Source organism: Cricetulus griseus, assembly GCF_003668045.3.
Source record: "Cricetulus griseus strain 17A/GY chromosome 1 unlocalized genomic scaffold, alternate assembly CriGri-PICRH-1.0 chr1_0, whole genome shotgun sequence".
NCBI lineage: Eukaryota > Metazoa > Chordata > Mammalia > Rodentia > Cricetidae > Cricetulus > Cricetulus griseus.
In genome coordinates this window covers 81,165,089-81,309,267 of record NW_023276806.1, presented here as the reverse complement: position 1 = coordinate 81,309,267, position 144,179 = coordinate 81,165,089, and positions in this window count along the sequence as shown.

Genomic DNA, 144,179 nt, shown 5'->3' with positions numbered 1-144,179 from the left:
CTCTTGGTAAAATGTGATATTACAATACATCCAATAGATCATAAGATCAGTAGCTTTTCCTGAGATTTTCTTTTACTAAGCATGGTGGTTTTACTATGTGCACTGAGTTTCGTGTGTTGTAAATTTAATTCTCAGTGGTAGAGAATAGAGAAATACAAATTTAAAAAGGGGATTAGTTTATATCAGCCAGGCTTTTAGGATTTATAACTCCAGATCAGTTATCTCCATGTTCTTACTCACTAGTGACAAACTTTGACATACTCTATTCTCTATGTGTGTGTGCTTTCTTATCCCTCCATGCTTCATTAGTGCATGATGTGACAAAGAAGTATTGGTGATCAATATGCCAACTGACTTTCAATTCCCCAGTTTCTACCATTAAAAGAAATCTGTACTCCCTTATTTACTTTGTCTCATGTATTCTATTATAGAAGCATACATAAAATAAGACATTAAATATTAAGTATTATACAACAAAATACCTTGCTGTGCTGTTTTTCAATGCCACTGAGCAAGAGACAGACAGTGGTTCAGGAGGACTGAAAAAAAAAAAAAAAACACTGCTTTCTGGCCATACCAGAAAGTTACCCCTGAAATCCTGGCAATTGAGGCTATGTGCATAAGACATAAACAAGATACACCAATCAATATACCAACTTATATAGGGGAAGGACTTGGAAGATTAAACCGTTAACTCTTAGAGGCTTTTAAGGAGAAGGAGAGTGAGTACTTTATGGGTGTGGTCCCAAACAGGTTTAACTGGATGAATGATGTTTTGGGGCAACACTGAACAAACTGAGTGAGTTATTGTACACACATGCACACAAACACACAAATACACACAGTGAACGTGAGGAAACTTTCCAAGAAGAAATAAAATACATCAAAACCAAAATATTTCATGTAAGGCTTTGTTTCATAAAAATAAAAATAAGCATAAAAATCACAGATTATGTTCATATGATTTGATTTAAATGTGAACATATTTTCATGTTAATCTCCATGTTCTCGTCAGGATTTTTCATTTTTTCTTTTTTTATTGAATATCAGATGTTACTGCAGTAGAAGAAACTCTTCTTTCATCTAGAATTCCAAAATTTGGTAAAGCTCCTTCATACTACAAAGTAGAAGGATTATGTTGGATTTAGGTTCATAAGACAATATATCACTGTTCTCACTGTTCACCTTTTGAACATATTTATTTTTCAATATATAGTAATCTTAACTATGCTGTCTAACATTCATGGATTTAAGATAAACAAGTAACCAGCCTATGAACCCCACGGAAGCAGCTGACCTGAACAAGAGGGAGCACATAGACCCCAGACTGATGGCTGATAGGCCAGCATGGGACTGATCCAGACCCCTGAACATGGATATCATTGAGGAATCGTCATCACTCTATGGGGCCTCTAATAGTAGATCATTATTTATCCCTGGGGTACGAAAGTACTTTCAGAGCCCATCCCATGTGGAGGGATGCTCTCTCAGCCTGGACACATAAGGGGGGCCTAGGCCCTGCCCAGGATGATATGACAGACATAGGGGATCCCCCATGGAGAGTCCTACCCTCCCTGGGGAGCAGAGGGAGGAAAAGGTAGTGGGATAATGGGATAATGGGGGAGGAGGGGAGAGTGAAGGAGAACGGATTGACATGTGAAGCAGGCATGTTTCTAATTTGAACTAATAAAAATTATAAAAAAGAGCCTTTCCGTGGACTCATCGCAGACCAGGTGAGCCACCCCCTGCTTTTACCCAATTCTTGTCCTAAGCACAATCCACCCAGATCCCTCCAGGCTCGTCCCTGCTTGAAACAGACACGTCCAGGCAGGGAGGAGCTCCCCGAATCTGGGTACAGGCCACTCTTCATTCCATTCCCGGCGACCGATCCACCAAGAGGCCTAACGCCATCAGAGTGAGGAGGCTACGAGGAGAGGCAAAACCATCCAGAGCTTCGGACATTGAATTCCTGGCCCACACACACTACAGAGTAACAAGAGGAGATAGAGAGATCCTACCTGCACTCACTGGAAAAAGATATGGGAAGAAGACAGAATAAGAACCCGCTCAACAACAGAAAGACCAATATGACACCACCAGAATCTAGGGACTCCACTCCAGCAAGATCTGAAAAGCCCAACACAGTGCATGAAGAAGAGATGGACCTCAAAAATTATCTGAGCAAGATGATAGAGACCTTCAAAGAGGAAACAAGAAAATCCCTTAAAGAAATAGAAGAAAAAGTAAGCAAAAAATTACACGATATGGAGGAAAAGACAAACCAAAATATTCAAGAAATAAACAAATCTCTTAAAGAAGCTAAAGAAACCCAAGATAAAACAACCAAACAAGTGAAGGAAGCTCTTGAAACAGTTCAAAACATGAAAGCTGAATTAGACACATTAAAGAAAACACAGAATGAAGCGATGCTGGAAATGGAAAGGTTGGATAAACGATCAGGATCTAAAGATGTGAGTATAACTAATAGAATTCAAGAGACAGAAGAGAGAATCTCAGCTATTGAAGACTCGCTAGAGGATATACATTCATCAACCAAAGAAAACCTCAAGACCAACAAATCCCTAACACAAAATATACAGGAAATATGGGACACCGTGAAAAGACCAAACCTAAGAATAATAGGTGTAGAAGAAGGTGAAGAAACACTGCTCAAAGGTACAGAAAACATATTCAACAAAATCATAGAAGAAAACTTCCCCAATCTACAGAAAGATATGCCTATGAAAGTACAAGAAGCTTATAGGACACCAAACAGACTGGACCACAAAAAGAAGTCCCCCTGACACATAATAATCAAAACTCCAAATCTACAGAATAAAGAAAAAATAGTAAGAGCTGCAAAGGAAAAATGCCAAGTAACATATAAAGGCAAACCAATCAGAATCACACCCGACTTCTCAATGGAAACTATGAAAGCCAGAAGGTCTTGGATAGATACACTACAAGCACTAAGGGAGCATGGATGTCAACCCAGACTACTGTACCCAGCAAAACTTTCAATCACTATAGATGGAGAAAACAAGATTTTCCATGACAAAAACAGATTTAAACAATACATATCCACAAATCCAGCACTACAGAAGGTTCTGGAAGGAAAACTCCAACCCAAGGAACATAACTACATGCACAAAAACACAGGCAATAGATAATCTAATATTGCCAAACACAAAAAGAAGCAGGAGGGCAAAATCCACACACAATGACACCACCAACAATAAATCCAAACCAAACAAGAACCAACGAACAATGGACATTAATATCCCTAAATGTCAATGGCCTTAACTTACCCGTAAAAAGATATAGGCTAACAGAATGGATACGAAGACAGAATCCATCTTTCTGCTGTTTACAAGAAACACACCTCAACTTCAAAGACAGGCGATACCTCAGAGTAAAAGGATGGGAAAAGATTTTCCAATCAAATGGCCTCAAGAAACAAGCAGGTGTAGCAATCCTAATATCTAACAAAATGGACTTTAAACTAAAATCAATCAAAAGAGATGAAGAAGGGCATTTCATACTCATCACAGGAAAAGTCCATCAAGATGAAATCTCAATCCTGAACATCTATGCTCCAAATACGAAGGCACCCACATTTGTGAAAGAAACATTACTAAAGCTCAAACCACACATAAAACCACACACACTTATAGTAGGAGACTTCAACACCCCCCTTACACCACTAGACAGGACCACCAGACAAAAACTTAACAAAGAAACAGAGGATCTGAAAGAAGTCATGGCCCAACTGGGGTTAACGGATATCTATAGAGCATTCCATCCAAACTCAAAAGAATATACCTTCTTCTCAGCACCACATGGCACCTTCTCCAAAATTGACCACATAGTAGGCAACAAAGCAAACCTCCACAATTACAAAAGAATTGAAATAACCCCCTGTATCTTATCAGACCACCATGCATTAAAGCTAGAATTCAGCAACAATACAAATGGCAGGAAACCTGCAAACTTTTGGAAAATGAATAACACCCAATTGCACCATTCCTGGGTTGAGGAAGAAATAAAAAAACAAATTAAAGACTTCCTAGATTCTAATGAAAATGCAGACACAACATACCCAAACTTATGGGACACTCTGAAAGCAGTCCTAAGAGGGAAGTTCATAGCACTAAGTGCCCACATGAAGAAACTAGAAAAAGTCACATTAGAGAACTGACAGAACAACTGAAAACACTAGAGCAAAAAGAAGCAAACTCACCAAGGAGGAGTAGACGCCAGGAAATAATCAACCTGAGAGCTGAAATCAATAAAGTAGAAACTAGGAAAACATTACAAAGAATCAATGAAACAAAGAGTTGGTTCTTTGAGAAGATCAACAAGATAGACAAACCTCTAGCCAAACTAACCAAAAGGCAGAGAGAGAGCACACTAATTAACAAAATCAGAAACGAAAAGGGGGATATAACAACGGACACTGTGGAAATCCAGAGAATCTTTAGGTCATACTTTGAAAATCTGTACTCCACAAAATTCAAAAATCTAATGGAAATGGACAGTTTCCTGGATAAATATCACTTACCAAAATTAAATCAAGATCAGATAAACAATTTAAATCGACCCATAACCCCTAATGAAATAGAAGCAGTCATCAAAAGCCTCCCAACCAAAAAAAGCCCAGGACCAGATGGCTTCACTGCAGAATTCTACCAGAAATTCAAACAAGAGCTGATACCAATACTCCTCAAACTGTTCCGCACAATAGAAGCAGATGGGATATTGCCAAACTCTTTCTATGAGGCTACAATCACTTTGATACCCAAGCCACACAAAGATAAGAATAAGAAAGAGAACTACAGACCAATATCTCTCATGAACATTGATGCTAAAATACTCAATAAAATATTGGCTAATCGAATCCAAGAACATATCAGAAAAATCATCCACCACGATCAAGTGGGCTTCATCCCAGGGATGCAAGGATGGTTCAATATACGAAAAACCATCAATGTAATCCACCATATAAACAAACTGAAAAAGAAAAACCACATGATCATCTCACTAGATGCTGAAAAGGCCTTTGACAAAATCCAACATCCCTTCATGACAAAGATCTTGGAGAGAACAGGAATAACAGGAACATATCTAAACATGATAAATGCGATATACACCAAACCAATAGCCAACATCAAACTAAATGGAGAGAAACTCAAAGCATTTCCTCTAAAATCAGGAACAAGACAAGGATGTCCACTCTCTCCATATCTCTTCAATATTGTTCTTGAAGTTCTAGCTAGAGCAATAAGACAAGATCAGGATATCAAAGGGATACAAATTGGAAAGGACGAAGTCAAACTTTCACTATTTGCAGATGACATGATAGTCTACATAAGTGACCCGAAAAACTCTACCAGGAAACTCCTACAGCTGATAAACACCTTCAGCAAGGTAGCAGGATACAAAATTAACTTAAATAAATCTGTAGCCCTACTGTATACAGATGATAAACTCAATGAGAAAGAAATCATGGAAACATCACCTTTCACAATATCCACAAGCAACATTAAATATCTGGGGGTAACACTAACCAAAAAAGTGAAAGACCTGTACAATAAGAACTTTGAGACTTTAAAGAAAGAAATTAAAGAAGATACCAGAAAGTGGAAAGATCTCCCGTGCTCTTGGATAGGCAGAATTAACATAGTAAAAATGGCAATTCTACCAAAAGCAATCTACAGATTTAATGCAATCCCCATCAAAATCCCAACACAGTTTTTCACAGACATTGAAAGAACAATACTCAACTTTATATGGAAAAATAAAAAACCTAGGATAGCCAAAACAACTCTTTACAATAAAAGATCCTCTGGAGGCATCACCATCCCTGACTTCAAGGTCTACTATAGAGCCATAGTTCTGAAAACAGCTTGGTATTGGCACAAGAATAGAAAGATAGACCAATGGAATCGAATTGAAGACCCTGATATTAACCCATGCACCTACGAACACCTTATTTTTGACAAAGGTGCTAAATCCATACAATGGAAAAAAGGTAGCATCTTCAACAAATGGTGCTGGCACAATTGGATTCGAACATGCAGAAAATTGCAGATAGATCCATACTTGTCACCATGCACGAAACTTAAGTGCAAATGGATCAAAGATCTCTCCATAAACCCAGCCACACTGAATCTTTTAGAAGAGAAAGTGGGAACAACCCTTGAACAAATTGGCACAGGAGAACGATTCCTGAACATCACGCCAGAAGCACAGACACTGAGGTCTGCAATTAATAAATGGGACCTCTTGAAACTGAGAAGCTTCTCTAAGGCAAAGGACACAGTCAGTAAGACAAAACGACCACCCACAGAATGGGAAAAAATCTTCACCAGCCCCACATCTGACAGAGGACTGATTTCCAAAATATACAAGGAGCTCAAGAAGCTAGCCACCAAAACACCATACAATGAAATTAAAAAGTGGGGTGCAGAACTAAACAGAGATTTTTCAACAGAGGAATCTGAAATGGCTGAAAGACACTTAAGAAAGTGCTCAAAATCCTTGGCCATCAGAGAAATGCAACTCAAAACAACTCTGAGATACCACCTCACACCTGTCAGAATGGCTAAAATCAAAAATACCAATGACAACCTATGCTGGAGAGGTTGTGGAGAAGAAGGAACACTCCTCCATTGCTGGTGGGAGTGTGAACTTGTAAGACCACTTTGGAAATCAGTATGGCGGTTGCTCAGAAAAATGGGAATCAATCTACCTCAAGATCCAGCCATTCCTCTCTTGGGTATATACCCAAATACTGCTTGTCCATACAACAAGGACATATGTTCAACCATGTTCATAGCAGCATTGTTTGTAATAGCCAGAACCTGGAAACAACCTAGATGCCCCTCAACTGAAGAATGGAAAGAGAAAATGTGGTACATTTATACAATGGAGTACTACTCAGCAGAAAAAAGCAATGGAATCTTGAAATTCGCAGGCAAATGGATGGAACTAGAAGAAACCATCCTGAGTGAGGTAACCCAATCACAAAAAGACAAACATGGTATGTACTCACTCATATATGATTTTTAGACATAGAGCAAAGGTTTACCAGCCTATAATCCTCTACCCCAAGGAAACTAGAAATCATGAATGACTCTAAGGGATAAATGGACCCCAGGAATGGGAAATGGCATGAACTCCCGAGCTAATTGAGAGCATGAGGGTAGGGAAGTGGGTGCTGCCACAATAAGAGCACAAGATGAAGAGTAGAGGAGAAGAAATGGAGGAGCAGATATATTGAGTTGGGGGAAGAATAGAGGAGAGAGAGCAGGATGAGAGATACCATATCAGAGGGAGTCACTATAGGTCCGAGAAGAGATCTGGAACTAGGAAGATCTCCAGAGACCTATAAGGATGACACGATCTGACAGTCTGGGCAGTGGAGGAGAAGTTGGCCTAGAAACCCTTCCCCTAGAATGAGATTGATGAATACTCTCTATGCTATTCTAGAGTCCTCATCCAGTGGCTGATGAGAGCAGAGACAGACATCCACAGAAATACACTGAGCTGAAATCTGGAACTCAGTTGAAGAGAGGGAGGAATGAAGAACGAAGGGGTCTGTACCTGGTTGGAGAAACCCACAGAAACAGTTGGCCTGAAAAAGGGAAAGCATATCGACCCCAGATGCTCTTTGGGAGGACAGTACAGGACTAATCCAGCCCCCTGATCATGGATGCCAATGGGGAGGCCCCTGCACTCCTGGGAGCCTCTGGAGGTGGACTGGCGTTTTGCCCTGGTGGGTGGGAGGGACTTCGAGAGCCCATCCCACTTGAAGGGATTCGCTCTGTCTCTGAACACATGGGGAGGGGCCTAGGCCCAGCACAGGAAGATTTGGTGGACTTGGTGGAGCCCTGGTTGGGGGCCCTACCCTGCCTGGGGAGTGGCGGGTGGATGGGGTGGGGGGTAGGTTGGAGGTGGGGGAGAAGGAATGGGGGTGGGGGAGGGAGAGGGAGAGGGAAAGTACATGTGAAAATATTAATAATTTAATAAAAAAAAGAAAAAAAAGAAATGTTTGTGAACTAAACCTGCTTCTGAACATTTATATGTGAAAAATAGGTTCATGATGAAATAATAATCAGTTTTTTTCCATTTACAGGACAATACATTTTTAAATATGAGTATACAACTAAAGAGAAGGGAATATTCTAACTTCTTAATTCAGAAGAAGATTTGATTCTTTTATGTTGACCAGAACCTGGTAACAAAGATAGTCTGTATGTGCACATAACTCCAATATCTAAAATATTAAAAACAGCATGTTTAGTACTTCTCTAGAGAGAAACATGACAGTCTTTAAGGGCATAGGATATTTACCCTGCATCATTTAGCTATTCAATACTATAGATCTTATTAAAATTTCTCTGTTCGGAAAGTACTGTTTTGACATTTTATCTTTATTTCCCTAGGGTCTGTAGGTGCAGCAAATTTCTGCTTAGCTTTATTACAAATTTCATTTTTATTTTCATTTTGTTGGTGTTGACTCATTTTCATAATTGACGATATTTGCCCAATTAATTAACTCTTATCCCTGTTTTGTTAAGGAGATATGCTATGAAAGCACATCCTGACAAAAGCCTTACTGATAATGAATACACATGATGTAATGAACAGTAATTCTAAAGTGAATATTTTGTATCAAAGAGATGTCTATAATTCGATTTTTTCATTCATTTATTTAGTTTTTAAATAAAGTCATGCACAATTATGATACAGAATACAGTATGTTCACAATGGCATGGCTAAATAATTCCACTTTCTATTTGTGAGATTAAAATAGTCTCCAAACTTGGTAAATTCAGTATAAGATCCAAATTAGATTTATTTAAAATATCCTTCCACTTAAAATTAATTAGTTTTTTTATGTTGTTGTTTTTGTTTTTTTGTTTTTCGAGAAAGGTTTTCTCTGTGGCTGTGAATGCTGTCCTGGAACTAGCTCTAGCTCTTGAGACTGGTCTCAAACTCACAGAGACCTGCCTGCCTCTTAAAAATTAATTTCAATAGAATTTTCAAGCAAATAATTTTGCACAAGTTCCACCATTTAGTTTATCATTTGAAAATACAAAAACTTCTTGAATCACATAGGTCTAGGAGTTAAAAAAATCTATTGTTTTAGGGTTGGAAATTAAAAAAATGTATACAAAGTAACATTGAGTTTCCTTGGATGCATGCTGAATATTTGCCATAAATTTCACAGAAAATATGGAGATGAACACAATTTTAAATACTGGTTAAACATTTCAGGAAATATACAGAAAAGTATTCAAAACTGTTTAATAGAATTTAATTTTAGAACAAAAAAGCAAACAAACATGCACACACAAAAAAAATGAACAGCTATTCAGCTACTCTGGATCAATAGTATTTTCGAGTGGTCACAAAAAACAAACTCCTAGGAAATGATACCTGAGGTTATGATTTGGCTTCCAGGTCTTCTCACATGCATGTGTACTTACAAGCACAGGAGAAAATACAAGCACATGCACATAAAAATGTATGCTTGAATTTATTATTATAGATTTCCAAGCAGCCCAAAGGCTGATGCTGATCCTAGCCATCATGAATTCTCTTCATATTTAAATACAATGAAGTCCACTTGTCTTAAGTTTTGACCATACTGCATTTGACAATGTATTATCTTGACAATGAATTTTATCTCTCAGATTGTTAATGACTTTAAAAATCTTCATATTTTATACTTTTCTCATAGTGTTATGTAATTTTTCATTTTCATGTTCATCATTTACCCTGGGATTCTAATATTTTTGCTCCATAAACCTTATATATTATGAATATTGATTTATATATTTTTCTTTAATTATAGAGAATGAAATGTAAGAATTGAAATACTATTTACATAATATATATTCAAGTAAATTCTTTTGTGCCCAATCCTTTAATGGGACTTGATTAATAATTCTTTCCATCATTCTAAGATTGAATCTACTCAACTGAATTTAATATCTGAGATTAGGTTTTTCTTACTTCACACAAATTATTCCTTGTGAATAAATACCATGACTGTTTTCATATCTCAAATTTTTCATAGTACTTTGATTATGAGATTTGTTACTGTTTTGTAAAGTTGCAACATATTCTTCTGCACTAGGAACAATACTTCATTATTGACTATAATACAATAGATACCCTTTTTTGTCTACTGATAAAGAATAGTGACTCTAATCTATCATGTTTGAATAATGCCGCATTTAACACACTGTTAATATTTTTTGTCTCTCACTCTCCTCCCTCTTTCTCTACACACACACATACACACACACAAACATAACACACAATGTTGATAGAATTGGGATGCTTAAATGGCTTTCTTTAATTCATTTTATGAATCACTAATTTAAAAATGAAAAATTTATGATATTGGAGTACTGAGGAAAAGTACCCAATGATAACTAATGAAGTAATAAGATATGCTCATGATATTTCTATTTGGAATATAGTTGGATGTCAATATTAGGTGAGAATTTAGGATTTTCAGGAATTGAATGGAATATTGGAATAGAAGATGAAGACATGATCTACAAAGATGACACCAACTAACCATCCAAGCAACAGAGGAGAGGCTACCTTAAATTCCATCCCATGATAATGCAATTGATGACTGTCTTATATGCCATCCTATATCCTTCATTCAGCAACTAGTGGAAGTAGAAGCAGACATCCACAACTAATCACTGAATTGAACTGGAATCCAGTTGCAGAGAAGAACGAGTGATGGGCAAAGGGGTCCAGACCAGGCTGGTGAAATCCACAGAAACAGCTGACCTGAACCATGGGGAGGTGTTGGTCCCCAGAATGATAGTTGGGATGCCAGCATGGGACTGATCCAGACCCCAGGATCGTGTGTTTCAGTGAGGAGACTACGGAACCTTCTGTAGTAGTTCAGTACTTATCCTTAGCACAGCTGTGGACTTTGGGAGACCAATCAACATACAGAGATACTCCCTGAGCCAAGACACACAGGGGGTGGGCCTAGGCCCTATCCCAAAGGATATGGCAGACACTGATGACCCCTATAGAAGGCCTCACCCTCTTTGGGGAGCAGAAAGGATATGTGACAGGTAAGTTTTAGTTGGCGGTTTTGGTGGTAGGGGATGTGGGGAGTGAGTGGGAACTGGGATTGACATGTAAAACAATCTTGTTTCTAAATTTAAAAAAATCTTAAAAAAAGAAGATTGAGACATATTGAAGAGATTGTATATAATTTTTATACTTTTATATTTGTGAAAACAAAAATCGAAGTGAGGGGTAGTGACAGTAGGATATTCTTTGATATTATTTTAGTAACCCCACTGTAGCCAACCACTCAATTAAAATCAGTAAGTAGTAATATTTTCCTTGGATATTTGACTTGGTGCTTTTATTTTAGATATCTATAATCATTCCTAAATATGAGAGATGTTGAGAGGAATTACAGAACTACAAAGGCTGGTTCAGAAGAAAGGAAATGTCCCACAGGAACCTGTAGATGAAAATAGTGGCTTGGCTTGAATTTTGTTTTAAGGATTTTCGTTTTTCTTCCTTGTCTCCTTGGTTTTGTTTTTGCTGTCCCCCTAACTTGAACTTTGATACTTTTGCTCAATGATTCTTACCTTTCTTTGTATTTAGTTCACTAATTGATACACAATATAAAAAAGAAAATCTAAATAAAATGCAATTTTGTATTGAGGCTTGAATACTATAGGAACTATTTTTTCATAAAGGAAAAAAGTCATTTTTAAATTTTCTTTCAATATTAGATATGTATTGATTTTTGTACATACAAAGTTATTGTAAGGGCATTAAGAGAAGGCCCCTTTCACTGGACGAAGCAGTTTCGTAATTTCTATATTATGCTATAAATTTCATAATGTCTTTTTGGACAATATATTTTAACTTTTGCATTAAATCTTCAAACATTTAAAAGAATGATTGAGGAGAACAAATCAAAACCAGGGTAACAAAGTTCAATCATAAAATAAATAAGTATCCATCAGACTATTTAACAGTTAAACATAGCTCTGTAACCTTAGTATTAGGCTGTCAACAATGTCATGGTTTAAATCTCTACCAAAGGTAAGCAAAGTTGTCTTCTGCATGGGCATTTGGAAGACCACAGTATGAAACAGCATCCAATGAGCCCCACAAGTGCTTGTGTTCTACTATAGATTTTAACATGGCCCAAAATTACCTTGTTTTAAATTGAGGGGCTATTTTTATCCTAGTGGAATCACTTAAACCAATGGTTTATTTTGTTATTTTTCACCTCTGGTACTCTATGAAAAGTTCAAAGCATTTATTATCAGTGCAGCCTCTCAGTAGCTTGAGAGCAAGACCATCAATCAATAGTGATGATTTCCAATACTCTTTCTATCATGTGCAAGAACCTGCATTGAAAACATCTGCTAGTGATATATTCAATTAATTGCTACTAACATCTCTTTCCTTCTCTTTTCAAATGTGAGCTTTACCATCCCTTAAGAAAATTTAGTAGAACAATGATCAGTCTACTCTGTATTAGTTGGCAAAAGGAGGTGTATTCCTAATTAGTGTAAGTTTCAAAGGTATATCTCATACAGATATTAGTGATACAGCTTAAATACTTTGTGCAGGGGTATGTTATATACAAAAACATCTGTGCTATTTAGAAAATAACAAAAATAAAGGACCAAAGCAGTTAGTTCAATTCTTTTATATAATTTGTAGTAATATATTAATAATGATATATAAATGATCATTAAGAAAAATTTGAGCCGGGCGTTGGTGGTGCACGCCTTTAATCCCAGCACTGGGGAGGCAGAGGCAGACAGTTCTCTGTGAGTTCGAGGCCAGCTTGGTCTCCAGAGCGAGTGCCAGGATAGGCTCCAAAGCTACACAGAGAAAACCTGTCTCGAAAACAACAACAACAACAACAACAAAACAAAAAAAATTTTGAGCTAAAATATGTAGCTTTTTATTTGAAATAACTTTTGATACTCAGATTTAAGCTTCCATAGGCTTTAAAACATTCAAATGCAAATTTTAGTGTCTCTCTCTATTTTCCTCAGCCTTATTTTATACTTTTGAATTATCTGACTTCCTAATACGTTTCCTGCCTTTTAAGGTACCAAGTATCCTTCATTCTCAGCATGCACATTTTTACCTGCTTCATGTACCTGTTTAACAGCAATGATTAATAATGTTACACAGACAAGTGGGCTCAAGATGCATTTCAATAAAATAGCATTTTCCTATATTAGAATGGCCAATGTATGAAGTAATAATCCACTGTCAGTTAAATTCAAATTTCAGACAAGGAACAAATGAGCATTTTTTGGTCTACAGAATAGTTATTTGAGAAATGTTTGTTCTATGCCTAAAAATTACATTTAACTCAGGCTTGTGCATTCTGTTTGATAGGCCTATTCATTTCTAAGTGTCATATGATTAGAAAGAAGGGCACATATATGCTACATGTACTGTTTTCCCTGAGCCCATCTAAATAAAAACAAAACAAACATTTATAAACAATATTTGGGAATTTGTGCCTCACTCATTCTAAACTGTTTCCTGCTGGTTGGTGCACTGTTTATACCATGGGGATCATGACAAAACACAGAAACCTGGCCAAGTCCTTGTTTATGTAGTATAAAAGACTGTATCGTCTCAGGTGTTTCAGATGTTGGCCAACTGGGCCAGTATTTCAGGGGGACATGCTTCATCACAACAAGCTTGTCTTTCTGAGTCTCCTTACTTCACTTGTTGTGATGATCTATAATCCTCTCTTTCTCCTTACAATAATGTAATTTTATCATTGTTTTATGCTTAAATAACTTCTTACAAATTCCAGACTTCCTTACACATAAATCCAATCATAGACGGAAGGGCTGGCTCCATTAAATGCGTATTCTGAATAATGTTGGAGTGAACTGAGTGTGCAGGTATCTCTGACATGATGACTTAGATATGGTTATGTAGGTTTAAAGAAATGATAAATATATACCATACTGTACTTTTAACTGACAAGGAATTTAATTTGTATAATGAAATTTCAAAAACATCCTTTCTAATCATCAAAAATTAAGATGTAGTACAGTGTAGAAATTGATAAATATATAAATGACATTTCATAAAAGCAGGAAAGAGGGTTGGAAGAATTAATGTATATGAAGATACAAAATCAGGAACTTATGAGCAATAATATTACAGTATTTAAGTATAATTTTAAGTTATTTCAATAATCAAAAGTTTTAATACTTTGATAATATCAATCATTGAGTAACATGTCAATCTGCTTTTAGAAGTTATTGCTTAAGACATAGAGTATAGGGTGCACACACAGGTTCAATCAGATGGGGTTAAAGCTCAGAGTCGAGTAAATAGGCACAGGCTCCCATCCGTAACCAGTAAAACATTATCATTTGGTACCCACTTCCAAAGAAAATAATAGTATTTTTTTCCTTTTCAATGGGGTTTCACACATAATTATAAGCCCTATACTAAGTAGTAAATGGTAAACACAGAACAAACTCAATGGTTTGTGTGTGTGTCAGCTTTGTCTCTCAAATTGCTTTGTTGGACATTTTTGCCTTTTCCATCATTTGCTTGCAAATTATGATTTTCAATTTTGTGTCTATGTGGATTATGTTTTTTTTCCATGTGTGTTTCTTTATGTGTATTATGCTTCTGGGTTTTTTCCTTCATTTTTTAATACCCTTGTTTGTTTTCTTTTTGTTAGTTAGTTCATTTGTATTTGTTTTCTAAAAGTGGGGTAAAAAGAATTGGGGAGGTTCACATACTTAAAACCAAATTGTAGTCTTTTGGAGATTTCTAGTTAACATAATTTGAGATGCATGATCCAGAGAAAAGATGGTGCCATTTTTCAGTGAGACTGATCCCACAAAACAGTAGCAGTTTTCTTATAAATACCTGCTGCCCTTAAAGAGGACAGAAGTTTTGTTCCCTTATAGAAATACTCACAATGACATAAACCTACAGTTCCATGGAGTTTGACATTTTCTTCTGCCTCCCCCAGGCACCTGAACTGCCATGATGTACATACCTACAGTCAATTTACACATATACTCATAAAAAATAAGTGCATTTGCAAAATTACAAAGCATAAATACAACCTAAACACTAGATTTTTAAATTTTATTTAATTTAGCAACAATCATATTTTACATATCAATCCCAGTTCCCTCTTCCTCCCAGCCTCCGATTCACCACACTGATCCCCTGATCCCACCCAACATCCATTCCTCAAGGAGGGTGAGGCCTTCCATGCCAGATCATCAAAGTCTGTCACATCATTTGGAGGAGGGCCTAGGTCCTCCTCCATGTATCTGGGCTAAGAGAGAATCCCACCATGGGGAATGGGCTCCCAAAGTCAATTGTGCACCACAGATTAATAGTTGTTCCACTGCTAGAGATCACAGAGACTGCCTCCTAACTATCACCCACATTCAGAGGGCTTGTTTCAGTCCATTACTGTTTCCCCAGCTTTATTATTGGGGTCCATGTGTTCTCCCTTGGTCAGGTCAGCTGTTTCTTTACATTTCTTTAGAATGATCTTGACTCCTTTGTTCAACCCTACTCAGTGTCTATAACTGGATTCCAGGAGTATGGCTCACCACTTAGCTGTGGGTCCGTGCTCCTACTTCCATCAGCTACTGGGTGAAGGCTCTTAGATGGCATTTAATTGGTCATCAATCACATTATAAAGGAAGGGCATTTAAGGTAGCCTCTCCACTATTGCTTAGATTGTTAGTTAGGATCATCCTTGTGGATCTCTGGATATTTACCTATTGCCAGAATTCTCATTACACCTGTAATGGTTCCTTCTATTAAGGTATCTCTTTTCTTGCTCTCCTCTTTTCTTATCCGGACTCCATCTTCCCGATCCTGCATGTTGTCCTCCCCACTACTCTTTTCCCATTCTTTTTTCCTACTTTCCTCCCACCTCTATGCTCCTAATTTGCTCAGGAGACCTTTTCCCTTTCCCCTTCTCTGTGGGGAACATGCATGTCTTTCTTAGGATCCTCCTTGTTTACTAGGTTCACTGGAGGTATGGATTGTAGGGTGGTAATCTTTTGTTCTATGTCTGTTTCCCATATATGAATGAGTACAGATGATGCTTGTCTTTCTGTGACTGGGTTACCTCACTAAGGAGGGGTTCTTCCAGTTTCATCCATTTGCCTGAGAATTTCAAGATTTAATTGTTTATTTTTTTTTCTGCTGAGTAAATGAGAACCTCTCCTATGCTCTTGGATACGTAGGATAAATATAGTAAAAATGGCAAACTAACAAAAGCAATATACAGATTCAATGCAATCACCATCAAAATACCAGAAAAAAATTCTTCACAGAACTTGAAAGAAAAATATTCACCATTATATGGAAAAACAATAAAGCCAGGATAGCCAAAACAACCCTGTACAATAAAGGAACTTCTGGAGGCATCACCATTAATGACTTCAAGCTCTACTATAGAGCTATTGCTCTGAAAAAAGATTGGTATTGGCACAAAAACAGACAGGTAGACCAAATCAATTGAAAACCCTGACACCTTATTAATCCACAATCCTAGGACACCTCATTTTTGACAAAGAAGCAAATTATACAATGAAAAAAAAGAAAGCATCTTCAACAAATGGTGCTAGTATAACTGGATGCTGACATGTAGTAGATTGCAGATATCTCCTTATCTTTTACCATGCACAAAACTTAAGAGCAAATTGAACAAAGATAAAACATAAATCCTGCTACACCGATCCTCTTAGAAGGGAAAGTGGGAAGTAACCTTGGATGAATTGGTAAAGGTGATAACTTCATGAACATAACACCAGTAGAACAGACACTAAGATTGACAATTAATAAATGGGACCCCTGAAACTGGGATGTTTCTGTAAGGCAAGGACACAGTCAACAAGACAAAACAGCAGCCCTTGGATTGGGAAAATATCTTCACCAACCTCACATCTGACAGGGGGCTGATTTCCAAAATGTACAAAGAACTCAAGAAAGATAGTCACCAAAATACCAAGTAATCAAATTAAAAAGTGGGGCACAAAAATAAATAAAGAATTATCAATAGAGGAATCTAAAATGGCTGGAAGACACTTAAAGTGCTCAACGTCATTGGCCATCAGGGAACTGCAAATCAAAATAACTGTGATATACCACCTTGCTCCTGTCAGAATGGCTAAAATCAAAAAGACCAATGAGATTTTATGCTGGAGAGGATGTGGAGAAAGGGGTACACTCCTTCACTGCTGGTGGGAGTGCAAGCTCTTACAGCCACTTTGGAAATCAGTATGGAGGTTCCTCAGGAAAATGGATATCAGTGTACCTCATGATCCAGCAATCACCCTCTTAGGCATATACCCAAAGGATACACATTCATGCAACAAGGGCAACTGTTCAACTATGTTCATAGCAGTGTTGTTTATAATAGCCAGAACCTGGAAACAACCTAGTTGCCCCTCAAGTGAAGAATGGATGGAGAAATTGTAGATTTTTTAAGTATCCATAGAAGTAAAATAAATATATTGTTTTATGATTTCTGTGGATTCCCACAGAGCTCAGATTTCCAAGAGACTTGGACAAAGGTCAGCATGCTCCTTTCCAGGTAAGTGGAGTGTTTCTAGCACATTCAGTGATGAATTGGTGCAGTCATGTCTCACTGAATAATTGGGGATAATGAGAACACTGCCAACAAAAGTCATGTTGATGTTTGGAATGACATGTTTATTGCAAAATGGCCATAATTCAATATCACAGGCTTGCTGAGAATTTACCACAAAACAGACAAAGTGTAAAGGCATATGAACTCACTGTTTGGGTTCTCCCTGCTTCTAAGCACTTTGAATTTTGTCTTTGAAGTTTATATATCCTTCTATACATTAAAAGGTGACTTAAACTAGAATATATATGAAAATGAACTAACTGCAGATTAAAGCCACAATATTTAATTAAAAAGGAAAGCTACATTTACTAAATGGGAATGTTATGTTTGTTCTTAGAAGGTAAATTTAATTTCCCTTGCTCCATGGCATCTAGGAAAATAATATACCTCATTTATCTTCATAATGACTAAATAGTTTCACTGAAGTGGCTATTTCTTTTTTTGTACAGCAAATTAAGCAATTATATGTTTTAGAATAGTACTCCTGTTTTCACAAAACATCTTTAAAGTGACTTTAAAATTAGGTTGATGAAATCTGTTCAAATTTTAATGCTGTCCACTTCATGTAAGCTCTAAAATAATTCTTTGGTTTGTAACTCTGTTTCTAGAAAGTCTTAAGTTATAATAAAATGTTTAAGTTATAGTAAAAATAATACAGTCATGAAAGTAATAAGACTTAAATTTACAGGAAAATTGTGTAAATTTGGGGAAGTTTCTAAATTTTTATGCTGTCAGGTTGGCTTTAAAGAGAAAAATTTTACACTAAAATATCTTTGACACCTAATATAATAAATATTTTATTTTCTAAGTAGGTAAATGTGCCTAGAACATCTATATTAACCATGCTTGATTCAGGTCTATAAATCTTTAGTTTTATAATTTTAATTTCTTATAATACTCAGATATTTTGATGGTCATATGACTTATTATAAATATGTCTTATTAATTCTTTGAGCATTTTCTGCATATATGTAAAGCATTTGGAACTTATTCATTTTGCACATCTCCCCCTACGTCCTCCTTGATCTATCCCTCTAACCTCATGAGTCTTGTTTTGTTTTGCTATACTGGTGTTTTGAGACATCTTCTGGAGCATGGTTAATTGTTAATTATACTGGTTTCATTTTAAAAACATTAATTAAAGTCAATATGAAGTATATTTGATTGTTTCTAGAGTGTACTACATACTTATTATGAATTCCTGAAATTTTGGATTACATATAAATTCCTATATTATTATTCCTTAAATAATTATTGTTGGGTTCTAGCGAAAAAAACTCAGTTCATTTTAAACTCTAACTTTAGTTTTTCAATATTTTTTATTTAACTTAGAAACAATCTCATTTTACATTTCAATCACAGTTCCCTTTCCCTACCATACTCCTATGCCCCACTGAACCCACACCCCTCCTGTCCCACCCATCATCCACTACCTAGGAAGAGTGAGGCATTCCACGGGGGATCATCAAAGACTGTCACATCATTTTGGGCAAGGCTTGGCCCACCTCCATCTGTCTAGGATGAGAGAGTATCCCTACATGGGGGAATGGGTTCCAAGAGTCCATTGGTGCACTATGGCTAAATACTGATTACACCACCCCAGGCCTCCTGTCACCCATGTTCAGATGGCCTGGTTTGGTCCTGTGCTGGTTCCCAAACTGTCTGGCTGGTGTCCATGATCTTCTACTTGCTCGGGACTGCTGTTAAAGTTCAACTTTAATGCATACACAGATTAGATGAGTCAAATATCAAATGGTCCACATAATCACATTGATAAAAAATTGTGAACAATTTCAATCATAAACTGTTTGTATGTATTTGTAAATTGGTGAAACAAAGGGTGTGGAGATAGCTCATCAGGTAAATAATTATTGAGCAAGCATAATGACCTCAGTCCCAAAACCAACATCTACATAAAACGTACAGTGATTCCTACAGATATTTCCAGATCCAAACAGTAGAGACAGGAAAATAGATGCCAAGAGTTTGCTGATCAGCAGTTTTTTTCCTGTAAAATAACTGCTGTATTCCTACATTATTTTATCTTAATTTTGAGATTATAGTTTAATTTCAACATTTTTCTCATCGTTTTCATCCTTCCAAATATTCTCTTTCTGACTTTCAAATCCGTGGCTTCTCTTTTCAATACTAGTTATTGAAAGCCTATATGTATATGAATATGTGTATAAGTTTATGAATATATATGTATATATATTTTCCTAAATATGGCCACTTCAGTTCATGTAATACCATTCAAGTTTTTTGAGAGACCTGTTTCAAAAACTAATGGGGAGAGAAGCAGAAGATACCTGTAGTGACTCCAGGATTTCCACAAATGCACATATATGGCATGCATTCACCACACATATATGCATAAACCAACAATATGTGCATACAATGTACAACACACAGAGAGATAAATTTATTTGAATACACCAAGTTTTTAAGAAAATTGGTTTCTTGGAACCAATACAACACTTTGAATTAAATTATATATGAAGATATAGACACATTACTCAATAAGATTGAAAAGGCACCTCAGAAATTGAAACATAAAGTTGTTTTTCTAAATTTAAGAACCATGAAAAAGCAATTAATTTGAAATTAATTATATTTATAACTTAATGTGCAAGGAAGTAAGAATATCAACCTAAACCTCATACCTTGTGTAAAATCAAAAAAGGTCAGAATTTAATATAAACTGTATAATAACAAATAGTTTAGAACAAATAGTAAAAACTATTATGATTGTTACTTTGTCAAAGCTCTTATTTATGCACAAAAAGTACATGGGACAAAATAAATTTGGTAAATAAGACTACATATATTTCACTGTCAAAAATACTGGGAACAGAATGAAAATGTAAGACACAGAGTAGCATAAGACACATAAAAAGCATATACCTGACAGATTTTTGGTTAGACTCCATAGGACTTTGCATTATGTATATGCTGGTTCATGTGGTTTTCGAAGTAGATCTTTGAACTAAATAGATATCCTTGGATGCTTTAGATCAGATGTTCTAAATCTTCGAGTTTCAAGGCTTTGGGATTTTAATGACCCTTCACAGGGTCATGTAAGACAATCAGAAAACACAGATGTTTACATTATGATTTCTAACAATAACAAAGTTACAGCTATGATGTAGCAATAAAAATAATTTCATGGTTAATGTCATCACAACATGAGGTACAATATTAAAAGGTCACTGCATTAGGAAAGTTAGGAAGCACTACTTTAGATCATTGCTCCCCAATTACTTTCAAAACAGACTGAAGGGTCAACAGAGGTGTTGCCAGGGCAGGGTGAAAAGTAATGCTTTAAATGTAAACTATCCCTCATATGTTCATGTGGTTGCATACTTGATCTGCAGATGTTGGTACCGTTTGGGATGATTGTGGAATTTTTAAGAGCCAGAACCTTGAGGGAGGAGGTAGCCCACTGAGGCATGCCTTGATGTTGTCTAGCTGAGTCCCACTTCCTGTTTGTTCTTGACTTGCTGATTGCTGATGCAGTGTGAACACCTGAATACCCCTTCTCCTGCAACCAAAAGGTCTTTGCAATGGTGGATTCCAACCTCTCTACTAATAGCCCAAATTAATTTTTCTTTACTTAAATTGATTCCCATCATTGTTTGCTCACAGCAATGAGATAATCCACTAAAAGAGAATGATAGAAGAACTAGAGACAGAAATTCTCTGCTTTCATTGGCTTAAGGTACAGCATCTACTCTTGTCAGATGAGATCCATCCTGATTCTCTTATATTTCCCTCTGCTGTTTTGCAGCAGTGACTGATTTTGTTTACCTTGGCCTCTGAAACCAAGCCTACCATCCTTCCTATGGTAATCTTCCACATAATGAGCATAGGCTTTAAGAATTTGAGGACAGTGAAATGAATGAGTGAAGCAGAGATCTCATCATAAAAACCCAGGTGTATCTGAAAATGTTTCTCAGGACAGTAGCATGATAACTATGTTTAACAGGGACAGAAATATCTCTGCAGTCCTCTGACTTGGAGAAGAAGACAGGAAACACCAGACTTCTCTAAACTTTGTCCATATACCTAAAACACTGTTATTCTGCCCTAATCTTTACATTTCCTACAAACTACATTAAAACTGTGCGAACTGGAGTTCTTCGCTCAGGAGAGTTAGTTTGACTTTTGAAATTCAACCCTGGTGTTACAAAACAACTTCATTATCACTGATACTCCTCTCAGGGATACATAAAATCTCTAATTTGGTTGATGAAACCATTCAATAATAATCTATATCCATAAATGACCAATAATGACTTGTGAATTTAAATTAAATTCAGATCTGATTATTTGAAAGAAAATAAGAGGCAAAGTGTACCAAGTAAATATTTTCTTCCACACAGAAGAGGACTGATGTAAATACGAACTCACAGACTGTGACAGTATTCATACAACCTACATAGATCCATATTCAATGGGATCCCTGTGGATTCCACTGAAGAAAAGCAATTTTTGCTTTGCAAAGGGATGCCAGTTTGAGATAGCTTCTTTGTTTGGAAAGCGAATTCCTGTCACTTTCCCCTACCCAGCACTGGAATCCTGTCTAACTTCAATCTATGCTGGCCTTGTTCATGGTGCTGTAGTTTCTATGAGTTAATATGTACAGCTATACGGTCTTATGTTGGAAGACACGTTTAGGAGATAAACACCATTGACATTCATTTATTTTTCTTTCTTGTGTCTCTTTGTTCCTTAAATGGTTTGTCTTCCAAATATTCCAACTGTCTGTGCTGCTTCAGCTCATCTATTTCCTCAATCTCTGTGAAAGTGTGATACAGTGATTGAATACACTTTCTAACAGAGAAGATATGAGAGCACACCCCAATTCACACTTCTATTTTGACTTATTTTGTACTTTGAACAGAATCTAGATCCAAGTGTTCATAAAACAAACAAAGAAAAACATCTGAATCTTCTACTTATCTAAACAACCAATTTCTTGCATGATGCTTGAAAGACTTCTATTACTAATGAAAGACCCTCGAGGCAAGGAGTCTCCCTGATCCAGCCGGTCCCCCAAGAAATCAATGTACAGTCCTGTTGATGCAATGAGCAAGAGGCTTTAATGAACAGACATTTGTATAAATGGGCCCTCTCAGCATGCAGGCTGGAGAGAAGCCCTGATCTGTAGGCAAGGGAGGTTTTAAAGGCAAAAACCACAAGCTGATGGAGGGGCTGTGAGTCTCTGACCCTTGAGTAAGTGACCAGAGTCATGGGTTCCTAGGAGGCCCTTTGTCTTGAGGGGAGGGCTGGGAATCAGATGGCCCACTGGTTGTAAAACCCACAGACCTCAGGATGTGTTAATCAATCTTGCCTAAGCAAATGGAAGTTGTAGCTATCTCTTTGTTTCATAGGGACCCTAATTGTTAAATGTTAGCACCTTGGCTGGTGGGGCAATCTGTTTCCTTCATGAGCCCCTTGGGGGATGGTGGCCATCTGGAAATTCTTGGTATAAAGTTATCTTATGGCATTGTAAGGGAGTAATTGCTGGCGGCTGGTAAATTCCAGGCACTAAGTCATAGTGGCCTTGGTTCATTTCTGGATCAGGCTGCCTTACATTCCATCTCGGGAGTTTCCTTATCTGGGCTTTATTTTATTTCTTTGCTAATTTTTAAGTCTTTCATTCCCTCCTTTTTCTTTTTGCAAGGTTTTAATCTTAAAACCTCAGGGGACCTCAATGTTTGGTATGGCTTGATACTGTAGAGTAAGGACAAGGGCCTGAGTGATGGATAGTCTTTCCCGTATGAACTGTAAGAGCCTGTTGAGGAGACAGGGGCGTAATGTCAAGAGCAGGAGGAGTATGAACAGGGGCCCTATTAGAGTGGAAACTAGGGTAGTCAACCATGGGGTCCTGTTGAACCATCCTTCAAACCATTCCTATTGAGCCTCAGTCTCCTTCTGTCTTTGAGCTAATCTTTCTCTGAGTTTGCCATTGAATCCTTGATTACCCCTGAGTGATTAACATTGAAACAGCATTCCTCTTCAAAGGGCAGCACAGAGTCCTCCTTCCTTTAGGAACAGCAGATCCACCCCCCTCCGGTTCTGAAGGGCCACCTCTGCCAGGGAGGCCAGTGACTCTTATAATTTAGTTATTGATTGTTCTAATATTTATAGGTCCTATGCTATCACATTCTTGAGTTCATTATATTGTTGTGGCCCTTGGACTATGGCTGCAGTCCCAGTCCCCATCCTTGCAGCAAGCCAAAATCCCATTAGGATGGCTAAAGTTAGGGATACAGGCTCTCTTCGATATCAGGTGGGGTGAGAAATATATATATATATATATATATATATATATATATTAAGTATCTTGTTGAGTGGTAAAATATGTCGGGCATTAGTTGAACTAATACACAGAAATCTTTGGATTGGTCAAGGGCTCCTATATGTATGCAAGGAGTGAGCCCAGTGCTGCAGGTCCACCATAGGACTGGACTGGGTATCAGGTATGTGGGTCTCATACCAAACTCAGGCTGTAGCAGGAGGGTGTGGTGGTCCTGGTGGGGCTGGGGGACAGAGCATAGGCAGGTGCCTCTTCCCGAGACTTGGGTAAGGGTTAGTCTATGGTGTGCCCCCCAATCACATTGGGATGGATTAGTAGTGTTAGTAAACACTCCTGACATGGCTATGCCCTCATAATAAGGGGGGTGGGGTGGAAGTAAGACATAGCCAGCAAGGGTTAGTCATGTCTGGCCTGGTTTAATTAAGGGCAAAGAAGGCTCCCTGGACCAAATCCATTGCCCAGCTGAGGGAGTGTCTTCTTCCTAGGAGCCAATTTGGGGGGTGTCCGGTGGTGACTTGGACCATGGTAGTAACCAGAGTAGGGCTCTGTATTTCCAGGCAGATTGTGAAGATAACCCCTTTATCTAATCCCTGTATATACCATCTTAATCCCCAGATTTTCCCTTTTATCCAGGACATGTAGTCCTGCTTTCCTGTATCTGAAGGGGGAGACAAAGGTCTGTACTACAGTTCCACGTTCCCCAACTTTCTGAACCATAACCACAGACTGAATTCCCCGTTGGGGGCTTAGTATAGTTTCTCCTCATGGTGATCAAGTTCCAGGATGAGTTTGGTTTCCAATAGACATCCCCTGTAGTTTCACATCCCCATTTAGCAAAAAAAGAATTCCTTATGAACCCTGCATCACATCCAGACCCCCCATGGCTGTTCTTGTTGGATGTAAAAGTCGAATTGAGCTAGCAAGCAGAGATTGGGGGAGCTGCAGCATCTGAACAGCAATCCTCCCTGGGTGAGTGAAACAGCTGTTCCTGTCATTTCTTTGGAGAGAGAATCAGCCCCATATGGGGGAATATCCCAGTTGTCTAACCCGGAGGCTAGTTGACAAAAGTCTGTGTGAGTGGGGGCCACAAGGTTCCAGGTGGATAATGGCCAGAGGGGGACCAGACAACCTCATTTGTCTGGGAGATCACTTGCCCTGTTAACCGCTGGGGGGCATGTGGGGTTCCTTTGATTAGGTCGGGGAAATGAAAAAGCATCGACCATAGCAAGATAATTAAGGATCTCGCAAAAATCTTAGCTTGAGCTCGTTTTGGGTGCGCTGTAGTCTCCATTCCGGTGACTCGTCCTCAGCCTAATCTTCGATGGCGCCAGCCTTCTTGACCTGTGATGTGTGGACCCAGGCCTTGATCCCGTCCACCTTGAGTTCCATAAGGATGATCAGGAGCACAATGTAGGTTCCCTTCCAACGGGGTTCAAGAGTCTTGAATTGGTGACGTCTGATGTACACAGTGTCCCCAATCTGGAACGGATGAGGCACTGCAGGACTTCCAGCCCTGTACGAGGCCAGTGGCTTCCAGATCTGGTTTGAATAATCTGAAGAACACATAGTCAGGCCTGGAGGGATAGGGAGTCAACGGAATGGTTAGGATGAGTGGGGAGCACGTCCCTATTGGGTGGGGGTCCTCCGAACAAGATCTCAAAGGTGTAATCCCATGCACCGAGGGGGTATTTTGAACTCGGAGCAGTACCATGGGCAGGAGCTGTACCCAGTCTCTAGTGCCAGTCTCTATGGTCAATTTAGTTAGGGTCTCTTTAATTGTCCTGTTTACTCATTCTACCTATCGTGAGATTTGGGATCTGTATGCAGAATGTAGTATCCAATTAATCCCCAATGTTTTGGCCACCAGCTGACTTATCTGGGAGACAAAGGCAGGCGCATTATCAGACACTATTACCTTAGGCAGTCCGAACCATGAGAAGATTTCTTCAAGGATCTTCTTGACCACCACCTGGGCAGTTTCATGCTTAGTAGGAAAAGCGTCAGTCCATCCTGAAAAGGTGTATAGAAAAACCAGTAGGTACCTGTTCCCGAAGCTATCAGGTTTGATTTCAGTGAAAGCAACTTCCCAGGTGGTCCCTGGTCATTCCCCTCTAATCCTGGTTCCTTCAGGCAGCTTAAGAGGTCCAACGTTCACCTTTGCAAAGGGGGGGCAAGCGCTGGTGATTTGCTGCAGGAGCACGTTGAGGTTATGAATATAGTAGGTCTGCTCCTCTCATTTTAGTAGGATTTTGAGCTTTTTGTGTCTAAGATGAGTCCATCAATGTTGCTGAGACAGAATCTCCTTAGCCACTTTCTGAGGTAGCAGGACCTTGCCTTGGTGGCGCCATGCCTTCGCCTCCTGGTCATAGTCAGCCCCCAAGGTCTGGACTGTCTCTAAGTCATGGTCTGTGTATTTGAATCCTTATGGTGAACATAGGGCTGAACCAGGCATTTTCACGGAGAGGATCTGTGGGCCCAAGGCTGCTTTCCTGGCCTCCTCTTCAGCCATCCAGTTCCCTCTGGCTACCAGGTCATTTCCTTTCTGGTGTCCGGGGAAGTGTATAATGCTCAGTTTTTTTGGCAGGAAGAGAGCCTGCAAGAGATCCAAAATCTCAGTCTTATTTTTGATGTCTTTTCCTGCTGAAGTCAGGAGGCCCCATCTCCGGTAAATTTCTCTGTGTACATGGGCTGTAACAAAGTCGTAAAGGCTGTCTATGGAGATGTTGATGCTGCGGCCCTTAGCCATCTTGAGTGTTTGGGTCAGAGCAATGATCTCCGCTCTTTGGGAGATCATTGGCCCATATTATGGATTGTCCATCTACCATGGTCGCCCCTGCCTTCCCTATGCTGTCTTGGAGGAAACTGCTCCCATCATGGAGCGGAGTGGTCTCTGCATCAGCACCCAGAAGGAGGGTGGCCTAGTTCAGGGATGTAGTCGTCCCAAATCCCAGTCTGTCTGGATTGAGGAGTAGAGCCTGGTAATGGGTCATCCATGCATTTGAGAGCCATTGATCAGGGGGCTGTCGGACCACTGCCTCAATCACATGAGGGGCCACTACTGTGAGTGGGTGACCCAGAGTCAATTAATCCACATCCTTAGCCAAAACTGCCACTGCAGCCACCATCTGGAGGCAAGGGGGGCATCCTGTGGCCACATTGTCCAATTTGTTTGAGAAGTATGCTACAGGACTCTTCCATTGTCCAACCAATTGTGTTAGGACCCCTTTTGCCATCCCTGCCTTTTCATCCATGTAAAGGGTGCAAGATTTTTTTCTATTGGGGAGGCTTAGGGTAGGTGCCAATAGTAGGGCCTTTTTGATGTCATCAAAGGCCTTCTGATGTTCCTCTGTCCATGTAAAAGGAATATAGGCCTTGGTCATGGGATATAGCAGAGCTGCCAGCTCTGCAAATCCTGGGATCCAGAGACGGCAGAACCCTGTGCTGCCGAGGAACTCACACACTTCCCTGGGGCTCTTGGGTGGTGGGATCAGGGCTACGTCCTGCTTTCATCCTTCTGTCAGGCATCTATGTCCCCCCCCCCAGGAGCCGGTATCCCAAGTAGGTGACCTGCTTTCTGCAAAGTTGGGCCTACTTTGATGATGCCCAGTACCCCAATTCCCCCCACTTTTTGCAGTAGCGCCCCGGTACCTTGGAGACAGTCTTGTTCGGTCTCTGCTCCCAAGAGAATGTCATCTAGATACTGCAGTAGGACCACTAGGGTTATGGATCAGGAAGTCTGCTAAATCCTGGTGTAGGGCTTCATAGAAGAGGGTGGGTGAATTCTTAAACCCCTGGGGAACCCTCGTCCATGTGAGTGGCCAGTTCCTTCCATTCAAACGAAAACAGAAGCTGGCTCTGCAGACTCAGTCTGAGGCAAAAGAATTCATCTTTAAGATCTAATACCATGTACCAGATGTGGCTCGGGGGGCAGCATGTTCAGCAAATTGTAAGGATTGAGTACTGTAGGATGGATATCCTCAGTCCTTCGACCTCCCAGAGGTCCTGCACTGTCCTGTATTCCCCTGTGCCTGGCTTCTTTACCAGAAGGAGAGGGGTGTTCCAAGGGATGTGACAGGGTCTGAGGATGCCCTGTCTTAGTAGCCTATTAATTTGTTGTCTGATTCCTTCCCTGGCTTCGTGGCTCATGGGATATGTTTTAATGGCCATAGGAGCAGCTGAGGGCTTGAGGTTGATTATCAGATGGGGCTGCTATTTGGCCAGCCCCATGCTTGCTGTTGCTGCCCAGGTGTTGGGGTATTTTTCTAACCAACTAGTTTCTGTGACTGGCAGGGAGTGTGATGGGTCTTCTAGGAGCCTAAGTTTATCCTCCAGTCATAGAGTTAGTATCTGGAGGTGTAGACCCATTTTCCTGTAACCGTGGCCCCATCCTGGTGGAAGAGAATATTGGCTCCTACCTTGGAAAGGAGGTCCCTCCCCAGCAGTGGTTAGGGGTATTCTGGTACAAGCAAGAAGGAGTGAGTTACGTGCCCAGTGTTCAAGTGGACTTTACATTCCATTGTCCATCATTGTAGCTTTCCTCTGGTGGTGCTTTGGATGCAGGCAGTCCGAGTGCTCAGCGGTCAATGGGTCTGGGTTAGGACTGAATGCTGAGTTCCCATATCTACTAAGAAAGTTATGAGATATCCCCCTACATTAAGAGTCACCCTGGGCTCAGGGGGAGGCTACTGGCCCCGACTGGCCTAATCTTCTTCATCCAGAGAGAGAACGGGGATGGGCTTTCCTTTAGGGTTGGGTGGTCTCTTTGGCCAATCCTCTACCCAATGTCCTTTTTCCTTGCAGTAAGGGCATTGGTCCCTTGCCACTCTTGTCCTTCTTTTGTCTCCCAGGTTCCCTTCCTGGCCTGGCCTATGTTCTGATTTCTACACTATGGTGGTCAAAATCCTTGTCAGCTCCTGGTTTCACTTTTTATCTCTCCTATTCTCTCTGTCCTCTTGTAACTTCCGCAATCTTTCTTCCTTCTCCCCTGGAGTCTCTCTTTTGTTAAAAATTTTTTTCTGCTTCCTTTACTAAGCCTCAGAGGGTTGATAGGAAATGTACTGTGTATGTTCATCTTATTGATTATTGAATAAAGTACTTGTTTGGCAAAGGAGATAGCAAGTTAGATGGGACTAGGAGTCAAAGAGGACTCTGGGAAATGTAGTAGAGTAGTGGTGATCCAGGCAGGAAGCGACATAGCAAGGGGACTCATATTTAAGCAAGGAGAAACAAGAAGTATCCCCTTTTCCCCTTTGCCTTCTCAGGGGTGAGATTGAGCAATGGAAAGAGAGGGTGCCAGCAAAAGGCATCCTCTATAAGTCTTATAAAACATATAGACTTATGATAATTAAGACTGAGCTAACAGATGAGAATCCTAGTCATTGGCCAAGCAGCATTTGAACCTAATACATGTTTCTGTGTATTAATTTAGGCCCTAAATCAGGTGGGCAGCTTGGGGCAGAAAGATTTATCATATCAAAGGGTGTACCCTTGTGGCCCCTCAAGGCATTGTAACTTTGTACGTATTTCAGGTGCAGAATGTCTGATGAATGACATGATTACATTGGCCTCTCTATCTTGGGCCTGAGGGTCTAAAGGGGTGTAAACCCTCTAGGCCTCCATCAGGTGTTATAGAAAATCTGCAGGGGTTTCTTCCAACTATCACATGTTCCTTGATTAAATTTGTGGGGTGTCTCCCTGCCCCTTAGAGACCTGTGAACAGAGTCTGGCAATAGAGATGGTGACGCTTCCTACCGGCTGCCATGTTGATGTCCCAATCTGCCAGTCTAGTCATGGAAAAGACTTCCTCTATTTTGTTGGAGAGTTGGGTGGGCCTGCCATGTGATAAATTCCAGGCACTAAGTCATAGTGGCCTTGGTCCGTTTCTGGGTCAGGCTGTTTGGGGAGTTTCCTTATCTGGAATTTATTTATTTCTTTGCTAATTTTTAAGTCTTTCACTACTAATTTTCTAAAAAGCAGATTTCCGTAAATAATGATGCCTGCCTGGAGAAATTGTTAAAGTCTTGCTTACCACTTATACTTTACAAGGTTTATCTTCAGTTAAAATAAAAGCTTCTGTCTTAGTTATTATTCTATTTCTGAGATATTTGCATTCTGACAGACTGGCAACAGGCAGAGGGTAAAACATTGGGTCTGGCATGAAATTTTGAAACTTCAAAGCCAATCCCATTGACACACATCTTCCACCAAGGCTACATGTTGAGATACTTCCCAAAGAGTTCTACTAATAGAGGGAGCAATAAAAATCTGAGCCCATGGAAGTCACTCGTATTCAAACTACCATATTCTACTCCCTTGTCCTCCTAAGCATCTAAGTAGATCATAATTCAAAAATTCATGAAGTCAAACTTCAAAAATCCCCACAGTCATTGAGTATGAAGATTATTTAACAGTGTGACATACCTACTTAGTCTCAAGGAAATCTCCAAATTTATCCTCAAGTAAAAACAAAACCAAAAGCAAATTAATACTTCCAAAATACAAGTGCACGTAATATACATTCTAAATTGAAGAAAAGTGGGTATATTTAGGACATACTGGACCAAAGCAAGATGGAAACATAGCAGGGCAAACTCCAAATCCTGAAGGACTATGTCTGATGTCCAAGGGCTTATTTAACACTACCCTTTCAGCTTTGCTGATCATAGCATAATTTTCTCCTTTGGGCTGGTTTCAGATCCTGTTATCAGCTCTCCTTAGGAAGTATCTCAAAACTCTGGAATCTTCAGCATTTGTAGTATGCAGTTTAATTCAGACTTCCCCTTTGCAGCTTCACACAATGTCATCTCCAGTCCTTCAAGCAAAAATTACCTTGCCAGGTGCCTAGCCTCAGCAGATTTCCTTTACCATGGATGAACATTCCCTCTTCATTTTCCTGTATCCATCTTGACTCTGAATCCATAACCATGTGACTCTGAATCCATAACAATGTGATTGAAGATGCCAAGTTCTTCAGTTTGCAGGGAATGGAACATGGTCCCCTCTTTAATTATTTCTCCATAAGTTTTTCATTATTGATGACTTACTTTGTTTCTTAAGCTTTCTTTTAATTCATTTTCACAAATTAGAAGCATAGCTAGATAGGATCTTGTTCTGAGAGCACCATTCCCTTTATTCCATCTAGCATAAGCCCTTTCTTTAAACTGTTCAATTCCTTGATCACAAGAATTGGCTCCACTATTACATTTCCTGATGTTCTGTTTCTCCTCAACCTGTACATTTTATATTTCTCTTTGCTTCTATTTCTTCTTTTTATTGTATTTGTGCATAAGACTTAACCTAATAATTACATGGCACAGACAACACTAGGTTATCTTGAAATGTTTTCTGCCAGGAACATTAATCAAAAATCTTCAATTTACCACTCAGTGGATTTTTAGGACACGAGTAAAAAGCAGTCATATTCTTTGCCAAAATACTAGAAAAATGTTTTGTACAATAGTGAATCCTCTTGAACAAAGACTCATAGTGGACATCACCCTCAGAACTAGTTTTTCCCACTCCTAATTATACGGCCCATTAAGCTCTACATAAATTCTTCAGCTGTCTTTTCATTCTGAAAATTCCTAAGTCATCTATAGTTCTTCAAATAGAATGGTCATGAAATCACAGCAAAACGCTAGTTCCTGGTACCAGTTTCTGTCTTAGTTACTACTCTATTCATGTCATCATATGGGAATATATGCCTTTAATCCCAGCACTCAGGAGTTAGAGACAGGTGGATCTCTGTGAGTTTGAGGCCAGCCTGGTCTTCAGAGCGAGTGCTGGGATAGGCTCCAAAGCTACACAGAGAAACCAAAAAAAGAAAAAGAAAAAAGAAAAAAAAGAGAGAAAAGGCACTATTGTGAGGAAAACTCTTATGAAAGGAAGCATATAATTATGAACTTTTTTATACTGTTAGATAGTTTATGGTTATTAAGACTGATATGGATGGCATTGTAGTAATAGATAAGAGCTGCACATACTGATCTTAAGCAAGCAGGCATAGAGGAAACATTGCACCTGGGCATGGCTTTTGAAAGCTTAAAGCCACCCCTACTGCACATATCTTCCTTAAATTATCATACTCCTAATCTTTCCAAATAGATTCTACTAACTCTAACATGGAAGCCATTTTCATTCAATCTATAATTGGGATGTGGTCATAGTTAATGCTACTCTCCAGTATTGGAAACCAAAGAGCATTCCATGGCTTAGATTTCCGGTGATGCCATACTGATATCTGTTCCATAAACACCATAACACAGAGAAAAAACAGATCCCAGGGACCAGTAGGCATCTTTTACTTTACCACATGCATCCTATAAGGCACTCAAAATATCTTTATGACAGCAAACTCTCCCTTTCCAAATGTAAGATGTGTTGATTAAAGAGATAGGATCTCTGTGAATAATGGATGCTTTAAGTAATTCCCATTTGCAATTAGTTTACTAGATATTTGTAATTAATACCCTCTCAGAAATGGAAGATTAGTATTCCTTAATTGGATGTCACTAGGTATATCAACCAACTAGTGTAATCTCATGCCCAAAGTTGCTGGTGAACACAAATAGACTCCATGGTTTGTGTGTTATACATTTGACTTTTTTTTTTCGGTGATTTCTGTTATTAGGTTATTTCTTACTTGATTTTCAATTTCAAAGAGAGGGAATAGTTTCTATTGGTGGGTAACAAGATGGTGAGAATTTAAGATGAGTTGTGATAAGGGAAAAATGATCAAAATATATAAAACAGAAAATGAAAAAAGAATAGGTAAGTGTATAATGGGCACAGGGAAAACAGAATCATGTGAAACTCAAGGTAGTACATGTAATATATCTAATCTATATAAACAAGTTTTGATTTTCTTCATGAACACTACATTTTCAATTTGATTGCAATCTTTATGGTGGCAGACACCAAGAATGATTTCATAGATAGCTGCCACTTTGCTGTGAGATCTCACATTGTGTAATGTAGTATTTTGTAGGACAACATAATGACACTTCTGTTAATGTGTGACTTCAATCGAAACCTTATCATCACTGTCACCTCACCTTGCACATTTCTGAGCCTTTAGCACTCTAGCCTTGTTATCTGTGGGCGATTTAGCTACAACTTGTAATCCCATTGATTTCTAGAGTTGTTTGTCCAGCTAGATGGATATCCTCATCTTGGAGGCAATGATACTGTGAAATGTTCTTTTCAGGTCAGGTTGTAAGATATATATTTATATTATTTTCAAGTAAGCTTTTAAATTCTACATTGTAAATTTACCTTATAGCTTTCACTATATATATATATATATATATATATATATATATATATATGATCGCATACATAAGAAATGTTACTGCTGTTTATTCCTCACAAGTATGAAATATCTGCAGCTTTAGAGTTTTAGATTGGTTCATGCATTTATTTCACTTTTTAGTAATTACATAAACAGACAATTACTTGCATATGATGCTTAAATGCACCTAAAGACTTGAACTCAATTTGTACAGATGACTACCTAAAAGAAATTGAGGTCTTGAACAAGAGCAATTCAAAGGTCAACCATTTTCCAAAATATTGTGCTAATTACTACTCATCCTTGAAGAAAAATATTTCATGGTTCATGTGCCAAACATAAAATGTATTTTCATTGTCTGTTTACTAACATATTTTTAAAACTTAATAATGGTCAATTTAGGGGAAAAATCAGCTTTCTATCATGTATGTATATATGTACATACATAATGTTAATTATATTAAATGTGTTTATGAATACATTATATATATGTACATATATATATATATATATATGTACATATATATATATATATATATACATATATATATATAATATATATTGCTGTGGAAAAATGAAATCTTCAATTACGTTAATGTTTGTAAAAGAAGTAAGTATAATTAATGGACAGAAAATCAACAACAATGACTTTCTTTGAGATTCATATAGTTTAGACCCCCTTGCAGAAATCATTCTTTCCTGCTATATTCTGTGGTTATTTTTGCTCTCCTCTCATTCTTCTTGCCCTCCTGTTTCTCCTCCTCCCTCATCTTTCTTCTCCTCCTCCTCCTCCTCCTCATCTTCTCACCATGGATTTCCTTTAGCAGCCCTTTAACCATGCTCTTCTCTTCTTCCAAGGCCAGAATAAAATGAAACCATGTGATCAATTTCAGAAGCTGAAACCTGTTACCCAAAAATAGATTTGCTTTATGCTTTCTCATGTAGTCTGTTAAAGCTCCAGAATACTGATCAACAACAGCACAATATATTTTTAAAACCACATGTTCATGTGAAACAAAAGCCATTTTATTACATACATGTACTAAATTCAGTTGTTTCCCTATTCAACCATGAATTCATTCACACTATCCACATCAAGCAAAAATTTTCTCATTCTATTTTCACTATGTATCATTGTTCATTGTCCTTTTCAAACATTTGAATACTTTTTGACACATAAATTATCATCATCTTAAGTTGTATTTATTGTACTGTATAGAGAATTTTTTAACTTTATCTGATTTCCCAAGAAATCTCTTTGTAATTTCTACTGAAATCTAACAATGAATGCCCTCCTCTCAGTACAACTGTTCTGTAAGAGTACATATGTATTGACCTGCAGATGCTGTAGAATATTGCAGAACTTCTAATACGTACAATGATAAATAGAAAGCTTGTGTAGAGGTATATTCCTTAGGTTTTGTGGATTACCAGATATATTGGTGCTTTGCCATCAAATAAAAAATAAAACAAAAAACTGTTGGACTGGTTGATTTGACTTTGTCACACATCTGTTCATATCTTGTATCATGTATTTTCAAGGCTTAGGGAAGTCACTCCCTAGTTCTATGTTCTACTTAGTACTTCCAAATTGAGAGTGTTTCTGTGGGTTACAATGGTGACTATAGTATTTTATTTTCAACTGATTTCTTTAAAGGAAGTTGGTATAAATTGAAAGACTCAATCAGAATCATATTGAAATGGCCAGTTCAGTGAATTTGTTGAGATATTGTCTCCTATTATTGTAAGAATTAACCCATAAAGTCTCACCATATGATTCTCTAGATGTGACCTGAATGATTATTACACCAATGAACATGCCAAACTGGATGGAGAAAGCCCATGGAGCCTAACCCTACGTAAAAGTCCTACAAATAAATTAGGAAAGCTGGGAATTGCAGAGGTGTGCTTCTCCAAAGAAGAGCAAACCAATCTGTTGTCTAGCATAAAATAATCATCCTCGAGCGCATACATGCAAGTAACATCCTATAGACTGATATATATATATATATATATATATATATATATATATATATATATCATATATATTAATTATATTGATGAACCATCTTGGAAGGCCTCACACTCCCTGGGGAAAGAGTGGGAAATGGGATGGGGGGGTCAATGGGGGACATGCAGGGTGGGAGGTAGAGGCAACAGGGATTTATATGTAAAATAAGATTATTTCTATTTTAAATAAAATTAACAAAAGAATAGAGTATAAGGACAACATATGCACACACACACACAAATAATAACTGTAAATAGGTCATAGATTTAAAGGAAAGTGAGCAAAAACTACATTAGGCATTTGTGATGGAGAAAAGGGAAATAGAAACAACTGTAATTAAATAATAATGTAAAAATACAATTAAAAACAAAATCATGAAGAAAATAAAACTATAATCAACAACAAAGGTGTAACAGAACAAATATTTTTATTAATTAAGGCAATTTTTATACAATTACTTTTGTTAGGAAGGTTAATCTAAAACATCTCTAAATAGGAATATCGCTTAAAGTATTATCTGTGGTCAGGTTCTGCTGCCTTGCTCAGAGACACCTGAGGCCCGGGGACTGCTCAACTTGGCAGAAGCCAACACACCCAGAGACTGCCATGGTCCAGGTACCAGTCTTGCCTCCATCCATAAGAAGAGGACAGACATCAGAGTATTGGAATTGTTTGCATCTACCAGAAGGGAACATTGAATGTCTATGCAGCAGGAGAGGAAGAGACTCCTGCTACACCCACCAGAAAAAAGGAAGGGAAGAAGAGAATATAAAAGCACATTCAACAACAGAAAAATCAATATGACACCACTGGAGACTAGAAACCCTACACCAGCAAGACATGAACATCACAATGCATATGAAGCAGAAGAGAATGATTTTAAAAACATCTTAATGAAAATGATAGAGGTCCTCAAAGAGGATATGAGAAAATCCCTTAAAGAAATGGAAGAAAAAACAAACCAAAACATATAAGGTATCAACAAATCTTTCAAGAAAACAGTTCAGGACTTAAAAACTGAAATAGAAACAATAAAAAAGTACAATCTGAGGGAATGCTGTAACTAGAAGAGCTGGGTAAATGATCAGGAACTACAGAAACAAACATAACCAACAAAATACACAAGATGGAAGACAGAATCTCAGGAGTTGAAGATAACTAAGAGAAATAGACTCATCAACCAAGGAAAATATTAAGTCCAACAAATCTCCAACAGCAAATATACAGGAAATATGGGATACAGTGAAAAGACCAAATCTAAGAATAATAGGGAAAGAAGAAGGTGAGGAAATCCAACTGAAAGGTGCAGAAAGCATATTCAAAAAATCATAAGAAAACTTTCCCAACATAAAGAAAGAAATGCCAATGAAAATAAAAGAAGCCTACAGAACACCAAATAGCTGGCCCAAAATAAGGTCTCCTTGACACATAATAATCAAAACCCCAAACATACAAAAAAGGAGAAAACATTAAGAGCAGCAAAGGAAAAAGATCAAATAACATATAAAGGCAAACCTAAAGAATTACACCTGATTTTTCCATGGAAACTTTGAAAGCAAGAAGATCCTGGATGAATATTCTACCCTCATTAATAGACCACAGATGCCAGCACAGACTACTATACCCACCAAAGCTTTCACACAATATAGATGGAGAAAACATGATATTCCATGACAAAAACAGATTCAAACAACAAATATTGACCAATCCTGTCCCACAGAAAGTTCTGGAAGGAAAACTGCAAACCAAGAAGTTAAATAAAACCAGAAAAACGTAGGTAATATATAATTCAAGGTTACCAACAGCCAAAAGAAAAAAAGGGGTGGAAACCCACACATAATATCACCACCACCACCAAATCCAAAACAAACAAGAATGAACAATCAATGGTCATTAATATCCCTCAATATTAGTGGTCTTAACATGCCTATTAAAAAACACAGCTTAGCAGAATGGATGAGAAAACAGAATCCATCCTTCTGCTGCATACAAGAAACACACCTCAATTTCAAAGACAAACTGTAACTGAGAATTAAAGGTTGGGAAAAGATTTTCCTATCAAATGGACCCAAGAAATAAGCAGGGGTAACAATGCTAACATCCAACAAATTGGACTTCAAATTAAAATCAATCAAAGAGATGAAGGAGGTAATTCCTACTCATCACAAGAGAAATCCATCAGGATGAAGTCTCAATTCTGAATATTTATGCCCACAAAACAAAGGCATCCACATTTGTAAAGGAAACATTATTAAAACACAAATCACACATAAAACTGCACACACTTATAGTGGGAGACTTCAGCACCCCACTCTCACCACTGGGCAGGGATATCAGACAGAAACTTAACAATGAAACAAAGGAACTAATAGAAGTTATGGCACAATTGGGCTTAACAGATATCTATAAAGCATTACAACCAAATACAAAACAATATACCTTCTTCTTAGCACCACATAGAACCTTCTCTAAAATTGAACACATACTTGGCAACATAGAAAACCTCAACAGGTAAAAGAAAATTAACATAACTCCCTGTATATTTTAAGAACACCAGGCTTTGAAGGTAGAATTCAACAACACGAATTTCAGAAATCCTGCAAACTCATGGAAATTAAATAACTCCCAATTGCACAATTCTTGGGTCGAGGAAGAAATAAAAAAAAAGAAATTAAAATTTCCTAGAATTCAATGAGAATGCAGAAACAACATACCCAAACTTATGGAACACTTTAAAAGCAGTGCTAAGAGGAAAGTTCATACCACTAAGTGACCACATGAAGAAACAGGAGAATAATCACACTAGAGAATAAACAGCACAACTGAAAGCTCTAGAAAACAAAGAAGCAAATAAACCCCACAAGAGCAGATGCCAGGAAATAAACAAATTGAGGGATGAACTCAATAAAATGGAAACTAGAGAAATCTTTATCCAAACTGACCAAACTGCAGAGAGTGAAAATGCAAATTAATAAAATCAGGAATGAAAAGGGGGACATAAAAATAGACACAGGAAATCCAGAAAATCATTTGGTCATACTTCGAAAACCTGTATTCCTCAAAATTCAAAAATATAAAGGAAATGGACAATTTTTCTGGATAGATTTCAATTACCAAAATTAAATCAAGAACAGATAAGCAACATAAATAGACATATAACCCCTAATAAAATAGAAGCAGTCATCAAAAGTATCCCAACCAAAAGAAGCCAAGGGCCAGATGACTTCAGTGCAGATTTCTACCAGAAATTCAGGGAACAGTAAATACCAATTTTCCTCAAAATATTCCACAAAACAGAAGCAGAAGGGTCATTGTGAAACTCTTTTTATGAGGCTTCAATAACCTTGATACCCAAGCCACACAAAAACACAAGTAAAAAAGAGAACTACAGACCAATATCCCTCATGATCATTGAAGCAAAAAGACTCAAAATACTCAATCAACTACTGGCAAATGGAATCCAAGAACACATCAGAGAAATCATCCACCATGATCAAGTAGGCTTCATCCCAGGGATTCAAGGATGGTTCAACACATGAAAATCCATTAGTGTAACCACTATATAAACAGACTGAGAAAAAAAAAGATCATCTCACTAGAAAAGGCCTTTGACAAAATTCAACACTTCATGATAAAGGTCTTGGAGAAATCAGAGATAACAAGAACACACCTTAAAATAATAAAAGTAATATACAGCAAGCTGACAGCCAACATCAAATTAAATGGAGAGAAAATCAATGCAATTCCTCTAAAATCAGTGACAAGATAATGCTGTCCACTCTCAAATAGCTCTTCAATATTGTCCTTGTAGTTCTAGCTAAGCAATAAGAGAACAAGAGGAGATCAAGCGGATACACATCTGAAAGGAAGAAGTCAAACTTTCACTCTTTGAAAATGATATGATAGTCTACATAAGTGACCCAAAATCTCTACCAGGGAACTCCTACAGTTGATAAACACCTTCGGCAAAGTGGCAGGATACAAGATTAACTCAAAAAAATCTGTAGCCCTACTATACACCAATGACACATTAGTGGAGAAAGAATCAGAGAAACATCACCCTTTACATTTGCCACAAACAACATAAAATACCTTGAAGTAACACTAACCAGAAAATGTGAAAGACCTGTAATATATGAATTTTGAGTCTCTAAAGAAAGAAATTAAAGAAGATGCCAGAAAATGGAAAGATCTCCCATGCTCTTGGATAGGTAGGTCAACATAGTAAAAATGGCAATCTTGCCAAAAGCAATCTACAGATTCAATGCAATCCCCATCAAAGTATCAACCCAATTCTTCACAGACAATTGAAAGAACAATTCTCAACTTTATATGCAAAACCAAAAGACCCCAGATAGGCCAAACAACCATGTACAATAAAGGCACTTCTGGAGGCATCACCATCCCTGACTTCAAGCTCTATTACAGAGCTATAATTCTAAAAGCTTGGTATTGGCACAAAAATTGACAGATACAACAATGGAATAGATTTGAAAACCCTGACATTAATCCACACTCCTACCCAAAACCTGATTTTTTACAAAGAAGCTAAATTCATATGATGGAATAAAGAAAGCATCTTCAATAAATGGTGCTGGCATAACTGGATGCTGGCATGTAGACAACTACAGATAGATGCATATCTATCAGCATACACAAACTTAAGTCTAACTGGACCAAAGTCCTCAACATCAACCCAGCCAGACTGCACCTATTAGAAGACAAATTGGGAAATACCCTTGAATTAATTGGTACAGGAGACCGCTTCCTGAACATTACACCATTAGCACAGATAATGAGATCAACAATTGATAAATGGAACCTCCTGAAATTGAGAAGCTTCTGTAAGGCCAAGGACACAGTCAGCAAGACAAAACAGCAGCCCACAGACTGGGAAAAGATATTCACCAACCCCACATCTGACACAGGGTTGATTTCCAAAATATACAAAGAACTCAAGAAACTAGTCTCCAAAGCACCAAACAATCCAATTATAAATTGGGGTACAGAACTAAATAGACAATTCTCAATAGAGGTATCTAAAACTGCTGAAACACACATAAGAAAGTGTTCAACATCCTTAGCCATTGGGAAATGCAAATCAAAACAACTCTGAGATAGCATCTTACTCCTGTCAGAATGGCCAAAATCAAATCAGCAATGGCAGTTTATGCTGGAGAGGATGTGAAGAAAGAGGAACACTCCTCCGCTGCTGGTGGGAGTGCCAACTTGTACAACCACTTTGGAAATCAGTATGATGTCTCCTCAAGAAAATGGGAATCAGTCTACCACAAGATCCAGTAATTCTACTCTTAGGCATATACCCACAAGAAGCACTTTCATACAACAAGGACATCTGTTCAAAGATAGATGTTCATAGCATTACTATTTGTAATAGCCAGAAATGGGAAGCAACCTAGATGCCCCTCAACTCAAGAATAGATAGAGAAAATGTGGTACATTTATACAATGGGGTACTACTCTGCAGAAAAAAAGCAATGGAATCTTGAAATTCTCAGGCAATTGGATGGAACTAGAAGAAACCATCCTGAGTGAGGTAACCCAATCACAAAAAGACAAACATGGTATGTACTCACTTGTATGTGGATAGAGTAAAGGATTACCTGCCTTCAATACACACTGCCAGAAAAGCTAGTAAACACGGAGGACCCTAAGAGAAACATACAGTTTCCTCTGAAGAAGGGGAGGTCAAGATCTCCTGAGTAAATTGGGGCATAGGAGGAGGAGAAATGAATTAGGATATGAGAAGGGGAGAAGAAGAGAGGTGAGGAGGACATGAGGGGCAAGAATGGTTGAGTTGGGTAAGAATATATGAAATCAAGACAGGAGATACCATAATAGAGGAAGACATTTTTGGTTTAAGGAGAAACCAGGCACTAGGGAAATGTCTGGAGATATACAAGATGACACCAACTAAAAATCTAAGCAACAGAGGAGAAGCTACCTTAAATGCCCTCCCCTGATAAAGAGATTGCTGACTGACTTTAATGCCACCTGATAGCCTTTATCCAGCAGCTAGTGGAAGTAGAAGCAGACAACCACAACTAATGACTGAACTGAACTGGAATCCAGTTGCAGAGAAGTAGGAGTGATGAGCATAGGGATCCATACCAGGCTGGTAAAACCCACAGAAACATCTGAACTGAACAGCGGGGAGCTCTTGGTCTCCAGACTGATAGCTTTGAAATCAGCATGGGAGTGACCTAGACCCCAGGAACATGGGTTTCAGTGAGGAGAGCTCAGAAATCTATGGGGCCTCCTATAGTAGATAAGTGCTTACGTCTAGCATAAGTGTGTACATTAGGAGGCCATTCCACATAGAGGGATACTCTCTGAGCCAAGATACACAGGGATGGGCCTAGTCCCTATCCATAAGTATATGATAGACTCTCATGACCCCCTCTGGAATGCCTCGCCCTCCCTGGGCAACAGAAAGGATATGTGATAGATAGGATTTTAGTTGATGGAGGGTGGTAGGGGAGGAAGGGAGGGAGAAGGAACTTGGTTTGACATGTAAAACAATCTTGTTTCTAACTCAAATAAAAAAATCTGCAAAAAAAGTATTATCTGTGGAGACAGGGTGACATAACTTCCTTGATAAAGGTAATTGCCAACAAGCAAGATGATCTCAGGTAAATCCTTAGAACCTATATAGTCTAAGGAGAGAACTGATTCTAGCAAGTGGTTCCCTGGCTACCACATGTGCACTATGGCTTGTGTGAAGGTGGGAGATAGTTGCTCTACATCATGTATCTATCTTTAGATCCCATAATATTTTATCTACACTTCTACTGGGGAGATAGCTCAAAAGATAAAACACATGCCTCACAAACAAGAAGACCTATGTTTAAATCTCCAAAAGCCACATAAAATCTGGCATAAAATCATGCATCTATATTGTCAGTGCTTCTCTGGTGAGATGGAAGGGGAAGTAGGATAATGTCTGGAAGCACATGGGCCAACTAGTTTTGTATCAGCAGTGGAGCACTAAGAAATGATGAATTCTTTTAATAAACAATGTGTAAGAAAAATAACAATGACTATTATCTTATTGATATATCTTGCCATATTCATGCTTGGATGCCTGCACATCAATATATACCCTGCCCCCACAGAAAGACCACATGTACAAGAAAAGTGTTAAGGAACCATGTGAACAAGTTTGCTTATTAATTTCACAAGAATACAAAAACAATTTGTACTCTGAATTTGTAATGACAGGTCGTAAGTAGTACATGGATAGTTTGAATATTTCAATTTCTTAGTGAGATAATAAAGAAATTATGAACACACCCTACAGTCAAGAATTTCATTGATGTTGTCATTAGTGGCACACGCCTTTAATCCCAGCACTCAGGAGGCCAAGACAGGCAGATCTCTGTGAGTTCCAGGCAAGCCTGGTCTACAGAGGGAGTTCCAGGACAGGCTCCAAAGCAATACAGAGAAACTCTGCGACAAAAAAGCATTTCATTTATTCAATCATTAATTGTAAGAGATTTAAAAATTTTAACTATATTATTATTATGTGTTTGAATACATTATGGCTATCTGTGGATGGTCAGAGAACAATTCATGGAGTCAGTTCTGTCCTTCCATCTTTAAATGGATTATATGTTTTAAGTTCATCTGCACAGGCCTGTAGGGCAAACAGCTTTATACACTGTGCCATCAGTCCCACCCCAAAAGACTCTTAGAAGTACTATTTTAGATCTAAAATTACTTAGGTTAATTGCTTCTCTATATTTGTCCACAGTAGATTCCTCTGTCTCTCAGGCATCTTTTTCATATATATATATATGAAACATATATATATATATATATATATATATATATATATATATGTTTAGGCAGATACAAGAAATCCATATATAGGTAGTATGAAATTGTAAATGTAAATTATGAATATTCTTACTCACATATATTCATTTTAGGAAAATTTTTGATATATCCTTTAATATTATAATATCCAGATATTAAATGTCCTCATACACTAATATTTTTCTGATGATAACATATACAGAGTACTTACATATCATTTTTATGATTTCTTAATTACTAAAATTGCTAATCTGATTCATAATTATTTCTACATATACTCAAAATTCTTTAATCTGAACCATTTGAAATTATTCAAATATCATATCCATTAACTCTAAAACGTTCATGGAATTTTACAAGAGCAAGAAGATTAGTCTTACTTATTGGTATGTAATCAAAATTTACTGATCTGTTGCTATATGTTGATCTGCTTACAGGTAGTTAAAATATGGCATCCTTTGTACCAATAAGGGACTATGTAGGAAAAGAAAATTCATGAAATTTTCAAATCAAGATCTCATATTACATAGCACATTTTGTTGTCATATTCCATTAATTTGATTTAATCTATAGTAAAAAGGAGGTCTTCATCACATTAGACTGCATAGAGAAACCTCTTTCTATAATTATGTCATTGAAACAAATGATTTAGTGTTCCAGTGCAATGGTTAACTAGGAGTTGTCAGGGTGATGTGAATGCCACTTAAGCAAAGCCGCATTTTTCTTGTTGATTCAAGCATGAGGAAATGAGGTTTTGTTATTTTTTTATGAATTGAAATTGTAATTTTGTTTAGGTACTTTTCTAGACAGTTAGTACCTTTTGTTTCCTACTTCAAGTCATTTGTATGGAGATAGGATTAAAATAGAGACATGCTTTTTTACTAAGCTACTTCCCATGAACCAAAGGATCACTGAAAGCTACTCTAGAAAGAACTTTGTACTACAGAATCTACGAAGTGATGTTATGTTTCCATTGTGGTTTTCATAGGTTCCTGCTAGAAGGTCATGTGCTTTCTTTAATCCTTTACATATTTATTTATTTACTCATGCTGTACATTATTTTCCAATGTATCTGTTTCATGCACCTGATTTCAGTGTATTTACCCACCCCCTCTCTCACTCGTGTGTCTCTCTCTCTCTCTCTCTCTCTCTCTCTCTATATATATATATATATATATATTATAGAGAGAGAGAGAGAGAGAGAGAGTTTGTTGTAACGGAGATGGGACAGTGGCCTTTATATTTGGTAGCCAATTGTTCTTCCATTGTAAGTAGCCCCATTTTCTAACCCTTTTGATAGGAAAATCACTTGCAACTGTGCACACTTTAAGAATTAGTGAATGATATTTATATGTTTACATTTTAAAGAATTTCAATAATATAATTGAAATTTCCTATAAGAAAACTCAGGGGAACCTGGGGTGGGAGTGAATAATTGCATACTTGGCTGTCATGGGGAAATTAGGATTCAATCATGAGGAACAAACAATCAGTCAGAAGCATAAAAAAATGTGGATATGAGTTAACAGATACTAATTTATGTGATACAAATATTCTTAATACAGATGTTTCTAAATTACTATAGGTATCACTAAACATAGGAACAAGAGATTGGGAATAAAAATACAACTAAAATTCATAAGCCTATATGAGCTAACTATATATTATCATGTGTCAGTTTCTTGACATTTTTATGGAACAAGATGTTCCAGGCTTCACTTGAACTTTTTCTGTAGAAACAAAGGAATTACCCATTCTGGGTAATGAAATCTTCTCATATGATATCCTAATGGCTATCTAGTTGTAATGAAGATTAAATTACAAATCTATGTTTCTCAACAGTATTTGTATTTAATAAATAATTAGAAATGTAAACTGTGTAAGATTTTCAATCATTCAAATTTGACTTTATCTGATTATATTCCAAAATTTTTCTAAGGTAACTTTTAAATTTTAGAATAAGTACATAATTTATGTTATACCATTGGCAGATTAGAAATTACTGTTTAGGAAACTGAGATTTTAAGTAGTAGATGATGATATGACTAACAAAAGATATTTAAAAGCAACTGCAGATTTTAAAACAGTTAAAATATAAGCACAAGTTTATTTCACAAGAAATTGTAAATCTGCAAGCCCAAATATTGTACCTTTCACGGCAGCAATTTTAATGTATATATAAGAAAATTGTTTTGGGAGGTAAATCACTGAACCCTGACATTTTAGTGACTGTCTATAGTTTTTGTCCAGCCATTTGAGAAAGTTCAGAATGTGATGAACAAGAGTAAATACATTACTTGATTAGGTTGAGAGAGGTCTAGGCAATTCTTGTTTTACAATAAAAAGAGAACAGTGTGGTTTTCTTAACTTAAGTGGATATCGACTTCTATGACGGTGAAGATCAAGATTTATTATCTCAAATGATGGTCAGCAAGAAGCTGATAGCTATTGACTAGGGGAAAATCACAGCAGGCCACTGAACCACTGTTGACCCAAAAGAAAGATTTTCTTGTCCAGCACAGCAGGAGATAAGGCTAATCTTACATTAAACTGTTGGACCATGCTATAGACAAGTACCATTAAAATAGTTTTTTACATTTATTTTGTTTGTGATATTCCTCTATTATCTCACCACTGCAAGACATAACATAGTTTATTATAGAATTAGAGTAAAAAATCTACAGTGATGTTTGTCTTAATTCCATAGTAAAAATAAAGGTTAATGGGACATTTAAAAAACTTTGATTAATACTGGTACAAGGTTACTAATAATTAGATATTATGCTGAAGTTATAAAATAACTTTTGTAGCTTTTTAGAGCATTTAATTTCATGAAAGTTACAGAAAATATAAGCAATTGCCTAAAAAGAAACGAGATAATAATTATTTATCCACACATACATCTAAAATGCTATTCTGGTTAGATTAAAATATGCAAATATTTAGGTGTTTTGTTGTTAGTCATGCATCCTTAAGACACAAACATGACACAATTTTGATACAAATTGCAGTCTTAGCTTTTTTTGCTTATAAAGAAATCTTATTGTCAAGGTGACCAAGAAATATCTGATAATTATAAAGTAATAACTCAGATTATGTGGCCAAATGTATAAAATAAATAAGCACAAAGGAGAGAGTAACTTACTGTATGATATGCAAAGAAGGCTGAACATGACATAATATCTACTCTATAGTTGAGTTTTCCAACTCAGGTGAATATGAGTGTGCTGATAGGATGGTCTCAAGGTCTCCTCACCAGTGACATGAAAATTGAAAGAAAATTCCAACCAACATTTCTGTTTTTAATGCTTAACTTCATGGGATCGTTTTGTTTTCCTAAAGGAGGAATCAAGGTGTACATTTATTCTTTACTTGTGGTTTTCACATTTCAGTATGTGAAGTTGGAGTCAATTGACAAACTCTAGGAATTGGAATGTGATGCTGTGTAGCAAAGAACCAAATTCTGCTATAGGTAAGAATGTGCTTGCAAAGAATGTGCATATGTTATCACAAAATAACCAGCAATTTAGTTCAAATTCATAAGAAATTAATCAGAGAGCGCAGTCAGGTTAACTTGAATGCCTAACCCACAGAAGTGCTGATAAATGGATGAGTTTCTTATGAAATTGTTAATTTTATGAAAGTATGTTGTACAATTATGCAAATTTAGTGACACTAAAGAAAACAAATAGACATGCTATGTTAACAAGTAGAAACAGAGCTCAAAGTAGAAAACAAGCCTTTAATCCCAGCAATAGGGAGGCAGAGGCAAGTGGATCATTGTGAGTTACAGGAAAATCCTGATCTACCGAGATAGTTCCCAGATAGCTAGGGCCAATAAGAGAAACCCTGTCTCTAGAAATGAATTAAGAAATGAATGAATGAAAGAAATAAAGAAAGGAAGGAAGGAAAGAAGAAAGAAAGAAAGAAAGAAAGAAAGAAAGAAAGAAAGAAAGAAAGAAAGGAAGGAAGAAAGAAAGGAAAAGACATTTAAAAAACTGTATGCAATGATTAGTCTTGCTGATCAACCTGACTGCACCTGGAATCAAGTAAAAGCCAAACCATTGTGGAAACAGGTAAGGAGTTCTATTCATCAATTTATATGAAGTGAAGACTCATCTCAAAGGTTGGCAGTATAATCCTAAAGCAGCCAGGTTAAAAAAAAAAGATCCAAGTGGAAAAGTATTATTTTTGCCTCATATTTCTTCCTTTCCCTTGTCTTCAAGCTGCCAAATTCTTTTATCCTGCATGTATCTTACTTAAAAGTAAGTTCCACTGCTTTAGCACTCATCACTGACATTAACCCTACCTTCTTCATCCTTCCAACATGCACTGAAGACCACTTGCTCTCCAAGAATAATGCATTAGACTTAGATTGGGAATACTGAGTCATCCATGCTTCCAGACTATGCAGCCATCTGACCCTCAGCCTCTATAGTCATTCTTGGACAACCTTGACATCATCATGTAAGCCAATATAATAAATTCTGTTTTACTATATATTCCTTCTTTGGAATCTGTGCCAATGGAGAACCCTTACAAATACAGCAAATACATAACTAACTAAATAAATAAATAAATACTAACTGAAAATAATGAATCAAGATTTGAAAAATAGAATTAACAAAACAAAATAGAAAGCCAAAAGGAAATGTCCCCCTACAGAAGATAAAGGCTCAATATTATATCTTATAATATTTATCAAAAACTTCATCAACATGTGACATGTTTCCAAATCACTATATATTTATTTATTAAATATACACAATCAAATATGTAAATATGTCTGCATTTATATATGATCTGCTTCATGTATTCTTTGTTTTTCAAACACAGTATGGGACATTTCTTCTTTTAAAAAGTAGGTAAAAGTTTTATTTTCATTTGCTTGTTTTTGCTTTACTGTTGATAAACTCTCCATTGTAGATACTAACTTCTATGATAGCATTAAATACACGCAGAATTCCATACATAATAATAAATTGCTACATATTTTTAAAGAATATTAATTGTAAAGCATGAATTATTTCTACAGCAGAAAACACTTTTCTCCATCTTTTCTCAACACTTTAATGACTTAAAAATGTATCAGTAGATAGAAATAAAAATAAGTTGTTTCCAGTTTTGCTATAGTCAGGCTCAGATTTTATTATCTGAAACTTTCTTACACAATCAGACCAAGCCTTGTAGAAAAAGAGTAACATTTTATTTATAACATGAAATCAGATTTCTTGGTATACATCATATATGATCAGAAATGCATCTAAACATGGTGCATATATACACATATACACACAAAAGTGATTCCTTTTCCAATGTTCTATTCAGTTTACTTAATGCATTTATTCAGTATTGTGGTATATTATGTGTCTATGATTGATAGCTCTGAGAAATACATAAAATTCACTTATGCTAATAGTCATTCAGTCTACACATCACTAATTAATCAAGATTATGATAATTGTTGATCAATAAGTACAGTTTTTTAGAAAAATGCATGATTTCCCACTGTAATTTGTTACTTAGCGATTCAGAAAAATCTATGTAGCATGTGGTATTCAGAGTGAACTTTTCAAGTACACAAAAATTTGAATCAAATGTGCATGAATGATGTAAGAATTAAGTGAACAACCTGGATATAGTGAATTCAGATTCTTGATATGCAAATACAGCTCAGTGAAGCTCATCCTCCATACCAGGAGACACTTTCAAGAACTGATACTCACAGTTGTCTTCACATTAAACAATGTGTTGAAGATACCTTCATACTGAAATGCAAAGGACAAGAGAGTTGGAAGCAGAACTAAGCCTAGAAAGAATTTTGATCAGTTATCAAGGCAAAGGACAAATGCCCACCACATTTCTGAAAATCTGGTATCAGGATGACTGAAGACATTCTGACTTTCATGATTCAAGCCACAGCCACCATATGAAAGATGAAATTTTAGACATAAAACAAATTTCTTTTAATATGGACATCATTAGTGTGTTGGAGACAAGACAGTTCAATTTGATAACATATTTGAAATCATTGATATAAATGTACAAAAGTAAACACATCATAGTTATTGAAATCAGTAATAAGGATTTGGTTTTAAAGGAAAGAGGTAGAAATATTTAGGGTGAATGAAGAAATTTTCTTGCTTCAGTGAACATATCTGACCAAAATAACTTAACCAAAGAAGAATTTTGACTCACCATTTGATGATGCACTCTTTCCTAGTGGGGCATAAGTGGTAGCAACAGTTTGAGGCAGATGGTCGTATTGTTTCCATAGTAAGAAAGCAGAAATAATCAGTTGGGGGAAGAATAGAGGAGAGAGAGTAGGATGAGAGATACCATATTAGAGAGAGCCACTATAGATTTGAGAAGAGATATGGAACTAGGGAGATCTCCAGAGATCTACAAGGATGACACGACCTGACAATCCAGGCAATGGAGGAGAGGATAACCTAAAAGCCCTTCCCCCAAAATGAGATTGATGACTTCTCTTTATGCCATCCTAGACCCTCATCCAGTGGCTGATAGAAGCAGAGACAGGCATCCACAGATATAAACTGAGCTGAAATCGGGAATTTAGTTGAAGAGAGGGAGGAATGAAGAGTGAAGGGGTCTGTACCAGGTTGGAGAAACCCACAGAAACAGTTGGCCTGAACAAGGGAGAGCACATCGCCCCCAGATGCTGTCTGGTAGGCCAGTACAAGACTGATCCAGACCCCTGAACATGGATGTCAATAAGGAGGCCTCTGCACTCCAGGGAGCCTCTGGTTAGTGGATTAGTATTTTTCCCTGGTGTAAGAAGGGACTTTGAGAGCCCATCCCACGTGAAGGGATACACTCTGGCCATGGACACATGGGAAAGGGCCCAGTCCCAGCACAGGAAGATTTGGTGGACATTGCAGAGCCCCCGCTGAGGGCCCTACCCTGCCTGGGGAGTGGTGGGTGGATGGGGTGGGGGGTAGGTTGGGGGTGGGGAAGGAGGGATAGGAGTGAGAAGAGGGAGAGGGAGAAGGAACTACTTGTGAAACAAGCATGTTCCCTAACTTGAACTAATAAAAAAAATTAAAAAAAAAAACAGACAGTAATGAATGCTGATGTTCAGCCATTGTTTTGGTTCATTTCAGTTGTTGCAATAAAATACACTTTATTTGTGGCTTAATTGTCCATATTATCGTGTGGAAGACAAGGCAGCAGGGAGTTTAAAGAGTAACACTATATCCCTAGAGAAAAGTGAAGAGCAAAACAAGGTTTAGTGCATGCATGTCGCTGCTCAGAAGGCTGTTTTCCAGTCCATGGCCTAGCCATGAAATGAGGTTGCCCATATTTACTGAGTTTTCCTAGTTCAATTAACTCAGTTAAGAGTATTTCTTACATTGGTGCCCCCAGGACACCTAATTTTGACAATTCCTCATTGAGACAAAATGACTCTACATTGTTTCAAGTTTATGACCAAAATTAACCATGATGATGTTGAGGGGATTTCTGGGAAACTGGTTCCCCTAGTTATTGTCAAACTGGATAGGAAAGTTTATTCATTACATAGGTGGGCCTTGACCTCAGTGCCTATGGTTTAGTAGCCTTTTGTAAAGTGAGAGAGCAGAAGGAATCACTCATGACATACAAGGAGAAAGTGTGTCCCTGGCAGGAAACAGTGGATGCCTAGAGTCAAAATTCAATTATCTCATACCCTCAGTGCCTCCCATTTCCAGAAATACCTAGTAGGACAGGCCAGTTTAGCAGGATGGACTCTGTGCTGTAGTAGTTCCTTTGCTTTAAAATGCAGCAGCCTGGAGAATTTCCACCACAATAGATTGCTTTGTCTTTTCTATTTGGTCCAGGATTCCCCCTTATTGAATCCTTCTATTCACAGTCAGTTTGACTCACCACAGTTACTTAATTTAAAACCCTTTCATAGACATACCCAGAATTTATCTGACAGATGCTTTTATTTCTGGCCTTGTTGAAAATATTAATCATCACCAAACATAACTGAAGATGAAATTCCACATGGAAATTTAGAAGGAGTCATTAAACAATAGATTCAGAGGAAATGGGAGGCAAGAATATAATAGAAGAGCTGGAAAATAATGGATTTGGAAGGAAAATTTGGATAACCATATCATATGATGTATGAATGTAGTAGACTATAACTCTCAAAACAGTGAGGGCAGTATTAATGGAGTACTGACCACAGAAGGCTAAGTAATTGAGAAAAAAAGACATGTTATAAAATGCAGAGAGTGGAGATGAAGTATAGAAAATAGTTTTGGAAAACAGTGTGTAAAAACCAAGAGAATATCTATAAATAAGGAAAGTTAAGCAAATTGCACACAATCAAGGGATCAGAAGAGCAGATTGGCTGAACACAGTCTTAGCAGAGTCATAGATGAGTTTGATGAAGATCAATACTGATTGACTCCATGCTTAGTACAAGGCTTCTACATTGCCAGAAATTGACCTATGCTGTAATTTATATATTGTACACTGTTTCTCTCTCACCTATTTAGCCCCAAATAAATACACAAGGACTTACATTAATTATAAACTTTTTGGCCAATGTCTCAAGTTTCTTATTGGCTAGCACTCTCTTAATTATTAGCCCATAACTATTAATCAATATATTTGCACATGATAGTATGTTACAAGAGATTGGCCAGCATCCTATTTTCATGGTAGCTAGATGGCCATCTCCCAGTTGGCTCCTCTTGGTCTTCCTCCTCCCCTGAATTATCCTAGTCTGGTAGCCCCAGCTATAGTTTCTATATGGCTACTGGCCAATCAGCATGTATTCATCAACCAATAAAAGAAACATTTTCACAGCATACAGAAAGACTTCTCAAAATCCCATCACTCAAATTTATATATTTATACTAAACATAATGCTGATTTGGTCTTGAATTTTTCACAATTGGTAGCTTGGTTCCTATTTCAAATACAAATCATTTTTTGCTTTACATTGGAGAGCTGAAAGGATGGAAACAGCCTTGACTAGGTTAATTTAAATTTTAAATAGGCTCAATTTTTAAAGAATAACAAAGAAACTGTCAAATGGCCACAGAAACTACAAAAATATAAATGAGCAGATTTTATTTTTTTAAAGAAGACTAATTTCTTTCAGAGAAAAAAATTAACATTGTCTAATACATGTTTTAACTGTTGGCCATCCAGGAACATAACTCACAATAAAGCAAATTCACATATAACATGTAGAAAAATTTAAATTACAAAGCCAAATTACTAAAACTATCATTTGAATTCATTTCATTGTCAAGTTTCATGAATGATCAGGGACTTTTTGATGTAGAATTCAAGCCCTTCATTTGTATCAGTACTATTGAAACGAATAAATCTAGGAATAGATTTTGATTTTCTTGTGCTAACCCGAATTTTTCTTTACTGTCACTTATTTATGGTATAAATGTTCATTTCAGTAACTCAACCTATGCAGTTCAGGGGAGATGATCTTTATAAGCATTTTGAAGACAGAAAGCTATGAACTAAATCAAATAGTCCAGTGAGAATTGAGAATGATGTCAATCATAAATGCTCTTCATGGGCAGAAAAGCCTGGTTAAAACTAAAAGAATCCAGAGATTACTTAAGATGGGAAGGCAGAAATCTGAAACAAGAGAGCAAAAAGCAAGCACAATGGTTTGGATGGGGGATACATTTCCTATGGTTTGTGCTTTTGAAAAAAGTGGAAGTTTTTTTTTTTCTTTCTTTCTTTATATTAGAAACAAGCTTGTTCTACATGTCAATCCCAGTTCCCTCGATCTCTCCTCCTCCACTGGCCCCCACCAAACCCTTATCCCTTTCCCTTTCTGCTCTGCAAGGAGGGTGAGGCCTTCCATGTGGGATAATCAGTCTGTCATATTATTTGTAGCAGGGCCTAGACCCTCCGGGTGTGTTTAGGCTGAAAGATTGTCCCTCTGTGTGGAGTGGGCTCCCAAAGTCCAATCATGTACTAGGGATATATACTAATCCAGTCACTATTCAAGGTCTCATAGTTTATGCTGGAGAGGATGTGTAAAAAGTGGAACACTCCTACCCTGCTGGTGGGAGTACAAACTCATACAGCTACTTTGCAAATCACTATGGTTTTTCCTCGGGAAAAGGGGAATCAGTCTACCACAAAATCCAGCAATTCCACCTTTATGCCTATACCCAAAAGATGCACATTCATACAACAAGGACATCTGTTCAACCATGTTCATAGCAACATTATTTGTAATAGCCAGAACCCTGAAGCAGCCAAGATGCTGCTCAACAGAAGAATGGATGGAGAAAATGTAGTCCATTTAAATGATGGAGTACTACTCAGTGGAAACAAACAATGGGATCTTGAAATTCTCAGGCAAATGGATGGAACTTGAAAAAAACATCCTGGGTGGGTAGTCCATGTCACAAAAAAGACAATCATGGTGTGTACTCACTCATATATCGATTTTAGACATAGAGTAAAGGATCACCAGGCAACAATCTACACCTCCAGAGAAGCTAAGAAACAAGAAGGACCCTAAGAGAGACATACATGGTCCCTAGGAGAAGGGGAAACGTACAAGATCTTCTGAGCCAATTGGGAGCATAGGAGTAAGGGAGGGGGAGTTAGCAGAAAGAGAAGGGGAGAAGAGAAGGGGAGAGGAGGACATGAGAGCATGAAGATATAGTCAGGGGAAGAATAGAGTAAAGCAAGAAAAACATGGAAAGTATTTTAACAAGCCTAAAGCCTTGGGTTAAACATACAAATGAAACTTGCTTTTTTGTTTTATGTGAGGTAGGACTGAAAAGAAATTTCTGAAAATTTTATGATTACCCAATATAAGGTTAAATATATAGTAGAAGAGTGCATGCTTAACATGATATCCATTCAGTAAGAGAGAGGGAGGGAGAGAGACAGACAGACAGAGAAACACACACAGAGAAATGATATAATAGTATAGGGGTTTCATCAGTGATGATACTGTTACTACATCAGTGTTAAGGAAATATCCCAGGTACAGTGTGCAGAATACACTGGATTTATTCAGTCTAGTCTATGTGACATAACCTCAGAGTTTGACATGAAATTTCATTTGAAAGACTTAAAATTACTGTCACAAACTTAAACACTAGTTGGTACAGTGATGGTAGATAAAGTAATTTTTAGAGACCTAATAAAAGTGAGCCTTTAAATTTTTTAATGCCAGAGAAATATGACATATATTTATAATAATATATCTATTATAAGAGGACTGTTGTTTTAAAGTAGATACTTAGACTTAAAAAACTGTACATAAGCTAAAAAATTTTTCAGCATTAGTTCCTGAATTTGGTTCCTAGAAAAACATACACACATTTTTCCAATATTGCATTTGAGGTAGTAAATTTGATAAGATCTCTATGTATTTCTTTTCAAAGAAAGTTAAAATATCATTTCCAAAAATTACAATTTGTCGTTTGATCTTTATTACATTCTTTGATTTTCATGTTTCACTGTGATTTTATTACTTACTTAACAATTCTGTTAAATCAGATAAGAATTTTCTTAATATGCTAGGGCTTAAACAAAATAGTATTAAATGTTTCCATTAATTCTTCTGTTTATAATTTATTTTAAAGAATTTCATGATGAACACTGCATCACTGCATGCTTTCTCCTACTCACCATCCCCAAATGCTGCTTAGGTTTATGACCTCTTGATTGTAATTGATATAAATATGTACTTGTGTATATACATGCAGTCACACAGATATATTTTTTTGTATACTGCAAAGATTTGTCACTCATATTTGTTTAATAAACCACTAATTATCCAAGACCCATGCAGGGAGTGTAGCCAGGGCAAACACGCTAGGAGAATTCTGGGGAGAGGAGAGAAATAGAGGTATTTGCCAATCCAGAAGCAGAGGAAGCAAGATGAGAATGTCTTTCTGAAAAAAGTGCCATAGTGCTGTGTAGGACAGAAAATTTTGTGTACAGATATATGTTTATATATGTGCATGCATATATATATATATATATATATATATATATATATATATATATGCATGTGTGTATGTGACATACAGAGTAGCCTACCAGAAAGCTTTTCCTTATAAAAACGAATTCCTTGTCTATTCCTAGCTATTAATTGTCGGTACCACTTCATCCAGGCATGGAACCGAGTGAAATTAGCGCATCTCCCTTAATATGTGAACTTGTAATTTAATTATGAAGATCTTGTTTGGCAAATCTATTGGTGATATTTCATAGATGTAAATTTATTATCAACTGTGTTCTTCTTCTTTGATTTTATGATCTTCTCATCACCTCTTTTTGATTTTCACCTTAGCTTTAGAAGTAAGGGCTCTGTTCTAGATGAACCTGTTGTGGTTAGGCATTAAATACTTACTTACTCTCTGTATTTTTACCACTTGATGATCTATGCGATAGTCACAATCTGCTGGAGATTATTTGACTTAATATGAGAGCTATAATTATTTATATTAAAATGTATATTTAGAATAGCATTGAAAATTGCATTGGCTAAGAAAATGGTAATTGTAGTCCCTTTTCTAGAGTCTATGTTCTTTCCAGCCATGCATAGTTGGTGAAGTTAATAGTACCAAGAATGAATTTCCTATCTCATAAGGCTTTATGTCCAATTAGAGAGATAATGGTTACCCCCAATATAATCACACCACTAATACATCACCAAGTATGTATTTTTAGGCTTGTCATACAATGACAAGCCTAAACTTCACTAGACTTAGAGTTTGTTAGTAATGTTCATTGCATTTTTTTCTTTCACAGCTGGTGTAGCACCTTCTAGAACTCTAGGAGACTATCCTTAGTCAGAAGGTGTACAGGTAAATATTTTTGATTCTTTCCCTTCTCTGAAGAATGTGGTAATTTCACGAATAGAGACTTACCTTAAAGTTATAGCTTTCTAATATTGTGGACTCTTGCTTTCATGCTTCCCCTTCAGTGATGCATTGTTCCCTAAATTTTGAACCAAAATTATCCCTTCCTTACTTCAGACATTTTCTGAGAGCAATGATAAAAGTTAAATTTTGCATTTTTAATATTTTTATTTAATGTTTTCTATGCCTTAGGCTTATCACAGATGATTTATACTATTAACACATTTTCTTTAAGTGATAAACCTTCCTAGACTACAAGAGACCTGCCTGAAAACAAGATAAATCAAAAAAGTGCCATTAGACCTGCATAAGTCTCCTTGAAGCTCACTTTATTCATCTACAAAATCTAAAAATCAGTGAAAGTTTATGTATTTTGAGCACACACTATTCAGCTCTCAAACACTCCCCCAGGTCTGGCTCCAGTACTCCATGTTGTAAAATGATAAAATAACCAAAAACTTTAGAGTTATTGCATATAAAGAATATGCAATTTGTGAAGATTCAATGTCAGGCAAATTCCATGTCAGGTTCCAGGTAAAACTGGAACCCAAGTAAACAGGTTATTTTCCAAAGGAATCCTCATGTGTTGTGATAGTCAGCAGACATTAAACTTTCTTCCTTTTAAATGATTTCTTTTTCCTCAGCCACATTTCTCTCCAACAAAGTTGTTTCCATAAAAACATAAATCAATCAGAGTCTTACACTCTATTTTTCTGTTATATGACCAGCTAAGGTTAAATAAAGTACAGAAAATACAAACACAAAAGAAAGTACTAAAGTAATAAAAAAAAAAAAAAAAAAAAAAAAAAAAAAAACATTCTCAGCCAGGTGTTGGTGGTACACACCTTTGATCCCAGCACTCGGGAGGCAGAGGCAGGTGGATCTCTGTGAGTTCGAGACCAGCTTGGTATACAAGAGCTAGTTCCAGGACAGCCTCCAAAAACCACAAAGAAACCCTGTCTTGAAAAACAAACAAACAAACAAAAAACACACTCTCAATTATGCGTTTTTAAACACACATTGTTGTACATGTTTACATTTAACCTACAAATAATTTTCAAGAGAATGCTAAGCAATCACTCCAAAGGATATATGTACCTTTAAATGTATAACAATTAAATTAAATATAAACTTCTGACACTCCAGCTGGTAAAAAAAAAAGGACACTATAGTAGTTTATAAGAAATTAGTTGTACCCTGTTGATGAAAGTAACATCTATGCTCTGAATGAATGAAAGTCTACTCACAATCAAAACTGAAAGGCACAGCAAAGATTGTAGAAATGTAGAAAAAATACATGTCTAAGACAAACAATATATGTATATATATATATATATATATATATGTGTGTGTGTGTGTGTGTGTGTGAGTGTTATAATCATACATATATATGACTATGTTTCATATTGCAGATATAGTACTCATGGACTTACATGTATATATTATCTATTATCATGTAAATATGATAACAATATATTTTATATACCTTTTTAAATAACTATATAATATGCCTTGAATATGTGTTTTCTGTCATTTCTAATAAATATTAACTAAAACATATTTAGAATTAATATCTCATATTGACCCAACACAGAAACTTTAGAAACATGTAACAAAATTTTATAAATATAATTTATCATATTTGAAAATGTGCACATGTGCTGTAAAGATTTTGACAAGGAAGACATTATATTTTGGTTATGATAATAAAGCAAATATTATAATTGAAATAAAATATTTTGTGGTATGGTGAGAGAGTCAAAAAACAGTTTTCTTTTAGGAGATGAAGAAAGAAAATATACAGGAAAATGCCTTCATTTTTCTTATTTGATCACTAAAAATATGGTTGTACAAATCACTGGGGTATGAAATCTTAGTAAAATATTATTTCAGAGCAAAGTTGATGACATCCTTAGTATCATTTGGAATATTTGGCAACATGTGGGAAATCCTTATAAATCAGTAAGTACATGGGTTATTTGTAGGTGCTGAAGAACATGGGATTAATCAGGTAGAATATATAAGAAAGGAAACAACAAGCATACAAAGAAAGAAGAAGAACAACTAAATGCTAATTTTATTTTTAAAAAGCCAAGGGGAAAAGCCAATCAAGAGTGCATGCTTTTGATCTAGCACTTTGGTGGCAGTGGCTGGCAGGTAACTATGTGTTCAGCTCATGCCTGCACTGTATAATGAATTCCTTTCTCAAATACATAAATAAACACACAAACAGATAAAATTGGTATAAAAATATATTGTCCTAAATAGATATGCCCTGTTGACTTACATAAATACTAATGAATGATCAAGTAAATAAAAATGCCAAATGCCTTTGCCATTTCCATTGGTGAGAGTAACTTCAGTGTTGTGATGAGGACAGCATCCACAATACAATGAACCTGAGAAGATTTGAAATTGAAAAAGAAAGATGTCTGAAAATATATATACACATAATCTTAAAAACAATAACAACCAGTATATCTTTATATAACATTTTATGCCCCAGACTTGAAGTCAGTATGGGGATCAGGCAAGGGTAGTACTACTTATGAGCAGCCTTTTGTCTCTGTGCCCAAAGTACTGAAATTACAAGCCTAAAAGTTAACTCATTGAGTGCCTTTGTCAGTGTTTGACTTCTGTGAAGAGACACCATCATCACAGCAACTCTTGTAAACAAAAACATTTAATTAGAGTTGGCTTATACTTTAGATGTACAGTCCATTATTTTCAATGCAAGAAGAATGGTCACCTTTAGGCAGATATGGCACTGGAAAGGTAAGTGAGAACTCTATACCCTTATTGACAGGCATTAGGAAGAGAGAGATCCTAGGCCTCACTTGAACCTTTGAAACCCCAAAGCCTTCTCCAATGATACAGAACTTCCAACAATGCTACATCTACTCCTGCAATGTCAAACCTAAACCTTGTCAGGTAACAATATTCCATAATGACCAAGCATTCAAATATATGAATTTGTTGGGACTCAAACCATCAGAAAATGCTTGCTTATACTTTATCTCAGTTCTGGATAGATAGTAGAAAACATTTAAATTATAAGTGATAATTATTAATTATAAAGTTAATGATCAATGCTACAGGTAACAGTTTATGACCACATATGTACAACTTTCTTAATGATTACTATGGATTTTGAATGAATATTCTGATAAAAGAAATGAATGTAATAAGAAATCTGTGAAAATCATGAGTAGCAAAATGGAGGACAGTAATTGAGACTATTTCACATTATGTATTCATAAGAACATATTAATAAATAAAGGAAAACACAAAGCATTCAGAGAAAAGAACTTGAAAATTAAAAATAAATAAAAAACAGAGATGGCAAGGTAAATAATGTTGGAAATACGGAATATTATAGTCATAATACCTAATATGAACTAATTTTCTAAATAAGATACAAAGTATTCAACTTTTAAATTATACTAAATTACAGAGTATAATTTATTTATACTCTGAGGCATAAAACATAAATATTTAGTTTAGTCAATTACTTCAAATATGAGAATTTGTGAACTTTCATGAAATGTACTGATATTATGCTTCATTTTCTTTTGTTTTTTTTTTCTTTCTAAGACTTGTCATGGAGTTCTAATTCAAAGATGTAGAGATAACATAAAATTTTAATATACCATGTTTGCTTAGAGTTTAACTTACTATGATTCATTTTTAAAATGCACCTCTTTTTATATCTGAAATTTACAGTAATGATTATTTTATCCATTAAATTAAAACATGTTAACAATCTGTTCTGATTAGTGATCCAATGTTTTATCTTTAATTCTTTTAAGTAATTTGTCTAGCAGATTTTTATAGTGTTATCTTTGTAGTTTCCATTTCAGTGATTTTAGTTATTAGTTTCATTATTTCATTTTCTCCTTTTTCACTTGTAGTTATATCCTATATTTTATCCTTTGTGCTCATATAAAAATTGTAAACTCTTGTGCACTCAAAACTACAAAATATTTCAAATGTGTGGAAAAGTAGCATGTAGATACATGTGCTTATGAAGGCCAATTGACAATATTGGATTTGGTTCTTGAGACACCATTCACTTTGTTCTTGGGAACTAGGTATTGCTGTGTCCTCAGGCTAAATATTAGGCAATACTGGCATGACAATAAGACATAGAAATTGGTCAGGGGTTGGTGGCATAAGCTTTTAATCCCAGCACTTAAGAAGCAAAGTCAGATGAATCTCTGTGAGTTGAGGCAAGTCTGGTCTACAAATGAGTTCCAGGACAGCCAGGACTGAAACACAGAGAAACATGTTATTGTTATTATTATTATTATTATTATTATTATTATTATTATTGTTATTATTATTATTATTATTATTATTATTATTATTATAACAATTCTGGAATCAATTTGCCTCTACCTGTTATATGCTTGGATATAAATATCACCTTGAAAACTAGGGTTTTTAGGGACTGCTGGAGGTTAGATTAAGGTCATAACATTTAAGTGACAAGAGATTCTTGATCAAGATATTTCTTAGCCCTTAGTTTGGAATTATAATATCATGTTTTGAAAAATTTTCTAATTTCTTGCCAGGCGTTGGTGGCGCACACCTTTAATCCCAACACTCGGGAGGCAGAGGCAGGTGGATCTCTGTGAGTTCGAAGCCGGCCTGGTGTCCAGAGCGAGTGCCAGGATAGGTTCCGAAACTACACAGAGAAATCCTGTCTCGAAAAAGCAAAAAAAAAAAAAAAAAAAAAAAAAAAAAAAAAAAAAAAATTTCTAATTTCTTATCTACTTAATTTCCCAATAATCAAGAATATTATTTATTATTATCTAAAATACTTCATTCCTGGAAAATAACATATCATATAAAATGCAGCCGTAATTTCAATTATTGAGACTCATTTTATAAGACCAGCATACGGTTAACATTTTATGTATAATGAGAAGAAATTTTTCTGGAGTCCTTTGTTATGTAAAGCTTGACTCTTATTTGATTTGTCAGACTTTTCTTTGTTTATGTGATAGATTTAGATGGAAACAATTACTCTATGGTGTGGCATTTACATCAAAGGCCTGTCCTTTATAGTACCTCACAAGGGAACTGATTCATGTTTCTGCACTTTGGCTGGATCATAAATCTAATTTTCTCCCCACTGCCCACCTTTTACTACCCACATCCATCTTTCAGTTTTGTAGTGGGTTAAATTTGCAAACATCTTAGAATTAAAATCCAAGCATGAGGAATTCAGACCTTGATCAAGTACGTGCCTTGAATCCCAGCATAGGTTACCAGTTTCCATACAATTTCAGAACAATTGTTCTGAAGAAAGCTGGTCCATTAATAGTCAGCAACACTTTACATCAGTCCTGCTTGGATCCACTTAGTTTTGTCTGGAGAATTTTAAGGCATAATCTCACATGTCAGTGGTACTGTTTTTTTTTTTTTCTATCAAGGAGCTCAAATATGAGGTATTGACAACTGAAAACTCCTGCTCAGGAATTTTGTGCAGTTCAATCATTGTCTGATATGTGCATTAGTCTGGTGCTGTTCCTTCTTTCATGGTTGTAAGTAGTATTCCAATTATACTCTTGGAGTATGGTAGAAGACTAAGAGTTTGAAACTCTTCTTCATTTTGAATCGCAGAGATTTGTAGTACGATTTTCTTTTGTGGGACAGGCAACTGCCCAGTAACAACACATAATTAGGAAAGTTCAACTTTATCTTAGGCTTATTTTCAACGAGCTCTTATGACTTAAATTAATATGTTTTTAGTAATCTGTGTTCTGCCATGTGGCCCAATTACCTTTTCTTTGTACCATATGTCTAACGTCTTCACTGTCTTTCTAGGGTTTCTCTTTTCCTCTCTTCCCAGAGTTTTTTCCCACCAGAAGTTATTGCTATTCTCTTATGCCTAGCTAATGGCCAGTAAGCTTTCATTAACCCAATCACAATGACATGTCTTCACACAGTGTGGATAAATAACTGGCACATTTTTTTTGTCAAAATAAAAAGGAATGTTTTTTAACTCTAACACAGCCAAAGTATGTACAATAATAAAAACTATCAGGTGTTATCTAAATAAAAAGGGAAGATTTTATCCTAACAGTAAAACTATATACAATAAGATGAATTTTCCTGCAAGAATTATATTCATGATATTCAACCTGTTGGTATTTGGACATTACTGTAGTACCTATCCTATCATGATGAGTCTAAACATTTCTTTTCCAACTTTTTTTATTTGGATTAGAAACAGGATTGTTTTACATGACAATCCCAGTTTCCTTCTCCCACCTGTCCTCTCCCACCGAACCCCCTCCCAACTAAAACCCTATCTATCACATATCCTTTCTCCTCCCTAGATGGTGAGGCCTTCCATAGGGTGTCATCAGTGTCTATTGTATCCATTGTGATAAGGCCTAGGCCCACCCCTGTGTGTCTTGGCTCAGGGAGTATTCTTCCACATGGAATGGACTCCCAAAGTCCACACCTATGCTAGGGATAAGTACTGAACTTCTACAGGAGGTGCTGTAGATTTCTGAGGTTTCCTCACAGAAACCCATGTTTCTGGGTCTGGATCAGTCCCGTGCTGGTATTACAGCTATCAGTCTGGGGAGCAAGAGTTTCTGGATGAAGCCTACTTGATCATGGTGGGTGATTTCTCTGATGTGTTCTTGTATTCAATTTGCCAGTATTTTATTGAAAATTTTTGCATCAATGTTCATGAGGGATATTGGTCTGTAGTTCTTTTTCTTAGTTTTTGTCTTTGTGTGGCTTGGGTTTCAACGTTATTGTAACCTCGTAAAAAGAGTTTGGAAATGTCCCTTCTGCTTCTATTGTATGGAACAATTTGAGAAGTATTGGTATTAGCACTTCTTTGAATTTCTGGTAGAATTCTCAGTGAATCCATCTGGCCCCAGGATTTTTTTGTTTGGGAGACTTTTGATGACTGCTTCTATTTCCTTGGAAGTTATAGGTATGTTTAAATTGTTTATCTGTTCTTGATTCAATTTTGGTAAGTGATAAATGTCCAGAAAATTGTCTATTTCCTTTCAATTTTCCAATTATGTGGAGTACAGGTTTTCAAAGTATGACCTGAAGATTCTCTGAATTTCCTCAGTGTCCATTGTTATGTCCCCCTTTTCATTTCTGATTTTGTTAATTTGCAGGATCTCTTTCTGCCTTTTGGTTAGTTTGAATAATGGTTTGTCTATCTTGTTGATTTTCTCAAAGAACCAACTCTTTGTTATATTTATTCGTTGAATTGTTTTCTTTGTTTCGACTTTATTGATTTTTTACCCTCAGTTTGATTGTTTCCTGGAGTCTACTCCTCCATGGTGAATTTGCTTCCATTTTTTCTAGAGCTTTCAACTGTGATGACAAATCTCTGGTGTGGCTATTCTCTAGTTTCTTCATGTGAGCACTTAGATCCATGAACTTTCCTCTTAGAACTGCTTTCAAAGTATCCCATAAGTTTGGATATGTTGTGTCAACATTTTCATTGAATTCTAGGAAGTCTTTAATTTCTTTCTTTATTTCTTCCTTGACCCAGGAATGTTCCAATTGCTTGTTGCTCAATTTCCATGAGTTGGTAGGTTTTCTGCACTTTGATTTGTTTTTGATTTCTAACTTTAATCCATGGTGGTCTGATAAGACACATGGGATTATTTCAATTTTTTTGTACCTGTTGAAGTTTGCTATGTTGCCAAGAATGTCATAACTTCTGTTCATTCCTTTGAATTTTTTTTTAATTTTCTATGTGGTGGTCCTGTCCAGTGGTTCGAGTGGGGTGTTGAAGTCTCCTTCTATAACTGTGTAAGGCCTTATTTGTGATTTGAGTTTTAGTAATGTTTATTTTAAGAATGTTGGTGCCTTTGTATTTGGGGCATAGATATTTAGAATTGAGTCTTCTTCCTGATATATTTTTCCTGTGATGAGTATGAAATGACCTTCTTCATCTCTTTTGATTGATTTTAGTTTGAAGTTTATCTTGTTAGATACAAGGATAGCTACCCCAGCTTGTTTCTTGTGCCCATTTGATGGGAGTGTCTTATCCCAAGCCTTTACTCTGAGGTAATATCTGTCTTTGAAATTGAGGTGTGTTTCTTGTATTCAGCAGAAGAATGGATTTTGTCTTTGTATCCAATCTGTTAGCCTGTGTCTTTTTCTAGGAGAGTTAAGACCATTACTATTGAGGGAATTTAAGGAGCATTGAGTGTTTATTCTTGTTTTTTTTTCTTTTTTTTTTTGATTTGTTGTTGGTACTGGTATTGTATGTGGATTTACCCTGACTTTTATTTTGTGTTTTTGTAGAGTGGGATTACCTATTGCCTATATTTTTGTGAGTGTAGTTAATTTCCTTATGCTGGAGTTTTCCTTCTAGTACTTTCTTTAGGCTGGATTAGTGGTTACATATTATTCAAATCCGGTTTTGCCGTGGAATATCTTGTTTTCTCCATTTATAGTGATTGAAAGCTTTGCTGGGTATAGTAGTCTGGACTGGCATCCGTGTTCTCTCAGAGTTGGTAGAATATCTATCCAGGTCCTGCTGCCTTTCAGAGTTTCCATGGAGAAGTCTGGTGTAATTCTGATAGGTTTGCCTTTATATGTTACTTGACCTTTTCCCCTTGCTGCACTTAATATTTTTCTTTATTCTGTACATTTGGTGTTTTAACTTTTATGTGAAGAGGGCACTTTCTTTTGTGGTCCTCTCTATTTGGCATTCTGTATGCTTCTTGTACTTTTATTGGCATGTCTTTCTTTAGGTTGGGAAAGTTTTCTTCTATGATTTTGTTGAATATGTTTCCTGCACTTTTACCTGGGTTTCTTCACCTTCTTCTATACCTATTATCCATAGGTTTGGTCTTTTCAGGGTATCCCATATTTCCTGGATATTTTGTGCTATAGATTTGTTAGAATTCATGTTTTCTTTGCTTGCTGATTTTAATTCCTCTAGTTTGTCTTCAGCGTCTGAGATTCTGTCTTCCATCTCTTGTATTATGTTGGTTATGCTTGCATCTGTGTTTCCTGATTGTTTACTCAGCTTTTCCAATTCCAGCATTCCCTCAGATTGTATTTTCTTTATTGTCTCTAATTCGGTTTTCAGATCCTGAACTGTTTCCTTCAGCTATTTAATTGTATTTTCTTGGCTTTTTTGGCTTTCCTTCATTTCTTGCATATTTAGTTAGTATTTTCTTCCATTTCTCTGCAGGATTTTCTGATTTCCTTTCTTAGGTTCTCCATCATCTGCATGAAGTTTTTTTTAAGGTTGCTCTTTTCTGCTTCATCTGTGTTGGGATGTGTTCGGGTCTTGCTGGTATAGTGTCCCTAGTCTCTGGTTGTGTCATATTGGTTTTCCTGTTGTTGGATGTGTTCTTATATTGTCGTCTTCCCATTTCTTCTTCCAGTGGGTACAGTTGATGTCACTTCTTTTCCTGGTATGTATGGGTCCAGTGTTCTCTTCAGGTGTGTGCAATTGACTTTGATATTGTGATGGGTCTCAAGTTGGGTGCAGGCAGGTCTGAGGCACTCATTCTCCAGGTGGGTGAGAGCAGCACTGGTGCAGATGTGTCAGCAGACTCTGGGTTGCTTGGTCCTCAAGGATCGAGTTGCCCTGTTGCAGACCCTTGGGCTGGAGTTCCCAGAGTGCGCAGGCAGATGTTGAACCCAAGGCAGGGGCTGAAGCTGCTCACCTCTGCATTCTTTGCACTCTGTGGGCCCAGGAATAGCCCAGGGATCTCAGCAGAGTCAGGATCCCAGGGTCCTCAGGGAACCATTCTGAGTCTAAACATTTATATGTAAAATACTTTCTATTGTAACATGCATTACCAATCAAAAATACCTTTTTTGACCTAGAAGCATTTTCTTTGATAAACAACTTTTATGTCTCTCAACCTGTATTAACATTACATCTCTTTTAAAAGTTTTTTTTCTGACTTTTGCAAGAAAGAAGTCAGTATAACTATCTAGTATTCAATCCCATCATAGACCTGAGAAGGATAAAATATTACCTGAGGAAGTAGGAACTGCAGAGAAAGCACTTCTCAGAACTGTAGAAACCACAGAAACAAATGGCTGCCTGGAATTTTACCCAAGGTTCTTCTGCAACATGGGGTAATCCATCTTCTCCATAGAATATCTGACAGACTTTTCTGTGAAACAATTTTTTGAATGACTCTCTAACTTTTTCTTGGCGAATTTGTCATTCACTTCTTTTCTGTCCTGCTTAGCTAGTAAGAACAGAATACTGTCAGCAGTTGAAGCAAGGGCAGTTTTTTGCCCAGTGACTAACTTTGCCACAAATAAAAGCAAACTCCAGATGGATGTTCTTTGACACTCATTGTTTGCTCTGAAGTAGATTTGTGGATCCAGGAGCAGATGTATCTCACTGTCATGAAAACCCTTATGTTATTAAACCATCTTGAATGGCACATTCTGTAGGTCTCTGAAGTGTTTAAAGACCAGATGTCTATCTTAAATATATCTCTGTTTAACCTTGAAAACACACCAAACATGGCCACAACTTTGATTGTTATAGATGACTACATAGTAACCTGTATTTCTTAGTTATCCTGAACAGTTTGTAATAAGAGCATCCTAATGTGAGAACAATACATTACACTTTTAAATGAGCTGCATAGGAACCTTACCTTAAGGTACAGTAGCTTAAATAAGATTAGAAACAAATATGCAGTATAATATAAATAACCTTAAATTTGTTGATGCAAATTTGTTGATATAAATAATCCATATCAATATAAAATACCTGGGTTTAATAGCTGTTTTTTAGTTTAATAATAGACTCAGTAATCTGCCTTTTTATCTTATGACTCCAATATGAATTGAAATTACAAAGTTTTGTACCAATTACAACCAAGGGCATACATATGCTTAGGGATAGTCATATAATCATTCTGAGAGAAATGAAAAAACACAATATTAATATTTCAAAGTGAGCAGTTTAAAGCAAAATAATATATATATACGGCCTGCTGCATTAGAAAAAGTAATCATGCAAGGCAGCCAGTTACCACGTTTGCAACTGAGCAGGATGCACCCTGAAAATGTTTCCTAGTCAACTCAGCCAGGCAAAAGACAGTCTTGGGCACACCTCTCTCCTTAAACACTTGTGACATAACTCTGATCATGCCCACGTAGGTGTGGTCCGCAGAACCTATAATCAGGATTTCTCCCAACACTCATGATTTGCCAACTGCATGCTATGTAAAAGTATCAAATATATAACCTGAGGATCTGAGAGAATATTTCAAACACTCAACATTTTGAAAGACAAGCCTTCAGATACTCAAATGCTCATATACTCCCCTCTTGTATTCTGTAAGATTTCTTTATTAATTTTTTTTAATTTTATTACTTTTTTTGAGTTTGGATTCATCCTAGGTCTCTCTTGGCTATCCAGTCTCTGGGTCCTGGCCTTGCAGGCTCCCTCTTTTGGCATAGTTCTAAAGGTGAATCAGTCTTTGGATGGTCCCTCCCACAATCACTGTGCCATTGTACTCCCACACATCTTATTGGCAAGACGAAGTGTATGTAGGTCAATGATTTTGTGGCTGGGTTTGTGTCCCAATCCCTCCATGAAAAATCTTTCCTAGTTACAGGAGATGGTAAGTTTGGGGTCTAAGCTAGGGTCACCCTTATAGATTTCTGGGATTTTACATTGCACTAGATTTCTACCTGTCCAGAAATTTCTACCTGTGTCTACTGGCCCCCACAAACCAGAATTTCAATTGTCATTCTCAGTACTCTCTCCCTCCTTCCTGACTTGATTCCACCTGTTCCTACCCACAACCTACAATCCAACCATGATGTTTATTCTATCTCCCCTTCCCAGAGACATTCATGGGTCTTCCCCCATCCCTAATCCCTTGAGCCCTCATTGTTACTTAGCTTCTCTGGGAATGTGGATTGTAACCTGGATATCATTTGGTTTACAGATAATATCCATTTATAAGTGAGCACATGACATGTTTGTCTTTCTGGGTCTGTGTAACCTCTTCAGGATGATTTTTCTCTAGTTCCATCCATGCAAATTTCTTGAAATCATTTTGTTAACAGCTGACTGATACACCATTGTAGAAATGTACCAAGTTTTTAAAGCTATTATTCAATTAATAGTCATCCAAGTTTTTTGATATTCTGGCTATTACACTTAAAGCTGCTATAAGCATAGTTTAACAAATGTCCTTGTAGTATGGTGGTATATGCCCCAAAGTGGTATAGCTGAGTATTGAGGAACATAGATTCCTTATTTTCTGAGAAAGCACCATACCGATTTCCAAAGTGGTTATATATAAGTTTGCATTCCCACCAGCAAGGGAGGAGTGTTCTCCTTTCTCCCCATCCTCACCAGCATCTGTTATCAATTCTGCTTTTTTGCCATCTTAATCTGTATAAGATGGGGGTTTGGGGACATTTTGATTTGCATTTCCCAGATGCCTAAGGATTCTGGACAATTCTTTCAGAGTATCTATGACTTTTGAGATTCTTATGTTTAAAATTCTCTGTTTAGATCTGTACCTCATTGTTAATTGGATTACTTGGTTTGCTGATGCCTAATTTCTTGAGTTCTTTATATATCTTGGAAATTGGCCATTTTTCAGATTTGGAGTTAGTGATGATATTTTCCCAAACAATAAGTTACCATTTTTTCCAGATGATAGTGCCCTTTTCCTTCCAGAAGTTTTTATGTTTCATGAGATCTCTTTTATTGTCACTCTTAATATCTATATTATTGGTGATTTTTCAGGAAGTATTCTCCTGTGCCAATGCATTCAAGACTATCTTTTCCCCTAAAAGATGTCAATGAAAAATTTCTTAAGGGAATTCTGCTATACTCATGAAATTGTGTCTAGCCCAATTGTCATTAGTGATACTTCATGCAGTAACTGAAGTTAACAAATGTAGAGATCCACACACAAACATTAGGCAGAGCTCCTGAATCCTGTGGAAGAGGGGTAGGAAGATTTTAGGAGACACATGTTCAAGAACACAAGGAGAAATTTCACAGAATCAGATAACCTTGGACCATAGGTGTCCAGCAAGTTTGAGCCAACTAACAAGGAGACTTCAAAGGACAGACCTAGGCTCTCTGTTATATAACTTGGTATTCTTGTGGGAATTTTAACACTTGGAGCAGGGTAAATATCTCACTCTTTTTCTTTTGAGACCCTTTCTTCCTATAGGGTTGCCTATTCCAAATTTAATACAAAGGGATATGCCAAGTCATACTGCATGTTGATGTGCCATGTAAGGTTGATATCCATGGGCAGCCTTCCCTTTTCTGGAGAAAGTGGCAGAAGGGGAAAGTGCCATCAGGATATAAAAATGAGTCCTTTAATACACCTATAAGTTCCTCACAAACAGAATTGAATGGATAAGATTTGCACTTTGCAACAGAGTCCCATATATACTCACACACAAACAAGTCACAAACACAAAGAAACATAGTAAAGTACAGACTCAACAAGAAGAAATAGAAAATGCAAAATAAAATTATGGTGTCACAAATAGAAGCTTTACAACCAAAATAATTTAAGAGGTGAATGTAATAACCAAAACATGTGTACAGAAACAAATCCTTACAATATCATTTGTACAGATTTTTACAAAACATCTTTCCTCCAAATAAATATTGATTATTTATGATGCACATGTAACTAGGTGTATAGAAATGATCTCAATCTAAAGGTTTGTCTTTAATGAAGAGACTCTATTTTGACTCAAAAGAGATGAAGAAGGTGATTTCATATTCATCAAAGAAAACATCAATCAAAATGAACTTTCAGTTATGAATATCTATCCACAAAATTGAAAGGCACCCATGTTCATAAAAGAAACATTACTAAAATTCAAATTACACAAAAAACTTCACACACTTATAGTGGGAGACTTCAACACCCCACTCTCACCTCTAGACAGGACCAAAAGACAGAAATTAAACAAAAAACCAAAAGAACTAGCAAAAGTTATGAAAAAGTGGGTTTAACAGAAATCTATAGAACATTCCATCCAAATAAAAAAGAACATACCTTTGACACAACACCACATGGAACCTAAACTAAAATTGAACACATATGAAGCAATAGAGCAAACCTCAGAAAATACAAAAAAATTTGAATTACCCCATTATCTTATCAGATAACCATGGGTTAAATTTAGAATTCAATAACAACAAAAATCGCAGAACAAATATGAAATCATGGAAATTGAACAATGTGAAATTGCACCATTCCTGAGTCAAGGAATAAATAAAAAGAGAAATTAAAGACCTCCTAAAATTCAATGTAAATGAAGACACAACATACCTAAACTTATGGGACACATTGAAAGCAGTACTAAGGGGAAAGTTTATAGCACTAAGAGCCCACATGAAGAAATTTAAGAATAGTCACACTAGAGAATTAACAGCACAAATGAAAGCTCCAGAACAGAAAGAGGAAAACTCTCCTAGGAGGAGTAGATGCTAGGAAATAAACAAATTGAGAGCTGGAATCAATAAAGTAAAAACAAAGAAAAGAATACAAAGAAGGAATAAAACAAAGAGTTGGTTCTTCAAGTAAATCAACAAGATAGACAAACCTTTATGCAAACTAACCAAAAGGCAGAGACCATGAAAATTAACAAAATCAAAAATGAAAAGGGGGACATAACAACAGACACTGAGGAAATCCAGAGAATCATCTATTCATACTTTGAAAAGCTGTAATCCACAAAATTGAAAAACTAAAAGAAACAGACAATTTTCTAGATAGCTATCACTTAACAAAATTAAATCAAGAACAAACAAGCAATTTCAATAGGCCTATAACATCCAATTAAATAGAAACTGTCATTAAAACTCTCCCAACCAGAAAAAGCCCAGGACCAGAAGGTTTCAGTGCAGAAATCTACCAGAAATTCAAATAAGAGGCAATACCAAAACTCCTCAAACATTTACACACAATAGAAGCAGAAAGGTCATTGCCAAACTCTTTTTATGAGGCTATAATTATCTTGGTATCCAAATCATACAAAGACAGAAATAAGCAGGAGAACTACACACCAATATCCTTCATGAACATTGATGCAAAAATACTAAGTAAAATACTGGGTAAACCATTCCAAGAACACATGAGAAATATCTTCCACCAAGATCAAGTAGGCTTCATTCCAAGGATGCAGAGATGGTTCACCATATGAAAATTCATCAATACAGTGAACCACTTAAAAAAAGCAAAAGAAAAGCCACATGATCATCTCAGTATATGCTGAAAAAGCTTTTGACAAAATTCAACAACACTCCTTCATGGTAAAGGTCCTGGAGAGATCAGAGATAACAGGAGCACAGCTGAACATATTCAAAACCATATACAGCAAACCACCAGCCAACATCAAACTAAATGGAGACAAATCAATGTAAATCCTCTAAAATTACAGAATCAGGAACAAGAAATGGTTGTCTACTCTCTCCTTATCTCTTAAATATGGTACTTGAAGTTCATGCTAGAGCAATTAAACAACAAAAGGAGATTAAGTGAATACAAATTTGAAAGGAAGAATTCAAACATTCACTATTTATAGATGATATGATAGTTTACATGAGAGACTCATAAAATTCTACCAGTGACTCTTGTAGTGGAAAAACACATTCAGCCAAGTGGCAGGATGCAAGACTGACTCAAAAAAAAATCAGTAGCCCTACTATATACAGATAATAAATGTGCTGAGAAAGAAATCAGAGAAACATCAGCATTTACAATAGCCACAAATAACATAAAGTATCTTTGGTTGTCTCTTACCAAACAAGTGAACAACCCGTAAAATAAGAACTTTTAATCTTTAAGGAAATAAATTAAAGAAGATGCCAGAAAATGGAAAGTTCTCCCATGTTCTTGGGTAGGTACTAACAATGAAGTAAAAATGTCAATCTTACAAAGGCAATCTACAGATTCAATGCAATCCCCATCAAAATATCAGGACAATTCTTCACAGAACTTGAAGGAATTATATTCAACTTGATATCAAAAAATAAAAAAACCAAGTATAGCCAAAACAACTATGTACAATGAAGGAACTTCAGGAGGCATCAGCATCACTGACTTCAAGCTCAATTATTAAGTTATATTCTTAAAAACAACTTAGTATTGGCACAAAAATATACAGGTAGACCAGTGCCATTGAGTTGAAAACCCTGATATTATCCCACACACCTACAAGCACCTGAGTTTCAACAAAGAAGGTAAAATTATACAATGGAAAAAAGAAAGCACCTTCAACAAATGGTGTTGGAATAACTATGATGGTATGTAAAAGACTACAGATAGATACATATATTTCACCATGCACCAAACTTTAGTCCAAATGAATCAAAGACCTCAACATAAATCCAGCCACACTGAGTATCTTAGAAGAGAAAGTGGGAAGTACCCTTGAATGAACTGATGAAGGAGACTGCTTCCTGAACATAACACTAGCAGCACAGACACTGAAATGATCAATTAATAAATAGGGCCTCCTGGTAACTGTGAATCTTCTGCAAAGCAAAGGACACCAACAACAAGACAAAACAGAAATTCACATAATGGGAAAAGATGTTCACCAACCCCACATCTGACAGAGGGCTGATTTTCAAAATTCGGAGCATGAGAGGAGCAGAGAGGGAGTTAGGAGAATGAGAAAGGAAGAAGAGGAGGGGAAGAAGGATATAAGGGAATAAGAAGTTTGAGTTGGGGGAAGAATAGAGAACAAGAAAAGAGATGCCTTAACAGAGGGAGACATTTTAGGTTTAAAGAGTAATCTAGCACTAGAATAGGTCTAGAGATCTCCAGGGATTACCCTAAGAATCTAAGCAATAATAGAGAGGCTGCCTTAAATGCGCTTCCCCTATAATGAGATTGATGACTATCTTATATGTCATCCTAGAACTTTCATCCAGTAGATGATGGAAGCAAAAGCAGACATCCATAGCTAAGCACTTATCTGAACTCCTGGAATCCAGGTGCAGGAAGGGAGGAGTGATGAGCAAAGGGGTCAAGACCAGGCTGGGGAAACCCACAAAAACAGTTGACCTGTGTAATGATAAAACTTTCCACCAGCCACCTGAGTTTAGTCACCCCCAAACAACACACAGAATATTATATCCCTTACAATTCTGTTGGCCAATGACTAGGATTCCTTTTCTGCTATCTCAGTTATAATTATAACCACAACACTTAATCTATATATTTTATAAAAACTTATCTCTTTGGTGACACTGGTGGCAGCAGTCTTCTCTTCCTGGGATCACATGCCGACTTCACAGAGAAGAGAGGAGGAGGAAGAGGTGACTTTCTGCTAGTCCCTGCTGAGATTCTGAGTCTGCCTGCCATGTCACTTCCTGCCTGGATCACAAGACTTCTCTTTACAACATTTCCCAGAATCCTCCTTGATTCCTAGTCTCACCTAATTTGTTTCCCTATTGGTCAACAGTACTTTATTTATCAACCAATAAGACAAACATTTACACAGAAGGACCTCCCGAATCAGACCTGAACAAGTGGGAGCTCATGGACACCAGACTGGTAGTTAGAAAACCAGCTTAGGACCAACCCAGGATCCCTGAATGTGGGTCTCAATTAGGAGACCTAGGCATTCTATGTGGCCTCTGCAGGTTGATCAGTATTTATCCCTAGTGTACAAATGGACTTTGGGAGTCCATTACACATAAAGTAATACTCTGTCAACCTAGATACACCACATGGTAGACTTCAATGATTCCCCCTTGGGAAGCATCAACCTCCCTGGTGACCAGAAAGGGAATGGGATGTTGAGAGTTGGTGTGTATGGGAGGATGGAGGGAACTTGGATTGATACGTAGAAAAAGATATTTTCTAATTTAAATTAAAATAAAAGAAAGAGAAAAAAACAACCCTACATAATTTCCTTATGAGAATCCCCAAGCTTCAACATGTATAAATGTAAGCAAATATTTCTCTTATATTCCTTAGTGATTTACTTTGGTACATTACCTTTGGTGCCTCCCACTAGTCTAAACTGTTATTCTGACATATTTCTTTTTAAGTTCAAATAACCATCATGCTTTTAATTATGTATTTTCTTTTATTTTTCCTAATTAAAATGTGAAATAAATATTATTCTTTAAAAGTACTAATAGCTTACATTTTTCATTACAATTTCTATAACATATTTATTTCTGACTGTTGAAAATATAATTATATGAAATGTCATATCTATTTGGAACTCATTGAATGGTGTTTTAAACATTTTTTAAATCTGAGTTATTAGAGATTTCATACTTTAAATTCATGAACAGTAAACACATTTATAAATTGATCTTTGGGTGCATAATAGATGGTGAGGCTCTGGGATGTGACTAGGTACTTGGGCTCCAAAAGTAGAGGAGGAAGTATGGGCAGTGATGACAAACATGAAGGTCCTTTAGCAATACTTGGTAGAAGCTAACTGTAATATAGACATACATATGTATACAAGGAGTATTAATGGAATCACTTCATAATGGCACATCATTGCCCCTACCAAACATCACAAACAAAAAAAAATAAAAAATAAAAATCACAAAAGCCCTGTGGTAGAAGTCACTTACCTCTTTTGCAGTTGTTGGCCACTGAAGTCCAGTAAACATCTAACATTATAGCTTTCAGCTGATATTATAGGTTACACGCCAGAATTTGAACATATGACTCTTCTAAAAAAATATCAGTTGAACCACAGAAAATGGAGGAATCTAGAAAGAACTCAACTGAAAGTGTCATCTGTATTCCCTAGTTTCCATAGTACTGGATACATACTATCACACTAGCTGAGAAGAAAAATATTCTTATAGATTATGGAGCCTTCAATCTATAGTAACAAGTGACCTGGTGAATCTTGCCAAGTGGTACATTAGTCTCAAGAACATCATGTGAGTAACTGCTCTTTGACTTGGATTTAATGCTTATTCTACAAGTTGAAGATCATACCTAGCTCCTTTAAAGGAGACAAAAACCAAGGTGGTCCTAAATGTCAGGAGATAATCTCTGAATATTGTCATATTAGATTGACATAATATGAGACCAATTTCTAGTGATTCAAGGCTATATCCATAAATTAGTATATCTATCAACTCTCAGAGAATCCTTTTATTTTATTTTTTGTTGTTTTAAGAGTAAATTATAGCCGGCCATTGGTGGTGCAAGCCTTTAATCCCAGCCCTTGGGAGGCAGAGGCAGAGAATCTCTGTGAGTTTGAGACCAGCCTGGTCTACAAGAGCTAGTTCCAGGACAGCCTCCAAAGCCACAGAGAAACCCTGTCTCAAAAAACAAACAGATAAACAAAAAAGAGTAGATGATGATTAACACAGACCAACACTGCTCAAAGTGTGGAGACTAAGAGACAGAAGAATGCTCAGCCCTAAATGGGACATACATACTCTCCTCCCTTCTTCCAAGTCTCATGGTTCATCATGGAAGCTAGGGAAAGATTGTAAGAGACATAGGCACACAGCTGGATAATGTACAGTGAGTGAGAGATTTTGGAACACTCAGTCATGAATGGGATATCTTCATCAAACCCTTGTTCTCTCAATTCAGGAATTTATGTGGAAGATGATATAGAAAGATTATAAGAGGAGAGGTAAAGGATGACACTAAAAAAATGAAAATAGTATCTTCTAATTATAAACTCACAGGGACTGTGACATTATGAACAGAACCTTCACAGTCAAGCCAGATGCAGTGCCAACCCTGATTACCAGAAGTGGACAGGGCTCTAGACATCCCTAACCAAGAAACTATCTCTAACTGACAACCTGTTGTAAAACAAATCTTAGATTTTTGGTATTTTCCCAAGTGGGATCCCACTAGATATATTAAAAACACTTTAGGGCAGGCTGCATACCTAGCAGTATATGGCCAACAGAATGAATTCACTGATATGTTTGTATTTTTGGTTTCATATTGCTTTGGTTGGGCATTTCTTTTTGATCTTATTATCTGTAACTTGTATATTATACTTTCCTTGTACTATTTCTGTGTGTGTATTTGTGTGTGTGTGTGTGTTCCTGTGTTTTTTCCTTGCTTTTATCTTTTTTTAATTTTTGCCTGTTTGTTTTCTAAAGAGAGATAAAGAAAAGATATGAAGTTCCTTTAGTTAGTAGGTATGAGGGGTCAGGTAGAAGTTTAGGTGGGATAACTCTGATCAAAATATACTGTATACAATATTTTTAATTAAAAAAGTGAAAGAAAAGTGACAAAGGCTAGTTGGTGTATGACCAAAAGTTAACAGCATTTTCTAGATACAACAGGGCCATGAAACATATGAACTAATAGTCACAGAAGATACTAGACTTGTACAAATTTAAGCCAGACAGAATCCTAGCAATGCTAAGGGATATAGATATAGGGGATACCTCTACCTGGGGAGGTATTGGCAACTGATAGAAGCTGGTAAGAAGTGTGTCAGTTTACTTTAATACTAAAGCTCATGTTACATTGGATATGATTCTTTGGGTTATCAGACAGCATATAATTTATGGGCAGTGTGATTGGACTTGGTGGGGAAAAACAATATGAAATATAAATAAGTGAGTTCACAAAATTTCATGATTCAGGAAAGCAGTATGTATCTGAGAGGAGATGGATTTTAAAAATGATCAAAACACATTGTAAAGAATTCTCAAAGATCAAAAAATGAGAGACAAAAATAAAATAGTAACAAGTGACTTTGTAAAAGAGATATCAGAGAACTATCTTTTATTTTATATAGTTTTTCATTTTGTTGGTTTTAGTTTTGTGCATTTCTGGCATGTAAGAACACAAAAAATGCACAATCTTGAAATCTAAGACCTATACTACAAAAGACTGAGCCTTCTGACACTTTAACATTGTGTATAACACCCTCCAATATTATAGGAGAATTAACCTAATTTCATTTATGAAATATCTACCTTAACAAATTTTGTTACATCTGTATGAACAAAGGCAGATATTGGTACTAAAACCAGGAGAGTTGCCATACCAAAGACTTAATAGTATATACTACACTTTGCAGGTGGGAGATGAGTTGTGTACTCTAGTGATTTCAAGGGTGTCAAGAAAAGTCAATATGGGCTAGAAGTTTGGATCAGCAGTTAAAAGTGTATATTGTTCTTGTTCTGGGAAGCTAATAGGTTTCCAGCACTCAAGACAGCAGCTCAGCACTGTTTATTTCTCCTCCTCCAGGAACCAGACATCCTCTGCTAGCCTCTGCCAACACTTGCACTCTTTGGCACAGACATATAGAAGCATATAAAATACATTTCTAAAAAGCCAGTATTCCTGGGAACAGAAGAATTTTGTGAGTGCATATAAGAGAAATGCTCTAGAAAAATCCACAGATCATTACAGGTTATTTAAATTCTTTTAAACAAAATATTTTTAGTGTCATGGGCAGTATTTAAATTCAGGTGAGGTATTTTAAACATTAGGGTTAATATGGCAGAGTAGATAATAAACTGTTTTGTGTGAGTTATTATTGTGTAATTATTTGTTGAATTTTGTTCACAAGGTGTACTTTATGAATGAGGGATATGAGTGTTGGATTGGAACAGTTGGTCAAAGAGAACTCTAAGAAATACATTGAAGTTGGGAAATGACAACTTTAGCCACCTCACAGTAAAACATCTAGAAGTGTTGGACACATTAAGATATAATTTTGAAAAACAAATTGTAGTAGGAATCTTAAAATTCCTTCTGTCTGTGAAGCAACTGGAGAAACATCATATTCAGGGCATAGTTCAAAGCCAAATAACAAGTTGCTGAGGAATTACAGTACATAGAAGGAACTTGTATCTACCTAGAGAATAGAGAAACAAACCCAAAATCATGTTGAGATTCCTTTAGTTTGCCACTCCTGTGGACAAACCCAGAATCGCAGAGCTGGAGTAGCATAACACTCTGGACCACCCATTTTCTTAAAGCCTTACCTCCTTCTTATGTTTCCAAGAATAACATGGGTCTGGTTTTCTTCTGCTTTGCATTTATCCAATCTTATTCTGACTGATATTTGAGCACTAGTTCTTGTCAGACAACAGTCAAGTAGAACTATACCACAGAATGAAACTGATTGAAGCTGATTCTATTGCTAACAAATATACCTATAGTCTCTAGGAAAGATAGAACTTTCATCTGCTTGTCTCTGCCTGTCTTTTCCTTAGCACACTTGCCACAATATCCCATGTCATGCCACTATATCTACTTCCTAAAACTCAGCCCTTTATTTAATGAAGAAAATGCATATATCAACTTTTGCCCAAGAATGACTGATGATGACAAAAACAGTTTGATGATTGAATTGAGATTTTAAGACATAATAATCTTCAACATATTTTTTTCATTCTTTAATGCCAGAAAATATATATTGACAACCTATTTATATATTACTTTCAAATCTCATCTTTGATTAGAAACCAGTATTTGCCCACTTACATCACAAAGAAAACTCAAGCAAATGAGTATAAAGCAAGAGACTGTGCAAACTCAGGGTGATCTTTTGCTTTGCCATCCTAAGAAGGATGTGGGAATTCTATGCACACATGAATAAGTACATTTATAAATAAAGACAATTACATGCAATGGTATAACTAGTCACTTAATCATATTGCCTACATATATGTTATGGATGAATTATTGTTTTATATAATATGCACTTATTTTTCATAGGGACTAGTTTTAGTCAACAATAGTCATATCCTTAAGTGAAAATTTTAAAAACATGCATTTTGAAAGAGAATATTTTAAATGCCTTGCACGAATATTATGATATCATGTCATCTGCTATATGAAGCATACTTTCTCCTTTTATAGGAAACAAACACCTAGGAGCATACCTGGGTCATTCATAATGCTGAATTAATCCATTATTCTATAAATCAAGAAGAAAAATATCTGACAAGAATTCTAATAATGTGAACTCTCTGTTCCTTAAAATTCAAGAATTCCTAGAAAAATTAATTTACTCATTGAGATTACCTTAATGTTAATGTGTTTCCTAGACAGAATGCCACTATAATGCCATCAATTACTCTTTAGAAGGAAAGGGGAGCTTTTAAAAATTGGAACTGTAGACGAAAGGAATCACGACAGCATAGCAAGCCAAATAGTCTTCTTTTATTACTTTCAGTGATGAATTATTGATTATATTCACTTGAAAAAGGCATATTGAACAACAGATTTGGCAGTTGCCTTATATAGCTAAAGATTCCATATAAGCTCACAGCTATAAGTCAATGTGGGTCAAGCTGACATAGAGACATAATACAGATAAGTTTAAGAGTAATAGCCTTTTTTATTTTCATCTAAGAGGGAGGGATAGTTTACAGAACATAAGAAAAATTAAATTGATATACTGATCGAAGTTTTTCATTAAAATTTTAAATCATAGAGCATATTTTGATACAAGCACACAAAGTTCCTGCAATCTGTTTTCTGTGTCTCTATTTGCAAGTGTGTAATTAATCATATCTCTTATCTACTAATAAATCATTTAATATGTACTTACCCTGAATCATTTCATGCTACAGAATATATAAAATGTTATATTTATTATAATATATGTTACAGTCTTCAAAAATAGAATTTGATAAACAATTCAAATTTTATTGCATGTTAGCAGATGTTAAACAACAAAGTTTGGTTTGACAATAAGGGCAAAGACATTTAAATATTTAAATGAAATATCGTTCATGATTTCCCTTTTGGTTTTGATTTTGAACAAAAAAATCAATTCTGAGCTAATAGGGAGAATGGGGGAGGGTAGTAGGAGCTAGGAGAAAGAGAAGGGAAGAAGAGGAGGGGAGAGGAGGACATGAGGGAACAGAAAGATTGAGTAAGGGAGAGAACAGAGGAGAGCAAGAAAAGAGATATCATAATAGAATAATTAAAAGTTTAAAGAGAAATGTGACACTACGGAAATGTCTAGAGATCTACAAGGATGACCCCAACTAACAATATAAGCAATAGTCAAGAAGCTAACTTAAATGCTCTTCTCCAATAATGAGACTGATCACTACCTTATATACAACCCCGAGTCTCATCATGTAGCTAATGGAAGTAGAAGCAGACACCCACAAATAAACACTGAGTTGAGCTCCTGGAATCCAGTTACAGAGAGGGATGAATAATGAGCAAGGGGGTCAAGACCAGGCTGGTAAAACACACAGAAACAGCAGACCTGAACAAGGGTGCAGGGGGAGGGGGGCTCAACTGGGAAACCAGCATAGGACTGATCCAGACCCCATGATCAATGATGTCAGTTTGGAGGTTTGGGCAATCTATGGGGTGACTGATAGTAGATCAGTATTTATCACTAATACATGAATGGACTTTGGGAGCCCACTCCACATAGAGGGATACTATGTCAGCCTAGACACACAGGGGGAGTTCTAGGTCCTGCTCCAAATGATATGACAGAAATTGAAGATCTCCTATGGTATTCTCCATCCTTCCTGCGGAGGAGAAAGGGAATGGGATAGGAAGTTGGTGGGGGCAGGAGGGGGAAGAGAGGGAGAGAGGAATGGGATTGCCATGTAAAACATGGTTGTTTCTAATTTTCAAAAAAGAAAATTAAAAAATAAATCTTTAAACTATAAAAAATAAAAATGTGCCACCATGACTGAAAACCTTATTTAAAAAATACGACAAAATAAAATATAAAGGTTAAAATGAAAACCATCACTGAAGTTGGACAAGACAAGGCAATAATAAATAAGAGACCAAAGTGAAGGGACAAGAATCAGAGACCCACTCCTTCACTCATTTTGAAGTCGTATAAAGGTACTAAACTGAAAGATATAGTATTATGCAGATCATGTGGTACAAACTACTATAGGTATGTGCATCTTGCTTCTGTTGTTGTGAATTGAGTTATTTTAGAAGACCTTGTTTTACTGGTGTCCTCTCTCTTCTCTGTTTCCTTCACTCCATCTGCCTCATTTTCACAAGATTCCCTAATCTCGTAGGGGATGGTTTGATGGAGAAATCGTATTTATTGCTGTGTCAGGGTGTCTGTTTCTATATTGATAATTTCTTGTTGTGGATCTCTGTATGTGTTCCCATCTGCTGTAGAAGGAAGCCTCTCTGATAATGGCTCTCTGATAAGGCACAAATCTAGGAATATGGCAGAATATGAGACTTTAGCAGTCTTTTTTTGTTACTATATTTTTTAGAGCAGTAATATTTGCTTCCATCCTCGATCTAGGGCAATCTAGACTCTGGTGTTTGATCACCCAAGCAATTTCAGGTATGGGTTCTATGTCATGGAGTGGGTCTTAAGTCAAATCAGACTTCAGATGGTTACTCCCAAATGTCTTTGCCACAATTGTCCTAACGTATGTTAAAGGCTGCACAGATTGTAGATCAAAGGTTCTGTGGTTGAGTTGGTATTTACTTTTCTCTTTTGGTACCTGAAGATTAAGTTTCCATGTCACAGACATTAGAATATAGGACTGAAGGTTCTGTGTAGGCACCACATTGACAACTACATATTTAATGAGTTGTGAGGGTGATGTCCTCAGGAATATCAGGGGAAGATTTTATTCATAAAGAAAGCAAGTACTTAAATAATTTAGAAATAACACATTCTTATAGGTATTGATTTTCATATATGAGCATATATATGTACATATACTTTGTCATGTAAATGTGTTGAATATTTAAATTTTTCCTTAAAGTAAAGAGACTTTCTGTGAGTTTCAAATTGAAATTTCAGTTACCTCTGATATATGCTCCTGTATGCTTTTCAGATAATTTCTGTTATCGTGTGATAACTTACCTAATGGAAAATTTTTATGTTCTTTTGGAAACCTTGATTACATGGTCTTCATTTGTCTAGCTTTGATTGTGGTAGCATATAATATAAGTACAATTGAGAATTATTTATTTGCACACAATACAGATTCATTTTTCTATTTTATTTTGTGACAGAATCTGACACTTTACTAGAGCATAGCAGAGTTCTCATGCCTTTACTTCCTGAGTCCTGGGGTTGTAGTCACCATTCTAAAAATTCCTGCAAGTAGTTCCTAATATTTTAGCTGCTTTCATGTGTTCATTTTAAAATGTTATACTTTACTGGTGTTCAAAGCTTACATGCATGTGATACCCAAACTGCCTATTATAAATGACAATCTCAGAATAGGAATGCTTAATGTGACCATTGAATGCATTACATACAGAGCCTGGCATTACTCTATATTACATTGATAGCCATGTATGAGGCACATTAAAAGCATGTAAAGGTCTCTTCAGGTCTGAATGCATGATGCTGATGAATTCATTGTGAAAGTCTAAATCCTGTTAGCCTTCCCCTTTTTAGTTTCCCCTTTTCAAGTTTTACTCATACTTAGTCAAGATACATGTGGTAGGGTCATGAGGCAGCTCATAACTGATTTTTCAATTAATAAAAGGAAAACCAAACAAAATATGTGAAAATTATATATATTTATATCCATATAAATTTTATTTCAATGAGCCATTGATAAATTAAATTTATTAAAATGAAAAATGCATATTTTAATTTCATTAGATTATAAAATACCATGGGCACTCTGCTGTAGAAAAAATAATAATAACATAGAATTTTGTATCTTTCCTTGATATTTTGTTATATAGTTACATATTTATATTAGTCATAGTGTGAAGCATTACAGAACATATTTAACAGTTTTAAAACAAAAGAACAGAGAAATCAAAACCATCCAAACTTTAATTGAACCACACAAAAAAATCAAAACCCACACATTTCAACGTTTTGATTTGACAAAACATTATTGAATGATTCTATCAATCAAAATCAAAAACTAAACTCTGCTTTTCATTAATATTTCTGTCTTTTGAATAAGCTTTTGTTGAACAATGAAAAAAGGAGCAGACAAATCAAATATTTCACTGAAACTTATAAGCATTTTATAATATGTAATGCAACCTTTACAATATTTAATACAACAGCAACTTTCATTAACATGTGTCAGTTACTGATTTAATTGATATTACTCTTTTCTTTTGCCTAGATTTGCTCTTCAGTTTCCCTACTACTTAAAAGATGAATGGAAAAAGATACCTTTTTCTTGATGTGACTGTTCATTTATTCTGACCTGACTTCTTTCCTTTTCTTCAAGAAATATCTTCATTTATACTGCCATATAAATGAAGATGATTTCCTCACTTCTCTCATTACCATCTATGCTTTCAGTTTTCATTTTTGAGGATTGTTCACTTTTTGCTTTTTTCCTTCTAAAATTGTCTTTTCATAGTTCATTAATGTTTTTGTTTCCTTCCTCCAAACTCAGTATCCCTTATGATTTCCCTGTAACCTAGTTTGCTCTACTTTTTGGTATTATAAATATTTTTATTTGTTTTTGTTCTTTGATTTTTCATTTACTGTAATGTAACAAATAAAAGATATTTGACAGTATGTCAAAAATTCAAATACAGAAGGTATACTGTAGCTAAGACTTTTTTAAGGTCTTAATAATTTTATTGTTTGCAATATGATTTTGATGACCTCAAAAAGAGGATATATTGTGTATCTCTAAGAGTCTATTAGAATTCCTTTATCATACTGCATACATTTTGCGATTTTATGATGCTCTTCTAATGCAGGTGAACATCATCATGTAATTTGCAGTCAAAGTGTATCCATTTTAATTATGTCACCTGTCTTTTAAAATGGATTTTACCTGCTAATGGGTGAAATTATTGATTCCTTAGGTTTTCTACTCTTTTATATATATTTTCACATATCCATGTTTTTATAGTTTATCTAAAAGGAAACAGTGAAGACAGAGGTTTCTCTAATGCCCAGGTCCTTTTAGCTGCTGACAGTAGAGCTTGTGGTCAGTACAGTTACAGCTAGTTAAGTTGGATGTGTACAAGGACCTAAGAGAAAATCAGGGTACTGGAGGCACAAGCCTTTAATCCCAGCACTCATGAGCAGATACACAAGGATCTCTGTGAGTTTGAAGCCAGCTTGCTTTACAGAGTGAGTTCCACGACAGCTACTGCTGTTACACACAGAAGAATTATCTTAAAAAAGAAAAAAGAAAAAGCCACCCCACTCTAAAAAAGAGCCTAGGAGAATTCCAAGAAAATAAATGCAAACATAACTGTACCTCATGACATTGTTTAAAATGTGATTGTTAAGTCAATGAAGTCTTCTTTGTCTCTATAATAATTAATGTAATGCTGCTATTTGCATATAATGCTTAATCTTCTGATTTCTATTCAACTGAAAAATTTTCTTCTTTTGTTTGCGTTTTCCTATTTATTTAAATTATAAAAAAACTTGTTTTACATTTCAATCCCAGTTTTCTCTTCTTCCCCTCCTCCCCTGCACCCACCAACCTCCTATCCCATCCCCTTTCTTTCTGCTCCCCAAGGAGGGTGAGGCCTTCCAGGGGGGATCTTCAAAGTCTGTCATATCATTTAGATCAGAGACTAGGCCTTCCCCTGTATGTCTAGACTGGGAGAGTATCCATCTATATGGAGTGGGCTCCCAAAGTCCATTTGTGTACTAGGGATAAATACTGATACATTACTAGAGGTGCCATAGTTTAACCAGACCTCCAAAATAACATCCTTGTTTATGTGGCCGGGAAGTGTCCTATGCTGGTTTCCCAGATATCAGTCTTGAGTACATGAGCTTGCCCTGGTTCAGGTCAGATGTTTCTGTGGGTTTCTCCAGCCTGCTCTTGACCCCGTTGCTCATTACTCCTCCCTCTCTGCAATTGGATTCCAGGAGTTCAGCTCAGTGTTTTGCTGTGGGTGTCTGCTTCTGCTTCCATCAGCTACTGGATAAAGGCTCTAGTATGGCATATATTGTAATAATCTATCTCCTTACCAGGGAAAGGCATTTAAGGTAGCCTCTCTAGTATTGCTTATATTGTTCATTGGGATCTTCCTTATAAATCACTGGATATTTCCCTAGTGCCACATTTCTCTTTAAACCTCTAATGGCTCCGTCTCTTTCTTGTTCTTCTCTATTCTTCCCCTGACTTGATCTTCCTGCTCTCTCTTTCTCCTAATTCGCTATCCCCTCCCCCTTGCTCCCATTTAGCTCAGGAGATCTTGTCCCTTTCATCATCTCCCTGAGGGACCATGTACATTTTTCTTAGGGTTCTCCTTGTTTCTTAGCTTCTCTGTTGGTGTTGATGATAAGCTGATAATCCTTTGCTCTATATTTAAAATCCATATATGAATAAATACCATGCTTGTCTTTTTGTGACTGGGTTACCTCACTCAATATGGTTTCCTCTAGTTCCATCCATTTGTCTGTGAATTTCAAGATTACAATGTTTTTGTTTTGTTGTTGTTTTGTTGTTTTTATGCTAAGTAGTACTCCATTGTGTAAATGTACTACATCTTTTTTATCCATTCTTCATTTCAAGGGCATGTAGGGTAGGTTGCTTCCAGGTTCTGGCTATTACAAATAATGCTGTATCATTCAATGTCTGTCAGTTGTTACTATGCAATATTAATTCTCTAAAATATGTAATTATGTGCTCTTGGCAGCTAGTATATATCAAACATTGACTTTCTAACAAATCATTCTTCAGAGATTTATCATGATAAAAATATAAATTTATGTAAATATTTGTTTGGAGCTAGGTGCAATGACGCATAGTGAGAGAAGATTGCAAAGTCACTAATAGAAAGGGATGGGGACAAGAACCCCTCACCAAATTGGAGCCCAGGGACAGGGAGACGAAGGAGAGTCTTCATCCAGTTGCTGTTCAAAGCAGAAACAGACACTCACAGCTAAGCACTGAACCATACTACTGGAATTCAGTTGTGGAGAGGGAGGAGGGTTGAGCAAAGGAGCCAAGACAGGGATGGAGAGACCTGCAGAAACAGTGAACCTGACCTACTGATAGAATGGACACCTTTGTCATAAAGCTAGTGAAACAGCATTGAACCAAACCAAGCCCTCTGTGTGTGGGTACCATCTAGGAGTTGAAGACAGTCTATGGGTCCTCTAACAGTGGAGCCAGTCTTTATCCCTAGAGCACAAACGGACTTTGAGAGCCCATTCCCTATAGAAGGATACTATTGTAGCCCAGATGCAGCAAAGAGGGCCTAGGCCCTCCCCCAAACAATATGACAGACATTGAAGGTCCTTGGTGGAGGGCCTCACTATGCCTGGGGAGGAGTGGGGGAGGTGGGTGGGGAACATGGAAGGATGGGCAGGCAAGGGGGGAAGGATATGTAAATATGAGTAAAATAATTATAAAAAGAGTCTCAATGATGATGATCATATATTTGAAACTATCATAGTCTGTATGGTAAAATTCTCTTTCAAACACAGAAACAAAAGCAAGCCAAGAGAACAATGAAAATAATATTTTAGTCAAATTCTTCATAAACCAGAAATAAATCCATGACCTATAACCAGATTGAACTCATGTATGGGTAAAAATTATTGAATGCTTGGCCAAAGAGCTCTGATGTAGTAGCTTTAAGGTAAAATAAATAATTTCCTACATTCAGATGGTTGACTATGGATGAACTACTGCCAGGCAGGTACTGAGAGAAAAAGCAATTTAACATTTCTATTGCTCAGTTATTTTATATCAGTGTACATAATATCACATTTCTCATATTTCCTGCCTCTGTCTGAAAATATCTTATTAAAATTTCACTGTGCATGGGGAACTTAAGTTGTTGCTCTTTAGGTACATCAGTTGTCTGGTTTTTGCCAAACATACTAATTCTTATGAACTCACCACAGTTTTATAGCTCAGATAAATTACTTCATCTTCTTTCCTACTAATGACTCCTAAATTATTTACCTTCATATTTTCACTAATGGAATGACAATTTTGTTTAATAGCAATATTAATCCCCATACTGCTTCTCCTTCTTTTATCCTTCATCCTCTATGTTTTTTGAGTTTCTATTTTGTATTTGCTATAGTACAGCTGGAGGTGGTACCATAGCAGATCCCATGGCAGGCAAAGTACAAATATTTTAGGCAGACAGAGCTTAAGCAGAAAGTTTTATTGGGGGACAGGGAAAGGAGAGGAGAATAGGAAGGGAAAAAGAAAAGAGGGAGGGAGGTAAAAAGGGAGGAAGGATTATTAAATCCCAATGTACAAAGAACTATCCATAGAACATTCCTTTCACATGATTGTTAAAGGAAATCTGAGAAAGAGAAGACAGAAGGAAACTTATCCCAGTCTTCATACTGATGGCCAGCCATGATTTCTGATTAGTGAAACCAAATTGGAAACTCAAAGCCAAGATCTCACATTACTTTAATGCAGATAGACAGGTATTACAAAATAAATGGTAAAGAGTGTATTTTTAGAACATGCAGAAGACAGTTCAACAACCTTAAATAACCACTCCCTTTCTGATCCTCATTAGTAAAGAACAGACTTCCAAGGAACAACCACTAAATATGACAACATAAATATAATGAGATGAAGCAAAAACTATCATACCAAACTTGTAGTTGGCAACTCAACAGGATGAAATCAGTCCCAAGAGCAGGCCAAAAGGGTCAGAGACCCACTTGTTCTTACACCCATAATTTTCATAAAAATATGAAGCTAGTAGTTATATTACATACACATAGGATCTGTGGTAGATACATGTTGGCCCTGTGCTTGCTGCTTCAGTCTCTGTGAATACATATGCATCTTGTTTAGTTGATTTAGAGGACTTAGTTCTTCTGGTGTTCTCCACACATATGGCCTCTATAATCTTTCCACCTCCTTGTCAATGGAATTCCATGAGCTCTGAGGGGAACGATTTGATGGAGACCTCTCATTTTAAATCTCTCTCTCTCTCTCTCTCTCTCTCTCTCTCTCTCTATATATATATATATATATATATATATATATATATATATAATGTCTGATTGTAGGTCTCTGCATTTGTTCCCATATGTTGCCACAGAAATCACTCTGATCTTGGCTCAAGAAAACACTGACCTATGATTACAGCAGAATATCATCAGGAGTCATCATATTGAGACTTTTTCCAATGACTTGGAGTATTAGCTCTTACTCAGTTATCTGGGCTATCTAGTGCCTGGCTCTTGGAGGAGTGTCAGGTATGTGTCCTTTCTTGTTGAGTGGGCCTTATGTCAAACCAGACATTAGATAGCTACTCCCACAAGTCCTGTGCCACTATTGCCCTAGCACATTTTGCAGGAAGGACAGATTGCTTGTCAAAGATTTGTCACTGAGTTGGTTTCCAGATTATTTTTTTGCTAGCCTTTGGAAGACCTTCTCTCACAAAAAGACTAGAACACAAGGGTTAAGGTTCCATGCAGGCTCCAGTTTGATTTTTCCATGTTCACTAGGTTGTGTGGGTGTTGTTAAATTTTGTCTTAATTTAACTTTTATTTCTTTCCATCATATGCTTTGTAGTAGTTTTTTTAGACATTCCATATGATTCTCAACTCCCTTAGCTTTGCTGTGTTATTGTGTAATCCAAGATTATCTATTGGGATTTTAAGGGTGATTCAGTGTGTGTGTGTGTGTGTGTGTGTGTGTGTGTGTGTGTGTGTGTGTGTGTTGTTTTAGACCATTAACTTTTTATTATTAGTCAACAATTCAAAGCTAATATATTCTTCTACTGTGTACATGTGTATATGAACTTCTTAAATTTTGAATGTTCTTAAAAACTACTTTTTCCATTGCCTTTAATACAAAATATATAAAAATATTTCTGAGACCATAATTTGTAAACATTCAGTATGTAGAATGGGTAGATAATCAAGCCTCAGCTAGAGAAACTGCTTCAATTCTCACTTCCATGGAAAAATTGGAAACAATTCTGCAGGAAAGGAGAGAGAGAGAGAGAGAGAGAGAGAGAGAGAGAGAGAGAGAGAGAGAGAGAGGGAGAGACAGAGAGAGACAGAGAGAGACATAGACAGAGACTGAGAGAAAGAGAACAGCCATTGGTTTAAAGTATGTTTCAACTGTAAAATGGTCAATGGAATATAAAATGAGCTGTAGTTTTATTTAATAGTGAGCAAAGCATTGCATAGACTGAAAGAGAAAATGATATTTGAAAATTATAAGAATATTAAAGCACCTTTAATTTTAATTAATGACATACATATCTATCATCTATCTGTCATCGATCCATCATCTTTCTGTTGTCAATCATCTATCTAAATATCTATCTATATCTATATTATATCTATAATATATATATATATATATATATATATATATATATGGAGAGAGAGAGAGAGAGAGAGAGAGAGAGAGAGAGAGAGAGAGAGAGAGAGAATCTCATGTAGTTCAGGCTCGCCTTAAACTCACTGTGTGCCTGAAGTTGAATTGATCTCCTAAAGGGCTAGATTTATAGGATTGTGCCACTATTCTGGCCTTGATTTTGCTTGTTTGTTTTTTGAGACAGAGTTTCTTTGTGTAGCTTTGTGTCTCCTGGTACTCATTCCGTAGAGCAAGTTGGACTTGAACTCATGGAGATCCACTTGTTTCTGCCTTCAAAGAGTTAGGATTAAAGCAATGCACCAACACTGCTCAACTTGCTGGCATTCTTTTTTAGACTATGAATTTTGCTACTAAAAATTAATCTTTCCCCCATAATCTAAAATCTACTTGTTTCAGACTTATAAAGTATTAAAGTATTAAAAGGAGTTTTTCGTCTGGATTTTCAAATCAAGAAATATTAGATTAAATTTTAGTCAAGTTTCAAGAAAAGATATCTCAAGGGGAAAATGAAGCAGATTTTCAGAGTAGAATGAGGCAGCACTGTCAGATATGAATTATTCCAAAGCATTTTCACACTTTTTTACATTCTCTCATTTTCTTTCTACAAATGGACTTAGGAAACAGAAGGTAGATGTTATGAACTTGTCTCAGAATCAGCTAAAGGCATTCTCATTTGTTACTCCAATTACAGGAACTGCATAAAATGCTCATAACTGGAGTACATTCTCCTTCCCCGAGTCATGTTCATCATTGTCTTATCCTTCCAGATCACAGCCAAAAGAAATATTATAGTTGGTAATGGAAATGTTGACACATAAGGAAAATTGTTCCCCGTACCACTGTTTCCTGAACATTATGTGAATAGAAGCCAAAGGTTAATTTTGCAAATAACAAGTGCATTTGTATCTATGTTCATGATAGTCGCAATCTGATATAAGAAAGTCCAGAGATAGGGAAGAATTTCTTCTGGTTTTAAAGTATCTACCACAGAAACAGGAAAACCTCAGTTAGGTGCCCAGAACCTAAGTAAAAAAAACAAAAACATAAAAACAAAACAAAAAAACAAACAAATAAAAAAAAGGTATGATAGAAGCCTAGTATTGGGCAAAGGAAAAGAGAAATAAATATACTCTAGAGCACATGGGGTACCCAGACTACATGAAAAGGCAAGTATAGATTGGATGAGAGTACCTCTATCAAAAAATTTATAATAGTTCATACTGACCCAGGATAGGAAGGCTGACTTTTTTGAGTCTAAGACCAGTCTGGTATACAAACAAGTTTCCTGGCTATCCAGAGATATGTAAATGAATACATAAGTAAATAAAATATGAAGTGATAGAAAAAATACCCTTATATTGACCCTTGCTCTTCAGATGTAGGGACACAATATATGCATCTACCTGCAGACACAGCTATATAGAATTAGCTGGCAGGGCTGGTGCTGGAGACCTGGAATAAAACATTTGTTTTCATAATCATGCTCACACACATGCCTACACAGCCTCACTGACACATGGATTTACAAATGAGACACCCCCCCCCACACACACACACACCACATCATAACAAAAGAGTAAGAACACCCTGGATTTTAAAGGCACAAAGGAAAAAAAGTGATCTCAATAGTTAATATTAGCTTCTTTTGCTTCTTATTGTATTAGTTTTATTTTTTCCTATCTTATTTAACAAATTAAATATTCTATAATTTTTATTTTCTAAATAAAACAATCTGTTTTTACTTTTCTGTGTATATGTGTGTTCAGTACATTTGCAGATTCACATGCAAATGTACTGTTTGCTGTGATATATGCAAAAATAGTTTGCTGCGTGGTGTGTGTCTGTGTGTGTGTGTGTGCGTGAGAGAGAGAGAGAGAGAGAGAGAGAGAGAGAGAGAGAGAGAAAGAGAGAGACAGAGACAGAGACAGAGACAGAGAGAGGATTTGTGTATACATGTGGACTCCAGAAGTCAACCTCACTTTCATACTTTATAATTGTCTGTAATTTTTAACAATTATTATTTTTGTTTGAGACCTTAAATATACAGGTAATATGTTTTATCAAATTCACCCCATTTCCTTTCCTCTAATTCCTTCTCTATCCCCATATTTTCCTCCCAGCTTCCTTCATTGAATTCCCTTAATGTTACCTTTAATTGCATAGGTTTAAGACAATCTTTCAGAGCATGGCCTCTTAGAGGCTTAACCACTGGAAAAAATTGACTCTCCCTCCCTGAGCAAACTTCTGCTTGGAGACTGTGCCTCTCATATCTCTCAGGCTCATCACATAGGTTAGCCTGCCTGGCAATCAAGCTTCAGGACTTTACTTGTATCTGCCTACATAATACTTGGATTATAAGGATGCACTATGATGCCCAGCTATTTCTCCCTTGAGTATTGGGAATTGAACTGATATTCTCATAGTTGCACAGAAAATGCTTTCCTGGCTAAGTTATTCTCTCAGCTCCCTAATCACTAACTTGAGTAGAAAATATAAATTTAAAGCACACATTGCTAAGCCTACTTTTATTATTAAGAATGACCTTCATTACCCATCATTGAGTTTTATTTATTTTGATGTTTGATTTTGCAGTCTTCATGTTTGATCTAAGGAAATTCACTTTCTTCTGAAGATTCTTCTTCCTACCCAGATATACTGAATATCTGCAATGTGCCTTGTATGCTTTATGTATTTGCTGCATATTTAGTTCATGAGAAATACATTGGAATTTCTTAGACATCATATGAGTTATATTTGCATTAATATGACCATGATAATGGAGGGAACTTTTATATTTTCTCACTGTTGTTAGAAGGTTTCCTGGAATCATGGGAGGATATACACAATAAGGTTCATTTCCATGCTTTGGGTTACTTGCCAGGGTCTCATAACACCATGTCAGTGTAAGAAGTGGAGAACAAAACAGGTAGCTAGAACTGGAATGCAACTTGCCACAGCTTACTCTTTGAGAACTCCTTCTACCAAAAAACAAAAACAAAAATACAAACCCTAAAAACAAAACTTGCCTATTGAAGTTTCCATGCCCAACCCCGCAGAATAGTCACCAGCCTGGGTGGAAGCATCAGAGCATGGTCCTGTAGGGAGCATTCTAATGATAACTCTACAATATACTACCATTGGATTGTGTCACCAGTGTTCGTGCCTGATCTTTATAAATGTTAGTGATCTGACAATCAGCATTGCCAACTTTGAAAAAAAATAAAGTATCTTCTAAAAGACTTTGAGGCAAGCTCTTTATTGTTCAGTTGAAGAATAATCCAGGGCTGCTGGTGAGGAGGCAGGAGAGCTGGTGGGCTGGCCAAACCAGGAACCATCCAGGCCCAAATCCAAGAAGATGAGTAGGCCTACCCCAACTCCGTACCATCAGTGAACTGTGGGAGCACATGATGGGGCCAACCTGCTGATCCAAAGCCACAAGATCATCATGACACAAGGCAACATCAGGATATCCAGGAGGAGTCTCAGTGAGGGCCCAAACCAGAGGCCTCAAACCAGACCAATGACTCCTTGTAATGAACACTTGCAAATAAAAATAAATGGACTAAAGCGTTTACTGTGAGACTGTGTCCATTTACAACAATTACCACAATGAGATTATTTTTCTTTTAAATTTTATCTTATTTTACTTTAGGGGAGAGGTTGCAAGGGTAGACGTTGGATACAAAGGAATGAGAAGGTGAATGGGATTGGGATGCATGATGTGAAATCCACAAGGAAACAAGGAAAAGTTTTTTTTTAAAGAAAATCCAAATTTATGATTGTAGAAGCTGAAATTTTGACAATTACTTTATCAGTTCTTAAAAAGATTTTATAATTTGAAAATATGAATCTTCCTTTTTTTCAAACTGTTGAACAACTCTTCCTTAAGTCTATAATACTTGTATTGTAAATATTCTGAAAATACCATCTCAGTTCCCTTCTTGGATGTCCATTATGGGTTGAGCATCATCTTTCATCTTCCTTGACATTTTCTCATTTTTTAAATATATTCCTTATCCATTCAAAAGAAGTTCCCAAAGTTAATTTAGTCTTTCCAACAAGGTTTTCGTATTTAAAATGTTTCTGTGGTTAGTAATTTTATTTTCTATATTAATATGTTGTGTCTTTAAAATATTCTCTCATTTCTGCTGATGTTCCACAGGGAAATTGTAAATTATACAAACATGATCCACAGGTAAGTCTATGAGCAAAGCCAAACATTAGACTTGATGTCGGAACACTTACAGAATAAATCAGTCAAATAAAGTGAAAAAGTTTTCAACATGATGAATATGAAATAAAATTGTACCTATTTTCTTTTCATATCCTATTTCCTGCTTCTTACTCCTCTCACCTTATGTCCTTGATAGCTCCTAATCTAGAAAAATTTTTCTTCTTCAGAGTTAATATGTATATGTGTGTACATTTGCATATAAAATGGACATGTATATATACAACATAAGTAATGAATATAATGAACATAATTGAACACATTCACCTATATGTGCATATATATATAGTCACCCAGAAAAATTTCATAAATCTTAATGAGATATTATGTTTTCTTCACTTTTTGCATGATTTATAATTAATGTTGTTTAGAACAAATTTGAATATGCTATTATGGTTGTGGCATTTTTGGTAGGTTTTAATATGAAATTATTTTCTAATTATACAGATTTCTCTGTATGCAAACAAATGTACAAGAATCAATTGAAGTAAAAGGCAAATGCTAGCTCATAGTAATTCACTAATGTGTTAATTAATTCTCTTCTTTGTCTAGATTCCAGAAACTAATTTACTTCACCTTGAGGGAATGTTTAAAGAACAGTGTCAAATACTATATATCAATTCTCAGAAACCCACCAATGAATACATTGAGATTTACTTCATAAGACTGTCATTTAGTCTGAGAAGAGAAAGATTCATCTCTTCAATTTGCAATTTCCATTTAAATTCTGAATGCATTAGAAGTCTCTAACTAAAAAAATAAAAATTTCCACTAAGAAGTTTCCTGTTCAACTTTTGCATTGTAAGATATGATAAGTCATATTAACTTTTCAAAAGGAATAAAGCAAACATTTCTCTGCTTCATTTAAATTAAGTTCATATAATGTAATATATCCTATCATTTGCAGGGGAAGTCAAATATTTGTAAAAACAAACTACATTATTTTTCTCATGTCTGTGACAAAATGCACAATAAAAACAATTCAAGGAAGGCTGATTATCCCCGCACTTGAAAGGCTAATGCATCATGAAGTGGATTCTTAGTGGTGAGAATGGCACTGGCTGTCTCAAAATTACCATAAAGTAGACATTCACATCACAGAATCCACTGTCAAGGAGTAGAGGGGCCAATGCTCATTTCTTCCCTTGCTCTCATCAGCATGGTTCTTCTATCCTTAGATAAATCTTTTAGTAAATGATTTCATGGATTCCTCCAGAGGAAAATCTAGGAAATCTAAATCTAGTTAAATGACACTGAGGATTATTTATTTTATTGATTGTAACAGAGTATAAATAAATATATAGTACTTTTATTTTTACACATAAAAACCTACATAAAGCTAATTTCTCTATTGTTATAGTGTAAAAAAATTGGTTTTAATTAAAAACAATAACTTTTCTCTACATGTAAAATATGTATGTGAAATTTAATTTCTGCTTATCATTCACTTAAAATACCATTGGATTTTTCCACCTGGCAATATAAATTTATATAATTGCTTAATTTTCTTTACAAAAACCACAAAGGAAAACCTGTATATATTATGATAATTAGGCTGATTAACCTATTTAATATGGTCTAGACTTTGTAATTCATAGACATTTGAGGAATAGATAAATACAGTACTACAATTCAAGACCTAGCAGAAGAAGGTATATAGAAATTTATTGTTACACTAGGCAGCTGAAACAAATGTATTGTGTTCGCTGATGTAAAATGTGGTAAAAAAAAAAACACATAGGATTTCTGTAAAATAGCTTCTTGAATGATTGTATAAATAATTACACTTAAAGACCAAATTAACAGAAGCTTAAATATAGCCAGATTCATTAAAATATTGCATTGTGAAATGTACCTTCTTACTCAGAAAACATATGGTGAGGTACTCTAAGCTAAAGTGTATTTCTAGGTGTGTGGGCTCAGGTTTGACAACTTATATATTATGTCCATGTCATTTCTATGAAATGTATCAGACAACTTAATGTAAATTAAGAAGAGAACATTATGGGGAATGTTCTAAGTATTGGGAGTTAATAACAATCTCAAATATGTTAACTGATAGTTGAAGGGATACAGATACATGGGATTCAACAAAGGGTTTTGTAATTTCAATGAAGACAATATCTGAGATGTGTTAGAGAGACTGTCATGCTTCAAGTGGAGTTCATGGACATATCTAATGCACTCTGAGATCTTCAGAATGCAGTTGTGCTTTGTTTTGTTTGTCATGAAAATCTTTCTCAAGCTTTAGTGGTATATACTCAAGGTACTATTTTCATTTTGTTCTGTTTCATGATTGGTGATATTTATTAAAAGAATACATGCTTTGAATATGTCCATGTCTCTCAAAACTCTTCTAAGTTCAGGGATCTTTGTAGGGCATATGATATATATATATATATATATATATATTATATATATATATATATATATATGTGTGTGTGTGTATGTATATGTATATGTATATATATACATATATATATAATCATTACATTTCTTTTACTTCATACTTCCTCTTGCAGAAATCAGGAAATCAGGACTCTTATTTGGATGATTTAAAGAGTAACTACTTTGAAATCCACTTAAAGGAAACCTAGAAAATGTTTTGCTCAGACTAGAATAATTCTAAATTGATAACAATTGAGCAGAAGTTAGTATAAATAAAAATGATAGAGTAAAGATTGCTAAGGCATCTTCTTATAATCTCTACTGGCCTTTTCTTACACGGAATTATATTGTAACATGGTTGCCACATCCCACTGTATTGATTTACTCTTATGCATTTTGGAGGGGGTCAAGATTATTGTTGAAAACAGAATGAAAGCTGAAGTACTGTGTATAACTGTGCTACACTGACTCTTGTTTTGTTAATGTTGTTATTCTATTTGTGAATTATGTGTGTATATTTTATTTGTTTTTCAGAGAAGCACACATGTCCCTTTCAATGAATGTAACAACAAAGAAATAATTTCTAAACTACACCATGGAAAAATGTGTCCCCAGAAACTGTAACAGTTCGTTGTATGAATATTAAAGAGCTTAACAAAGAATCTAAAATGTTTTAGTTTTTTTAATTTGTAGAGGTATTATTATTATTATTATTATTATTATTATTATTATTATGCTAGTATACAAGGATCAGTGATCTTTTCTAAGTATCCTTGAATTATTTGTTTAACAGAATGTAGAAAAACTGACTAATATTTCAAGAGCTACTATAATAGAAATAAGTTATTAAGTTTTTAAGTCATAAAATTTATATAGTTATTGGAAAACATTGTCTTTAAATGCCAGAAAGTAAATAAATTTTCAAGAGTATGAATGAAATATCAAAGCAGTATAATACATGAATGAATAAAAACAGCTTACTTCAGGGACATTGAAATTATAAAAGCAGGCCACTAAAACATCGCATCATAGTTAACTATGTTTTCCAACCTAATTTTGGTATTGCTACCAGTCTTGGGCAGTCAATAATTTAGATAACAAAGTTAACTAAACATCATAGATATATGTTGACAATCAAATTTCAGGGTAAATGAGCTTGAAACATAAAGTCGTGATGTACATTACTGTTATTGGGGATTACACTGACATTAATCCTTAGGCATGAAAGATTTAAAGTCTAGATTATCGTTAAAACCCATGAAACAGTTATCACATAAAACAATGATTTTAGAAACAACAATCTACAAGAAACGTGAAAAACATAATACCACACCAAATACTATGATATCTATAATTTCAGCTATACATACAAGGAATTATTATGAGGTGATAACACCTTCTTATTATATTAAATCATTCATAATCTTATTGAATCTATTCCAAGTAAGCTTAGGATTCATACATATGTTTGAGTATGAAGGGTTAAGAATTTTATACAATATTATTTCTCTTTTAGCTGTGTTTTCTCTAGTTTAACTCATGTCATGTATTTAAATATGTAGTCACATGCATACCTGTAATTTGAAGTCTCAATCATGTGTTAACTGGTAATAAAATGTTCATGTATATTTATGATCTAATGATAATCTCTGCAGATAATATTTAAATATTCTTTTCTAGTGTAATATATAAGATATAGTAAAATTATCAGCCCAATGTAAAAATAAAAAAAGAAAAAAAAGAAACTCACTAATTTTAAAATAAACAAAATGCCAAAAATTTCATTTGCAATTGAATAATTGGAGATAACATTAAAAATGTGAATAGTTGGCAAAAGACATGGTGACCTACAAATTAATCCAAACACTTGAGAGGTTGAAGAAGGAAAATCAGGAATTGAATTACTATATAGGAAACTCAAGACTGGTAGGGGCTACATGAGAAAATGTTGCATTTTTTTTTCAAAAAATGTACACATAGACTAGTTTATTGGAAATTAGCATTGTAGAATTTTCATGGAGGGAATAATGTGAATGAATGATAGTAGTTTCTTAATGGATACATAATTGTTTAAGTGAATGAAGGCCCGGCATGGTGTCTAGTATCTTCCATGTCTAACCTTCAGGGAGATAATTGGGAATCCTAACTGGGCTTTGCTGTCTTTAATAAGGAGTCAATACAACATTGGTAGAACTAAGTGAAAGCATGCTGTTCAGATAACTGACACTGAAGCATTCAGTATAATGTGTGGTTTTGTTATGGTCTGAATGTTTGTGTCTACACCAAGCTCATATGTTGGATACCAGGATATTTCTCAGTAAAAGCAGTAACTGACTGCACAATTTAAAAGCATTATTGGGCCTTAACTTGCCCCTTGCACTGCCTTGGTCCTGGATTAAACTCTGTTCAACATAGATATTGTATTAAATTTGCTTCAATCAACCACAACTAGCACACCCAGCATCTGTCAGAAGAAACATAGATACTTGGGGAATGCACATCTTCATTCCCTGGAATGTAGGCTTTGAAGCCCAGGTTTTTCTGGCCAGTGTGTATGCTGAGCACAGTCAAGGGCTCCTCCACCTTTAAAAGCACACAGCAGCCCATCCATTTGACTCATACCTATCTTAATAACTCAGAAGAAACTACTTTTTAAAAAGGTCAATTTTTTTTTAACTAAAAAAGAGAATGAAGGCTAGGCAGGTGACTCCGTCAGCACATTGCTTGCTGTCTAAGTATAAAGACGTGAGTTTAGATCACCAGAACTAATTTGAAGAAATAAAGAAGACTCAGCAGCTCACCTGTAAAGCTACAGCAGGAAAGGCAGCAACAGAAGACACCCTGGGTTTATTGATCAGTCAGTCTAGTCAATTCAGTAAGCTCTTAATTTGCTAAGTTACGCTGTCTCAAAAATTCCAGTAGAAAATGAATGAAGAAAACTTGGAACGAAGAGCTTTTACCTTCAGGCACACATGCATGCACACACACATGAATATATATATATATATATATATATATATATATATATATATATTATATATATATATATCAAATTATCCTTTGTTCATTTTTTATTTTTTTTATTTTATTTTTTGTGGGAAAAGACTATTTTCTTTTCTTTTATTAGTTCAAATTAGGAACAAGCTTGTTTCACATATCAATTCTTCCTCCCTCACCATCCCCTACCCCCCACCCCTCTCCCACACCCCTGACCTACCCCGAACTCCATCCACCCTCCACTCCCCAGGAAGCATAGTGCCCTCGAATGGCACTCCCCAAAGTCCACCGCATCATCACATATACACAAAAGAACATTCCCCATCACAGTTCTTTTTCTAGATCTCAAGTTGTCTACTCCATTCTAAGATCACCAAAGTTTAGTAAAACTATGACATCAATATCAATTATTTATGAATAATCACATAAAATGAATCTATCTGCTTCTTCTTTCTTTCACAAAACCATGGGATAATACTGTAGGGGACAGCAAGCCACGCCTGTTTGAGGCTGGCTATATGTATGCCTGATGACGCCTGTCAAGGAATGGTCAAGGTGATGTCAGGATGATGTGGCATGGGCCCTTAAGGGGCTGCGGAGCACATGGAACCCCCTTCTCCTTCCCATTCTCCCTGGCTCGCTGCTAGGATGCCCCTGGCACGCTCTGGCTTGCGTTTGACTGGTATTTCTCTCAATAAAGATGTCTTGACCTTGTGGATTATGGATTGTCTCTTGGGTCATGCAATATAAAACAGATGAAATAGTTGCAATAAATTGTCCTTTTGTGATAGAAGCTGGTGACATGCATGTAACAGTGTCTACTTCACAACTTTTTTCCCAATCATTTATTTAGCACATAAATAAAGTCATGCACAATTATGATATACAATACAGTATGTTCACAATGGCTAAATTAAACCAATTAACATGTTATATCATATATATTCATTCATCATTTTTTGAGAACACTTAAAGTATACTATCTCACAACTTTTAAAATATAGCACTGACTGGAATTCCAGTTAAATTAAACCAATTAACATGTTATATTATACATATTCATCATTTTTTGAGAACACTTAAAGTATACTATCTCACAACTTTAAAAAATATAGCATATTGTTATCAACCATATTTATCATGCTCTCAGTAGACCTCAAGACATCACAGAGTCCATGCATCTTGTCCAACTACAATTTTATATCCTTAAACCAATCATTTCCCCAGTGTCAAAAGACCCACATTGAAGCATAATGGCCACAATTCTGCTCTGTTCCCATGAGTTCATCATTTCTAGGTTACACATAAAATTGAAATTGTGTGACATTTGTCTTCCATTGGGTAACTTACTTTTTTTTTTGCAAGCATATAACTTTATTACTTACTAAAGATGAAAACAATTTTGCATGTGCAGATGAGCACTCACTGAAACATCACATATCATCATATATATATATACCAATAATGGCAATATGTTATGCAGCAAGAGCAGCAAGAGCTTTTCAAGTTTCTGCAGTCATTTGAACAAAATTGTAGAGACATCCAGCATACTTCATTAAAAAAAAACATACAAAGAACAAAAAACTAAAAAACAAAATTGCAGAAAACAGCACAGTTCTGTTACTCTTGTTGTATTGGCACCATTTTTTTAAATTAGCTTCTCAATCATCATCTGGGAGGAAACCATTCTGAACAACATCATTAAAAACAGCTCTGATAAAGCATGGTCACTACTATGTATAATAAAGCAGGTCCACATATGAGTGAGTACATATCATGTTTGTCTTTTTGTGATTGGGTTACCTTGCTCAGAATGTTTTCCACGAGTTCCATCCATTTTCCTGCAAATTTTAAGATTCCATTGTTTTTTTTTTTTCTGCTGAAATTGTGTAAATGTACCACAATTTCTCTATCCATTCTTTGGTTGAGGGGCATCTAGGCTGCTTCCAGTTTCTGACTATTACAAATAATTCTGCTATGGACATGTTTGAACATATGTCCTTGTTATATGAATGTGCTTCTTTTGGGTATATGCCTAGGAGTGGAATTGTTGGATCTTGTGGTAGACTCATTCCCATTTTCTTGAGGAGTCGCCATACTGATTTCAACAGTGGCTGTACAAGTTGGCACTCCCACCAGCAGTGGAGGAGTATTCCTCTTTCTCCGCATCCTATCCAGCATAAACTGTCATTTGTATTTTTCATTTTAGCTATTCTGACAGGAGTAAGATGGTATCTCAGAGTTGTTTTGATTTGCATTTCCCTGATGGCTAAGGATGTTGAAGACTTTCTCATGTGTCTTTCAGCCATTTTAGATTCCTCTATTGAGAATTGTATGTTTAATTCTGTAACCCATTTTTTAATTGGATTGTTTGGTGTTTTGGAGAATAGCTTCTTGAGTTCTTTGTATATTTTGGAGATCAGCCCTCTGTCAGATGTGGGCTTGGTGAATATCTTTTCCCAGTCTGTGGGCTGCAGGTTTATCTTGCTGACTATGTCCTTTGCCTTACAGAAGCATCTCAGTTTCAGGAGGTCCCATTTATTAATTGTTGATCTCAGTGTCTGTGCTACTGGTGTCATGTTCAGGAAGCAGTCTACTGTACTGATTAATTCAAGAGTATTTCCCACTTTATCTTTTAGTAGGTCCAGTTTGGCTGGGTTTATGTTGAAGTCTTTGATTCATTTTTGACTTAAGTTTTGTGTAGGGCAAGGCTTGGATCTATCTGTAATCTGCTACATGTTTGCATGCAGTTATGCCAGCACCATTTGTTGAAGATGGTCTCTTTTTCCAGTGTAAATATTTGGATTGTTTGTCAAAAATCAGGTGTTAGTATGTGTGTGGGTTAACATCAGGGTTTTCAACTCTATTCTATTGGTCTACCTGTCTATTTTTGTGCCAATACCAAGCTGTTTGCAGGACTATAGCTCTGTAATAGAGCTTAAAGTTAGGGATGGTGATGCCTCCAGAATTTCCTCTATTGTACATGGTTGTTTTGGCTATCCTGGATCTTTTTTTCTAAATATAAAGTTGAGAATTGTTCTCTCAAGGACTGTGAAGAACTGTGTTGAGATTTTGATGGTGATTGCATTGAATCTGTAGATTGCTTTTGGTAAGATTGCCATTTCTTACTATATTGATCCTGCCTATCCAAGAGCATGGGAGATCTTTCCATTTTCTGGTATCTTCTTTAATTTCTTTCTTTAGAGACTCAAAATTCTTACATTACAAAACTTTCACTGTTTTGGTTAGTGTTACTCCAAGGTATTTTATGTTGTTTGTGGCAATTGTAAAGAGTGATGCTTCTCTGTTTTCTTTCTCCACCAATATGTCATCTGTATATAGTAGGGCTACAGATTTTTTGAGTTAATCTTGTATCCTGCCACTTTGTTTAAAGTGTTTATCAGTTGTAGGATTTCTCTTGTTGAGTTTTTCAGGTCACTTATGTAGACTATCATATCATCTGCAAAAAGTGAGAATTTGACTTCTTCCTTTCACATTTGTATTTCCTTAATCTCCTTTTGTTGTCTTATTGCTCTAGCTAGAACTTCAAGGACAACATTGAAGAGGTATGGAGAGGGTGGACAGACTTGCTTTGGTCCTGAAATTAGAGAAATTGCATTTGAGTCTCACCATTTAATTTGATGCTGGCTGTTGGCTTGGTGTATATTGCTTTTATTATGTTGAGGTATGTTCCTGTTAACCCTGATCTCTTCAGGACCTTTACCATGAAGGGGTGTTGGATTTTGTCAAAGGCTTTTTTGGCATCTAGTGAGATGATCATGTGATTTTTTTCCCCTCAGTCTGTTTATATGGTGGATTACATTGCATCACTGGGATGAAGCCTACTTGATCGGGATGGATGATTTCTCTGATGTGTTCTTGGATTCGATTTGCCAATATTTTATTGAGAATTTTTGCATCAGTGTTCATGAGGGATATTGGTCTGTAGTTCTCTTTCTTAGTTGTGTCTTTGTGTGGCTTGGGTATCAAGGTTATTTATTTTCTCAAAGAACCAACTCTTTGTTTCATTGATTCTTTGTAATGTTTTCCTAGTTTGTACTTTATTTCAGCTCTTATTTTGATTATTTCCTGGCATCTACTCCAAAGTGGCAAGTTTGCTTCTTTTTGCTCTAAAGTTTTCAGTTGTTCTGTCAATTCTCTAGTGTGACTTTTCTCCTGTTTCTTCATATGGGCAGTTAGTGCTATGAACATTCCTGTTAGCACTGCTTTCATAGTGTCACAAAAGTTTGGGAAAGTTGTGTCTATATTCTCATTAAATTCTATGAAGTCTTTAACTTCCTTTTTTATTTCTTCCTCAACCCAGGAATGGTGCAATTGGGTGTTATTCAATTTCCACAAGTTTATAGGTTTTCTGTAATTTTTCTTGCTGTTGAATTCCAGGTTTAATGCATGAGATCTGAAAAGATCCAGGGGGGTGGTATTTCAATTCTTTTGTGTCTGTGGAAATTTACTTTGTTGCCAACTATGTGGTCAGTTTTAGAGAAGGTGTCATGTGGTGCTGGGAAGTTATATTATTTTGTGTTTGGATGAAATGCTCTATAGATATCTGTTAAAACCATTTGGGTCATAACTTCTGTTAGATCCTTTGTTTCTTTGTTAAGTTTCTGTCTGGTGGGCCTGTCTAGTTGTGAAAGCAGGGTATTGAAGTCTCCTATTATAAGTGTGTGTGTTTTATATGTGTTTTGAGCTTTAGAAGAATTTTTTTTTTACAAATGTGTGCGCCTTCGTATTTGGGGCATAGATGTTAAGTATTGATAACTCATCTTGATGGACTTTTCCTGTGATTGTATGAAATGCCCCTCTTCATCTCTTTTGATTGATTTTAGTTTGAAGTCTAATTTTTTAGATATTAGGATTGCTACACCAGCTTGTTTCTTGGGCCCATTTGGTTGGAAAATCTTTTACCAACCATTTACTCTGAGGATAGGCCTTTCTTTGAAGTTGAGGTGCATTTCTTGTATACATCAGAAGGAAGTATCCTGTCTTCTTATTCATTCAATTAGCATCTATCTTTTTATGGGCTGGTTAAGACCATTTCATTGAGGGATTATTAATGACCATTGATTGTTGGCTCTTGTTTGTTCTGGATTTATGGTTAGTGGCGTCATTGTGCGTGTATATCGCCCTCCTGTTTCTTTACATGTTTGGTAAAAATGGATTATCTATTGCCTATGTTTTTGTGAGTGTATTTATCTTCCTTGGTTTGGAATTTTCCTTACAGAACTTTCTGCAGTGCTGGATTTGTCATTTAAGTGGATATGTATTGTTTAAGTGGTTTTGTCATGGAATATCTTGTTTTCTCCATCTATAGTGATTGAAGGTTTTGCTTGGTACAGTAGTTTGGGTTGTCATCCATGTTCACTTAGTGTTTGTAGGATATCTATCCAGGACATTCTGGCTTTCAAAATTTGTATTGAGAATTCGGGTGTGATTCTTACAGGCTGCCTTTATATGTTACTTGGCCTTTTTCCTTTACTGCTCTTAATATTTTCTCTTTATTTTTTAGGTTTGATGTTTTGATTATTATGTGTTGAGGGTACTTATTTTTGTGGTCCAGTCTTTTTGTTGTTCTATAATCTTCTTGTACTTACGTAGGCATATCCTTCTGTAGTTTGGGGAAGTTTTCTTCTATGATTTTGTTAAATATGTTTTCTGTAATTTGAGCTTTATTTCTTCTCCTTCTTCTATACCTATTATTATTTGGTTCAGCCTTATCACAGTGTCACAAATTTCCTGGATATTTTGTGTTAGGGAATTGTTGGACTTGAGATTTTCTTTGGTCAATGACTGCATATCCTCTAGAGAGTCCTCAACAACTGAGATTCTCTCTTCCATTTCTTGAATTCTATTGGTTATACTCACATCTTTAGTTCCTTATCATTTATCCAGCCTTTATATTTCCAGCATTGCCTCATTCTGTGTTTTCTTTATGGTGTCTATTTCAGCTTTCATTCCTTGAACTGTTTCAATTGCTTCCTTCACTTTTTTGGTTATTTTTTCTTGGCTTTCTTTATATTCTTTAAGAGATTCGTTTACTTCTTGAATTTTTTGCTTTGTCTTTTCCTCCATCTCATGTAATTTTTTTATTGTTTTTTTCTTCCATTTCTTTAAGGGATTTTCTTTTTTCAACTTTAAAGGACTCTATCATCTACCTAAGATAATTTTTGAGGTCCATCTCTTCTTCATCATTTGTGTTGGGCTTTTCAGGTCTTGCTGGTTGGTTTCCCTAGATTTTGGTTGTGTCATATTGGTTTTTCTGCTTTTGAGTTTGTTCTTACTCTGGCTTCTTCTCATCCCTTTGTCCAGTGAGTGCAGGTGTGGTCTCTCTCTATCTCCAGTGGCTTGCAGTGGGCTCAGCCTCTGGCAGCAGCAGGATGGCAGAGGGCAGTGGGTGGACAAGGATGGGTTGTATCTAGACTCATGGTGGGCCTTCCCTGTCTTGGCAGGTCCACTTTTGCCTGGGTGGGCTCAGGCAGAAGCAAGCAGGGGTTGATGGGGGAAGTTGGGGAGTAGAGCAGCCCCCAGACTCACCTGAGGCTAGGGCTCCTGCCACAGGACAGAGAATGGAGAGTGGCCATGTTTGAGGTGTGTCCACCCAGCGTGGGCCTTCCAGTCAGGGCAGGTCCACTGTTGTCCCGGGAGAGTGGTTCAGGCATAAGTGATCATGGGTTGATGGGGGAGTTTGCAGGGGGCAGAGCAGCACACAGACTCACCTGAGGCTAGGGCACCTGCCACAGGACAGAGGATGGAGAGTGGATAGTGTTGAGGTGTGTCCACTCAATGTGGGCGTTCTCATCTGAGGCTTAGCACCCACTGTAGGACCGATGGCAAAGTGTAGACAGGGGTGAGATATGTCCACACTTAGGGTCCATTTTTTAAATTTTTTATTGATTTTGTTTTATACATCATGAATGGACAGAAGAAAAATTGTGAAGCTGTGATTTGCCAAGCTTCTTCTCTTCTTTGTAATCATAAATGCAAATATTTCATGTTTTTTCTTTAAAAAGTCCAATAGAACTCATGTTATTCTTCACATAACTAGATGTACACAAATTGCTACATACTATCATGCACAAACTATGTGAACTCATTGTATTAACCTCCATAATTAAATATACCTCTGTTTCCCACGACAAAATCAAGTTACTTAATAGCACTAATTTGATCAGTTATATTTGGGTCAATTTAAACATCGGAGATTTATTTCTTATGAAATTAAGTCATCTTTTTCAAGTGGTGATTAAATCAAATAATAATGACCTATAGTATCCAAAATCCATATGCACACTCGTATCAAATATGATTTATTAAAATAAATTACACTACCATTTACTATTATAACATTCCTTAGCTTGAAGATACAGTTGAACAACAATATTCCATAAAAGAATATTTTCACTTAACCTTATTGCAACTTTTGTATTCATTTATTGCTGTTAATATTCATATTCTGGATAGCATTATACTAAACTCCTGTGTTGTGATACCTCATATGATTGTTTTAAATTAAATGTGACAGCTTCTTATGTATTTCTTAATAAGCTGATGGGTAAAGGAAATAATTAATTTTAATTTTCAGTTTGATTGAATTGAGAATCACCATGAATCCAAAGCTCTAGGCTTACAGGGGAGTTTCTAGGTAGAATGCCACTGTGGGTAGGCTCTGAGAATTAAAGCCTGGTCCCACATGTAGTTCTATATCTATGTTTGTAATGGAAGAAGCAATCTCTCCTCTTCCTAACCCTGCTACCATCCTTCCATGACTGACAATAGTGGGCTCTTATCTGTCTGGAACTTAAGACAAAACAAACTGTCCTGTTTGTTGCTTTGATCATATGTTTTATCACAGCCAAATAGGAATAATGCATAAGTCTTCCCTACTTAATTTGCTTTTCTTAGGTTACCAAGGAAAAGAATTAATATATATGATATGATTTAAACTAACTATAATTTCATGTTCTTAGAGACACAGTATTTGCCTTGAATTTTTTCCATTGAATTTCCCAGTGGTAAACTATTTTTTTCTTTTTTTAAAATTTAAATTAAAAACAAGTTTCTTTTACATGTCAATCCCAGTTCCCTCTCCCTCCACTCCTCCCCTGCACCCCTACTAGCCCCTATGCCAACACCTTTCTGCTCCCCAAGGGGTGTGAGGACTTCCATGGGGGATATCCAAAGTCTGTCATATCATTTGGAGCAGGTCCTAGACCCCCCCCAAGTGATTAGGCTGAGAGAATATCCCACTATGTAGAGTGAGTTCCTAATGTCCATTTGTGTAGTAGGGGTAAATACTCATCATTTACCAGTGGCCCCGTAGATTTCCCAAAATTCCACATTGACATCCTCATTCAGGGGGTCTGGAACAGTCCTATACTGCTTTGCCAGCTATCAGTCTGGGGTCCATGAGCAGCTCCTTGTTTAGGTTATCTGTTTCTGTGGGTTTCTCCAGCCTGTTCTTGACCCCTTTGCTCATTACTCCTCCCTCTCTGCAATTGGATTCTAGGAGTTCAGCTCAGTGTTTAGCTGTGTCTGCTTCTGCTTACATATGCTACTGGATGAAGGCTCTAGGATGTCCATCAATCTCATTACTGGGGAAAGGCATTTAAGGTAGCCTCTATACTATTGCTTAGATTGTTAGTTGGGGTCAACCTTGTAGAGCTCTGGACATTTCCCAGGTGCCAGAATTTCTTTAAACCTATAATGGCTCCCTCTATTATGGTATCTCTTTTCTTGCTCTCCTCTATTCTTCCCCTGATTAGATTGTCCTGCTCCCTCATGTCCTCCTCTCTCCTCCTATCCTCCCCCTCTATTTCTTCTAACACCATCCCCCCTCCTCCCATGCTCCCAACAAGCTCAGGAGATCTTGTACCTCTCCCCTTCTCCAGCAGTCTCTCTTAGGGTCATGCTTATTTCCTAGCTTCTCTGTTGGTGTGGATTGTAGACTGCTACTTCTTTGCTCTAGGTCTAAAATCCATATATGAGTGAGTACAGACTAGTTTTCTTTATGTTTTTGTTTTTATGACTGGGTTACCTCACTCAGGATGGTTTCCTCTAGTTCCAACAATTTGACTGAAAATTTCAAGATTCCACTGTTTTTTCCAGCTGAGTAGATAATACACCATAGTATAAATGTACCACAATTTTTCCATCCATTCTTCAGTTGAGGGGCATCTAGGTTACTTCCAGGTTATGGCTATTGTAAATAGCGCTGCTATGAACATGTTTGAACAGATGTCTTTGGATGTAGGTATGTACATCTTTTAGATATATGCCTAAGAGTGGAATTGCTGGATCTTTTGGTAGACTGATCCCAATTTTCCCAAGGAATATCCATACTGATTTCTAAAGTGGCTGTATGAGTTGGCCCTCCCACCAGCAGTGGAGATGTGTTCCTCTTTCTCCACATCCTCTTCAGCATAAACTGTCATTCATTTTTTTATTTTTTATTTTAGCAATTCTGACAGGAGCAAGATGGTATCTCAGAGTTGTTTTGATTAGCATTTCCCTGATGGCTAAGTATTTTGAATACTGTTCTTATGTGTCTTTCTGCCATTTTAGATTCTTCAATTGAGAATTTTCTATTTAGTTCTGTACCCCACTTTTTAATTGGGTTAGTTGGTGTTTTGGTGACTAGCTTCTTGTGTTCTTTGAATACTTTGGAAATCAGGCCTTTGTCAGATGTGGGGTTGATGAATACACTTTCCCATTCTGTGGGTTGCTGTTTTGTCTTGTTGATTGTGTCCTTTGCCTTACATAAGCTTCACAGTTTTAGTAGGTTCCTTTATTAAGTGTAGATCTCAGTGTCTGTGCTATTAGTGTTATGTTCAGGAAGTGGTCTCCTGTACCACTTTGTTCCAGGGTACAGCCTACCTTTCCATCCTTCTTTATCAAGTTATTACACCAGTCTACTTCATCACACCTGTTTGTTTGTCTTGTTTTTCTATTTCTCATCAACTGCTTAAAGCTTTCCCTTTCCAAAGGTGGTTCCTAATATGAAGGTTGAAGCTTGATTTCCACAGAAATACTTTCCCTTTGCTGTCAGCATCTTGTTCTTGATACCACAGTTGGCAGCTATTGATTTCTTTACTAAATTTTACTAAATACTGAATTTTTTTGAAATATTTGCCTATAAATGACTTTTAGTTAAGATCTCTTTTGATAAAGCATCATATCCAAAATAAAGTTGGCAATAAAGTGTTTATTTTGTCATAAAGTTTCACCACTTATCCAAGAAACTCAGAGCTGAAACTCAAAACCAGAACCTGAGGTAGGAACTGATGCAGAGGCCATGGGGAAATGCTTACTGACAGGTCCCAACCAGCTAGCTTCAGGAAGGAATGTTGACCTACTTAACAAATGTAGTCCTTTTCCAACTGAAACTTTGAAGGGAGAAAATGATATATCAGGAACCCAAAGCTAGAATATTAAACTGAACATCCCTTTGGATTGTGAAGCCTCCTACTAGGGACTTAAAATAACTACCATTCTCTGTAGTCTCCTGCAAACTCTGTTAATATAAACTTTAAACTGCCATCGTGGTGCACAGAGCTTTTCCTTCCTTGTTGCTAGTTTTCCGTGGAGAAAATGAAGTTTTCAGATTTGGAATAATAGTAGGAGGAGAGTAATAAAAGACAGGAGAAGGTGAATTTTCTAAGGAGAGAGGAAAATCTGGGTCAGAGATGACTCATGAACAACCTCCTAGTAATCACAGTCCCAAAAGTATTCCCACTGTTAGACAGTAGGAATAACGCCATTCATACACGCCACTGCATGAAATTCAAGCCTGGTGGAAGTCCAACCAAGTCCTGAAGCACAAACTATCCTTCTGGCTGCTGATATCAGAAATTGTGTCAAGATACATTTGTGTTTCCATAGTATATCAATTGGTCATTTTGAGTAATGAAGTAATTTCCTCTGAGGTGAAACACTCCATTTTGGAGGAAATTTCTGAAAACATCAGTTTTTCTAAAGTGTGGTTAAACTTTCCATCCTGCAGGAAAGCTTTTTCCAACCCAGGACGTGAACAACCCAAGATTCTGGAAGTACTGGACACTAACCAGATTGACTAGGCTCCTTTCTCCCAAAGCTTATCTCAGCAGGAGGGACTGATGAGAGATACTATTGGACCAGTTGAGCTGTCAATGAATTGTACAAGAAGCACTGAAATTTCAGCTTTTATGAGCTATCACACATTCTGGGTTGGATACTTGATGGTCTGGCAGTCTTTGAATAAGTTCTACTCTGTAATTAGACCCCTGAATACTAGTCCATGAAATAACCCTAATAAAACTCATTAATTCATCAAATAGGCCTTTGGTGGAATCCTAACTTTTCTCTTTCATTGGTATGATTGTTCATCATGCAACATTATACAACAAACAGGAGTCAAATAAGACCTGCCTCCTTAGTTTTTGTAACAAAAGCAATATGAGCATCATTCATAACAAAGTTATGCCAAAAGACACTCAGCTAGTATACCACATGGATATAAACTGTCCTTAAGATTATGCTGTGCTTGAAAATATTAAATTATTTCACATAAATACTTTTTGTTTTTGTTTTTTGAGACAGGGTTTCTCTGTATTGCTTTGGATCCTGTCCTGGAACTCACTCTATAGGCCAGGGTGGCTTCAAACTCACAGAGATCTGCCTGCTTTGCCTCCTGAGTGCTGGGATTAAAGTCATGCACCACCACACCTGGCAAGATCATTAATGTGGTTATAATTTCTAATACTAAAAAGTGTTGCAATATAAAGCCACATGAAAAACAAGACTCATAATAAGAAAAAAATCAAATGAAAAATGATCCACAAAGGATATAAATAATTTAATTAGATATAATACTAGTGAAATATTAGATATGAAAAGAAAAACATAATTTAAATTTATTTCTGAAAAGTATGAACTAAACTAAAAGGCTTCATTTCTAGGAATGAAGGAAAGAGACCTCACTCAGCCCCTGCTTTAGAAGCCATGACAGGCTCCAGAAAAGACATGCTGTAACACAAGGAAACTCCAGATGCTCTGGCCTCCCAGAGCCTAAGGCCAAAAATGAACACAAAGAAACTCCAAACCCCCTCCGACCACCAGCCTCCTAGGTACTTGGTTCCTGGGAAATGTTTGGCCACAAAAAAAAGAAAAGAAAAAACAAAGTTCAGAGGAGACCAAAACCTCCCTTACAGTCTCCAGGATACAGTTCTGAAAAAGATTTCTATCTATAAACAGCAGGCCATCTGCAAGTAACAAGATAAAGCAATAGAAACCAAAGATTGTTCCCACTCAGCACTGACCCATGAGAATAACTGATACACAGGTATTTCATACTAAAATATGACTTTGAGAAATTTCTTGATAGTTTCCCAAATGTCAACAAAAAAAAAAAATCAAACCAACCCATACCTACTGATGTAATCCTGTAACTTTTGTCTTTAAAACTTAGCATTAGACAAGGAACTTCACCCCTTCTGGAGGCTGCTGTGAAAACTTGCTATGTGGAGTCCCTCCCCTGGTGTAGGATAAACAATTTAATAAACCTTGTTCATTTGCATCAGTGGTCTGTCTCCCTGCTCTCTTTGGAGATCCTTGTTACCTGGGCAAAACAATTTCAACAGAAAATGAGCCCAAATCCAACAGTGTTAATACCCTGCAGTATCCTCATCATTAAAAATAAATGGTTCTAGATACAGTGACTGATCACTGGCAGTATACAACACAGGAGAACACCAGAGTCCACTTCCTTCAACCTGTGCATTGACCAGGTGTGTTTAATAAATTACCACATAAATTACCACTTATATATGAAAAATAAGATACTTTTAAGGTCAATGAATTACAATTTTTCAATTACAGCAATTTGAATTCCTTTAGTATAAGAAGTGCATGGTGCATGTACATTTATGATTTCCATACTGGAGGAGGAAAACAAAAGGAGGAGTGTTGTAGTTACATTCTAATTAAAATTTAAAAGAATAATGATGTGATATTTTGGGTTTTCTACATTGAATATTATTAATTCATTATTACCCCAATTAATCATAATGTATACGATTTTCTTTTTTTTGGTTTTTTGAGACAGGGTTTCTCTGTGGCTTTGGAGACTATCCTGGAACTAGCTCTTGTAGACCAGGCTGGTTTTGAACTCACAGAGGCCTGCCTCTGCCTCCCGCTTGCTGGGATTAAAGGTGTGTGCCACCACTGCCCGGCTCTTTACAAACTTTTAATTAGTTGAAATATTTGATAGTTTGCCAAATAGCTAGTAGGAACAAATGTCCATATTTAATGTATATGAGCTTAACATTTGACAGTATGTAGCTTTATGATGGAATTAGGACAGATATTTCCTTATGTTGTCCCAGTTAAACCACTGTAAAGTATAAAATCTGGCAAGAAAAGCAAGATGTATCTGATTGCTTGAGTTAAATTGATGAAATTAATGTTGAAAAGCAGAGTGGTTATCTTACAAGATAAGTTGTATGCCTTCCTATTCCCAGGCCCTTTCCTGTGGTACTATAAGAGAATATATTACACATTTCATTGTCTTGGTTGAAATATTTTGAAAATAAGATACTAAAATAACATCCTTCAGTGGGTGCCCTAGCCTCAGACTCAGGTGAGTCTGGGCGCTGCTCTGCCTGCCCCCCAACCTCCTCCATCCACACCTGCTTGCTTCTACCTGATGCCACCAGGACAAGAGTGGACCTCCCCAGTCCGGGAAGGTCCACCCTGAGTCTGGAAACACCCAATCCTTGTCCACCCACCACCCACTGCGATCCCGATGCCACCAGAGGCTGAGCCTTCCGCTAGCCACCCGAGAGAGACAGAGACCTAACATGCACTCACTGGAAGAAGGGATGGGAAGTAAAAAGAGTAAGAGCACACTCAACAACAGAAAAACCAATATGACACCACCAGAATCTGGGGACTCCACACCAGCAAGACCTGAAAAGCCCAACACAAAGCATGAAGAAGAGGTGGACCTCAAAATTTATCAAAGAAAGATGATAGAGTCATTTAAAGAGGAAACAAGAAAACCCCTTAAAGAAATAGAAGAAAAAAACAAGCAAAAAATTATATGATATGGAGGAAAAGAGGAACCAAAAAAAAATCAAGAATAAACAAATCTCTTAAAGAATCTAAAGAAAGCCAAGAAAAAACAACCAAAAAAATGAAACAGTTCAAGGCAAGAAAGCTGAAATAGAAACAGTAAAGAAAACACAGACTGAGGCAATGCTGGAAATAGAAAGGCTGGATGAAAGATCAGGAACTAAAGACGTGAGTATAACCAATAGAATTCAAGAGATGGATGAGAGAATCTCAGTTGTAGAAGAATCGCTAGAGAATATACAGTCATTGACCAAAGAAGACGGTGAAGAAATACAGCTGAAAGGTACAGAAAATACATTAAACAAAATCGTAGAAGAAAACTTCCCCAACCTACAGAAAGATATGGCTATGAAAGTACAAGAAGCTTAAAGAACACCAAACAGACTGGACCACAAAAAGAAGTACCCTCAACACATAATAATCAAAACACCAAACCTTCAGAAAAAAAAAAAGAGAAAACATTAAGAGCAGTTAAGAAAAAAAGGTCAAGTATCGTATAAAGGCAGACCTATCAGAATCACACCAGACTTCTCAATGGAAACTCTGAAAGCCAGAAGTTCCTAGATGGATATCCTACAAGCACTAAGGCAGCATGTATGCCAACCCAGACTACTGTACCTACCAAACTTTTAATCACTATAGATGGAGAAAACAAGATATTCCATGACAAAACCAGACTTAAAAAAATACATATCAACAAATCCAGCACAATAGAAATTTCTAGAAGGAAAACTACAACCAAACAAATATAACTACACTCACACAAACATAGGCAATAGATAATCCAACTCAACCAAACACGAAAAGAAACAGCAGGGCAAAATACAAAATGACACCATCACCAATAAATCCAAAACAAACAAGAACCAACAATCCGTGGATATTAATATCCCTCAATGTCAAGGGTCTTAACCTGCCCATAAAAAGATACAGGCTAACAGAATGGATACAAAGACAGAATCCATCCTTCTGCTGTATACAAGAAACACACCTCAACTTCAAAGACAGTTGTTACCTCAGAGTAAAAGGTTGGGAAAAGATTTTCCAATCAAATGGGCCCAAGAAACAAGCTGGTGTAACAATCCTAATATGTAACAGATTAGACTTCAAACTAAAAACCAATCAAAAGAGATGAAGAAGGGCATTCATACTTATCACAGGAAAAGTCCATCAAGATGAAGTTTCAATCCTGAAAATCTATGCCCCAAATACGAAGGCATCCACATTTGTAAAAGAAGCATCTCAAACCAAACATATAACCACACACACTTATAGTAGGAGACTTCAACACCCCACTTTCACCACTAGACAGGACCATCAGACAGAAACTTAACAAAGATACAAAGGATCTAACAAAAGTTATGAACCAACTGGTTTTTAAGAGATATCTGTAGAACATGCCATCCAAATACAAATTAATATACCTTCTTCTCAGCACCACATGACACCTTCTCTAAAACTGACAACATAGTTGGCAACAAAGCAAACTTCCACAGATACAAAAGAATTGAAATAACCCCCTGTATCTTATCAGATAACCATGTTTTAAAGCTAGAATTCAACAGCAATACAAATTGCAGAAAACCTACAAACTAGTGGAAATTGAATAACACCCAATTACAGCATTCTTGGATTGAGGAAGAAATAAAAAAGAAATTAAAGACTTGCTAGAATTTAATGAGAATGTAGACACAACATTCCCAATCTTATGGGACACTTACAAAGCAATGCTAAGAGGAAAGTTCATAGCACTAAGTGCTCTTATGAAGAATCTGGAGAATAGTCACATGAGAGAATTAACACAACAACTGAAAGCTTTAGAGGACAAAGAAGCAAACTCACCAGGGAGGAGTATACACCAGGAAATAATCAAACTGAGGGCTGAAAACAATTAAGTAGAAACTAGGAAAACTTACAAAGAATCAATGAAACAAAGTGTTAGTTCTTTGAGATCAACAAGATAGACAAAACTCTATCCACACTAACCAAAGGCAGAGAGAGAGCATGCTAATTAACAAAATCAGAAACAAAAAGAGGGATATAAAAAGGGACACTGAGGAAATCCAGAGAATCATCAGTTCATACTTTGAAAATCTGTACTCCACAAAATTCGAAAATCTAAAGCAACTGGAAAGTTTCCTTGATAGATATCACTTATCAAAATTAAACCAAGAAGAGATAAGCAGTTTAAATCAACCTATAACCCTAATGAAATAGAAGCAGTCATCAAAAGCCTTCGAAACAAAAAAGCCCAGGGCCAGATAACTTCACTTTAGAATTCTACCAGAAATTCAAACAAGAGCTAATACCAGTACTGAAAAAGTTGTTCCACACAATAGAAGCAGAAAGGATATTGCCATACTCTTTTTACGAAGCTAAATCACTTTGATAACCAAGCCACCCAAAGATACAACTAAAAAAGAAAACTACAGACCAATATCCCTCATGAATATAGATGCAAAAATACTCAACAAAATATTGGCAAATTGAATCCAAGAACACATCAGAAAAATCATCCAGTATCATCAAGGAGGCTTCATTCCAGGGATCCAAGGATGATGGTACAACATATGAAAATCCATCAATATAATCCACCATGTAAACAAACTGAAAAATAAAACATGATCATCTCACTAGATGCTGAAAAAGCCTTTGACAAAATCCAACACCCCTTCTTAATAAAGATCTTGGAGAGAACAGAAATAACGGGAACATATCTAAACATGATAAAAGCAATATACCTCAAACCAATAGCCAACATCAAATTAAATGGAGAGAAACTCAAAGCGATTCCTCTAAAATCAGGAACAAGACAAGGCTGTCCAGTTTCTCCATATCTCTTCAATATTGTACTTGAAGTTCTAGCTAGAGCAATAAGACAACCAAAGGAGATCAAATGTATACAAACTGGAAAGGAAGAAGTCAAACTCTCACTATTTGCAGATGATATGATAGTCTACATAAGTGACTAGAAGAACTCTAACAGGGAACTCCTACAGCTGATAAACACCTTCAACAAAGTAGCAGGATGCAAAATTAACTAAAAAAATCAGGAGTCCTACTTCTTACACATGATAAATGCAATGAGAAAGAAATCAGAGAAACATAACCCATCACAATATCCATAAGAAACATAAAATATCTTGGGGTAACGCTAACCAAAATAGTGAAAGACTTGTACAGTAAGAACTTTGAGTCTTTAAAGAAAGAAATTAAAGAAGATACCAGAAAATGGAAAGATCTCCCATGCTCTTGGATATGTAGAATCAACATAGTAAAAATGGAAATCTTACCAAAAATAATCTACAGAGTCAATGCAATCCGCATCAAATTCTCAACACAGTTCTTTTTTTCCAACTTTTTTATTTGAATTAGAAACAGGATTGTTTTACATGACAATACCAGCTCTCTTTCCCCACCCACCCTCCCATACACCCTGCCAACTAAAACCCTATCTATCACATATCCTTTCTGCTCTCCCTGGAAGGTGAGGCCTTCCATCAGTGTCTATTGTATCCTTTGGGATAAGGCCTAGGCCCACCCTAGTTTGTCTTGGCTCAGGGAGTATTCCTCTATATGGATTGGGCTCCCAAACTCCTCACCTGTGCTAGGGATAAATACTGGTCTTCTATAGGAGGTCCCATAGATTTCTGAGGTTACCTCACAGAAAGCCATGTTCCTGGGGTCCGAATCAGTCCCATGCTGGTATTCCAGGTATCAGACTGGGGAGCAAGAGTTCCCGGATGTTCAGGTCAGCTGTTTCTGTGGGTTTCACCAGCCTGGTCTGGACCTTTGTGTTCTTCACTGGTCCTTCTCTGCATCTGGGTCCCAGTTCAGTTAGGTGATTAGTTATGGGTGTCTTCTTTTACCTCCACAAGCTGATGGATGAAAGCTATAGGATGGCATATAAGTCAGTCATCAATCTCATAATCAGAGAAGGGCATTTAAGGTAGCCGCTCCTCCTTTCCTGAGATAGTTAGCTGGTGTCATCTTTGTAGATCTCCAGACATTTCCCTAGTGCCTGATTTCTCTGTAAACCAAAAAGTCTCCCTCTATTATGATATCTCCATTCTTGTTATCATGTATTCTTCCCCTGACTAGAACTGTCTGCTCCCTCATGTCCTCAGCATCCGTCTTCTTCTCCCCTTCTCATTTTCCTAGCTCCCTTCCCTCTCTTCCCTTTCTCCCAATTTGCTCATCAGATCTTGACCCTCTCTGCTTCTCTAGGGGACCATGTATGTCTCTCTTAGGGACCTCCTTGTTTATTAGCTTATTTGCAGTGTGGATTGTAGGCTGGTAATGCTTACTCTATGACTAAAATCCGAATATGAGTGAGTATATACCATGTTTGTCTTTTTGTGATTGGGTTACCTCACTCAGAATGCTTTCTTCTAGATCCATCCATTTTCCTGCAAATTTCAAGATTCCATTGTTTTTTTTCCCACTGAGTAGTACTCCATTGTGTAAATGTACCACACTTTCTCTATCCATTCTTTGGTTGAGGGACATCTAGGCTGCTTCCAGTTTCTGGCTATTACAAATAGTGCTGCTATGAACATCGTTGAACATTATGTCCTTGTTGTACGAATGTGATTCTTTTGGGTATATGCCTAAGAGTGGAGTTGCTGGATCTTGTGGTAGACTGATTCCCATTTTTTTGAGGAGTTGCCATAATGTTTTGCAAAGTGGCTGTACAAGTTGGCATTTCCACCAGCATTGGATAAGTGTTCCCTTTTCTCCACATCCTCTCCAACATGAACTGTCATTGGTGTTTTTGATTTTGGCCATTCTGACAGGAGTAAGGTGGTATCTAAGAGTTGTTTTGATATGCATTTCCCTGATGGCTAAGGATGTTGAACAGTTTCTTACTTGTCTTTCAGACATTTTAGATTCCTCTATTGAGAATTGTCTATTTAGTTCTCTACCCCACTTTTTCATTGGGTTGTTTGGTGTTTGGGAGACTAGCTTCTTGAGTTCTTTTTATATTTTGGAGATCAGCCCTTTGTCAGTTATGGGGTTGGTGAATATTTTTTCCCAGTCTGTTGGTGGCCATTTTGTCTTGCTGACTGTCTCCTTTGCTTTACAGAAGCTTCTTAGCTTCAGGAAGTCTGATTTATCATTTGTTGACCTCAGTTTCTGTGCTATTGGTATAATGTTCAGGAAGTGGTCTCCAGTACCAATTAATTCAATGGTATTCCTTAATTTGTCTTCTAATAGGTTTTTTGTAGCTGGATTTATTTTGAGATCTTTGATCTATTTTGACTTAAGTTTTGTGCAAGGTGATAAAATACTCAACTTTATATGGAAAAACAAAAAACCAAGGATAGACCAAACAACATTGTACAATAAAGGATCTTCTGGTGGCATCACCATTGCTGACTTCAAGTATTATTATAGACCCATAATTCTGAAAATACCTTGGTATTGGCACAAAAATAGACAGACCAATGGAATCGAATTGAAAACCTTGATATGAATGTACATACATATGAACACATTATTTTCAGAAAGATGGTAAATCTATACAATGGAAGAAAGATAGCATCTTCAACAAATGATGCTGGCACAACTGGATTTGGACTTACAGAAGATTGCAGATAGATCCATATCTGTCACCATGCACAAAACTTAAGTGCAAATGAATCAAAGATCTCACAATAAATCCAGCTACACTGAAACATCTAGAAGAGAAAGTGGGAGATACTCTTGAACGAGTTGGCACAGGATACTGCTTCCTAAACATTATACAAGTAGCACAGTATATATACGAGTAGCACAGATCTTCAAGTAATAAATGGGAACTCCTGAAACTGAGAAGATACAGGATACAGGCAAAGGATACAGTCAAGACAAAACAACAGCTCACAGAATGGGAAAAGATCTTCGCCAACCCTACATCTGATGGAGAACTGATTTCCAAAATATACATTGAACTCAAGAAGCTAGCCACCAAAACACTAAACAATGAAATTAAAAAGTGGGGTGCAGAATTAAATAGAAAATTCTCATCAGAGGAATCTTAAATGGCTGAAAAACTCTTAAGAAAGTGCTCAAAATCCTTGGCCATCAGAGAAATGCAACTCAAAACAACTCTGAGATACCACCTCACACCTGTTAAAATGGGTAAATCAAAAATACCAATGACAATCTATGCTGGATAGGATGTGGAGAAAGAGGAACACTCCTCCATTGCTCGTGGGATTGTAAACTTCTAAGACCACTTTGGAAATCAGTATGGTGGTTGCTCAGAATAATGGGAATCAGTCTACCTCAAGAACCAGAAATTCCTCTATTGGGTATATGCACAAATAGTGCATGTTCATACAAGGACATATGTTCAACCATGTTCATAGCAGCATTGTTTGTAATAGCCATAACCTAGAAGCAACCTAGATGCCCCTCAACTAAAGAATGGATAGAGAAAATGTGGTACATTTATACACTGGAGTACTACTCAGCAGAAAAAATCAATGGAATCTTGAAATTTGCAGGAAAATGGATGGAACTAGAAGAAACCATCCTAAGTGAAGTAACCTGGTCACAAAAAGACAAACATGCTATGTACTCATTCATATATGAATTTTAGACATAAAGAAGAGGATTACCAGCCTACAATCCTTTTCACCAAAGAAATTAGGAAACAAGAAGGACTCTAGGTGATAAATGCCTGGACCCCAGGAATGGGAAGTGTCAGAATCTTATGAGCTAATTGGGAGCTTGAGGGTAGGGGAGAGGGAGCTGCCAGATTGAGAGCAGAAAAAGAGGAGAGGAGAGGAGAGGAGGAAATGGAGCAGCATAAATATTGAGTTGGGAGAATAATAGGGGAGAGCAGGATGAGAGCTACCATATTAGAGGGAGACTTTATAGGTCTGAGGGGAGATCTGGCACTAGGGAGATTTCCAGAGACCTACAAAGATGACACAAACTGACAATCCAGGCAATGATGGAGAGGATAGCCTAAATGCCCTTCCCCTAAATTGAGATTGATGAGTACATTTTATGCCATCCTAGAGCCCTGATCCAGTGGCTGATGGAAGCAGAGGCAGACTTCCACAGATATACACTGAACTGAAGTCTGGAACTTAGTTGCAGAGATGGAGGAATGAAGATCAAAGCCTGGTGAAACCCACAGAAACAGCTGGCCTGAACAAGGGGGAACAAATAGACCCCAGATTCTTTCTGGAAGGCAAGTACAGGACTGATGCAGACACCTAAATGTGGATGTCAATGAGGAGGCCTCTGTACTCTAGGGGGCTCCTGGTAGTTGATTAGTATTTTTCCCTGGTGTAAGAAGGAACTTTGAGAGCCCATCCCAAGTGACGACATGTTGCCCTGGACACATGGGAAAGGGCCTAGGCTCGGCCCAGGATGCTGTTGTGGACTTTGGGGAGCCCCCGTTGAGGTCCTTACCCTGCCTGGGGAATGGAGGGTGGATGGGGTGTGGAGTAGGTAGGGGTGGGGTAGGAGCAGTGAGGGTGAGGGGAATGAAAGGGATAAGGGATTGACACGTGAAACAAGCTTGTTCCTAATTTGAACTAATAAAAAAAAAAGATACTAATAAAAAATGCTATTCATGTATTCAACAAGCTTAATATAATGCTATTTGAAGAACTTATTTTGAGTTTTGTGAACACTAATGGATCATTTTCATTTTAGCAACTCTGATTGAGGACAGACCTCTGATTCCTGTTTTGGTTACAACAAAGAGTCATGAGTGATCAGGGAAGATTAGGGAAAAACACAGAAAAGGGACATATAGAATTTCCTTTAAAACTCATTCAGTATTAATCCTACAAGTTTCAGTGACACAGTATTGTAGATAAAGTCGTATGAGTTTTAATTTATTTAAATTGAAACATTTTAAGTAATATTTAAAATTGTTTCAGTTGTTTTATATCCATATGACAGCTAAGTATTATTTAAAAGTGTTTTTTGTGTGTGTGTGTGTATGTGTGAATGTTCAGGCTCAGACATGGATTTGCACCACTGTATGTGAAGGGAGGCCAGAGCATGGTGTGATGGATCCAATTCTTCATTCATGGGAATCTCAGAGATGGAATTCTGATATCGTATCAGTCACACACAGAACAGCTCACTGCACCCAGTCCATGTTTTACTTAATCAAACAATTAATTTCTGTACTTTCTAACATTGGCCAATAACTGTGTCTACAGATATTTTTAATGACTTGAGGACAATTCAGGCTATTTAAGCTCATTTTTTTAATAAATATACTTTACTTATTTATTTTCATTTCTCTTATTTCACTAGTATTATGTCTGACTCAATTATTTATATTATTTGTGGATCTGTTTTTTACATTTCTTTTCTCATTATGAGTTTTTTTATGTGACTTTTTTTAAATATTAAAAATATAACTTTATATTGAGCACTGTTACTTTTAGATTAATTTGAAAATATCTCTGGAATTTCTTTTACTAGAAATCTTATATTGCTTATCAATAATGTGGCCCTTTCATGCTATTCTCCAATTTTTGAGACTTTTCCACTTGAATCATGATTTCTTTCTGTTCAGAAGATGTGCCAATGGCACACCTGTGTGGTCCACTCATTTCTGGATCAATTACTTGTCTTTTGTCTTTATATGACAAATATGTCTCATGGGCTTATTCTGAACAATATAAAATGGAGATGTTGATAGCATGGATGAGTACTATCTAGAATTTCTAGAATATACTCTATAACGTACAACTATGTGCAATTTTCCTTGTAACCACTAGCTACTTGTTCCTTCTTATCTCTGTATCCTGAAATCTCAACTCAGTAAGCCTAGGTGGCTCTAATTGGCATCATGTGCCTGAATTTCTGGCTGAAAATTTTCTTCAATATTTATGTTCTGACATAATTTGTTATCTCAATTCTTTTTCTTCTCTCAAGGCTCAAGGATTACACATACACATGAGCCTTGGAAATCAATATTTTAAGAGCTTCTTGTGAATTTTTTGTTGTTTTCAGGTAAATTACAGTTGATTCATTTTATGATACTTAAAATGTTTTCACATGATCCCTTTGAAATAATTTTTCAACCTTTTTGATATTTATGCCTAATCCATCTTTTTTCAGCATGATTATCTTGAACTTTAACTGTGTTTCTATAGTTAAAGAACTCATAGAGAAAATTCAAGTAAATATTAATATTATTTTGATGAGTATAAATTTTTATCTATCAGTGCCTTCTTTCTTTGAATGGAGTATTCTGTGAGTATCTTGCCTAGGTTCTAGAATTGAATGATTCTTTAAAATGTTTCTTTTTTAATCTTGTTTAAGTGAAGATCAGGGTTCATCACCATAGACTGCAGAGGAAGAACCAGCTTCACTGCTTGTTTTTCTTCTCTCATGATTAAATTCTATCTAAGCTTCACACTGACACTTTGATTTACACTTCTTACCTCCAATTGATTTCTTACTGAAAGTTGCTTTATTTCCTTTACTAATACTTGGAAATTGAGTTTGCATTGAAATCCTTGGATATTACTTAAAATATGTAGGTTTCAAGGGATTGGGGGCTCTTTATAAAGTAATTTCTAGTGCCTTAAATGTGCAAGAAAAGTAACATTTATTAAGCACAGTTCATTTTTCTTGTCTTATGAAAACTGAGCTTGTTTTCAACATCTATTTATAAATATATTAATATTTATAAATAAATATATGATACATTAATATATAATACATTAAAATAGAAATATAATATTAAAATAAATAAATAATTATATTGATAAATATATCTGTAAAGAATTTTTTACAGTGTAATAGGATCTAGTCCATATGAGTTGATGGGGGAAGTCCTTCTGTGTATATGTCTCTCTTATTGGTTAATGAATAAAACAGTGTTGGTCAATAAGGAAGCAAGATAGGTGGGACTAGGAGAGGAGGAGGATTCTGGGAAATGTAGTAAAGGGGGAGTTGCCATGTGATCCCTGGGAAGAGAGGATGAATAAGGTTGGCATCCTCGGTAAGGTAAGTCCTTATTAAAATATATAGATTAGTAGTTATGATTGATAATTAAGACAGAGCTAGCAAATAATAAATCCTAGTCATTGGCCAACAACATTGTTACTAATATAAGACTCTGTGTCTTATTTGGGGCCCCTAATGTGGTAGCAGAACTCAGGCTTCTGGCAGAAAGAGTTACAGTTACAATGAATCACTGTAGACATGATATTCTATAGCCACATGTGGTGATATCTTGCACAAATAAAGCCTGTCTGGGGGTCAGAGAATGGATCTTGCCACTAGCTAAGCATAGAGGTCTGGCAGGAAATGATATAGCTGGGCAGAAACTACCTCTAGGTAACCATAGAGGTTTGGAGGTCTATACAGGCAGACAGGAAGTGACATAGCTGGGTAGTAGCAGTATATAAGCAAAGACAAAAAGGAAATCTCTCTCTTCTCTGTGGAGATACCAAGGAAACAAGTTGTGCTGTGGCTTGTTCCTTCTCTCTGATCTCTCAGGATTTCCCTATATATCTTACTCTGGCCTCTTTATAGCTAGACCAGTTTATTACTCTGTGTACAGCCACATTTATAAAAAGGAATAATAAGTGCTTTGACATGATTAAGATATATTTCCTACCACATGATTATATATGGTTTTAGATATCCACTAATTCCAATGCCATACAGTATTCTCAAATATTTCCTTAATCTCAAAAATGTAACATTTCTGGATTTATCTGATGAAAATACAGATAAGTTTCCATGTTTTCAAACATATTTTCTTCATGTTTATAATCCTTAGTTAAATGGAAATAAAGACAAGTGGTCAGTTATCTTGTTCTAGACACTCTAGAATCCTTGAAAAACATCTCTAGCAGATATTGTATTGATTACCAAAATTTATCTCATCTGTAGTGATATTTTGTTTATACTCTAACAAATAAAGATTGCCCTTAAGATCAGGGGATAATGCTGGGTGGTGGTGGTTCACACCTTTAATCCCAGCATTTGGGAGGCAGAGGCAGGTGGTACTCTGTGAGTTTGAGGCCAGCCTGGTCTACAAGAGCTATCTCCATAATAGCCTCCAAAGTCTCAGAGAAACACTGTCTCAAAAAACCATAAAAGAAAATTCTGCAGCTATAGTAAGAATTTGAAGCCACCTTAGTTTGATCCATTCTGTCAATGGCAAGGAGACCTTCAAAGATCCTTCTTGAATTCATTAAGGCTTTTGCTATGATTTTATTAAATGTGGATTTTTTTCCTCCTCACTATTTTGCTCTGCCTTCCTCATTTGTTTTCAGTAGAAAGTATGGTATACGTTTCTGCATGTGTAACTTAGTTATGATTTCTTTATATTGTAGTCTTAGATAAGCAACATATTAAAATTTATATCAATACATCATGTACAAATGATGAAATTAGCAATCATCACAATTATTAAGCAGCAAATTTATGTATCCTTAACATCAAATTGAAAAGGAAAACATAATTTTAGTTGTTAAATGATATATTCTGAAATCTGCAATTAGTGCCCATAGTAAGAATAGTAAGAATTCAAGTTGAATATTCTCTCAATTATTTTAACCTCGCATATACTTTAACTTGAGAACATTTTCTTTTAATCCCCATGTTGTTTTGTTATCACCCAAATTCATTTACTCTTTTCATGGTCAGACTTGGCAAAAAATAATTTACACTTTGTTTTCCTGCAATTTAATTTTCACACTCACCTATCATGAAAATACCCACTCAAGAAAACTGGCAAGTAACTGTTTCCTAAAATAATTATTTTAAGTATGTACTATATATAATTCTTCTGTAGCAAAAATAGTTCACATTTCCCTGTGTTTAGAAATTATTTCCTCCTTTGTAAACTTTACCCCTGGATCACTGCATCACAAGATTCTCAATGTGTTTTCCTATTCTGATTCTATAAATAATAACAACCTGTGCAATTTTTAATTTAAGAATTGTAGGGAAGCAGCATTGCCTTGGGTCTCAGAGCTTATGTTTCTGCCTTGTTCTTAGAAGGGCTTCTCATATCATCTGCCTGTCCTTCAGCTTCTGGCACCAGTAACCACCCACCCAATTGCAGATAACATCCTATGATCAACTCACTATTATTCATTGAGCTTGGGTTCCATTCTGCTTAAACTGATGGCTCCCTTACAATACTCACAGTATGGGAAGGTAGGGTGGAATTAGGGTTGCTCTGATTTACCATGAAACCTGTTTCCTGGAGAATGATTAACAATTTGGGGCTTGTTATATTTGGCCTAAAGGGAACTGTGATGGTATACTAATTTTCCCTGTGACCTTTGGACAATCTGTCCTTTTGGATTAGGTAAGCAGAACTTAGCATCCTTGAGGTCAAGGATATGTGTATGTTTCAGGCTATCATCACCACTTCTAGTCTGGATGATTTCAAAATATTTTGTGTCCAATGGTACACTGATGATGGGGAATGTACTTCTTTGTATGTTTATCTTGTTGATTATTGAATAAAATATTGTTTGGCCAATGAGACCGAAAGTTAGCCAGGACTAGGAGTCAAAGAGGATTCTGGGAAATGTAGTAGAGAAGTGGTAATACAGGCAGGAAGTGACATAGCAAGGAGACTCATATTTAAGCAAAGGAAAAAGGAAGTGTCCCTGTTCTCCCCTTCCTCCTCAGTGACGCACTGGGAGCCACTGGCAATAGAGGGTGCCAGCGAAAAGCATCATCTATAAGACAATCTTATAAAATATATAGACTTATGATAATTAAGACTGAGCTAACAGATGAGAGTCCTAGTCATTGGCCAAAAAGCTTTGAACCTAACACAAGTCTCTCTGTGCAATAATTTGGGTCCTAACTCGGGCAGTCGGCTGGCATAAAACACACATGTGGCGGTGGGGCTTGGGCAGCTTTTGGCGGAAAGATTTACTGTAACACACTTCCTCAGTTCCTGTCACTGCCTAGGAGATTTTTCAGCTTTCTTTTCAAACTTTCCTGGATCTTTTTTATGTTGATTTATTCTGCTTAGCAATTGTGTCTGCTAAATAAAAGCCACAGTGTACACTATGTCTAATTTCTGTGACACATATGTTAAATGCTTTTCTATATGGTTTTTGAAGTATCACAGTACATAAATTAATGGTAATAATCTAATTTTGATTGCATTACTCACAAAATCATGGAATTACAATCTGAAAACACCATGGTGAATCAGTCAAAAGCCTGGGAAGAAAGAAAGGTGGCTTATTTTTATTATATTCACATCACTTGTTATTTGATTCTGAATGAGCCTCTAGGATATTGTGCTGCATTGACCTTCTCTTGCTCATCTACAGCAAGAAGAGCTGAGTGCTATTAGCAAGACTTTTTGGAAAGAAAGACTAACATTTTGAGAAATCGTTTATTCTAGTTACTTGTTATTTATTTTTTAAAATAATTATTTTCAATTTACACACAAACCTCCCTCCCTTTCTCCTTTCTCCCACTTCACCCCATCCTACCCCAATCCTCTCCTCAGGGAGGGTAAAACCTTCTTGTGGAGTCAACAAATTCTGACATACCATGTTGAGGCAGGACCAAGGCCCTCCCACGCTGCATCAGTGCTAGCAAGGTATCCCTCCACAGGGAATGGGCTCCAAAAAGTCAGTTCATGCACCTAGGATATGTACACAAATTTTACGTAAATTATACAGAATATATAGAACTATCAGTAATGGAAACAAATAGATTCATCCATAAGTCCTTGGTTACTCTTACAGATTGCAGCCCATTTCACCCTTCCTAGGTTTGCCAGAAAATTATGACAGTGATAACATCAATGACATGAGAATGGTTTAGTATTGATGGCAATGCATGTAATACTGTGATTTAGACACTAATTCAAAAGCTTTACTTACATAGCTTTATTAATTTTCAGTTATGTCAAGAGGATGCTATAATAATCATCCATATTTTACAAATTAAAAAAAAGTGAAGCAAGAAAACTTACATTTCCAAGAGTCTTATAATTTGTAAGTTAAGATTTGAGAAAAGATGGATGGATTCCAAAGTACATATTGTATTGTTCAGGTAACAAAACACAAACCTGTATTAATAACTAAGACTATCCTTTATGTAGCTGAAAGATATCATTAATGACATTATATTATGTGCAATTATACTATTTATTTACATTGAATTTCCTATTGTTTTGTAGTAGTATATATTTGTAAAGCCTCACATGTGCCATAAATACTCAGAACTAATGACGTTGTACAGTAGACATTTTTATCAATAAACAAAAATTGATATAATGCTTATCAATGCTTATCATAGTGTTACCACTTAATGGGTTAGTTTCATTTTCTTTCTCCAGGTAGGAACTGTAGATATGCCTAGAGAAACTGAATTTAGTAACTTTCATAAGTTATTTCTTCTGACAGCAATGACAGGTGACATGAAGTTTGTATTCAGTACTGTAATACCTATCTTGCTGACCTAAGATCTGTGGGACCTCAAATCTAGTGGTTCAAGTGTTAAAAAGCTTCTTTTCAGACCTCAGTGTCAGAGGTCCCTAGTGTTTGTCAACGCTTCCTAGGACTAGTGTGTCTGAGAACCTCTGTCTTTAAGAACTTAGAGTTCTATCAACTCACCCAGCAGCTATTTAGCTGCCTCTTATCATCATTGCTTCTGTCACCAGTAAAGTACCTGCTGCCACTGCTGTTTCCCAACATCCTCACTATCCCTGGCTCCATTACTGGTTTATCTAATGATGCTACTGTCACCACTGCCACCATCAGCAGAGTGTGGGTGTACTGCTTTTTCTGAAACTATAGAAATTCACCTGTTGCAGCTGCCAAGTGTACTCAACAAATGTGTAAAATGGCTTAGCAAAAAGGCATTATCCAGTGATTGCTGACCTTCAAGCAGACAAATGATTAAGTCACATCAATCATACCATTATCCTTGTTCTGGTTACAACTTTGCTTTTCCATCAGCAGAAATTTTGAATGCAAATGTTTGCCATAAGAAGCTCCAGTTTGGCTGAGTTCATACCCTCAGAGTGAATGCTGTACTGTGACTAATAACACAAGCAATTGTGGATATGAGGAAGGCTGGCTGAGTATTCAGAGAGCACATAGCTGGCATGATTGTAGAGAACAACTTACCTGGTGGCTTGGCTGAAAGATGTACATTTGAGACTACCAGGGCACCTGGAAAGAGACCTGGTAGTCTGTCAATTACAAAGTAAAAGTGGCCCATTCTCTCAATATTTATGCTTGTTTATAGGGGATGAAAAGCATCAAATGGAGTGCTTACCATAAGTATTTATTATCATTACTAGCTCTTGTAACAGCTTTTGACCAGTGATTTCATCTTCCTTAACATGCTTCCTGAGTCTCAGGGAAAGATGGTTTCTCCTAGTGTGTCTCCACAATGAGCTGCAGTGTTGGTTTCAAATAGGACTTGCAATTAGAGTAGACAAGTCTGAAGATAGATCACATTGCTTTGACTCCTACTAATATAGAAAATAAAACAATGATGGAAGCATAGGTTTTTGTTGTTGTTTTCTTCTTTCCTCCCTTCTTTATTTCTTTTTCCTTATAGGGTATGGCAAATTTCTAGTCAAAATCAATTCATCACAGAAAATGATGGCATGAATTAATTTACAAAGGATATGATAAAGCTACAGTACAAATTCATAACTGACTTTTGTAGCACCCATTTCATAGAATTTGCCCTGGGAAATTGTGCTTACTTAATGGGCGTATCTTGTTCATAACTGCCTCAGTACCTGTGTGTGCCTGATTTTTTTTTTTACAGAATTTCTATCAAACTCTAAGCTATTACAATCGTATCTCTAGATAATATTGTGTCATATAACTTAAAGAACATCCTTCAAGTTTGAGGTGAAGATTGGAAGCATTGATGCACATGCTTCTGAAACTAGTATACTGCTTGGTAATAGTAGAAATGAAATCAGAAAATTTCCAATTTGACCTAAAGAAGTAGTCAATCTGTAGACTTCAATAAATACTGGAAATTTTTTCCTTGAGGCTTGTGACATTCAGACAAATCATTCTTTCTTTATATTGTGACAAGGAATATGACATGCTCTTATAATGTTTTGTTCAAATGGTATTTAAAAGATTATTTGGCTTTGTCTCATAAGCAATTTTAAGTTTCAATTTTATCATGTTCATTCATTTTTCTTAATATAAAAATACAGATCTTATATAATATATATTACAGTTACTATAGAGATATGGATATAAAATATCAATGTAAGATCCTGCATTTAATTATTTTTTGAGCATGAGTACCAAGAAAGGAGATTGCTAGATTATATTGGTGCTTTGATATTTATTATTTTGTAGGTACCTATATGTTTCACATAGTGACTACAACATTTTTCATCAAACAGTATATAATATTCAAAGGCTATAATTATCTAATGAAAATAAATGAAAAATATTTATAAGCTATATGTAAAAACGATGTGCTATAGCTATATCAGTGAAGATGATTCATGTTAATTATCCAGTTAACTGCAGGTCAATTTTCAGGCATAATGACTTGCACACATGCAAATATCTAGTCTATTATTGTTCTATGGTATTAAAACCTTATGTTGTTATTGTAATGCAAATTAATCTTTTCATATAATTATTAAAATCAATTTGCAATAAAACCTTAAAATATAATCTTACAAATGGGCATATAAGCATTTTTTAGTTATTTTGAGAAATAATCTGTAATAATGTTAGAATCAGTTATTTTTATAATAAAGTTCATTATTAATTATAATATAGGATAGTTCAGAACTTTGGACCATATGTAGAATATTGTTCTAATAATAGTTCAATGCATAATACAGTTCTAAGGATCCACCTAAATGATCTTGGGTTAGTGATGTCAAATTATTGTGGCAGTAGTATTTGTTCATGAAGGTTCATTGTTCTGGTTCCTTAAACCCTACAGCTGAGAATGTTTTTATTACCTGGGAGATTATGGTACTCTTAGAATAAAATAAATATGTCCCCACTAAGACTGCCAAGATCAATAATTCTCCTTCCAAAAAATCAAGGATAGATAATTTATGAATAATACCAGACTGTTTCCCCCAGCAAAAGCTGTAGGAAATTTTATATCTGATGCATCACATCACAAATAATTCAAATATTATTGTTACAATCTATTAAATTTAGGAAGAATTTTTATGAAACAGAAGAGAATAGAAACACTCTGTGGTATTTTCAGTCATTTTTAAGAAAACATTATCAGTGTACTTTTCAAAACTAAGTATATCAATGTTTGCTTTGGAGAACAGCAAGATCTCAACATATTTGTTTTACATTATCATTGGTCATCTTTACTTGAGGCAGTAATCACTTTATAAACTCTAAATTTTTAAATGCAGTCTACTGATATCACCAACAGAAATTTTACTATGGGAAATATTTTTGAGGATATTCATCTCTAGATAATAGCAACAATTTTGAAATATCTACTACTTGAGGTTATATGCCACAATACTTGATAAATATTTGGACAAACATATTAATAATTTACAAGGGACTGATCCTGTTATTAAATTTTACTAATAGTACTAAAAGCACCAAATGTCTAAACTTCCCAATAAATGACTGTGCCAAGTAGTCATAATTTAGATTGAACATTTTTAACGACATGAAATATTTCCACTAATGTTGACTATTTTTGAAATATGTATAATTAATTTCTTTAAATAATTAAAAAGGTGGACAATTTATAATTAATGTTATCTGAAATTTCAGAGAAAGACAAGTCAATGAAACTGTTATAAATGGGTTTAAATAGTTGTAAAAGTATTTTTTTTTTAATTTTGTAGGTACTGGTGATTGACCCATGTGATTCATACATGCCTGGAAAGATCTTGGTGTTGAATTACATCTTCATTTTATATTATTAAATTTATATATTCCCTAACATAAAACATCTGAATTGTAGACAATCATTAATTTATCCCACTGTTTATAATTCACCACATGTATAATCTGAGACAGGCCATGGCCGTGGCATGAGAAAATTAAGATGAGCAATTGGAACATATATAATTTTTTTTACATTCAGAAAAAATCATAACAGGTAACAAAATATAAACTCAATGTTTATTAAAGGAAAACTTTCTTTAGGTAAAATTGAGTATATTTTTAGACAAAGGTTTTTGTAGGTTCTAGAAGAATTCAATGAAAATTTATGAATTATAGTGAAATTATATAAAAAAGTGATAGCTGCAAGCAATGTCCATAGACATTTCTCACAAAAGTTCAGAACTTATGTTTGATTCAGACTTTACCACAAAATTATCACTGTAAAATCTCACATATTTTACTTCAAAATAATTGAACAATTTTAAAAATATTTATGACATAAAATTACACTATTTGAAAAAAATGTAAAATTGAAAGATGAATAAAATATTAACTCCATTTTTGTTTCTCTTAGTATAAAATAATAAAAGATAGACATTGATGGTCATTGTATAGTCAAAGTGTAATTTTATAATGTAATAGACAATGATGGTCATAGCTTAAATATACAAACTGTTAGAGCAATACAGAGAGATTTTGAAAGACTCATAGATAAGAAAATGTCCCTTTTGTTTCATTTCCTTGGTAATGAGTAGAGTCCTGGGTACTCCATATGACTTGGGTGGAAGAATTTACCTGAAACTAAGGAAGCTGTGAAGGCTGGATGAATAGTACCACTGGGCTGCAATGGCTGGGAAAATCTTCTTTTGAATTAAGAACTTAACTGTATTGTCATGGGAGAGGACACTACTCTCAGGTCCTTGTACTACTTCATCATGAGATTGCTTATGACAGAAAAACAGATCAATATGTTTCAAAGGCATTAGTTAATATAGCAGATACGATCTCACAAATAACTGATTACATATTAAATATACAAAAATAGGCAAATACTTCTAACCATTGTAGCTTAAAAACAATTTTATTATTCAATAATCATTTCATGTAGTATTTAAAATATGAACTTATCTAGATTATGAAAGATAAAGGTGCTGATAAACCAAATTGATTATGAAAGATCAAATAACAGAAGAATTCATAGCTTCTGATATTCCTGTTTTTGATATTGATAATAGTGGTAATTTGTTTTTACTTTGAGTCTTACTCTGAATGTTGGTACAGATATCGATGTCATCCCACTTTTTATATTATATATTATATACAAGATATTTGTATGTATTTGTTTTGTATCACTGTATCATGACTCTATATTACCAAATCCTCTATGGCATAAAAGGAGAAGTGACACTAATATCTCTACCAATTTATATCAGCATATTTACAAACTTTGGCTATTATTTTACACATATGGTTATATCAGAGAAAGTCATAATTTCAAATGGTAGGAATATATAGTAAAAGAAGAAAATAACCACTTCTAACAATGACTTACTATATTCACTCAAGTATGTATATTCAACAGACACACAGCTTTAAGGCATTTGTGGAAAATTGTGTGTGTTTGTGAATTCTTTATTTCTTCCTTCCTTCTTTCTTTCCTTCCTTCCTCTCTCTCTCTCTCTCTCTCTCTCTCTCTCTCTCTCTCTCTCTCTCTTGGTTTTTCAAGATGGGGCTTCTCATTATTGCTTTGGAACTCACTCTGTAGACAAGGCTGGCCTTGAACTCACAGAGATGCAACTGCCACCTGCGTCTGCCTGGGATTAAACGTATGTGCTACTAACTATCAAATAGCATTATTTTACTTACTATCATATACTTTTGTTAGTGATTCGACTTACATGTTAGTATCACCAGAATCTTAAAATATTTTTGAGGTAATCATTATGACATTAAAATACCATCTTTCTGAAAGGACCTCAGGGGAACACTTTGGAAGATAAGAATTAAGGATTATGGGAGCGAGCAAGGCCAAGGCTAGCACAAGAAACCCACATAATCAATTAACTTGGACTCATAGGGGCTCACAGAGACTGAGCCATAAGTCAGAGAGTTTGTATGGGATTGACCTAGGCCCTCTGTACATATGTTACAGCTTTGTAGCATTGTCTTCTTGTGGTGCTCCTAACAGGGGAAGCAGGAACAAATTATTTTAAATGCTTTGGAGACTCTTGTCTCCTACTGGGCTGACTTATCCAGCCTCGATAGGAGAGGAGGATCCTAGACTTAGTGTAAAGTGAAATGCAATGGCTGGTTAATTACATGGGAGCCCTTCTCTAACTGTGATCTGGCTGGGAAAAGTTGATTAATACAATAAATAATCAATTAAAAAACCACTCTCTCTAAATACATAAGTTAATCTCTCTATATATAAATATATAGAGAAGAAGGGACTTTGAGAGCCCACCCCACGTGAAGGGATACACTCTGGCCCTGAACACATGGGGAAGGGTCCAGACCCAGGACAGGAATATTTGGTGGACTTTGCAGAGCCCCCGTTGAGGGCCCTAACATGCCTATGGAGTGGTGGGTGAATGGGGTAGGGGGTAGGTTAGGAGTGGGGGAGGAGGGATGGGGGTGAGGGGAGGGAGAGGGAGAAAGGGCTTACATGTGAAACAAGCTTGTTTCCTAACTTGAACTAATAAAAAAATAATCCACAAAAAATAACCACTCTCTCTAAATATATAAGTTAATCTCTATATATATAAATATATATGTTCATATGCACATATCATGCATATATATCCATGTATGTGTGTCCATATCGATTTGTGAGTATATGTGGAGGTAAGAAATCAATGACATGTGTTTTCCTCTATCCAATTTCCTTACTGAGACACAGCATCTCTCACTTACATTGATGTTACACACTAAAACAGATAGACTAGCCACTGAACTGCAGGGATTCTCTTGTCATATCTTCCAAGCACAAGAATTGCAGACTAACATAATAATGACACTCTTTTTATTTAGTTGCATTATAATGAAATCAGGTCCTCAGGATTGCATGGTAAACACTTTATTGAAACACCCCACACACTCTATAATTTTAAAAAAAGACAAGGGTTATTTTAAAGGTCTTCTGAATTTGAAAACTGGAAACATGTATCCTACAAAAGTTCTCCAGAAGTCATTCCTTGTGAAGGAAGTGTTCGATGTTTGTTCATTGATCGGATATTGATGTTAATCATAAAGAAAATACACACTGTTCTTTCCTGGAGACTGCTGTTATTGGTGAGAATGATTTGTATCTCTTTAGGAAAATATTTGATAACTTCAAAATTGAACTAAAAGTTCTTCATCCAGGGAGAAAATTCTGCAAGAATTTAGTGGTATTTCAATCTAGAGTTCCATAAGTCTCATTTATTGGTAATATTATTACCTGAAATAATTTTCTTTTCCATATCCTGAAGGTTGACCCAAAGTTGATAGTTTTCTGGAACTTGTGGAAACAATGTTTATGTTTAATGTAATGAATTAAGGTCATTTTAATTTGTTCAATGATCTTTTCATAAAACATTTAATCATAACCACAACTAAACCTTGAAGTGAAATGAAATACAGTTGGAGTGAAGGAGGACTGATGAGCAAAGTGGTTCATACCAGGCTGGTGAAACCCATAGAAACAGCTGATCTGAACAAGGGAGAGCTCTTGGTCCCCAGACTGATAGCAGGGAAACCAGCATGGGACTGATACAGACCCCATGAATGTAGGTGTCAGTGAGGAGACCTTGGAAATCTATGGGACCTCTTAGAGTGGATCAGTACTTATCCCTAGCATAGGAATGGACTTTGGGAGCCCATCTCACATGGAGGGATACTCCCTGAGCCTAGACACAAGGGGATTGCACTAGGCACTATCCCAAAGAATAAGACAATTTTTTAAAACGCCCTATGGCCTCACCCTCCCTTGGGAGAAGAAAGGGTATGTTATAGGTAGGGTATTAGTTGGGGGGGCAGAGGAGGAGGAGTGGGAAAGCAACCTGGGATTGACATATAAAATAATTTTTCTTTCTAATTAAAATAAAATAAACATTGTCTACACAATGAGAAAAAAAAACAAACTAAAACGAGTGCTCTATAATAGAAACCAATTAATATGTTTTTACCAAAACACAAAACAAAACCTGGGGAACCAGCATTGGACCAAACCAAGCCTTCTGAATGTATATGTCAGTTAGGGCAGTCTAACAGACCTCTGACAGTGGAAGCAGTATTTATACCTAGTGCACAAATAGACTTTGGAAGCCTATTCCCCATGGAGGCTGACTTTCTCAGCCAAGATATACAAGGAAGCCTAGGCCCTCCCCCAAATGATATAACAGACTTTATGACCCCCCATGGTAGTCTTCACCCCCCCCCCGGCAGTGGATGGGGGTGTCAGATGGGCAGGTCGATGGGGGGCATGGGAGGATGGGAGGGAGGGGGAACTGGGATTGATATGTACAATAAGATTGTTTCTAAATAAATAAAAACACAGTAAAATAAACAATTTGTGTTTTAAAGCAAGTCGTATTAGTTGATATTGAAATTATAAATTTTTTAAAATCTCAAATGTATTCAACATTAAATTATTTGATTAAATTTTTTTATTTCCTTGCTTTTTTAAAAATTTTTTATTTGAATTAGAAACAGGATTGTTTTACATGACAATCCCAGTTCCCTTCTCCCTCCTGTCCTCCCTTACCACTCCCCCCAACTAAAACCCTACCTATCAGATATCCTTTCTACTCCCCCTGGATGGTGAGGCCTTCCTTAGGGTGTCATTCTTGCCTATAGTGTCCTTTAGAATAGGTCCTAGGCCCACTCCCATGTGTCTTGCCTCAGGGAGTATCCCTCCATGTGGGATGGGCTCCCAAAATCCATTCCTATGCTAGGGATAAGTACTGAACTACTACAGGTCACATAGATTTCCAAGGGCTCCTCACTGACACTCAAGTTCCTGGGGTCTGGATCAGTCCCATTCTGATTTCCCAGCTATCAGTCTGGGGACCAAGAGTTCTCCCTTGTTCAGGTCATCTGATTATGTGGGTTTTAACAGCCTTGTTTAGACCCCTTTGTTCATCAGTCCTCTTTCTCTTCAACTGGATTTCAGTTCAGTTCAAGGTTTAGCTGTGGGTGTCTGCTTCTACTTCCACCAGCTGCTGGATGAAGGCTATATGATGTCATATGAATTAGTCATCAATCTCACTATCAGGAGAGGGCATTTAAGGTTGTCTCTCCTCTGTTGCTTAGATTGTTAGTTGGTGTCATCTTTATAACTCTCCAGACATTTCCCTAGCACCTGATCTCTCTTTAAAGCTATAATGGCTCCCTCTATTACATTGTCTCTTATCTTGCTCTCTTCTGTTCTCCCCTCAACTCAAACTCCCTGCTCCATCAGGGCTCAGTGATTAGTTATATGGGTGTCTGTTCCTGCTTCCATCAGCTATGGGACCTCTAACACTGGAGTCAGTGTTTATCCCTAGAGCACAAATGAACTTTGGGAGTCCATTCCCTACGGAGGGATAGTATTGTATCCCAGATACAGGAAGGAGGGCCTGAGCCCTCCCCCAAATTATATGACAAACTTTTATGGTACCCCATGGAGGGTCTCACTATCCCTGGGTAGGAGGTGGGGGTGTGTGTTGGGGAGGTTGGTGGGGAACATGGGAGGATGGAAGGGCAATGGAATGTGGGGATGGATATGTAAATATGAGTGCCTCTAAAATAAAATAAAATAAAATAAAATTTAAAAACTAAAAGAAAACAGCAACAAAAAACCCAAACAAACAACAAAGGAGTGAGGATCATTAACTAGAACAGCATACCATTTAGAAATGGGTGAAAAACAATCAAATAAGGTAACAATGAGCTAGAAGTCTAAAAATTGGTTATGTCTACTTACACCTTTTTTGGAGGGTGGGTTTCAAGATATCCTCAGTCTTAATGACTGCTGCCTCCTCTCACTCCTATACATTTTTTACTTTTACTGTCTTCCTATTCTTCTTGCAGTTCTACTCCAGGGACTATATACCAGCAACAAAATCACTATTTCTTTGTCCCTTAAACAGAAATTATGAATCTCTAAATAATCCCAGTTGAATAACAGAAACACTGCCATATGTGAATATGACTCTGTTCTGAAGGTTTCTCCCAGGGATAAGATTGCCATAATCACAGCAGAGGGTGGAGTATAAAGCATGAAAGCTCACAGAGTTTTGTCTGGAGGAAATCATACTAAAATCACTGGCCTAAAGTTTTTCAAATAACTCCTTAAAAACCTATTAAGGTCACATATAATATTTTATCAATGTTAAATCTTCCTCACATAGACTTGGGAACAATGACTAAAAGAGTTTTTTATTAATGACCGAGATGAGGATGATCCATGTCTACATATTTAAAACAGTGTTTCCCAAGCACCGCATTATGTAATCTGGAAAATGATTCATAAAAAGCTAATTATAATCATGTTCAGTACTAGTTCACCATTCATATTGTACAATCTAAAATGCTAGCCTCACTAATTATTTCTGTAATTGTATTAAATTGCTTGTTAAAATTTGACTGCTAGCATTGTTTTTTTATTGCCTCAACTTACTTTAAATTCAAAACTCACTTGACTTAAATCGAGATATCTTATTTGAATTGGAAATGGTATACCCAGAGTTATCTTTTTGAGGTGTACCCATTCCACTGGCTTTAGTTCTTTTGTGCAAATATTAAGGCATTTTCTAGAAGAATATGTTAATATATTTTTGTTTACTTGACTGTTCCTGGCTTAATAAAAAATCTATATTTTTATAGAATTTTTGGATATATAATATAGAATTTTAATTTACAATGTCACATAAACAGAAGAACCCCTTTGAAATAATATCTATAGAATTGGAGTTACCTGTCATTATTTGAATGAAAACTAATCCTGGAGTTGCTGTTTGTTTTTTAATAAGTTTTATCTTCTGTTAAAACCTTTAAGTTTTTTTTTTGTGTTTGATATGCTGTCATTTTGCTTTAAATTATATATTTTGCAATGACACAAAAGCTTTTAAAAAAACTGAAATTTTCTTAGGGTTAAAAATAATACCTATTCTTGTCCATTTTTTTATTTTTACTTTTGCAGGCTTTAAAAACTCACAAAACCAAAAGTACAGCCACACACACACACACACACACACACACACACACACACACACACACACACACACACACACACACGTACCAAAGGAAGGGTGTTTGGGCTCTTTTGAACCTTTGAATCAAAGAAGAAATCATCCAAGGTGAATAAATGACTATAGACTTTGTAAATATAATAAATTGAGTATCACAAATAGTCTTTTCATGTTTCATTTGACAAAGACAACAAAAAATTCTTGCTAACTTTATACATACAAGAGAATTAAAGACAAAATTTGAAATGTACACAGACATATTAGTTTTTCCTTCTCATTTAGACGAATATGATATCATAAAATACAAATTCTTCTGCATTATTTATTTCATTAAAACTTTAATCCCATCTAGAAAATTTACTGCCTTTCAGGTAAACAGCAATAAAAAAATCAATTGAATCTTTTACAAGGTTCATTGTAAAAAGGGGGGTGGGAAGCCCTTTACCACACTTACAAAATGTGTTTAGAAATGTAAGCCATCATGCCACACATGCTGGCAATTACACCATGAACAGAATCCTGTAGTACACCATGAGGCAGGGAATTCATTTTGGAATTAAAAGGCTTATGGAAGAAAATAAAAACATGTAATCATGAAAGGATTCCATTCTAAATTTCTTGGTACAGTCACTATCTTGATAAAATTCACTGTCTGTGGCTCTTCTCTTGTTACTGAATTTTGTAATGATATTGGAAAAGATAATAAAATGTTGTTACCTTAGGAGAAGCAATGATCTCAGAGAATAATATTCTACTTTAGTTCATTATAGCTTGTGTGAAATATACTGCAAGTGCTCAGGACTTATACTCCAGTAGACTAAGTCAAATTCAGATTTTGTGGGTAAATATGTTTTTGAGGTGTAAGATAGAATCAAACTTTCACTCATACTTGATATGAGCTCCACCACCACTGAATTAAACTCTCACTCATAGAAAACCAAATTTGCAATGCATTCTCTCTCTTTTTCTTTCTGCTATAATTTTGTAGGAAAATGCTTTATGTACATTGTAGAATGATGTAGATTTATTTTTGTAATATTTTGTAAGTATTTTGTTTATAGTTAGAAAGAAAATCCCCTCTCTTGTAAGAATAGCATTTAATTCAATTTGAGTAATTAATTTCTGTAGTCAGGGATAAAAATTAAAATATAACTTTCTACTTTTTAACAGCTCAGAGAAATGTTGCTAGTCATCAGTCAGGAGGTGCCAGTAAATATCAGTTCTCCAATGGAAATGTCTAGTGAATTCTAGAATCCTTTAACAGTTGCTATTCAAAATGCTCCAATTATCATTTGTACTATCACAAAAAAACAATTCTAAAGAGATCTTAAGATTCTTACAAGATAATGTAAATATCTATTTTCTACAAATCTATAAGCCCTACCTAAGATTTTGTTTTACCCACTGGCATACCACTGTATTAAATACTGCATCTAAACTCACATCATAAAATTATATCTTACAGTATACTGTAAATCCTATTGTCAATAGATGGCAATGAAACTCCAGTAATTTCTTCCCTCTTTTAGTACCACTTCCTGATGAAATTTTTATAAAACAGTAAGGTTATTTATATCTAAAAACTTCTGTATTTCTCCCAGTATATATTTCATGTCAATGTAGGACACCTATAAGGAAGGTATAGCTTGACATAGCTTTATTAACTTTGACACCTTCCCTGTGGATGGAAGGCATTTTCTTCACTGTGCCAAGGGAGACATCATTAGCATTCAGATACCATTCCTCCCTCAACTAATCTACTTCAAAATATTTGCATGAGATCAAATTTGCTTAGCAGTCAGCTACATATAAAATATAATTTACAGTGTGTGGTGCACACTATTGATGTGGAGTTATTTAGAGCACAGAAGAATTATCAGTCAGTCTCATTACCAATGCAAGACAGGCACCAAATCCACTGGCACTGTCACTCTCCCTGTACTGAGTTGATTCATACCGTGTTTATTTAAAATGTTCAAAAATATAGTGAACTTAGACTCTGACTGATAAAGTTGTTAGCCTGGAGATTGAAAATACTCATTTACGCAATTTTGTGAAGTGACAGTCTTTTCCCTTTATGAAACGTACATACTAAGTTTTAGCTTCTTTGCATCTGAGTAGCACATAGTTAAGTAAAATATGTTCAATTACTACCAAATCATACACATTGAAGCATGTTGGCAATGGTGGCTCAGTGGTTAATGCTGTTTGCTGTCAAGGGGGGTGATAAGAGATCTGAGTCCAACCCCAAGGATCACAAATGGTGGAAGGAGGGAACCAGCTTCCACAACTTAGTTTCTGACCTTCACATGTACATTGTGCACAAGAGTCTGTGACATAGGTACGTGGAGGTACACACAAAACAAATAAATAGATCATATAAAAGCATGCTGGAACAGTTTGCCAGCTTTGATACCATTGAGTTTTCTTTATATTTGTATTTTCAAATAAATAACTGACTAGCTTAACAAGTTGTTAAGCAGAAATACTCAAGAAATGGCCTATATTAATATTAATATGTACTAGCATAGTTCTCAGTTCTTCAAGGCATGAATTTATATATTTCATTAAAAATCTTAGACTATAGGTAGTATACTTATTCTGATTAGGAGGCTAATGTCCTGAATCAAAGACTTTATTTAGACAGGTTCACTAAGCAAGCGATAGGTTGGCTTGTTTAAGCAGTTGGTAGAGTCTGGTTTTGAATTTTTATGGCACTATGATGCAAAAGACTAGATCCTGAGCTCCTCTAACTATGGAAAGACAAGTGAGGGTCTGGAGCAGTAGTTCTTAACCTGTGTGTCATGACCCCACTGAGGCCACATATAGGATATGCTGCTTACCATTACATTACAATAATATATCACCACCAAAATTACAGTTATGAAGTAAAACAATAATTTTATGGTTGGGGTTGATCACAGCATAAGGGACTGTGTTAATGGATAGAAGAAAGGTAATGTATAGGCTGAACATGAATGTTATAATTATACTTAATAAGTGAAGTAAATGCAGTCTGCAGAGATTTCAAGAAGCATCCTCCAGTATTCACATGATGAAGCAAGCAAGAGGTTCATCAAACAAAAATAAGACTATGTAATTGATGTGCAATCATAAAGGCAGGCATCAACACTATTTAGAGAACATGTGGTTATGAAAATGTGCTTTAGAATCCATCTAGTTATTAGAGTTGTAGCTAAAAGGACTTCAGAAGAAGAAAAATTTGAGCTGTGGTTTGCGGACTTGACTGTAAAAAAAAAAAAAAAAAGATTAATCAACAGCTCTAGGTAGAGGTTAACCTACAGGCTTCAGAAAACAGAAAAATCAAGAATCATTCTGACTCTTCAAATATATCCCATCAAATATTCCCAAGATGGAACGTAATTTTCCTCTTAATTTTTATTCAAAGTAACATTTGAATTAAAAATTAAATCTAATGTATATAATTTTTTTCTGCTCTATTTTTGTTAACATATGTTTATTAAAATTATAGGCAAATCCTTTTTCCTAATTGGTTTTATAACAATTACACAAACCAACTTTAACATCAGATTCGTCCAGGTATATGGAGAAGATTCAGTTTTATACATGATTAAAGTTTTTGTAGTCATAAAAGCAATTTTTATATTTGAGGACACTTAGAAAATAATTCTACCATCATAAAGTTAAAAACACATACTTTTACATAGTGAGGTACAGGCACTTTTAAATCTATAATCCTTAGGAGCATAAATTAAAATTGTCATCTTGTCCATACAATCAAAAGAACAAGGTGTTCTAGAAAATGATCTTGTACATCTATCAATTTCCTATCACTTTAATCTTCATAAAATCTCTCCATGTCTGAAAACTGATGACTTTTGCTTTTGGCAGTTGTAAAAATAGTACAACCCAGGAGAGATGGTGCTCATTCTAATGTTGTTCCATGTAAAGCCATAGGAGCAAAGAGCTTCCACATCTGTTCACACTTTGCAAACAGTGGTGATTTACCCAATCTTTACATAATGTGAAAACAAATCCTTTTGAAGCAGTGGGGACAAAAAATGTAGTAGCATAGTCTTTTAGTGTATCCAGAGAACAGATGGCTTAGAATAGTTTCTTCTAATTTTAATGTTTTCCATCAGAATTTCTTATAATACATAAGATGGCATAGCAATTCTGTTAGTATTTCTCTAATACAAACAATTTGTAAATTTACATAGAATTATTTAGCTTTTATGGATAGAAAACTAAAAGTTGTTGAGCTTTACATAACTCCATCATTTTCTAGCCTTGAAAAAATATTTTTATTCAATTATCCTTTAAAGAAAATCTTTATATCCTAAGATAAGACTCACTGTTATTATCTGACAGTAAAAATATGGACTCAGTTGTCATTATTCACATGTAGAATAAAAATTACTATATTGAAAATATGTGCTAAAACAAGGAGAGACTCAAGTTGGATGATATTAAGACAATCAGACAAGCTTGACAAGACAGATAGTAATAAATGTGTATTATGCATACAATCAAAATTTTCATGGTTGCTAAAAATGAGTAAAATTTGCAATATTGTTGTTTCTAATCAGTAAATGATACCTGAGAGTTTTACATATTCTATAATTATTAGAAAGCATAACTGAAAATATTAGAAGCAGCAAATATAAAACCAAATTAATTTAGTTAATTTATTTTCATGTTGAAATCTTTGCTTTTATAATTATATGTCTATAAGCTAATTAAAAATGGTTTATAAAAGAAAATTTAAGATTCTCAAAGAATTTATAGGTATTACAAAAGGAAAACGACTAAATACACATGAGAATGAAATCAAATATGTTTTACACCCATCAGAAAAATCACTGGCTATTCATATGTTGAATCTCATATATGTGCATTTATTTCTGTATAGTTAAAACAATTTTATCTATTTGTATAAGTGTCCCCTCTTTAGAAATAGGCTCTAGATATTTAGAGCAAACTGACTTCAAAGCAATATTCCTCTTATTTCAAGGGCCCCACAGGTTTATTAGCCATATTAACCTTTATAATCTCACATAATGTTCTTAAGGTAAATAATAGGATTTTTAACAATATATCTTAGTTTAGGATTCTTTATTATATAAAATCAACAATTTAAGTTAGTCGATATACATGTTAATTATATGTGTATATATGTATAATTATAAAGTTGTTTAACATACTTTGGAAAACCCAAATTAAGAGCATTGTCTTTCATCTTCTTATTAAAATCATGTAAATTTCTACAGATGGAATTTTTGGTATGTGCCAAAACATGAAAAATTTAATTAGTTATTGTCTATTTGTAACTTTAAGATGTGAATAATTTTCAATGAAATTTCATGTGAAGATGTCCTCTGTTTTGTTTGAAAACTGGTAGTAGGTGGATTATTTCAATCTTTATCAAGCAGATAAAACACTAAAAAGATGCTCTGGTGGTGGGAGCTCCTTCATTCAGGAAAGTGGGTAATAAGTCATAGTTGAAATGACAATAGAGAGGTAGAATACTGGAGTTGGGTGGGAAGGCTTAAAGGGGAAGCACTCTGGGTATATGGGAAAAATCATGGTGCAAGAGGGCTGACTCAAAGGACGGATGTATTTAAAGCCATATGGAAACCTACTATCAAATCACCCAGTAAAATAGAGCTGGAGAAGGAAGTAGAATATATGTTATCTGTTAGAGGAGGGGGATTCTGGATGTTAAAAGATTAAGCACTGATGAGGTGGGATTATGAGAAACAGACAGGTGTAATGGGTTAGTTAAATCAAACTAAGGATGTATGGAAAATTCATGTAGGATTCCACTTGTTAGTAAGCTACTTTCAAAATTTACATTTAAAAAAGCATCCATTGAGATATACCTGCATAAATTAACAATGCCACCCCAAGAAATTAGGACTTATTAAAATAGATTTGCTACAAATCATGGGATAATTCCCAATGTGTTTTGGTCAGGCAGGCTCTAGAAATGTCCAAAACAATATGGGCTATAGACATCACCCTCAGTTACTCACCATGACTTCATAGGCAGATATTATTTTGAAAGACACCACATACCATGGCTGAAGATAATAGAAGAAAGCATCTCTAAACTGATGAGAAACTTTGTTTCTGTTGCCTAACTTTCACAG